The sequence below is a fragment of the Molossus molossus genome, unplaced genomic scaffold (assembly GCF_014108415.1).
Source record: "Molossus molossus isolate mMolMol1 unplaced genomic scaffold, mMolMol1.p scaffold_m16_p_15, whole genome shotgun sequence".
In the NCBI taxonomy this organism is placed as follows: domain Eukaryota; kingdom Metazoa; phylum Chordata; class Mammalia; order Chiroptera; family Molossidae; genus Molossus; species Molossus molossus.
Window position 1 is genome coordinate 66,479,451 of NW_023425350.1, and position 144,179 is coordinate 66,623,629.

The 144,179-nt window shown below is 45.6% G+C and overlaps 3 protein-coding genes and 2 pseudogenes across 4 annotated transcripts; 1 reads left to right on the forward strand and 4 right to left on the reverse strand.

Moving 5' to 3' along the window:
• Positions 1–36,168: 36,168 nt before the first annotated feature.
• KRCC1 (lysine rich coiled-coil 1) lies at positions 36,169–52,411 on the reverse strand. Its single transcript, XM_036262974.1, has 3 exons — positions 52,205–52,411; positions 39,177–39,289; positions 36,169–37,162 (listed from the first exon to the last, which is right to left on the reverse strand). The coding sequence occupies exon 3, from the start codon at positions 37,138–37,140 to the stop codon at positions 36,379–36,381; it is 762 nt and encodes a 253-aa protein (XP_036118867.1). The 5' UTR covers positions 37,141–37,162; positions 39,177–39,289; positions 52,205–52,411; the 3' UTR covers positions 36,169–36,378.
• Positions 52,412–52,967: 556 nt separating this feature from the next.
• On the reverse strand, positions 52,968–53,073 carry LOC118631334 (annotated as a pseudogene).
• Positions 53,074–59,203: 6,130 nt separating this feature from the next.
• Positions 59,204–103,063, forward strand: SMYD1 (SET and MYND domain containing 1). Of its 2 annotated transcripts, XM_036262963.1 has the most exons (10): positions 59,204–59,368; positions 76,870–77,046; positions 80,250–80,463; positions 82,816–82,946; positions 84,954–84,992; positions 88,547–88,736; positions 97,768–97,860; positions 99,965–100,128; positions 101,069–101,237; positions 102,574–103,063. In XM_036262963.1, the coding sequence occupies exons 1-10, from the start codon at positions 59,232–59,234 to the stop codon at positions 102,730–102,732; spliced, it is 1,473 nt and encodes a 490-aa protein (XP_036118856.1). In that variant the 5' UTR covers positions 59,204–59,231; the 3' UTR covers positions 102,733–103,063. The 2 variants fall into 2 exon arrangements, with proteins under 2 accessions (XP_036118856.1, XP_036118858.1); XM_036262965.1 differs by lacking the exon at positions 84,954–84,992.
• Positions 103,064–111,853: 8,790 nt separating this feature from the next.
• On the reverse strand, positions 111,854–116,298 carry FABP1 (fatty acid binding protein 1). The gene is made up of 4 exons (XM_036263267.1): positions 116,219–116,298; positions 114,434–114,606; positions 112,931–113,023; positions 111,854–111,962 (listed from the first exon to the last, which is right to left on the reverse strand). Exons 1-4 carry the CDS (start codon positions 116,283–116,285, stop codon positions 111,912–111,914), a joined length of 384 nt encoding a protein of 127 aa, XP_036119160.1. The 5' UTR covers positions 116,286–116,298; the 3' UTR covers positions 111,854–111,911.
• A 24,989-nt stretch (positions 116,299–141,287) lies between these two features.
• LOC118631196 lies at positions 141,288–141,726 on the reverse strand (annotated as a pseudogene).
• Positions 141,727–144,179: the final 2,453 nt, after the last annotated feature.

Here is a 144,179-nt window from a genome sequence, read left to right on the forward strand (position 1 = left end):
ACTGGAGGTCTACAGCAGGCAGTGTGTGTGGCAGAGACACTGTCAGCTTCAATGCCCAAAGCCAATATCCTTTCTGTCTCATCCTGCCCGGCTCCTTTGTCCACTGCTGGTGACAGGCCCTGCTGAGCTAGATGCCGAGTTCAAAGTCGCCAAAGGAGAAGGAGCATTATGTCCTGAGTGTGGGGCTGCTCCTATAGCCCAGTCAGAGGTCAGAGTCGCCTTCGACATTTTCCTTGTACCCAGGAGCTGAGGCCTGAGCATAAGCAGGACAGGTCGCCCTGGGGAGAACACACACTAGTGAGCTTTTCTCATTTTTATTGAAATGATACTCACATAGCACAAAGGAACCATTTTATTTTTTTATTGAATTTATTGGAATGACATTGGTTAATAAAATTATATAGGTTTCAGGTGTACAATTCTATAATACATCATCTGTACAAAATTAACCATTTTAAAGTGTACAACCCACTGGTATTTAGTACATTCGCAGTATCATGCAGCCATCTCCACCTAGTTCCAAAACACGTCCTCTCCCAAAAGAAATCCTTGTATCCATTAAGCAGTCACCCTTCTATGGCCCCCTAATCCTCTCCCCAATCTTGGTCATCACTAATCATTTTCTATCTATCGATTTACCTATTCTAGGCATTTCACATAAAAGTAACCATACAATAAGTTGCCTATTGTGTCTGGATTCTTCTTTCTTTTTTAAAATATTTGTCCGACCTAAAAAATTATTTTCACAACATTTTTTAGTGTTTGTATGAAATTATTACTTTTTAAATTTAATATATTTATTTTTGTTACAGATGTTTCTCCCCCCCCCCCCCCGCCACTGATCCCTCCCTGTCCTGTCCCCAGCTTTGTTGTCCATGTCCATGGTTCATGCATACATGTATATAAGTTCTGTGGTTTATCTCTCCCCCACCCCCTCTTCTGGGGATTGTCAGTCTGTACCCCAGTTCCACGTCTCTGAGACTACCCCATTCCTCAGACTGTTATGTTCATTATATTCCACAAATGAGATCATATGATACTTGTCTTTCTCTGTTTGGCTTGTTTCACTTAGGATAATACTTTCCAGGTTCCTCCATGTTGTCTCAAAGGATAAGAGATCTTTCTTTCTTACAGCTGCATAGTACTCCATTGTGTATATGTACCACTGCTTTTTTATCCATTCATCTACTGATGGACATTTGGGCTGTTTCCAGATCTTAGCTATTATAAATAGTGCTGCTACGAACATGGGGGTACATATATTCTTTCTGATTGGTGTTTCAGGCTTCTTAGGGTATATTCCTAGAAGTGGGATCACTGGATTAAATAGCAGTTCAGCTTTTAATTTTTTGAGGTAACACCATATTGTTTTCCATAGCGGCTGCACCAGTCTGCATTCCCACCAGCATTGTACTAGAGTCCCCTTTTCTCCACACCCTCGCCAGCACTTGTTTGATGATTTGTTGATGGCAGCCATTCTGACAGGTGTGAGGTGATACCTCATTGTTGTTTTAATTTGCATCTCTCTAATGATTAGTGATGTTGAGCATTTCTTTATATGTCTCTTAGCCATTTGTATGTCCTATTTGGAGAGGTGTCTATTTAGTTCCTCTGCCCATTTTTCAATTGGGTTCTTTGTCTTTCTTTTGTGGAGTTGTATGAGCACTCTCTATATATTAGAAATTAACCCCTTATCTGATATATCATTGGCAATTATGCTCTCCCATACAGTGGGTAGCCTTCCCATTTTGATGATTATACCTTTTGCTGTGCAGAAGCTTTTGAGTTTGATGTAGTCCCATGTGTTCATTTTCTCCTTTGTTTCTGTTGCCTTAGGTGATGTATCAGTGAAAATTCTGCTGCGTATGATGTCTGAAATTTTGTTGCCTACATTTTCTTCTTGGATTTTTTTTTTTTATTATCCTCACCCGAGGACATTTTTCCATTTTTTGTTCAGATAGAGCGGGAGGGAGAGAGAGGAAGAGAGAGAGAGAGAGAAACATCGATGTGAAGGGACACATCGAGTGGCTGCCACCAGCATGACCAACCAGGGCCGGGGACAAACTGCAACCGAGGTACATGCCCTTAGCGGGAACCGAACCCGGGTCTCTCTGTACCGCAGGCCGACGCTCCAACCGCTGAGCCAAACCGGCCAGGGCTCTTCTTGGATTTTTATGGATTCTTGAGTCACATTTAAGTCCTTTATCCATTTTGAGTTTATTCTTGTGTATGGTGTAAGTTGATAGTCTAGCTTCATTTTTTTGCATGTAGCTGTCCAATTTTCCCAACACCATTTATTAAAAAGGCTGTCTTTACGCCACTGTATGCTCTTGCCACCTTTGTCAAATATTAATTGAGCATATTGTCTTGGGTCCATTTCTGGGTTCTCTGTTCTGTTCCACTGGTCTATATGCCTGTTCTTGTGCCAGTACCAGGCTGTTTTGATTACAGTGGCTTTGTAGTATAACCTGAAATCTGGTAATGTGATCCCTCCAACTTTGTTCTTCTTTTTCAAGATTGCTGTGGTTATTTGAGGTCTTTTTTGGTTCCATATGAACTTTTGAAGTACTTGTTCTAATTCTGTGAAGTATGTCGTTGGTATTTTGATGGGGATTGCATTGAATCTATAGATTGCTTTGAGTAGTATGGACATTTTAATGATGTTAATTCTTCCAATCCATGAACAGGGTATGTGCTTCCACTTTTTTATATCTTCCTCTATTTCTTTATTCAATGACCTGTAGTTTTCTGCGAATAGGTCCTTTATTTCCTTGGTTAAGTTTATTCCTAGGTATTTTAATTTTTTTGCTGTGATGGTAAATGGGATTGGTTTTTTTCAGTTTCTCTTTCTGTGCATTCATCATTGGTGTATAAGAATGCCATTGATTTCTTGACGTTAATTTTGTATCCTGCTACTTTGCCAAATTAAGTCTAGTAAATTTATTAAGTCTAGTAAATTTTTGATGGAGTCTTTGGGGTTTTCTAAGTATAGTATCATGTCATCTGCAAACAATGACAGTTTCACGTCCTCCTTTCCAATTTGGATCCCTTTTATTTTTTCTTCCTGTCTGATTGCTGTGGCTAAGACTTCCAGTTCTATGTTAAATAAGAGTGGAGAAAGTGGGCATCTTTGTCTTGTTCTTGTTCTTGTTCTTAAGGGAAATGCTTTTAATTTTTTCCCATTGAGTATAATGTTGGCTGTAGGTCTTTCACATATGGCCTTTATTATGTTGAGATATGATTTCTCTGTTCCCAGATTGCTGAGCGTTTTTATCAGAAATGGGTGCTGGATTTTGTCAAATGCTTTTTCACAGTCTATTTATGATCATATGATCTTTATCTTTCATTTTGTTTATGTGGTGTATCACATTTATTGATTTGCGAATATTGTACCAGCCTTGCATCCCTGGGATGAATCCTACTTGGTCATGGTAAATAATTTTTTTGATGTATTGCTGGATCTGATTTGCTAGTTTTTTGTTCAAGATTTTGGTGTCTATGTTCATCGGGGATATTGGTCTGTAGTTTTCTTTCTTTGTAGTGTCTTTTTCTGGTTTTGGAATTAGAATTATGCTGGCCTCATAGAAGGAGTTTGGATGTCTTCCTTCTTGAAATTTTTTTAGAATGGGTATTAGTTCTTCTTTGAATGTTTGGTAAAATTCCCCTGTGAAGCTGTCTGGGCCTGGGCTTTTGTTTGCTGGGAGAGTCTTGATTACATCTTCAATTTCTTTTGTTGTTATTGATCTGTTCAAGGTTTCTATCTCTTCCCGGTTCAGTTTTGGGAGACTATGTGTTTCTAGAAATTTGCCCATTTCACTCAGATTGTCGAATTTGTTGCCATATAATTGTTCATAATATTTTTAATGATCCTCTGTATTTCTGTGGTGTCAGTTATTATTTCTCCTCTTTGTATGAAATTATTTTTAAAAATCATCAGCCTTAAATAAAATGAGTGCACTTTGTAAGTTGGTTCATTTATGAAAAGTATGTAGTCTCTCCCTCTTTAAAATTATATTTTTCTTTATTGATTTTAGAAAGAAAGGAAGGGAGAGAGAGAGGGAGAGATAGAAACATCAATGAGACAGAACATCAATTGGTCACAGCCTGTGCATGTGGCCTGACTAGACTGGAGACCTCTTGGTGCATGGGTTGATGCTCATCCACTGAGCCACACCAGCCGGGTGTCTCTCCCTCTTTAAGTAAAACCGTTTTTAAGCTTTTTTAGAGTTGCACTCTTTCACTTAGTGTAATCTTTTTTAGGTTCATCCATGTTGTAACATGTATCAGTTACATGTTGCCTTTTTATAGCTGAGTAATATTCTGTTGTATGTGTTCAACATTTTATTTATCCTTTTTGAGGAACTGTCCAACTGCTTTCCATAACAGCTGCACCATTTTACATTTTCACTAACAACATATGAGGGTTTCAATTTCCCCACACCCTCAACAAGCTTGTTACATGCATGCACACATACACACAGAGACATATATACATACATGTAGATATATGTATACATATATATTCATCTCAATAACTGTAAAGCGATGTCTTGCTGTGGTTTTGATAATGACTAATGATGTTAAACATCTTTTTCATGAACTTGTAGGCTATTTGTATTTCTTCTTTGTATGCCTATTCAAATCCTTTATCCATGTAGAAAATTGGGATGTCATCCTGGCCAGTTTGGCTCAGCAGTTGGAGTGTTGGCCCTCAGACCGAAAGACTGAGGGTTCGATTCCCAGTCAAGGGTATGTACCTGGGTTGCAGGTTTGATCCCCATCCCCGGTCAGGGTCATGTGGGAAGCAAACAATAGATGTTTCTCTCTCTTTCTCCCCTTCCCTCCTTTCCACTTTATCTAAAATAAATAAATAAAATAAAATAATAAAAAATTGGGATGTCTTTTTATTTTTGAGTTATAAGCCCTCTTTATTTATTCTGGGTACTAGGTCCTTCTCAGATATATATTTTACAAGTAGTTTCTCCTGTACTGTTGGCTGTCTTTTAATTTTATTGATAATGTCATTTAGTGCACAAACATTTTTAATTTTGATGAAATCTAATTTATCTGTTTTTCTTTTGTTTATGCTCTTGGTGACATATCTTAGAATTCATCACTAAATTGAAGGTCATGAAGATTTATCCTGATGTTTTCTTCTAAGAGTTTTATAACTTTAGTTTTCATGTTTTGGTTGTCGATTCATTTTGAATTCATTTTTAGATATGGTATGAAGTAAGGGTCCAGTTTCAATCTTTTGCATGTGGATAGCAAATTGTCCCGGTGTCATTTGTTAAAGAGATTATTCTTCCTCCATTGAATAATCTTGGCAATCTTGTTGAAAATCAGTTGACCATAGATGTATGGGCTTATTTCTAGACTCTAAATTGTATTCCCTTGATCTACACGTCTGTTTCTATGCCAGCAGCACACTATTTTTATTTATTTATTTTAATTTTTTTTTCTTTATTGATTTTAGAGAGGAAGGGAGAGAAAGAGAAAAAAATCAATGAGAGAGAAATCGATTGGCTACCTCCTGCATGTCCCCCAATGGGGATTTGGCCCACAGCCTGAGCATGTGCCCTGACTGGGAATCAAACTGGCGGCCTCCTGGTGCATGGGTTGGCACTCAACCACTGAGCCACATCTGCCAGGCCAGTACACTGTTTGTTTGTTTTTTAATCCTCACTGAGGACATTTTTTTCCACTTTTTGTTTATATAGAGTGGGGGGGGGGAGAGAAACATCGATGTGAAAGGGACACATCAGGTGGCTGCCACCTGCACACCCAACCAGGGCCTGGGAAAAACTGCAACCGAGGTATGTGCCCTTAGCAGGAACTGAACCCGGTTCTCTTTGGACCACAGGCTGACACTCTAACTGCTGAGCTAAACCGGCCAGGGCCATTTTTCCATTTTTTGTTCAGATAGAGTGGGAGGGAGAGAGAGAGAGAAAGAGAGAGAGAGAGAGAGAGAGAGAGAGAGAGAGAGAGAGAGAAACATTGACGTCAAATGGACATATCGAGTGGCTGCCACCTACACAACCAACCAGGGCCGGGGACAAACTGCAACCGAGGAATGCGCCCTTAGTGGGAACCGAACCTGGGTCTCTCTGGACTGCAGGTCAATATGCTAATCACTGAGCCAAACTGGTCCAGGCCAGTACACTGTTTTTAGTTTGATAGTCAATTTTATGCCAACTTGACTAGGCCACCGATGCCCAGATAGTTGAGTAAACATTATTTCTGGGTGTGTCTGTGAAATTGTTTCTGAAAGAGAGTTCAAAACACTGGTTATAAGGTTGCTCAAGGAATTTGGTAAGACATTCAAGGAACGTAGTGAGACCTTCTAGGAACTTAAGGAGACCTCCCAGGAACTTAGTGAGAACATCAACAGCATAAAAAAGGACCAATAAGAAATGAAGGATGCACTAACTGAAATAAAGAATGATTTACAGGGAATTAATAGAAGAGTAGGTAAAGCCAAGAAGCAAAACATTGATTTGCAATATAAGGAAGCAAAAAACATCCAATCAGAACAGCAAAAAGAAAAAAGAATTTTAAAAAATGAGGATAGCCCTGGCCGGTTTGGCTCAACTGTTGGAGCGTTGGCCTGCGGACCAGAGAGTCGTGGGTTCAGTTTCCGCTAGGGGCACGTACCAATAAATAAATAAATAAATAAATAAATAAATAAATAAATAAAAATGAGGATAGTGTAAGGAGCCTCTGGGACTACTTTGAGCATGCCAACATTCACATCATAGGGGTGCCAGAAGAAGAGAAAGAACAACAAATTGAAAACCTATTTGAAACAATAATGACAGAAAACTTGCCTAACTTGGTGAAGGAAACAGACATTAAGTCCAGGAAGCACAGAGAGTCCCAAACAAGATGAACCCAAAGGTCCACACCAAGACACATCATCATCAAAGTGCCGGACTTCTGGTCAAGATGGCGGGTAGGTAAATGTGGTATCGTGTTCTCCCACAACCACATCAAAGTTACAACTAAACTACAGAACAACCATCATCAAAACCACCTGAAATCGAGCTGAATGGAAGTCCTACAACTACGGAATTAAAGCAGCAGCCACATCGAGACTGGTAGGACACCAACAATAGTGTGGGGAAGACAGGAGGGGGGTGAAATTGGGGAGGAGGAGGTCAATGGGGAAAAATGGGGGGAACATCTGTAATGCATTCAACAATAAAGATGAGTTTAAAAAAAAAAAGAAATTGTTTCTGACGAGACTAGCATTTGAATTGGTAGAGTAAATCAGATGACCCTCTCCAATGTGGGTGTCCTTGAATCCTCAGAGGGCCTGAACAGAACACAAAGGCAGAGGAAAGCTGGATTTGCCCGCCCTCTACCTGTGTGCCTGATCTGGGACATTGATCTTCTCTTGCCCTCCACATTGCTGGTTCTCAGGCCCCTGGACTTGTACTGGAATTGACATCATTGGTCCTCCGGCTCTAAGGTCTTTGAATAGTACCACTAGCTTTCCTGGGTCTCCAGCTTGCAGACAGCAGTTCATGGGACTTCTCGGCCTCCATACTTGCATGAGCCAACACCTTATAATAAATCTCTTGTATGTGTCTCCTATTAGTTCTATTTCTCTGTTGAATGCTAATACAAGTAGCTTTGAGTAAAATCGAGAAGTGTGACTTGTTCAACTTTGTCCTTCTTCTTTTTTTTTTTTTTTTTTTATAGGAATTGCACTGAATTTATAGATTGCTTTGAGTAGTAGTGCCATCTTAACAATATTAAGTTTTTCAATCCATTAACACAGGGCATCTTCCCATTTGTTTAGGTCCTTTTTAATTTTCTTTAGCTCTGTTTTTTAGTGTTCAATGTACAAGTCTTTCACTTTCTTGGTTAAATTTATTCTTTGGCATTTTATTATTTTGGAATGTTTTATTTTTGTTTTATTATTATTTTTTTGTTACAGATGTTTCTCCTTTTCCCCCATTGACACCCTCCTCCCCATCCCACCTCTACCCAGCATTGTTGTCCATGTCCATGGTTAGGCATACATGCATATAAGTTCTGTGGTTTCTCTCTCCCCCCTCCCCTCCATCCCCCTCTTCTGAGGTTTGTCAGTCTGTATCCTACTTCTATGTCTCTGGATCTGTTTTGTTCATCAGCTTGTTTTGTTCATTATATTCCACAAATAGGGAAGATCATGTGATATTTGTCTTTCTCTGACTGGCTTATTTCGCTCACTATAATACTGTCCAGGTCCTTCTACGTCATCTCAAAGGATAAGAGATCTTTCTTTCTCACAGCTGCATAATATTCCAATTATGTACATGTACCACAGGTTTTTGATCCATTCATCTATTGATGGACACTTGGGCTGTTTCTAGATCTTAGTGATTGTAAACAGTGCTGCTATGAACATAGGGGTACATATATTCTTTCTGACTGGTGTTTCTTAATTTCCTTTTTGGAGTATTTGTTTCTGGTGTATAGAAGCACCACTGATTTTCTGTGTTGATCTTGTACAGAGGTGGTTGGGAGGAGCAGTGGGTCAGGTCTCAAAGCATCCTAGTTGGATCATTACTTTACTTGGCTCTTCCAGCTCCAGGGTCTTGATTTCCTCATTTGATAAATGGGGATAACATACCAACCTTGACTATCACAATGGATTGTCTTCAGGGACAAAGGAAACCAGGACTTGATTTTCAAATGTTTGTTCACTTGAACTCTGAGACTAAGCCAGGCGTTCACAGAAGGAGCAGGAACCGCAGGGAGGGGGCACATTTTGTAGATTTATGGAGGCCTATGTTGATTGTCTCAATGTGTGGGTAGGGAGAAGGAGCGCCCGGCATCTAGCAGATGAGAACTAAGGATGCCAGACGATCTACAACTGTGGGATGGCACCAAACAGCAAACAATGAACTCCTACAACACGCAAGAAAAACTCTCAGTCCTTCCAGACCTATGCCCAGGTGAGGTACCTTACTCCTCATGACCCGGGTCCCAAAACGAGCTCCATTTTATACATCAACAAAGCCTCCCTTATTTCTTTCTTTCCTTCTTTGTATCTCATTTGTATTTCATTCTTGGCTTTATCTTAGTGCCTAGAACAATGACTGGAATTCAGTATGTTATCTAAATAAATAGGTAAATGCCTGTTTTCCTATTGAGCTGTTTATATTTTCTTATCCATTAGTAGAAGCTTTCTGTCTATTAGGGCTAGAGCAGTCAGGGCCAAATCAGCAGACAAGCCATACCAGTAACTTAAACAGAAACAATTAAATTTAAGACTTCTTTTTAAAATCCTCACCTGAGGATAGTTTTACATTTATCTTCAGACAGAGTGGGGGGGGGGGGGACATCAGTGTGAGAGACACATTGACTGGCTGCCACCTGCACAACCCCAACTGGGGCTGGGGACGAACTGCAACCAAGGTACATGCTCTTGGCTGGAATCAAAACCAGGGCTCTTTGGTCCGTGGGCCGATGCTCTAACCACTGAGCAAACTAGCCAGGGCAAGACTTTATTTTTTAATCCTCACCTGAGGATATTTTTCTATTTATCTTCAGATAGAGTGGGAGGGAGAGAGAGGGAGAGAAACATTGACGTGAGAGAGACACATCCACGAGACACACCGACTGGCTGCCTCCCGCATGACCCTGGAACAGGGCTGGGGACCAACCACAACGGAGGTACGTGCCCTTGGCCAGAATCGAACCCACGACTCACTGGTCTGCAGGCTGACGCTCTACGGCTGAGCCAAACCGGCCAGGACAAATTCAAGGACTTTTTGACTAATGAAAGGGGTTAACTACCAAAAGGGGTACAAGGAAACTCTGAGGCAGGGATCAGCAAGTGTTTTCTGTAAAGGGCCAGGTAGCAATATTTAGGCTGTGTGGAATACCAGGCACCGTCAAAGATATTATGTAAGCAATTCTATAACAACACAGAAGACAAATTTTTACACTTTTGTATTGATAAAATAAAAAATATAATTGAGTACAAGCTTTGGAATAAGGTTCTTTAATAAGCAGAATAGGATCTCTTTTGTTGGGATAACATTTTGCTTAGTTGGAATTCAAATGCATAAACCACTCTTAGATGAAGTGCAAAAACAGGCAGAGGGCTGCATTTGGCTGGCAGCTGCTTTTGCCCACCCTTGACCTTTGATGGAGGGTGAACATGAAAGGAACAGAAACTTGGAAGAGGGTCTCTCCACGTGACTGAGATTCAAACCTCTGCAGAGAGAACATGGGTGTCACAGGTAACACAGCCCACCAGTGACAAAGAAATGTGTCAGCGCAGCCGGTGTGGCTCAGTGTACTGAGTGTTGTTCCTTGGACTGAGAGGTCCCCTTTGATTCAGGGTCAGGGCACATGCCGGGTTTCCAGATTGTTCCCCAGTAGGAGGCGTGCAGGAGGCAGCCAATCGATGTGTCTCTCACGTGGATGTTTCTATATCTCTCTCCTTCCTCTCTCTCTAAAAAAAAAAAAAAATCAGAGGGCATAGGCTGCAGCTAGATCACGCACACACAGAGGCACAGACTTGCTGCCCCAGAAAACCAGCAACCCTGGGAAAAGGAAAGTCCCTCCCCGCTGCTCCCAGTTTAAGGTGTCCCTCCTGCGCCCTCTGCTGGCAAACTAACATCAAGCCAACTGGCAAAGAAGAAAAGCCTACGGGTCCAGTTACACAAAGCTGAGCAAGAAGTGGCCTGGGGTAAGAGGTGGTAATTTGATAACTGGCACAGAGATATTACTTTGGAGTGTTGCAACTATTTTCCCCAATATGTTGCTTGCCTTTAAAAATATGTACTTACTGAAAAGGTAGTAGTATCATATAGTACAAATCTTTAAATAGAAAGAAATGTACACTTTGAAAAGTTAGTCTACCTCTGTCCCCCACTCACTCAGTTCGTACCCTCAGAGCTCAGGGTTATGAGTGTTTTGTGTATCTTTCCGGAACCCTTCTCTGCACATGTACAATGCTTATCTTTTAATTTTTTTCAAATTACAACAAAATCTTCTGTTATACACAGATTTTAAATGTTTCTGCAATTACATTTATTATTATTTTCTTCTTCTTTTAGCCCCTGGCTAATGCGCATTGTTCAGGAAGGCCATTCATACTCCTAGACTGAAAACTATTTTCCTCTAAGAAACACACACACACACACACACACACACACGAAAAACAAACAAGGGGCGCAAACGATTTTCCTCTAAAACTTTTACATGTTACTTTTAACATATATTTTTTAAACCATCTGGGTTTATATTTAAACAGTCTGAGTTGGGAATCTAAATTTGTTTTCTTGGTGGCTTCACTGTCATTTAATCCAGCCTTTCCATTGGTTCCAGATCACTTACTATCAGAACAGTTTTGTTCCTTATGTAATAGCAGCAGCAGCTGCCCAGGCTGGCTTCTCCCACGGGTCCCTCTCCTGTTGCCCCTTTGCCCGGTGGCTGCTTCTCTCCACAGGACCTTCTTCCCCCCTCGGTGGCGTCCTGCTCTCCGTCGCTCTTCTCCCTGTATCCTCGCTTTTCTGCTCTACCTCCGCCTTTCTCCGGGTCTCCGTGGAGGACTCTGTCCGCGCGATGCTTCCTCTGCGGCTTTGCTTGGTCCTCCCGGACCTTCTCCTCGGGCCTCCGCCTGCATCTCGGGCGATGGACGCGGCGGGCGCTGCGAGGGGCGGCGGGCATCGCTCCGCACTGGGCTGCCGGGGCCCAGCGGCCTTTCCTTGGACAGGTGGGCTTGGCAGCCACTGGTTGTTGAAGAAATGGTCATGATTGTTTCTTACAGTGGTTTAGAGAGGCCAGTCTGCTGTGTAGCGATGGATTTTGGACCATAGGGGTGACTGGCTTTCACTGTTCTCAGCCTTTTGTCGGAACCGGGGGCCTGGCCGAGCTCCAGCAGCAGAGGTTGGGCCAGGATAGTCCCCTTCTCTGCACTGGCGTCTTGTCACCGTTCTAAAGCAAGTCTCTGGTTGTCATCCTCGGGCTTTCTGCTTTCCAACATAGTCTTCAAGTTCGAGTTGAAAAGCGTCGTACGTCTGAGAGTTTTCCATTATATCAACTATGGATGAATCTCTGTTGGGGAAGATGAAGGGAAAACTTTCTGTTAAATGTATTATTTTGCAGTGAGTGTATTCTTTGCCTTGAGAAGACCAGGTTCTCAAATCTCTAGTGGAGATTATACTATGTTCATATATGTAAATACCATGTAGCCACTGAGGATGAAAATGCACATATTTTGACATACTGAGAATAATAAAATAAATGGACTAAGAAAATGAGTCTTAAAACACTGTAAGTTTAGGATCTAGAAATATATAATAAATGTATAAGTTAATAAGTGGTTATCCCTAGGGTTTGGGGATTATAGATCATTTTAGTTTTTCTTACTTAATTATATTTTGTGATTTTTTTTTTTTTTTTACCATAAATACTATTACTTGTGTAATAGAACTAAAAAACTCAACTCATTTTTCGTTTTTGTTAATCCTCACCCATGGATATTTTTTCCCCATTGATGTTTAGAGAGAGTAGGAGGGAAAAAGTGGGGGGGGGGCATCAATATGAGAGCAACACATCAATTGGTTGCCTCCTTCATGAGCTCAGGAATCGAACCTGCAACCCAGCTACATGCTCTTGACCAGGAATCAAACCCGAGACCCTTCCGTTCTTGGGTCTTCACTCTAACTACCGAGCAACTCAATCATTTTGAGAAAACAAAAATAGAATATCAAGCAACTAAATTAAACTCAAATCACTCATAAATTCTATAAAAACAGAACTGGCTACTCCCTGGGCTTATGTGCCAAGAAAAAAATAATAGGAGTCATCAATATGCTCTCCCTTACACACACGTTATGTGTATGTACACATACAGTGTATATATCACTATATGTGTATGTGTATATATATTTTAATCTCATAACTAGGGTGAAAGAACACAGGAAGATGCCATTTATTAAAAATCTGGCCCTGGCAGGTTTGGCTCAGTGGATAGAGCGTCGGCCTGTGGTCCAGAGAGACCCGGGTTTGGTTCCTGCTAAGGGCACGTACCTCAGTTGCAGTTTGTCCCTAGCCCTGGTTGGGTTGTGCGGGTGGCAGCCACTCAATGTGTCCCTTTCACGTCAATGTTTCTCTCTTTCTCCCCCAATCTATCTGAAAAAAATGGAAAAAATGTCCTCAGGTGAGGATAAAAAAAAAATCTGGACCTATTGTTATTCCTATTTTAAAATGAGGAAACTGGGTTACAGAGTTTAAATAACTTATTTAAGATCTCATTGATGTTTCTGTCTTCTCTCCCTTCCTCTCTCTCTAAATATCAATAAAGAAAAAACATTTTAAAATGAAACAAAATAAAATAAAATCTCTGTAAATTTAGGTTGCTCCTACTTTTTAGCTCTGGCCAAAAAAAGCAGCCGTGTTTTACACACACTGAGTGCCACAGGCCCATGCGGCTAGATAGGCTGTCAGCCCAGAGGTGGGGCTGCGGAGCCAGGGTCTGGCTAGTCTGACCCTAAAGAGTTATTTGTCAGGCCCTGGCCAGTTTGGCTTAGCGGTTAGAGCGTCGGCCTGCGGTCCGGAGAGACCCGGGTTCGGTTCCCGCTAAGGGCACATACTTCGGTTGCAGTTTGTCCCCGGCCCTGGTTGGTCGTGCGGGTGGCAGCCACTCGATGTGTCCCTTTCACATCGATGTTTCTCTCTCTCTCTCTCTTCCTCTCTCTCCCTCCCACTCTATCTGTACAAAAAATAGAAAAATATACTCGGATGAGGATAAAAAAAAAAAAAGTTATTTGTCAGGAGGGAAACATCCTTCCCTAAACAGAACCTGGAGTGAGACTGAATTTGCCAGGAGAGAGGCTCAGTTTTTGTGGAAGTCGTTTTAACTGATTCTGGGGAGGTGAAATTTTAGAGAGGTCTCAGGTCACCTGCTGAGTGTGGAAGGATGAGGAAGAGTGAAAACGCAGACAATGGAAGACGTGTTAGTGCTAAGTGGTGGTTAGGAGCCCAGGACTCCGGCCAAAGAGAGGAAGGTTCCAGAATGTGAAGACAGGACTCACGCACGGGCATAGGTTGGGGCTGGGTTTCCGCAACCCTGTTCCTGCTCTGAGTGCCTTTGGGCAGGTCACAGCTGGGCAGATGTGGATTGAAGCCAGGCCAGTCGCTTACTCATGTGTTGACTTGCACAGCTGTCTTATTCTCTCGGGGTCCTCTCAGTTTCCCTGCGGTATGGGGTGCAAACTGGTGAGACGGCGTGCCCTCTGCCCGCCTGCCGAGGGTGGCACGTGTTCAGTGAGCAGTGCCCTGAGCAGGTGCTGGGCTTGGCGCTGGCACAGACGTGAACTAAGCAGGTGTTCTCTGCTCTGGGGAAGCTTACAGTTCGGGGCAGCGATTTTCGACCTTTTCCATCTCATGGCACACATAAACGAATTACGAAAATAATGCAGCACACCAAAAGGTATGTTTTTTGCCGGCTGACAAAAACAAATCGGTATAATTTTGATTCATTCACACCAGATGGCCATTGTTGTGTTGGCTGCCATCATTTTTTAAAATATGTTTTTATTGATTTTAGAGGGGAGAGGGAGAGAGAGAGAGAAATATTGATGGGCTGTCTCCTGCACGCCCTCTACTGGGATCAAGCCCAAAACCCAGACATGTGCCCTGACCGGGAATTGAACCTTCGACCTCTCAGTGCATGGATGACGCTCAACCAACTGAGGCACACTGGCCAGGGCTGTTGTCATCTTTTTTTAAAAAATATTATTAATTTAATTTATTTTAGTTTTGAGAGAGAGAAAGGGAGAAGGAGAGAGAGATAGAAACATCAATGAGAGAGAACATGGACTGGCCGCCTCCTGCATGCCCCCCACTGGGGATCGGGCCCACAACCTGGGCATGTGCCCTGACAGGGAATCGAACCGGCGACCTCTTGGTGCATGGGTTGATGTTCAACCACTGAATCATACCAGCCAGGCTCATCGTTTTATTTAAGAACCTAAGAGAAAAGAGGTCAGTGTTGACTAAATAGCCAGGTACTGTATGTTTTAAATTTTTTTACGGCACACAAAGTTGAAAATCGTTGAACAGTTTATTGTGATGGGCAGACAAAGCACCCCCACTCATGGTAAAACCACCATAAGTTCTGGTAAAGAGAGAGGAGAGGACCAGGCTTTTTCACAGGAGGAGGAGGGGGTGTGTGTAGGGGGGAGGCGAGGAGCAAAGGGAAAGAGTATTGGGCAATATTCCTGTCCATCCCACCCATTTCTCTCTATTAAATCCATGTGCCTGCCTGGCTGGTGTGGCTCAGTGGATTGAGCATCGTCTCAGTGGACTGAGAGGTCCCGGTTTGATTCCCGGTCAGGGCACGTGCCCGGGTTACAGGCTTGATCCCCAGTAGGGGGCGTGCAGGAGGCAGCTGATCAAAGTTTCTCACATTGATGTTTCCATCTCTCCTTTCCTCTCTCTCTAAAAAAATCAATAAAAACATATTTTAATAAATAAATAAATAAATCCATGCTCCCTCCAGCCCTGGAACCTCTGCTCAGTTCCTGGTGTCTCTACTCCCAATCCCTTACCTGGACAACTTCTACCCTTTCTCTGTGTGTCTTCTAGTTGTCGCCTCCCTGACTGCTCCCTCGGCCTTGTCTCATGCCCCTCAGCTTTGGTTTCTTAGTTGGGATGTTCTGTGTTAAGAACATGGCCACGCTATAGAGTAGGAAGCAAAATTTGCAAAAACAAACAAACAAACAAACAACCCCAACCCCATCCAGTTGAAATCAAGTTCTCTAAGGCATTTCCTTCTGCTTAGGGCTCTGCTCCCAGAGCCAGGAGATTCCCGCCCACCCTTCTCCAAGGGACCCGGTGGGGAGTCTGGGCAGCTTGCTCTTCCCGCAGGCTCTCCATCCCCACTGACGCCCGCCCTCCCCTCATTGCTCAGAGGGAACCATGGGAGGCGCCCTCTGTCCCCTTGCTTTCCTCAGGCCTCACAGGCAGTGCCATCAGCAGGTCATGTCTGCCTGACTGTCAAAATGTATCCAAGATGTATTCTCTGCACCCAAACAGCTCCTGATGGGCCAGACCGCATCTCTGCTGAGTCAGGGCCAACACCTCTGAGCTGGTCTCCAGTTCCTCCTCACGGAGTCTGCTTCCAAACCAGTAGCCCAGTTCATCCTCTTCACGTTATATAATGCTGGTGACGTCACTCCTCTGCTCAAAATGTATCAGGTTTCCTCCCTCACTCAGAGGAGGCTGGAATCTGCAAAGTGCCTGCGAGGCCCAGACACTGCTGGTTGTCCCGCTGTCCTAAGGCTCAGGTTCCCTCCTGACGACCTTCACCTCGCCCCTCCCTTCCAGCCACACAGTCCTCCCAGCGGGATGGGAACACGCAGGGACTCCCTGACCTCACAGCCTTTGTACTTCTCCATCCTTAAGCCTGCAAAGCTCTTTACCTGTTTATCTCCCTGGGAGACTCCTGCCTCCCTATGCTGTAGATGGAAGGTCACTTTCTCAGAGCTTTTCCCCTCCTCCCCCAACCCCCAGGACACTCTGGTGTCTCTACTCCCAGGCCCTCACCTGGACAACGTCTACCCTTTCTTTGTGTGTCCTTTAGGTTGTCGCCTCCCTGCCTGCTCCCTTGGCACTTTTCCTTGCTTTGTTTTCCTCCGTGGTGCTTACCATCACCTGACACAGTGCTGAGATGTCAAAATGCTGGTTCTGATTCAGTGAGTCTGGCGCAGTGCCTGAAATTCTGCCTTTCTACCAGACAGACTTCCAAGGGATGTGAGTAGCAAGGATCTAAGATACAATTTGATGTTAAAATCTGGTCTATTTTCGCCCTGGTCAGTAGCTCCATTGGTTTGAGCATACAAGAATCAACCAATGAATAAATGGAACAACAAATCAGTGTTTCCCTCTTGGCTCAGACTTCTCTCTGTCCCTGGGAGCAGGGAAGCAGGAAGGCACACCCTTCTTCTGTCTCTGGATTTTGGATTTTAGACCTCATCAGCCCACAGCTCCAGGCTCTAGAGAGAAACAAATCCAATCAGGTTTAAGGTGATTTGAGGACACTGAAACTCATCACCTTGGAATACAATCAATATATAACCTAATCAATATTGTTATATCCTGTTTGAAGAGTTTATTTTGAAAAAAAAAATTAAATAAAATACACCATTCTTATATTGTAATATACAGCATGCAGGCAGAAATGTGCTCAAAAAACTATAGCACAAACTATTGTCCACCAAGGTCAGTGAGCAGAACACTGCCCACGCCCCACAAGCCTGGCTCCTTTTCCTCCTCGTATTAACTGGTATCCTGCCACCTTGACTTTTATGGTATTCTCATCCTTGCTTTTCTGTATATTTTATCACTTAAACATAAATCTCAAAATACAATAGTTTAGTTTGGCTTATTTTTTTTGTTTGAATATTATATAAAAGAAATTGTTGTGACAGAAAGTTGGTAGGTGGGAAGAGACAGACTGCACGCACTTGGAGGATTAGACAAGGACTGTTTAATGCCACCGGTGCTGGCCCAGTGGAGTCACCTCCAAAGGCTGAGCCCTGAGCCCAGGTTCCAGCTGCCTTTTGTACATGATAAGCCTCCGGGTATTTGGGGGCCTTCTAGTTCCACTGTAGGTTGGCGGATGTAAGGCGATTATAAAAGCCAGGGGCGGGGTCTCTGCACTGCCTAAGGGGCTGTCTGCACCTGGCTCGCCTTCTCAGAATCATATAACGTGCACTTCTTTTGTTCAACATATCTGCATTTCATCATAATGTGTTCATGTTCATGGCTGTATGGTATTTTAATCTATGAAAAAATACATACATACATACATACATGCATGCATACTTACATACACAATCATAGATCATTTATCCACTCATGGTGTTGTATTTCTAGTCCAGGGCCATTTTATTTATTTATTTTTATTCCTCACCTGAGGATATTTTTCTATTTATCATTAGATAGAGTGGGAGGGAGGAAGAGAGAGAAATATCGATGTGATAGAGACATATCGAGTGGTTGTCTATCACGTGACCTGACCAGGGCCGGGAACTAACAGCAACCAAGGTACGTGCCCTTGACCCGAATCAAACCTGAGATTCATTGGTCTGAGGACTGATGCTCTAACCACTTAGCAACCGGCCAGGGCATCCAGGGCCATTTTATTTTATTTATTTTTATTGTTTTATTTTTTTATCCTCACTCGTTTTCATTTTATGTTCAGATAGAGTGGGAGGGAGAGAGAGGAAGAGAGAGAGAGAGAAACATCGATGTGAAAGGGATCGATGTGAAAGGGACACATCGAATGGTTGCCACCCGCACGACCCATCCAGGGCTGGGGACAAACTGCAACTTAGGTACGTGCCCTTAGCGGGAACCGAACCCTGGTCTTTCTGGACTGCAGGCCGACGCTCTAACTGCTGAGCCAATCTGGCAAGGGCTCCAGGGCCATTTTAAACCACACTGTCATGAATATTTATATATACATCTCCTTATATACATAAGCCTGCATTACTGTAGATCTGCCTAGGAGTGGGATTTCTGTGTTACATGGCATTGCATATTCAACTTCATCAGACACAGTAATTCCAAGTGTTATTCCAATTTAAATCTCCCCCTAGAAGTATTTGAGTGCTTCACGTTTTCTCTAACACTCAGATTTGGCCGACCTTAAATTGTGTATCTAATTGTAATCATTAAAATCAAATTCAGAATAACAACAAAAAAATCAATATGCATCTCCCTGTTTACAGTGATCCTGAGTACCTTTCTACTGGCCGTTTGGAGTTTCTCTCTCGTGAAGTCCTGGCCCAGGTCTCTGAACGTTTTTCTGTTGCACTGTTTGCATGTTCCCTTATTTATAGTCTGCAAACGAGCCCTTCCCTGGCTCTATGAGCATGAGATCTCCCAGTCTTTGCCTCCCGTTTTCATTCTCTTTGTGGCACATTTTGAGGAACAGGCTTTCTTAATTTTAATGTTGTCAAACTTAGCAATGAAACTTACAGGGTTAGTGATTTTTTTGTGTGTCAGATTTAAGACATATTTTCTTAACCTTAGACCAGGGTTTCTCCATCAGCACTATTAACATTTTGAGTTAGATCATTCTTTTTTTTTTTTTTTATCCTCACCTGAGGACATTCTTCCATTTTTTGTTCAGATAGAGTGGGAGGGAGAGAGAGGAAGAGAGAGAGAGAGAGAGACAGAGAGAGAGAGAGAGAGAGAGAGAGAGAAACGTTGACGTGAAAGGGACACATTGAGTCGCTGCCTCCCACATGACCCAACCAGAGCTGGGGACAAACTGCAACCGAGGTACGTGCCGTTAGCGGGAACTGAACTCAGGTCTCTCTAGATCACAGGCCGACACTCTAACCGCTGAGCCATACTGGCCAGGGCTAGATCATTCTTTGTTGTGGGGGCTGTCCTGTCCTAACAGCATCCTTAGTCTCTACCCACAAGGTGCCAGTAGCAACCCTCTTCCCCCTCTTATGACAACCACAAATGTCTACAGACATTACTAAATGTCCCCTGGGGAGCAATACTGTCCCTGGTGCAAACCACTGCCCCAGATCATTGTTATATGATGCAAAAGCTTCATGTGACTCCACTGGAATTGATTTTTGTGTAAACCGTGAGGCAGGCTGCTGCCCCCAAATGTGCCACTTTGCGTGCAGATTATTTTGGGCTAAAGACAATCAAGACTCAACAGACTCGCCCTGGCTGGTTTGGCTCAGCGGTTAGAGCGTCCACCTGCGGTCCGGAGAGACCCGGGTTTGGTTCCTGCTAAGGGCATGTACCTCGGTTGCAGTTTGTCCCCGGCCCTGGTTGGTCGTGCGGGTGGCAGCCACTCGATGTGTCCCTTTCACATCGATGTTTCTCTCTCTCTTCCTCTCTCTCCCTCCCACTCTATCTGTACAAAAAATGGAAAAATGTCCTCAGGTGAGGATTAAAAAAAAAAAAAAAAAAAGACTCAACAGACTCAAGAACGGCTGTTTACTGCCTAACTGCCCAAAGGCTTCCACAGGGAGCCTGTACCCAGAAGAGAGCTATTACCAAAGATAACTTTTTTTAACACAAGAAAGACTTCTCCACATAGCAGCAAACATTTGTTTACCAAACATTTGCTCTTCCCATCTACCTGTGAAGTGTTTTTCTCCCCTTTGAAGTCCCAGAGCCCTGTCCCCTCTTCCTTAGCTCAGGATGACCTACTGCGCTGGCATGTTTATAACCCATAATTGATGATTGGTAAGTCATTGGGCTGCTCCGTAATTGATGATTGTGAAGTCACCATGTGCCCTCTAGCTGAACCTGTTTAGTCAAAATAACCTCAGGAAATTGGAATACTCCCTGAACCAAGAAATTGTTGGGAACCGCTATGTGTCTGACAGAGTCCACAGAGCCTGGAGGTCTTGAGTCAGAGACTGACCTTCCCCCACAATCTCAAGGAATCAGGCTTGCATTGGGTTTGTGCAGCTCGGGGCTAAGGGTGACCCAATGTACCTTGAAATACCTGGGTGTGCCTGGGTGATCCTGGGTGATCCTGGGTGATCCTGGGTGATCCTGGGTGATCCTGGGTGAGTGATCCTGGGTGATCCTGGGTGAGCCTGGGTGGGCCTGGGTGGGCCTGGGTGCTCCTGTTATCCGCAAGGCAAGCTAATTCTATCCAGCACTGCTGTGGCCCTGGGCATTGTACCCAGAAGATCCTGTTTGCTGTAAGGTATAAAAGGCCTGTACTAAGCACATCGGGGCTGATTCCGAAGACTCTGTCACAGGGGTGTTCGGAATCAGATGCCGGCGAGCTAATAAACGGCTCTTATTTGGACTTCAATTCTCCAGTGGTCTTTCTTTGACTCTGTCGCGCCACAACATTTGGAGGCGCCAGGGCAGGTCTCCGAGAACTGGGGATCAGTCGCCGGCCGGCTTTGCTCTCTACATGGCTTTAATTCGGCTCTGGTGGTCTCTGGGTTCTCTCGCGCCAACACTACGAACCTCAATAACTTGGCTAGTCAGGAGCCTGCTCATATCTTTATGGGGCTCCCGCACATCCAACATTAAATTTGCTTTACTTCTGTTACTCTGTCTTAGGGCAATTTAAAGATTGGGCCCGCCAAAGAACCCCGGAAGGGAGAAGAGAAAAGTTTTTCTCCTGCGGTTCCGGCGAGCCAGCTGGGACACTGCACCGGCTGGACGCTGCTGCTGCAGGGGCAACAGGGAAACCGAGGCGGAGGCTGACCGGCAGTTTGCAGCCGTCTAGTAAATCCTGTCCTCCCTAAAGCAGGGACCCGTAAGAGAAACAGGTTTGCACTTCTCCCCAGCCAGAGACGGCTTAAATCACCCAACTAAGGGAGACGGTATCAGAGATGCAACCAGTGCCACTTGCCAACCACACCCGAGGACAGATGACGTTAAGAGAATAAACCTCATTTTAGTACTTCAGCACAAAGCTGATGAATATTCTATTGAGATCCTCCCCTAAGATCTCCCCTAAACGCCCAGCCTTTAAAAACCCCTCAAAACGAAGGTCCAATGCACTCTCCTTCCCAGGAGCATGCCCCTGCCTCCCCCACCCCCACCTTCTTCCCCCACAGGCACGCATCTCCTAGACTCTAGGGGACCCCGCAGGCACACATCTCCTAGACTCTAGGGGACCCCGCAGGCACGCATCTCCTAGACTCTAGGGGACCCCACAGCACGCATCTCCTAGACTCTAGGGGACCCCGCAGGCACGCATCTCCTAGACTCTAGGGGACCCCACAGCACGCATCTCCTAGACTCTAGGGGACCCCATAGGCATGCATCTCCTAGACTCTAGGGGACCCCACAGCACGCATCTCCTAGACTCTAGGGGACCCCACAGGCACGCATCTCCTAGACTCTAGGGGACCCCACAGGCACGCATCTCCTAGACTCCAGGGGACCCCACAAGCACGCATCTCCTAGACTCTAGGGGACCCCACAGGCACGCATCTCCTAGACTCTAGGGGACCCCACAGGCACGCATCTCCTAGACTCCAGGGGACCCCACAGCACGCATCTCCTAGACTCTAGGGGACCCCACAGGCACGCATCTCCTAGACTCCAGGGGACCCCACAGCACGCATCTCCTAGACTCTAGGGGACCCCACAGGCACGCATCTCCTAGACTCCAGGGGACCCCACAGGCACGCATCTCCTAGACTCTAGGGGACCCCGCAGGCACGCATCTCCTAGACTCTAGGGGACCCCACAGGCACGCATCTCCTAGACTCTAGGGGACCCCACAAGGCCTGCAACCAGGGCAGCAACGGGCAGTGACAGTTCATCCCAGGCAAACCCCTGAACCTGTCCCCAAGACTCCTTTTCTCTGACTCCTTATGAGCCAAAGCAGCCCAGCCCAGGCTCCTTTCCCAGCCCTTCCTTGTTTCACTGTCCCAGCTTCAGTAAACGTCCTTTAAAACTCACCTGAACTTGTGTTGTGAAATTTTTCCTGCACAAAATCAGGTACCCACACACTATCAGCTGGCCCTAGGCAGACCAGCTCAGGGCCAGGTCCCCTTTCGGGTAACACTGGGACCTCTGACAAGCACCAGCAGAAAATTCTTACCAGGACAGTCTCTGGACCTCTCTGGAAGCAAGAATGGTGTGAGTTCTTCTCTTATTTTATTTTATTTATTTATCCTCACCCGAGGACATTTTTCCATTTTTTGTTCAGATAGAGTGGGAGGGAGGGGGAGAGAGAGAGAGAGAGAGAGACATCAACGTGAAAGGGACACATCGAGTGGCTGCCAACCACACGACCAACCAGGGCCAGGGACAAACTGCAACCGAGGTACATGCCCTTAGCGGGAACCAAACCCGGGTCTCTCTAGACCACAGGCTGACGCTCTAACCGCTGAGCCAAACTGGCCAGGGCTTCTCTTTTTTAAAAAAAATTTAGGTTAGCAGAAAATATTTGTGTCAAAATGTGTTTTGTGTTAATTGGATTATTAGACCAGCTGTAGAACCTAGAAGGGTAGAAGGAAAAGTTTGTCTCCCCGATGTAGGCACCCTACTTCATTTGTTTTCCCACGCAGATATTCACCACTTACTGAAAGTCTGTCTTTCTCCCTGCTCTCAAGTGCTGCTTCGTCGTGAATCAAATGCCCATCTGTTCCTGCTTCTGGGTTCTGTATCTGTTGCGTCTTTGCATCACACCCAATACCCCTCTGTCTTAATTACTAGGGTCTTATAATAAGTCTTTATAGCTACTAAGCAAGTCTCCTCCCTATCTTTTCTTGTGTGTTAATTATTCTTGGCATTTTCCCCCTATACATTTGAAATTTGGCTCGTCAGTTTCCAAAAGCACTTGCTAGTTTGCTTGGGATTCACTGAATCTATAGACGAGTTTAAGGAGAACTGACACCTTTCCAGCAGTATGTCTTTCAACATGTGGACATGGTTTATGTCTCCATTTATTTGGGGATTCAGTATTACTTTGTGTGCCCTGAGGACAGACTTTATCTACTAAACCCTTCTGTCACAGGATCGTGGAAGGCCAAACACTGAAGGCCTGGGCCCAGTGCCGCGTGTGATGCTTGTGAAAGTCTAGGAGTGCTCACCTATTTTTGTCAGGCTTTGTTTCAAGTAGCTGTGAAGAAAAATGGGGCAAACTTGGCAAACCTGACAAGCCCCGTAACTGAAAGGAACCACACGGGATGAGGTTTCTAAAATTCCTAACTGAGTGGGTTATAATGGAAAGTCACATTCTATGGTCTATGTGGTGGATTCGTCTTTTCCTTTAGCAAGACTTATCCACTGTTTTTGTGCATCTAGAATGACATACTGGGGGGAAAAAACAAACAAGGGCTTCTTGTAACTTCAGCCCTGGCTGGTTTGGTTCAACGGTTAGAGAGCATCTGCCCTGATTCCCAGTCAAGGTCACATACTGGGGTTGCAGGTTCAATCCCTGGTCCCTGTTGGGGTCATGCGGGAGGCAACCAATCAATGTGTCTCTCTCACATCAATGTTTCTCTCTCTCCTTCCCTCCCTTCCACCCACACTCTCCAAGAATCAATAGAAAAATATCCACCGTGAGGATTAACCCCGCCCCCCCAAAGGAAGAAAGAAAGTAACTTCTCAGAGTGATCCGATGATAAATTCCTAACTGGGAAGGTCATTGTGGGTAGTCACACCACAGACTAATCTACTGTTTCTGTGCATCTAGGTTAAGGCAGTTTTGAAACAAACTGCAACCACCCTCAAGGCAGCACAAGATCTTGTTAACTGTCCTGCAATTCAATCCCTGCCTTGCTTTTTCCCACCTCCATGTAGTCTTCCTTACATTCCTTCCTTTTAAATGAATGCATAGAAGAAATTGCAACATTGTTACTTTCTGGAGTATTTGAGGTCTTGCTTCCTGGCATGTATTGTCAGTTTGGCTCAAAAAAACTTATAGAAATTCCCTACAGGTTTGGACTTTCTTTCTTTCTTTTTTTAAATCCTCACCTGAGGACACTTTTGTTTTGCATTTATCTTCAGATAGAGCAGGAGAAAGAGAGAAAGAGAAACATCAGTGTGAGAGAGACACATCAAGTGGTTGCCACCTACACGACCACAACCGGGGCCGGGGACAAACTGCAACTGAGGTACATGTCCTTTGTGGGAACCGAACCCAGGACTCTCTGGTGCAGGGGTCGAATCTCTAATCACTGAGCCAAACTGGCCAGGGCAGGTTTGGACTTTCTAATGTTGACAGTACTAAAATGTCAGAAAGATCTCTTCTCTAGACCTCCAAAGATAAACACCCCACTGTGGGGTGAGACAACCCCAGCATGCCTTATCTTTTACCTCCATGCCTCTGTAAACATGTATGTTAAATATTAACTATCCTGCACCCACCAATGTAAAAGAAGCATGTTCCTCTTTGTTTTACATTTTATCCAATCCTGGAGATTTCCCCTCTTTGCTGTCTCTTCAATCTGCCACAAGTGGATTTCACTTAACCTTCTCTATGTCTTCTCTTTGTTTGTTTTTCCTTTATTGATTTCAGAGAGAGAGGAAGTGAGAGGGAGAGAGAGAATAGAAACATCAACGAGAGAGAACATCAATTGGCCGCCTCCTGCATGCCCTGCACTGGGGATTTGGCCCACAACCTGGGCAGTGACTTGACCCGGAATCGAACCGGCAACCTCTTGGTCCATGGGTCGACGCTCAACCACTGAGCCACACTGGCCGGACAGATTATGTCTTTGACGCTGATGTGTAAAGTAAGCCACCAGACTGCTATTCCTCAGAGCATTACCTCAGTCCTTTGAGGTTTTGCTTTTGGGACTGGCCCCAAACCCTCGGCTCAAATAAACTCTAAACCTTACTTTAGATTTGGAATTTCCTCAACATAGTTTTGAGGCAGTTTACAAAGATAAGGATTTATTAAAAGAATGTTTACAATGTGAAGAAAGGGGAGAAAGAAAGATAAGGTGGGTCCCATTCTGACACCAGTTCTGATATGTTATTTTTCCCACACTGCCAAACAGTCAACTCAATTCTAACCCTATACACTGGGAGATAGCAGCAGATCCCGCACGTTAGGGGCTCAGTGTTAGAAGACCCCCCTCCCCTTCAGATGCCAATCACAAGTCCAGATGGTCTGTCACACGTGCTGCTGACCAACTGGCTATAGATTAGATCAGAGATTCCAACAACTCCCTCCTTGGGTTACATTAATTTGCTAGAGCATCTCGCAGAACTTGTTTCACTTACTAGATTGCCAGTTTATTATAAAAAGATATAACTCAGGACCCACAATGGAAAAGACACATAAGGCAAGGACCAGGGAGAGGGTGCGGAGCTCCGCTCCCTCTGTGGGTACCACTCTCCCCACTGCCAGGAGTTCACCACACTGGAGGCTCCCAACCAGGCCTTCTGGGATTGTCGGGAGGTTCCAAGACATCCTCCTGACTCATTAGCCATTGGGAACTGAACTCAATCTCCAGCCTCTCTCTTCTCCATGGAGGCTGGGGGGTGGGTAGGGTTAGGGTGAGGCTGAGAGTTACAACCCTCTAATCACTTGTTGGCTCCAGCCCCATCCTTAGGTGACCTGAGACTTTCCAAAAGTCGCCTCCTTAACATAACAAAAGACACCTTTTTTTTTTTTTTTCTCTCAGCACTTAAAAAATCCCAAGAGTTTTAGGAGCTCTGTGCTAGGTATAGGACAAAGACCAAATATATATTTCTTTTTTTAATCCTCACCAGAGGCTATTTTTTCCATTAATTTTTAGGCAGAGTAGAAAGGAAGGAGGGAGAGAGAGAGAGAGAGAAACAATGACGTGAAAGGGACACATCGAGTGGTTGCCACCCACACGGCCAACCAGGGCCGGGAACAAACTGCAACCAAGGTACATGCCCTTAGCGGGAACCGAACCCGGGTCTCTCCAGACCGCAGGCCAATGCTCTAAACACTTAGCAAACCGGCCAGGGCGGCACTGGCACCTTTTATCTTCAAATAATCTCTTGAGATGAGACTTTTAAAAAAATCCCCATTTTAAAGGTTAAGAAAATGGCCCAGCCGGTGTGGCTCAGTGGTTGAGCGTTGACCCATGCACCAAGAGGTTGCTGGTTCAATTCCTGGTCAGGACACATGCCCAGGTTGTGGGCCCAATCCCCAGTGGGGGGCATGCAGGAGGCGGCCAATCGATGTTCTCTCTCATCGATGTTTCTATTTCTCTCTCCCTCTCCCTTCCTCTCTCTCTAAAATCAATAAAGAAAAAAATAAATAAATAAAGGTTAAGAAAATGAAGGTTTAAAGAGGTTATTAAGCAGCCTGTCCTCAGCCACCGGTAATAATCTGAACACGTCCAACCCTGTCTTCTGATTCGGAGACCAAGGCCTGCCCTCACTCCTTCCTACCCCCCCAGCTTGGGCAGCATTTCCCTCCTGCTGTTCTGTAAGCTCTGGGCACTAGGGAGGTAGCTAACACACAGAAGGCAGGTGCAGGTTACTGACTGCCGGACTAGCCGATGTGGCAGCAGGTGGGCTCAGGCATCCCTTCTTGCTGGTGCTGCCCAGGTGTCAATGCTGAAGCCTATCAGGAGATTCTTGTTGCTGTTATGGGACAAGTCCTGCTCCATCCCAACCTCCGAAGGCTATTCCAGACTTGAAATAAACCCTGGTATGGCGCGTCTATGAGCCAAAGACACACCTCGCTTACTCTATACATGATGTCCCTGATTCTCTCTTGTCCCTGTACCTACAGGTTGCCTGCTTCCGATTTGGACCTCTGTTTTCAAAATACCGGGATACCTGGGGTATGAAATTTACTGGTCCCAGTTTCTAACAGGTGAGGCGAGGGGGCTGCACAGCTTCTCTTTTGAAAAATAACTGCACAGATTTTAACAGCTCTTTCCTCAAAGGACAGTTCAGTTTTCCCTGTCTTCCCTCAGTCATTGTCATAAGGCACCCAAGGATGATGTAAACCCATCTCTGTAAACCATAGAAGCTGCAGAAGCACCACACCTTGAGCAACATCTGTGCCCTTGAAGCCTTAAATGTGAACAAGCTTTTGCACAGGGATTTTTTCTTTACTTATATAACACAAAGGGAATTTTATTTTACTTACAGAATCTATGAGGAATCTATACCTCTTAATCTAGAAAGTGATGCATAGATTTTACCCCAAAACCTGAAGTTGTTTTCGATTGCCTAGGGGGGATTTGTTCCAGGACTCCCCAGACACCACAATCTGGGGTGCTCAAGTCCTCTGTGTAAAATGGTGTAAACCAACGCACATATTAGGTCCTCTACATCCATGGACTCCCGGCTGCAGATGAAAAACATTAAAGATATTACCTGAAAAAAGTCCACATACAGGTGGATGCAGGATCTCAAAAGGACCTGTAACAGCTTGATCCTCTCGAGGTCCACCCTTCACCATCTTTCATTCACAGTGAGAAACCTCACCCTCAGGCTAAATCTCACCTTCTTTCGTGGATATTATATTGAAAATCTTAGCCTCTTTTGCAGACATTTTTGTCTGTCTCTTGGTTTATTGGTGACTGTTTGCATCCTTTTTTGCATGTCAGGCTGGGGCTGCAGCAGCCAGTTAACTGGCACATCCGGCCCATTCCCGGCCCCACTCCCGGCCCACTCCCGGCCCACTCCCGGTCCACTCCTCAGCCCACTCCCGGCCCACCCCTCAGCCCACTCCCAGTCCACTCCTCAGCCCACTCCCGGCCCCTCCCGGCCCACTCCCGGCCCACTCCCGGCCCACTCCCGGCCCACCCCTCAGCCCACTCCCGGCCCACTCCCAGTCCACTCCCGGCCCACCCCTCAGCCCACTCCCGGTCCACTCCTCAGCCCACTCCCGGCCCACTCCCAGTCCACTCCCGGCCCACCCCTCAGCCCACTCCCGGCCCACCCCTCAGCCCACTCCCGGCCCACCCCTCAGCCCACTCCCGACCCACTCCCAGTCCACTCCCGGCCCACTCCTCAGCCCACTCCCGGCCCACCCCGCAGCCCACTCCCGGCCCACCCCTCAGCCCACTCCCGGCCCACTCCCAGTCCACTCCCGGCCCACTCCTCAGCCCACTCCCGGCCCACCCCTCAGCCACTCCCGGCCCACTCCCGGCCCCCCACCCCTCCCACCCACTCCCGTCCACTCCTCAGCCCACTCCTCAGCCCACTCCTCAGCCCACTCCCGGCCCACTCCCGGCCCACTCCCGGCCCACTCCTCAGCCCACTCCTCGGCCCACCCCTCAGCCCACTCCCGGCCCACTCCCGGCCCACTCCTCAGCCCACTCCCGGCCCACTCCTCAGCCCACTCCCGGCCCACTCCTCAGCCCACGCCCGGCCCACTCCCGGCCCATCCCTCGGCCCACTCCCGGCCCACTCCCGGCCCACTCCCCGGCCCACTCCCCGGCCCACTCCCGGTCCACTCCTCGGCCCACTCCCGGCCCACTCCCGGCCCACGCCCGGCCCATCCCTCGGCCCACTCCTCCGCCCATCCCCGCCACTCCCCGCCCACTCCCGCCCACTCCCGGCCCACTCCTCAGCCCCCTCCCCCACTCCCCGGCCCACCTCCCGGCCCTCACTCCCCTGGTCCACTCCACCGGCCCCACTCCCCCCGTTCCCCTCCCGGCCCACTCCCCGGCCCACTCCCGGCCCACTCCCGGTCCACTCCCCGGCCCACTCCCCGGCCCACTCCCGGCCCACTCCCCGGCCCACGCCCGGCCCACTCCTCCGCCCATTCCCGGCCCACTCCCGGCCCACTTCCCACCCGGGGATGCAGCCTTTCAGGCGAGGCTGGTTTGGAAAGCTATAGAGAAACCCTGCTGCGGGGAAAACAACTTTTTTGCCCGGAACGAAGGGGATCTTGGGGTTGGGTGGTGGTAAGAGTGGGGAGCAAGGCTGTTTTGGGCAGAGTGGTGAGAACGCTCCTGAAGAGAAAGTGTGCCGTGGGGGTGCCACTAACACACATTAATAATGCATAACGCACGGACCTCACAGTGTCCTCGGTCTAGAAGGGAAGAGACGCAGCGCGATGGAAACCTGGGCGGCAGGTCAGCACCGAGGGGCGCCCTGTAGGGGTACCTGTTACAACAAGGGGGTCCGACCACTGGAGGCGCAGCAGAGCCAGACACCGAACACCAAGTTTGGCAGTGCAGAAATGAAAGCAGTTTATTGGTAGGGTGCCAAGCAAGGAGGCACAGTGAGCAAGTACTCAAAATCCGAACTCCCTGAAATCTTTTGAGCAAGGGTTTTAAAGGCAGGGGTGGTGCCCCGCCCGTGTGGCTCAGTGGTTGAGCGTGGACCCAGGCACCAAGAGGTCACCGGTTTGGTTCCCGGTCAGTGCACATGCCCAGGTGGTGGGCCAAATCCCCAGTGGGGAGCATGCAGGAGGCGGCCAATGGATGTTCCCTCTCACAGATGTTTCTGTCTCTCTCTCCCTCTCCCTTCCTCTCTCTCTAAAATTCAATGAAAAAGAATTTATTAAAAAAAGAAAAAAAGGCAGAGGTGGAGGATTAGGGGTTAAGCATCAAGAGTGAAACTGATCGGTTAGTTTTTGGGTTAGCTGTGGGTGGTTTTCCTTAGTGGGATGAATTCATTTCCTGACATCATCTTGTCTGGTGCCTTTATTGACTGTGGTGGGGTGATCAAAACAGGTTAAAGAACCAAGATTTTGCAAAATAGCTCGTGATTGTGCATGAGTGAAGCAGAAATTTGATATTGTTTAAGCTATCGCCCTATTCTTAAGTAGCTACATTTTTCTGTTACCTAAAGCAAACATTTTCCCTGGAACTTGCATTACAGGCAGGCCTCTAGGATGTGGCTAACATACTTTATCATCTTTGACTATCGGTGACTAACATATTTTCTTTGCCTATAAACCATGTGACAACCAAAGCACCGGAAATATTTAGTTAAGGGGCCTATGCCTGTATCTTTAGCCTGTATGACCCATTACCTAAATGTTTATTGTTGACTGCCAGTGTTAGACCTTGGAGACCATCTAGTCCAACTCCCTCTTTTTCTACCTAGAAACTTCCCATTCACCCCCACCCCCCCTCCGTGGGGTCTGTGCCCACCATTGTCTGAATGTTCTCTCATACACTCTGAGGCCGGTGACTCCCTCCTTCCCTTGGAGATTTACAGTAAACCTGTTCCCTCACCCATGGTCCCTCCAGGAACTCCCTAAAACTCCTGGAGTCGGGTCAGCACCTATCTGCAGGGTGCCTGTACCCACCACACCTCCTCTTGGATACTATCCCAGCTCCTTAAAGGGATGGGGTTCAAACCTCAGACTTGGATGGAGCCTGGGCTGGGCTCCAGTGTAATCCCGGACAAATTCCTTAATCCTCTGAGCCTCGGCCTCTCTCCATGTGGCGTGGCGAGAGCGATGGCAGTTCCCTTTACGGTGACTGGGGATGAAATGCACAACAACGTTCAGTGTCTGCCAAAGCCAGGGCCAGCCAGCATCTATTGCTATTAGGGGTTCTGGTCTCCAGGCAATCCGTGATACAGGAGGATATCCATATATCCATCCTGCCGGTGAGGGTTGTCCTTTCATTGGGTTTGTTTCTTGTCCGCAGAGTACCATACCTATGCTCCTGGAGGAGTCAGCTCAGGTATTGAGAGCCCCTGCCTCCACCGTTGCCAGGGCAGAGAGTTGGTGGGTGGTGGGCAGGGGGACAGGGAAGAGCCTAGAGCCCCCCCCACACACACACACACACAAGTGATGGTACTGTGACCTGGGGCAGGCCACTTCATGTCTTGGTCGCTGCTGCCCATCCTTTCAGTTCTTTCACGTGCTTTTCTCTGGCGTTCTAGATCGCTCACAACATACTAAAGCAATGTGGCCCTGGCCGTTTGCTCAGCGGTTAGAGCGTCGGCCTGCAGTCCAGAGAGACCCGGGTTCGGTTCCCGCTAAGGGCATGTATGTCAGTTGCAGTTTGTCCCCGGCCCTGGTTGGGTTGTGTGGGTGGCGACCACTCGATGTGTCCCTTTCACGTCGATGTTTCTCTCTCTCTCTCTCCCTCCCACTCTATCTGAACAAAAATGGAACAATGTCCTCGAGTGAGGATTAAAAAAAAAAAAAGAAAAAAGAAAGCAATGTGCCCAGCCTGAGGACAGACCCATTTCAGGCTGCAGAGCGTGTTAGTTTTTATTATTTGGATATTTCTGCGGTGCCACATAGCGTTCCAGGGGTACTTGTTTTACCTCCATATTACAGATGATAAAATTGAGACTCAGGGAGATTAACTCACCTAAAATCATGTAGTGTATAAATTAGTTTTTGCTGCCTCATAAACCACCTAACAACGTAACGATTTAAAACAGCAAACATTTATTTCTCATGATTTTGTGAGTTTGCTGGGTTGGCTCAGGGGGGCTAGATGTCCAAGGGGCCTTGTATCTGGGGGCGGTGGGGGAAGGAATTCAACGTCCGCTGGGTGATGGGAACGTGCCACACATCTCTCATTATTCAGCAGGGCTTGTGCAAGGTGGCTGCATTCAGAAGTAGCATGAGCGCAGGCACAGGCACTTTGCAAATCCAGACTGCCTTGGATTTGCTGTTCCCTCATTGGCCAGTGCAGGTCGTAAGGCCAAGCCCCGCAGTATGGGAGGGGCCTACCCAAGGGGTGGATTACTGCTGCCATTTTCCCTGACGACAAATCTACCACGTGTAATTTATAAGTGTATGACTGGAGTTCAAAACCAAGTTGTCAGATTAGAAAACTCAAGGCTGTCTGGGAGTCACCGCCCAGGTCTGCTAATCCAGAATGCTCCACACATTGCCAAACCACGCCAGTGACCTTGTGTACACTTGCCTGCAACTGTGTTGCATATTGCTGTCGTTAAGAAACAAAAACTAGTTGTACATGTGTTCTGCTCCATAACTTTTCCTCTTTAGAGACTCCAAGTATCTTTGCTTATCTTTTATCATTTCACAAGTCTTTTGTATCATTTTCTTTACTTTTGTTGGATTATATTATTCTATCATGTTTATACTCTCTCGTATTCCTGTTAATTTATGTCTGAAATGATTTTTTTTTTTTTTTACTATTTTTTCTTGTGTCTGTCAGGGTCATTGTTTAGTAACAATGTCTGGGTCAATGAATACATTTGACTAAAAAATATAATTCCTTTTAATTTACTGTTCTACATTTTCTTTTCTTTTTTTTTATAATCTTCGCCCGAGGACATTTTTCAATATTTTGTTCAGACAGAGTGGGAGGGAGAGAGAAACATCAACGTGAAAGGGACACATCGAGTGGTCGTCACCCACACGACCCAACCAGGGCCGGGGACAAACTGCAACCGAGGGACGTGCCCTTAGCGGGAACCAAACCCGGGTCTCTCTGGACCGCAGGCCAATGCTCTAACCGCTGTGCCAGACCAGCCAGGGCATACATTTTCTTTTACCTGGAATTAATAATTGTCTTTTCCAGTTGCGTAGTTGTCTGGCTGTTTTATTTCAGAGTTATTTTTCTGTGTTAGGAGTGTCTCTCAAAGCTCTCTTTTCTTATTCTCTTTCAGCCTTTTTGAAGTGTTAGGTTAGTTTTCACATGCTTTGTGTCTGCATTTTACTGGTGTCTTCTAGTAAAACTATTTTCGTGTATTTTTCTCTTGTAACATTTTATGTGTGGCTAGATCATATCTGCCCCCCCTCCAACTTCTTCCAAAGTTTAAATGAAATGTATTAACCTGGACTACTGAGGGGACATTTCTGTGAAGAGGGGGGTGGCCTAGGATACATTTCTCAGCTGTGAAAAGCTCAAAACTTGGCTACTTCTCTGCCTCCGAGAGCTACTCCTGGTTCAGAAGTCTTTCTGCCTTCTTCCCTGCAGGCCGACAGGCCTTGCCTGCCGAGGTAGTGGTCTCACCTTGGATGCTCCATGCTGTTGCGGTACTATCAGGGTTCTGCTTCATCTTGGACCTTCCCCTGCTCCCTACGATTTGAACCTTCGCTTTCCCTCACCCTCAGTGTGATTTCCCTGCTCGATTTGGTTTCTCTACCTTCTGGAAGGAAATGTTTGCTGGATGGTTCTGAAATCCTCAGGGCTTAGATGACCAAGACACTATGGACTCTTGGTGCTTCTCTTACAGGTGTTGCACTCACCCGCTCGGAGCCTGGGATGACTTCTTCCAGGTTTGCTGTTCTTCTCAGACTATTTGTCCTGTTTGATATGGGATACATGATGGCTTGGGGCAGGGTGGTGCCAGTGAAGATGGAGAGAACTGGACCACAGGAGAGATGATTTGGTGATATAACCAGGAGGAATTAATGGTCTGATGTAGAAGGGTCCTGTGATTTTAGTGATTTTTTGGCATAAACAGTTGAGTTGGTGTTATTTGCAAAGATGGGAAACACTGGAACAATAAAGACTGGTGATGAGGGAAGCAATGGAGATACACATTAATGCAGTTGGATGTGGGTCTAGAACTCAAGGAGATCTAGTCCAAAAATAGAAATTTATAGAGGTTTCAACACTCTTTAATCAGTTTGGGCTGCTATAAAAAATTACCATAATTTAGTCTGGGTGGCTTAGTTAGCATTCTGGCCTTTAAAAAAAAAAATGTTCTTTTTTAGAGAGAGAGAAACATTAATGTGAGAAACATCCATCAGCTGCCTCCTGCACGCCACCTACTGGGGATCGAGCCCACAGCCTGGGCATGTGCTGCCTGATGGGGAATCGAACTGGGACTTCTCAGTCCATGGGACTCTGCTCAATCCCCTGAGCCACACTGGGTGGGCATTCTGGCCTCTTTTAAGGGCACTAATCCCATTCATGAGGTCTCTACCTTCATGACTAATTATAACCCAAAGGCTCACCTCCATATATCCTTACATTGGGAATTAGATTTCAACATGAATTTGGAGGTGGGGAACATCCTGTCCATATCAACAAACTGGAAAATTTAAAGCCATGGGCCTGGGTGACATCACTTATGATGTGCGATTAGAGTGGTGGTCTTGGACTGGCTCCTGATGCAATGCACATGATGCATTTATAGGTGAGTAGAGGAAGAACCAGTAAAGGGGACCATGAGGAGGGGTATGGAGGTACGGACAATCAGGAGAAAGTGGTGCTGTGGAAGCTGAGAGGAGCATTTCAGGAAGAGGGACTGACCAACCCCAGATGAAAGCTGCCGAGAGGCTGAATTGAGTGCAAATATATACGTGCGTACGTGTGTGTGTGATCCAGTAAAGGAAATTTGTGGTGCGAAAGTCCTTGAGAAGGTAAAAGGGTGTAGGATCCAGTGCATAAGGGGAGGAATTTGTCTTTAATAAGAGCAAGGGCACTTTTATTGGTAACAGGAAGGAAATCCGAGAACAGACTATTTGAGGGAAGTTTATGGATCTGGTGGTAGGACGATGAATAAGTTCCCCCATGAAGGCCTCTATTTTCTCACTGGAGTGTGAGGTGAGGTCATCAGCAGAAAGGGGAAGGTTAGGAGAGAGAGGGGAGAATATAAAATACATCTGAGTGGGAAAACTTGATTGAAGGTTTGTGATCAGTTTAAAATAAAATAGGTCATCTACCCCCTCTTCTCTCCTTTCTTCTTTGCTATTTGGGGCCCAGTGAGGCAGAAGGCTAGGTAAGTCGGTGACTCAGACAGGGATCAGGGCTGAGTCAGGCAGTAGCCCAGCAAAGGCAGGGAGACTGGTTACATGAAAGAGAACTGAGGTGAGAGGGGGGACAGTGGGTTTAAATATGAATGAACAAGGATAGCTGATAAGGAATTTTTATAACTGTAAAGTGTGACCTACCCAAAAGACCTTGCCCCTTAAGTACAAACTGCTCAGTATCTTTTTTTTTTTTTTTTTTTTTTTTTTATCCTCACCCGAGGACATTTTTCCATTTTTTGTTCAGGTAGAGTGGGAGGGAGAGAGAGGAACAGAGAGAGAGAAACATCGATGTGAAGGGACACATCGAGTGGCTGCCACCCGCACGACCAACCAGGGCCGGGGACAAACTGCAACCGAGGTACGTGCCCTTAGCGGGAACCGAACCCGGGTCTCTCTGGACCGCAGGCTGACGCTCTAACCGCTGAGCCAAACCGGCCAGGGCCAAACTGCTCAGTATCTTTGAATGGGAACAGATCATTGATACAGAACAACAAATATAGAAATAAGACACTTTATTATAAACATTTGTTATAAACTGAGTTTGTGTCAAGACTCTTTGAAACTTTTAAAACTACATGTGACTTAAGCTTATTATTTTAATGTATTTCATTTTCTACTTTTCAATCTAGAAAACACAGAGCTTCAAAAAACAAAAAACAAAAAAAACCAGAACATATATCTAACAGGACAAAAATCTAAATTATTTCGAGAAAACTATTGAATATAAAAATATTCCACCCCAAACAAAAACAAACCAATCAAGAAATAGATTCTACAAAGCCTATAACCCTCCAGTTTGAAATAAATGAGTTCCCAAGGGAAAAATACTTCCATCATCATAGCAATTTGATGAATAAAAGCAAAGCTACTCTCATTAAGGGAAATTACATTATATATAAGAAAAATGTAATAATGCTTTTAGAAAAATAAATAAAAGTAATTTCCATGTTGGAGATCAAGCATACTAAATACTTTTTCAAAATTTTTATTTATTGATTGATTTTAGAGAGAGAGAGGAAGGGAAAGGGGGAGAGAAAAAGAGAAAAACATCAGTTTGTTGTTCCACTTATTTCTGCACTCATTGGTTGCTTCTTATATGTGCCCTGACTGGGGATCGAACCTGAAAGCTTGGTATATCAGGACGATGCTCCAACCAACTGAGCTACCCGGCCAGGGCCCAAATACTTTCTGTTCACTTGGCCTTTGTTAGAAGTTAAAATAGTTGTTTACATGAGAAAAGTGTTATGAATATGAACATCATAAAACCAAGCTCCTCACTGATTTTTCAGTTTAACCTCAGAGCTTCAAAATCCAAGGATAGACTGGTCCCATAGCATTTCCTCCTCTGTCCTTTCTTTGCCTTGTTCCTTTCTCTCTTTTCTATGCTTACGATCCTCTTTCTTAGAGGCTACGTCTCGTCTCTTTTTCTCCCGTTGATTCTTAAGCTTCTCTGTACTGATCCTGACTGTTTCTACCTCTGTTTTCTTTTGGATGCTCTTGTCTAAATCTGTTTCCTCACAACCTTTTTTCCTCTTATGGTTGGGCTGCTTCTCTTCTGATTTTCCTCTGCCTTCTTCTGGGTGCCTTTTTCTCTTCTGATGTGTCCGTTCATGACTGGCTTTATGGGCACTGGTACTGTTTTCTGAGAGGTGCTTGTAAACTCTAGATTCTACACTGCATGGGCTATAATTATACTCCTGCTGACTAAGGTTCAGAGGTACTTGTTTTTCTGAGAAACAGTCCCTGGTGAATTGACAGTAGCTTAGGGAGTCTAGTCTCAGCCTGCTGTCATGAGCCGGCAGCCACTGAGGTAACTGGTTTCCCACTGTCTGTGAAATACTGCATGACCTTGGATGGGTCTGGATGCTTTCAGATGGGATTCTTTGATCAAACATTCTATACCTGGGTCTGAATTCAACCTCTTCTTTGTACCTACAGGTTTCTAAATAGTCCTCTCTCATTTGTCTAAAACACGTCTTTGGTTCTAAGCCTCTGGCTTTCTGCACTTTGATATAATCTTCAAGTTCATCCTGAAAAGAGTCATATGTCTTCTTTGAATGCTTCATTAGGTTGACAACAAGGGATTCTCTGTAGAGAAGATAAAATAAAATTCTTCTTACTAGATTACTTTATTCTCAATGTATCTTTATTTTGAAAGCTTCAAAATAAAACATAGAAGCCCAAACAAATTAAAACCTAATTCAGTATAAAAGTTAAATATCATGACATTACATGCCAAAAAGGAGTATCAGGATAGTCAAATATCTCCCAGGCTACTCACAAGGAACTTTATCCTTCTCAGAAGAGGGATAAGGGAGCAGAAAGCTGACACATAAGATTTTGTTATAGGGCTAAAAATGTAAGGCATGTAGAGATGTGTAGGTAAGAACTACACATCCATGGTGGGTGGCCTGATCTAGATGTTCATATATTTTCTAAAGTTCTGATTAATTAGTTTCTTATATATTTTCTTTTTTTATTCTTGAATATTGTTTTCTAAGAGAAGTAACAGAACCATGAAGAAGTCATTCAATTTTTAAACTCTTCAGTTCACCCAAACACAATGAAATAAACACACATACTCACCTGACTAGAGTACTATAGGACTTAAAAGTAAAAGGATGTTTATAAAATGGTTTGGGAATGCTGTAAATTAGAAATTCAGCTATGAGATAAAACTCTTAGGTACAGGGCATAAAGGAAAATGAGAGAACAGAGTTCCGTCTCTTCTATACAGGACTTGGATTTCATTCCGTTACTTCTGATTGGTGAAAAAGCATTCTAAGATGCCTTCTGGTTTGTTCTCCATAAAACTACTGGTGGGAGGGCTGAGGGAGGAAATAGAGGTAAAAGCTGAGAGGGAAGTGTAGTAATTGATGTAGAAAAGTTTCAAAAAAATTTTAGAGTACGTATACTAGTTTTTGTCTGCTTGTTTGATTCTTTTGGGGGAGGGGGCAACACTATTCCTGCTTCTCTTCCTTAATTCTACCTAAAATCCTACATAGATACAAACACAGCAGAAAATGTACTTACTATGAGATGATAGTGCCCTGTTTCTATCTCTCCCTTCCTCTCTCTAAAGAAATCAATAAAAACATATTTAAAAAAGTAACAAAAGCCCTGGCCGGTTTGGCTCAGCGGTTAGAGCGCTGGCCTGTGGTCCGGAGAGACCCGGGTTCGGTTCCCGCTAAGGGCGCGTACCTCGGTTGCAGTTTGTCCCCGGCCCTGGTCGGTCGTGCGGGTGGCAGCCACTCGATGTGTCCCTTCACATCGATGTTTCTCTCTCTCTCTGTTCCTCTCTCTCCCTCCCACTCTATCTGAACAAAAAATGGAAAAATGTCCTCGGGTGAGGATAAAAAAAAAAAAAAGTAACAAAAAACCCATCAAATTGGATATTTTAAATATGCACAGTTTATTGTATATCAACTATACTTTAAGAAAGCTATATTAAAAAAGTTACAAGATTGAAAAGATGTTGATATTGCTGAAACTGAATGATGGGTACATGAAAATTCATACTACTTTACTTTTATGTTTGAAAAATTTTAATAGTAAAGAGATTTTACACACAACGCAATATACAGATCAGGGATTATAGAACTGAAAAAAGATTTTACTTCACACTTCACTAGGATGGTTAATCAAAATGACAGATCATCAAAATGACAAATGATATTGAGTGTAAGGGTGGAAATTTCATCCATTGTTAGTGGGGATGTAAAATGTTGTAGGTACTCTGGAAAACAGTTTGGGAGCTCCTCAAAATGTTAAACATAGAGTTACCATATGACCTAGCAATTTCACTCTTAGGTATACACCCAAGAGAACTGAAAACCTATGTCCATACAAAAACTTGTATACAAATGTTCATAGCAGCATTATTCATAACAGCTAACAAGTAGAAACAACTCAGTGTCCGTAACTAATGAATGGATAAAATGTGGTATATTCATACAATGGAATATCATTTAGCAATAAAAAGAAATAAAGTACTGATATGGTACAACATGTATGAACCTTGAAGACATGCTAAGTAAAAGAAACCAGTTCTGAAAGACCACAGATGGTGCAGACATCAATAAATAAGTAAATGGAACCTTACCTTTATCAGGCTGAGAACTTGGTGGAGAAATCTGATCATATTCACCCATTAATGGCTTCAGCTTCCTAGTGTAAACTTTCTCCAAACAGTGAGACCTTGCAACAACTGGGGAGCTAAAAAACATGATACAAAGATTAGAAAATTAATTTTTGTCCACTACTTCACTACCAGTCACCTGAAAACAACCACAATCTTGTATGTGCCCTTGATTCCGATCAAGGGCACATACCTCAGTTTTGGTTTGGTCGCCGGCCCTGGTCGGGATTATTTGGGCAGCAACCAATTGTTGTTTCTCTCTCACATCAATGTTTCTCTCTCTCCCCACTTCATACTCTGAAGATAAATGGAAATATGCTCTCGAGTGAGGATTAAAAAAAAAAGATTAACTCATTCAAAGTTTAGAATTATATCAACATAGATCATCTGAAAATTCACAAACTCCATCTTCAACTTATTTTGCTTCCTGTAAATTTGAAAGTAAAGCTCACTCTTTGAGTATATTTTACCCTAGAAAAATTAATATTTTGTTTATTTTAGAACAAAGTGATCCCAAATTTATACCTCATAATTTTTTTAAAATACCTTTTTTTTTTTAGAGAGAAAGAGAAAGGGAGGAGGAGAAACAGAGAGAAACATAGATGTTAGAAAGCTGCATCAATCAAATGCCTCCCATATTTGCCCTAACCTGGGATCGAACCTGTAACCTGGGTATGTGCCCTGACCAGGAATCCAATTGGTGATCTTTTGGTATACCAGATGATGCTCAATCAATTGAACCACACGGGCTAGGGCAATCTATAAAAAGTTCAGTCTTTGTTCATTCACATGGTATCCATGGATAAAATAAAGATAAAAGGTCATATTAAAATTTAAGGTAGTATTTTTAATCTTCAAATACAGTAGATATCATTTCATATACCATCTCAAATCTTAATTTCCTTGGTACTTGGAAGACTATACTACTAACTTTTTGCCTATTAGAATTTTAATATGAAAACATATAGTAAGCTTATAATGTTAAATATGATAATATATTTTTACTTAGTCCAGAAAACACTATTCTGAAGGAGAAGTTACTGGGTCACCAGTAGGAGTCTGGACTTCATGGAAATTATCTGAGGTACTAGTATTGGAAGGCTGGTCTAAGAAATCCAGCCTCGGAATTTTGTTTTTTATAGAAGACCATCTCAAGAAATACAGTCTATTTTAAGATAGTTACTAATTCTAGTTATACTACTGATGTCATCTGAGAATCCCATGGAGGAACCACAAACCATCATTACCCACTGTAGGTAACCGTCCTCCACATTTGGCACAAACATGACCACAAGCTAGGCTCACTAAACAAGGATTAGACAAGCCACTCAAAGCTACAGTCATATTCACATATTAACTTCTAGAATATTTGCTAAAAGTGTTTTTCACCACAATAAATAATCCATGTCCAAATTATTACATTTATACTTGAGGTCTATACTACTATCTAGAGTTCCTAACAGTTGAAATTTATTTTATAGAACTTTACTAGTTTATAAATACAATGCCAGTCATGGAACATCAAAATACTTTCTATGCAGCCATTTAAATAAATGAGTTGGAAGCACAAAGAGAAATGTCCATGATATATTAATGGTGTATAGATGTAGAACTACATCTATTGATCTAAAATCCTACTTTAATATAAAAACACTCAACATACAGAACCAACATTTAAATATAAACATATGTATTGCCTGTAAGGAAGAAGTTAAAGGAGGTGGACTGTAATCCATTTACTCCCTTTCCTGGGAGAAGAGGGAAGAAGGAAGGTGATCTTTGCACCTTGAGTAAAGATCTTAATGATCTTAATGCTAGGAGGAAGGAAACTTATCTCCGAAATGCTCTTAGCAAGATGTTCCTGGCTAAAGATTACCTATAGTAGATAAATCCAGGATCTATGAGGCTTAATTTCCTGAAGAATGTCACATAAAGGAACTTCTCGTCAAGATGGCGGGTAGGTAAACACGGTATCCGTCCTCCCACAACCACATCAAAGTTACAACTAAACTGCAGAATAACCATCATTCAAAACCGCCTGAAATCGAACTGAATGGAAGTCCTACAACTACGGAATTAAAGCAGCAGTTGCATCGAGACTGGTAGGAGGGGCGGAGGCAGATGGACTGGTCCCACACCCACGTGTGGCGAATAAAAATCAGGACACCTCAGCTGGGAAGGTCCTCCCTGAGGACTGAAGGGTCCCCGTCCCACACCAGGCGCCCTGACCAGGGTCGCAGTGCCAGGAAGAGAAACCTCATAACTTCTGGCTGGAAAAACCAGCGGGAACTGAGGCTCAGGGAGGCTGAGGCAGTTGGAGCCCCAGGCAGCTCCTTAAAGGGCCCGCGCACGGACTTATCGGACTCTCTCCCTCTAAGCTTGGAGGGGAGGCAGCTCGAGGGGCACCAGAGTCATACAGGGAAGAACTGAGCTGTTTGGCAGTGGAGCGAGGGCTGGAGAGGGGGCTTTCTCCGGGACAATCCTGCTGTCAGAGGCCTTTGTTCCTTTGGTGAGCCCTTCCCTGGGGTGGCAGACAGCCACCAGATCTGGGACTCCAGCAACCTGGCTCACACTGGTAACCCGCCCTGGTGACTCCCTGAGGCCCAGCCCCACCCAACTTTCAGGCCCACCCAAGCTGTTGCCAGTTGCTTAACCATAGGATTGGCCTGTCTTGGATCCTGCTTCTGGTTTTCCTAAATTCTTTCAAATGAGCAGCATCTGGTCTCAGCTAGCCCCATACCTCCCATTAAGTAATACACAGAAACAAACACAGGGAGGAAGCCAAAATGAGGAGACAAAGAAACAGGTTCCAAATGAAAGAACAGAAAAAAATCTCTAGGAAAAGAACTAAGCGAAATGGAGATAAGCAACCTAACAGATGCTGAGTTCAAAATACTACTTATAAAGATGCTCAATGAACTTAGTGAGAACCTCGGCGAACTTAGTGAGAACCTCAGTGAACTTAGTGAGGGCCTCAAGAGCATAAAAAAGGACCAGTCAGAAATGAAGGAGGCACTAACTGAAATAAAGAATAATTTACACAGATTCAATAGTAGAGTAGGTAAAACCAAGAAGCAAACCATTGATTTGGAATATAAGGAAGCAAAAAACATCCAATCAGAACAGCAAAAAGAAAAAAGAATCCAAAAAAATGAGGAGAGTGTAAGGAGCCTCCAGGACAACTTCAAGTGTGCCAACATTCGCATCTTGGGGGTGCCAGAAGGAGAAGAGAGAGAACAAGAAATCGAAAACCTATTTGACACAATAATGTCAGAAAACTTCCCTAACTTGGTGAAGGAAACAGACATACAAGTCCAGGAAGCACAGAGAGTCCCAAACAAGATGAACCCCAAGAGTGATGAAAAGCAAGAACTTACAACCAAGATTACTCTACCCTGCAAACCTGTCATTTAGAATCGATGGCCATATAAAGAGTTTCTCAGACAAGAAAAAGTTAAAGGAGTTCATCACCACCAGACTGTTATTATATGAAATGTTGAAGGGTCTTTTTGAAGAAAAAGATAAAATATATGAACAGACAAAATGACAATACATATCTACTGACAATGGAATCTACAACCAAAATGAACAGGCAGAACAGAAATATTCTCATAGATACAGAGAACATTTTGTTGGTTGCCAGATGGAAGGGAGGTTGGAGGAATGGGTGAAAAAGGTGAAGGGATTAAGAACAAATTGGTTGCTAGACTGACAAACCTCGAAGGGAAGAGGGGTTTGGGGGTGGGAAGAAATAAACCAAAGAACTTATATGCATAACCAATGGACACAGACAACAGTGTGGGGAAAGGCAGGAGGGGGGCGGGAGGAGGGAAGAGAGGGTCAATGGGGGAAAAATGAGGAACATCTGTAATACATTCAACAATAAAGATAAAAAAAAATGTCACATAAGCTAATTCATAATTTAGATACTTCTACTGTATGCAGTGACTCTCCCTTAGAAACCTCATCTATTATTCCGGATCAAAAAAGCATGATCAGTGTGGGAAAACATGGTCTGAGAAGCTATCTTCTGTGTACTAGATATCTCTGTTTCATTAGAGCCTCTTGATTGTACCCTTGAAGTAATTTGTATATCTTGATACTAGGTAATATTACTGATTTTGTGAGTCTGACTTGGTGGTTTCATCTTGTGTGTTAGCTCAACACCCATGGGACAAAATCTGGAAAGATACATACTAAACTTAAATGGGGTTTGGGAAATGGGTTAGAAAAGGGGTGGTGGAGAACATTTAAAATTTTGCTCTCTGCGCATGTCTGTGTTGTTTAAACTCTTTTTTCTAAATCCTCATCTAAGGATATAGTTATTGATTTCTTTTTAGAAAGAGGTGAAGGGAGGGAAGCAGAAGGAGAGAGAGAGGGAGAGGGAGAGGAACAGAGGGAGAGGGAGAAGGAAGAGAGAAACACTGATGTGATAGAAAACATTGATTGGTTGCCTCCTGTATACACTCTGAGCAGTGATTGAACCCAAAACCCAGTACCATATGTGCCCTGACTGGGAATTAAACCTACAACCCTTTGGTGTAAAGGACATTACTCCAACCAACTAAGCTACACTGACCAGGGCTATTTAAATTTTTGCAAAAAACATGTTACTTTTTTTTCAGTTAATCCTCACCCAAGGATATTTTTCCGTTGATTTTTAGATAGAGTGAAAGGGAGGGTGGGAAGGAGAGAGAGAAACATTGATGTGAGAGAGGCATATGGATTGGTTGCCTCCCACATGACACTCAAACTACTGAGCCCAAACTGGCTGGGGCCATATATTACTTTGTAATTAAAAACTCCATAAAAGCCCTGGCCAGTTTGGCTCAGCGGTTGAGCGTTGGCCTACGGACCAGAGAGTCCCGGGTTCGGTTCCCACTAGGGGCATGTACCACAAAACAAACAAACAAACAAACAAACAAACAAAAAACGCCATAAAAGCCCAACAGGTATGGCTCAGTGGTTGAGCATTGACCCAATGTACCAAGAGGTCACTGGTTTGATTCTGGTCAGGGCACATGCCTGGGTTTTGGGCTTGGTCCCCATGGAAGGGTTGTGTACAGGAGGCAGCTGATCAATGTTTCTCTCTCTCCCCCTCTCCATTCCTCTCTCTAAAATCAATTAAAAAACATATAAGAATACCATAAAAATTTAATTTAAAGGTTATACAAGAAATCTTCAAACTCAGCTTAATTTTCAGTACCAGTGTATAGATTAAAAGGGTTGAACAAATATTATGTTCAAAAATGGTAAATCAGGAAAATTTTAGAAAGGATTTAATGAATATTTTAAAATATTTCTCTATTATATATAGTACCCTCTAAATTATTTTTTAGTTGTTTTAAAGTATATTCTGTAAATTACATTTGACTATTAAGTCAGGCAAAGTACAAAGTTTTACTAAAAAGACTTTAAGAACTTCCCTTGATTCATAATATAATCAACTTGACCACAATGAGGTAACATTGATTTTTCTATTAAAAACTTTAATAAGACCAGGTAAATATTATAACAACTAAAATAGTACAGATGGAAAGTTTTCTGAAGACTAGTCATGTTAGAAGCTCAAGATACCCTAAAATAGAACAATTTCCCTCTCTATTCAACACTTAATACCAGATTGCCCATTTCTGAAAGTGAATGTTTTAAGCTGTGTTTCTATGGAAAGTAATCTCACAGGTGATCTGACCATGAAATCCTAACAGGTCATGGTGGGTGGTCATGCCCCGGGCATGTAACATTGTAGTATAAGGTTTATCTTTGCCTTAAGCAAGCCCTGTCCATTGTTTCTATGCATCTAGGTCAGTGATTTTCAACTGATGTGCTGCAAGCATTTTTTTTTTTTTTAAATTGATTTGAGAGAGAGGAGGGGAGAGGGAGAAACATCAATTGGATACCCCTAAGGGAGATAAAGCCAGCAATCCCTGGCATGTGCCTTGATGGGGAACAGAATTGGCAATCTTTTGGTGCATGGGATGACACTCAATCAACTGAGCCACACTGGTCAGGGCCACAATAATTGTTTAATCATTCAATATCTGACTATTTAGTCAGGGGAACTCACCTCTTTTCCCTTAGAATGTCCAAAAAACAAAAACAAAAACAAAAAACAACAGCCAACACAACGATAACCTTAGGGTATGAATGTCCTATTTTTTTTAAATCCTCACTCACTTGAGGATATTTTTCTATTTATCTTCAGATAGCGTGGGAGGGAGAGAAACATCAACATGAGAGGGACACATCAACTGGTTGCCTCCCACATGACACTGACCAGGGCTGGGGACAAATCTCAACGGATGTATGTGCCCTTGACTAGAATCGAACCTGCAACTCATTGGTCCATGGGCTGATGCTCTAACCACTGAACAAACTGGCCAGGGCCAAATTTCCTGTCTTGAACCATAAAAATATAGGTCATACAATAATATTGCATCTGACTGGTTAATTCTTGGCACCAGAAATCCTTATATATAACTATAGGCACCTGATTTTTTAAAAAGTCACATTGGAGCAAAAAAGGGTAAATTAGTAAATCAATCAAAATTATACCTATTTTTTTGTCAGGTCGGCAAAAAATATATATATTTTTTTGCTGTGCTGCAGAATTTTATTAATAAGTTTAAGTATGCCATGAGATGAAAAAGGTTGAAAATTGCTGATCTAGGTCAACACATCTTTACAATAATCACCCTCAAAACAGCACAATCTTAACTGTCCTGTAAATCAATCCCCAGTTTGCTTCCCCCTACCTCCATGTAATTTTCCTTAGTTCCTTCCTTATTTTCAAATGCATAAAGGAAACTGAAAAACTGTTATTATCTGGGGCATTTGAGATCTTGATTCGTGGCATGTGTTGTCAGTTTGGCCCAAATAAACTCTTCCTGGAATTCTCTACAAGTATGGACATTTTCTTATGTTGACAGATGACACTAAAATAAGAAACTTGGAGTCACCTTTACCTCCTTCACTAACTAAGCTCTTATTTTGACTTTCTCTCTGTTAAATAGTATCATATTCCCAAACTCAAAATCTCAGCCATATTTCTCCTTATCAAGTCCTGATTCATGTCAATTCTAGCTTAAAAATTTTTTTTTCGTTATTGATTTTAGAGAGAGAGGAAGGGAGAGGGATAGAACCATCGATAAAAAAGAACATCGACTGGCTGCTTCCTGCATGCCCCCCTCTGGGGATTGGGCCCACAACCTGGGCATGTGTCCTGACCGGGAATCAAACCAGCGACCTCCTGGTGCATGGGTCAATGCTCAACCACTGAGCCACACTGGCTGGGCAGTTCTAGCTTTTTAAGAAATCCTCACTGGAGGATATTTTCCCATTTATCTTCAGATAGAGTGGGAGGGTGTGAGGGAGAGGGAGATTGACGCATTGACTGGTTGCCTCCCACAGGACCCTGGCCAAGGCAGGGGACCCAACCACAACCAAGGTACGTGCCCTTGACCGGAATCGAATGTGCAACTCTTTGGTCCTTGGGCCGATGCTCTAACCACTGAGAAAACTGGCGATGGCAATGCTAGCTTTATAATGTGTGTTATTCCCCCAAATCTATCTCTTCATTTTTCTTTTTTAAATTTGTTTTTTAGAGAGAGAGGAAAGGAGGAGGAGAGAAACATCCATGAGAGTGATACATCCATCAGCTGCCTCCTGCCTGCAACCTGGGCATGTGCCCTGACTGGGAATTGAACCAGCAATCTTTTAGTACATGGGATGACGCTCAACCTACTAAGCCACATTGGCCAGGGCTATTTCTCCTATAACAGTACTTAGTTCAAGTTGTCCATGCCTTTGGGCTTTATTAAACTTTATCACTATTAATTGAATGTTGTCTTCAAGGTACCATGGTGGGTACTGTGGGACAGGATAGGAAAAAAAGAGGTGAATATTTATTGACTACAATATGCCAAAGATGATAATAGATTTTTCTTTCCATCTTTTACCTCTGCAAGATAAATGGAATTTCCCACATTTTGAAGATTAAGTCAAGATTCAAAGAAATTAAAACAGCTTGTCATGTGTGTTAAATGAGCTGGATCTTAAACCTTGGTTTATCTCAACTCTTTCCATTATATATACATAGCTGTTCCACATATTGGGAATTATAAATAGGGAACAAAACAATTGCTAATATCAAGGAATTTACAATTTTGTAAAAATGATATGCAAAGAACTATAATGCATTACTGTAATAAGTGCAAAACTATAACAAGTGCAAAAACGTGTTAAGTGCTATAAGACATAGGAAAGTACAATGTCTTCTTGCTTAGGAGTTTGGGAAAGGCTTTGTGGAGAATGGATTTGGATTGATCCTTTGGAGATGGGCAAAATTTAAAGAAAAAAATGAGTAAAGAAAGGGTATTCTGGAAGAGGGAAGGACGTTAGAAAAGGCATATCTGCTTTAGATAAAACAAGCTATGCATGAAGATAAAGACAGTGCTGTGAAGGTAGAATTGAGCCAGACCACAATAGGTCTTATTTGGGCATCTGAATTTAATTCTGCAGTCAACAGGGGAAGAAAAGAAACTCAACATGGGGATAATGATGAGGAGGGTGTTGCAGGCAGAGATCACTGGGCTGAACTCCAATCGTGGCAGCAGGCGCAGGAAAGGGAAGAATTTAAGACATTCTATAGGTGGAATCAAAGGAATTTTTGATAGCTGGGGAGAAAGCAGGTAGAAGAGTGGGGAAGCATGAATAATTCTAAGGCTTTCATTCCAGTGAAGAAAGAATGAAGAGAACATATTATTGCTGTTGTACTTATTCCCCAGACAGAGGGAAGTGGGGATTGAAGCGGAGAGGCATTGTATTAAAAAAGATGAATCTGGCCCTGGCCAGTTTGGCTCAGCCGTTAGAGCATTGGCCCGCGGACCATAGAGGGTTTGGTTCCTGCTTAGGGCACATACCTTGGTTGCAGTTTGTCCCTGGCATGGTTGGGGTCGGGTGGGTGGCAACCACTCAATGTCTCTCTCTCTCAAGTTAAGTGCAAAAAATGTACTTAGGTGAGGATAAAAAAAAAAAGATGAATCTGATTTTGGAATAAACTCAGATTCTATCACTATCTTTCATATCTGTCCTTCCTTTTCCTCTAAGTCCCATTCCTCCATGTGTTCAATTCCTCTATGTGAAACTGGGTTTTAAAATAACTAGCAGGTACTCAATGTGCCTTGAAATTCCTTACAAATTAACATAGTTGGACACTTAGAACTGTGTATGTACCAAACTTCTGTGAACATAGCGGGCAACAAAAACCATTAGAAGAAAGATGCATAGGAGTAAATTCTAGGTCCTACAGAAACCTTCCCTCAGAAAAATTTTTATTTTATATTATTTTTCTTTTTTTTACCCTCACCTGAGGTCATTTTTTGATATTTTGTTCAGATAGAGTGGGAGGGGGGAGAGAGGGAGAGAGAAACATTGATGTGAAAGGGACACATTGAGTGGCTGCCACCCGCATGACCCAACCAGGGTCGGGGACAAACTGCAACTGAGGTACATGCCCTTAGCGGGAACCGAACCCAGGTCTCTCTGGACTGCAGGCCGACGCTCTAACCACTGAGCAAAACTGGCCAGGGCTTATATTATTTTTCATTGTGAATACTATTTACTCACGACAAAGGCTGTAGCATTCTACAGTTTAAAGAATAGACCATGATTATTGTGGAGTACAGTGAAATGATCACTTCCCCTGAACTCAACACTATTTCCATTCTTACCACTGCAGTTAGCCTGGCTTTTAATTTTTTCAGTAGATCTCATCTTACAGATGTCTATTGAGCTTTCTAATTGCTAAAATCCTAGACAAATCTCATAACAAGGTTCTTTAAAGAAAAAATAAGATACTGGTTAAGTAACAAGCTACATTTTTCCCCCTCTTCTTGTTCATGTACTCATAATTGGCAATTATTTAGGGTTTTTGTAAATATCTAAACTAAAAATAAATTGAGCCTCACTAGTGTTTTAAAGAGTATATCAACTATTTACTATTTGTTAAGTGGCAGTTAACAGTTACTATAATAAATTATATTTTGTTTTTCAAATCCTAGTGAATAGTCTCAATCCTAAATCGACAGAGATTTCATTACTCTCTGAATTTCAGCTGATGGTCATTATAGGTCAAAGTTTCATGTTTTGTAAATTGGCATTCTAATACACAGCCAAGATGTGGAATGACTATCAACATAAAACTATAAATTAGCTCACAATTTTAAAGCTGTCAAGGACCTCATAGTTTGGTTAGTGCAGAGTTCCTTAACCTCAGTACTACTGACCTTTTGGGTAAAAGAATCCTTTTTTATGTGTGTGTGTGTGTGTGCCTCGACTGTGCATTTTAGGATGTGTGCAGCATCTCAGGCCTATACCAACAGATACCCATAATACCTGCTTTTGCAGGTACCCATAATACCAACAGATACCCATAATACCTGCTCCTTGCCCAGTGGTGAAAACCAAAAATGTCTCCACACTGCCAAATGTCCTCTGGTGGAGTTTGGGGGCAAATTTACTCTTGGTTGAAAACCACTCAATTGGACTAATCCAATTACCCCTATGGCAAAACTGAAAGAAAAAAGTTTGGGACTTTGAAAGCTTAAAAGAAAAGTTTTGTACTTAGGGTCATACAGCTAGTGGAGAAACTAGCACTAGAACCTATTACTAGTCAAGGTTCCTCTTCCAGGATTATTATACCAACCAGAAGGGGTATAAACGGATATTGCTAGCATTGTGTGAACTGACATCAAGTCTTCAGTAATTTTGCACATATTCAGTCATCACACACACACACACCACACACATCCCCCAAAACAAAACCCAGAAAATGCCAAGTCAGGCAAAATGCTTTTTTCCCCACGAGAAACTCTTTCTAAATGTTCCTGTGATCTGGTTATGACAGCCAAACTGAACTGTCATCTTCACACCTATAAACAGTTCAGGCTTACTTGTTGGTGAGTGGCAGGATGTTTGGTATGAAAACAAAAATCCAGCCTGGTCAGTTTGGCTCAGCAGTTAGAGGGTCAGTCTCTAGATCAGAGTCCCAGGTTTGGTTCCCACTAAGGGAATGTACCTCGGTTGCAATTTGACCCCCGCCCAAATTAGGGTTGTGTGGGTGGCAACTACTCAATGTGTTTCTCTCACATAGATGTTTCTCTCTCTTACTCCCTCTCTCCTTCCTGCTCTATCTGAAGATAAATGCAAAAATGTCCTCAGGTGAGGATAAAAAAAGAAAACAAAAATCCAGGAGTTTTTTTTTTTTATCTCACTAGACACTAACTAAATCTAGACTTTCAAATTGCCCTCACTAAGACTTAATAGAATATCATCTGGTTGCAATGAGTTTCTAATTTCCATTTTTAGTGAAAGAAATTTATACAAAGTGCTTTAAAAATGTTTAAAGAAATTTATATTTTACTGCTTTGTTATTCCTCCAAAGTGAAAGGTGTAAACGTTTACAGGAAAGCATACAAAAATAGAATATATCATGGAAGAGGATAAAAATATATATATTTATGAGGTTATTATATTTAATGGTGTCCCTCCAGAAGAAAGGAACTATTCTAAGATATTCTGGCTTCCACCATCTTTCACTCTGGAGACAAAAAGCAACATACACTAAATATTACAAGTTAATTATTAAAATGCAGATGGCTAAATGTTTTACTGAGATCTTCTGCAGTGGGATCACACTCCATCTAAAATCATTTCCAAAACTGCCTTACAACAGCCTTATCTCAGTTTGGAATAAGCAGGCTGTTGGCAGGTAGTCTTGTAACTATAAACATCTCTTAGACTGAAACAAGAAACAGCCCTACATGTTGGAGGACATGTAGTGGTGAGAACTGAACACACTCTCCCAACCCCCTGCCCAATTTTAACCGTGGCCGGTAGCAGCCTAAGGTGGAGTCCCTGGGGTGACCTGTGCCTCCTGAGCTCCTTCGGAAAAGCTCGGCTGTCCAAAGCCATTTACTGTTTGCTCCGGCCAACACCGGATGATGGGCTCCTGGGGTTTTTTTGTTTTAATTTGATGTTTTAACTTTATTTTTATTGATGAATTCAGAGTGCTCCTGACCTCTTTTTAAGAGTACTTACAAAAAGGGGCTTTCAACGGGGCCGCCTTCCTCTGGCCCGGGAAGGTGTGTGTGTGTCTCCTACAATTCGGGGTTCTCTCTCAAGGACTGAGCGGCACCCCTTGGCAATGCAACCGTCGGGAAACTCAGGCCTGGTGCCCGTCCCGGGGGCGGGGAGAACCCGAACTTCCCAAAGCCGGCAAGCGGACACGGCTAACTGCACCCCCCAACCGCCCTGGCACTGCCACTGCCCCGGGCCCCCGCCCCCACGGCTGCCTTCCCCGTCCGGGCGCCGTCGGTCTGCAGGAGCCCAGCGGCCTCGGCCCCGCCGGTCGTCACTGCCGTCTCCACCGCTCTGACGTCCGGCTGTCCCCTGGACGCTGGCAGGTCCCGAGCGAGGCTCAGGCCGCTGTCGACAAGGCCGGGCGATCTTAGCAGCGTGTTTCAACAGGGCGTTCGCCTCAACACGCCCCAGGGACCCCCCTAAACCCTCTCCCCTCTTTCCGTCTCCCGGGCTCTGGCAACCTACGCCCCCCCGCGGCTGCCTCCTCGCCCCCAATCCCTGACTCCCTCCTCCCTGCGGATCCTGAGTGACGCTTCTATTTCCGGGGTGTCGGGTTTCACCCCCGGCTCGGGCCTTTCAGCTCCTCCGCTGTCCCCTCAACCTTGGGGCCTCCCCGAGGCCGCTTCCGCCCTGACACTCGGGTCCACGGGCTCCTGCGCCGGCCGGGCGGCCCCTTCCCTCCGCTCTCCCGCGGCGGCCTGGCGGGCGGCGGGCGAGGGGGGCGGAGGGCCGGCCGGCCATGGTGCTCGCTCGGGGCGCGCCGGGCGGGCTGAGCGCGCAGGGCCTTCACTGGGCCGCGGAGTCGAGGGGCTGAAGGCGGGGCCGCCCCCGCCGCCGGGGCGGGAACTCACCTTCTTTGAGGCAGGGGCGGGCGTCTACAACTACTGTCCCGCTCCCCGCCAACGCCGCCGGCCGGGGGTAGGCCAGGTGGAGGAGGCGGAGAGGCAGGAACAACCGCTGCCGCCACCGCCGCCTCCGCCGCCGAGCAGGCGTGGGGGGAGGAGGAGGCGGAGACCGGGATTCCTGAGGGGAAGTCGCCGCCACCATCGGCGGCTGACTGACGGGCGCCGGCGCCATGACGGAGAGGCCCTACGGCGCCTGCGCTGCTCGCCCCGCCCGGAAAGCCCCCGTTGGCCCCGCCTTCCTGTTTGCTCCGCCCCTTCGCCCGCCTTCTCTGGGGCTCCGCTCCAATCTGGCTCAGCCTCCTGGTTCCTTACGGACCCTCCGCCTACCCCTGCTGGAAAGTAAAGCACGTGGGGCCTCTCACCTTCCTGAGCGGGAATCTAAAACCGGCTGAGAAGAAAAGTGGAATCTACGGATTCTGCCTCCCGAGCTTCCGAAGAATAACAGTAGCTTCTGCTCAATCTTTCTTTCCTTTGCTAGGGCCTTTCGTACACAGAGCAGACTAAACAAAGTCCTTGGTCACCATACCCTGTCATCGTTGGTTCATAAATGATCTCTCTCCCTCTCCTCTTTCCCTTCCTCTCTGTCAAATATGTGTGTATATCCCTATGTGCATATACACACATCCATCGCATCGCCTTATTCCCTACCTCCCAAAGAAATCACTGCCCTGGTTTGTAGTCACCATTTTCCTACATATGTTTGTTGATCACATATCCATGTAGCTTAAAAAATTTTGAATTGTTGTTGTTTTTTAAATTAGCAATGATCGCGCCTCGGATAAACCTCATTGGCTACGATGCCACTGTGCAAAGCTTTGAATTGTTTTTGAGTTTCATAAGATTTATATCTTTCCCTGTGCAGTTCTGGGACTTGTTTCGCTCAACATTCTGAGGTTCTTCCAAGCTGTAGTATGTAAGTGTTATTTATTCGTTTCATTGCTGTACAGTATTCTACCCATTTTCTTGATGGGCATGTCTCCTGGTGCACTGGGCAAGTGAGTCTTGGGTATCCTCTCCTGTCACACTGCCATTGTGTAATTTCAGCTTCCCTCCAGCTTTTGTTAGAACCAGGGCAGAAGCTGCTTAACTGGTATCCTTCCTCTCACCTCAGCACTCAAATCTACTGCCCATACTGCCGCCAAAGGGTTCTATCTAGAAGTCATGACTGGCTCACATTGTCTGTTGGAGAAGTCAAAAGTGAATACTATCAAGCTTCTGTGCACTTCCTTGATCTCATTATCTTCCTAGTGCCTTCACTTCCCCACCTTGCTTTCACTTTATGATCCAGCAACGTTAAACCTTTACGGATGCCTGTAAATACCAAGCTGTTGCACAAATGCAACTTAACTATACACGCTGCTCCTTCTTCCTGGAATGTCCTCTCCCTACTCTCTAGTGAACTTCTTCCTTCAGAAGTAAATACTATCTTGAATTCAGCATTTCTCATTCTCATACATTTCTGTAAACTTTTACTACTTATGTATCCCTAAGTAAAATGAAGTATTGCTTTGCATGATACAAAACTTTACATAAATGTTATTATACATGCTGTTTATTCCTTTGCAATTTGCTTTTATCACTCACCACTTTTTTACATTAATATATGCTGAGATGTGAGTTTCTAATTCATTCACTTTTACGGCTCAATAACAGTCCACTGTGTGACACTATGAGCTGTCCACTCTTGTATCAATAGACATTGAGTTTGTTTCCCATTTTTGCTTTTACAGATAGTGCTGCTCTAATGATCTTGTGGAATCTCTCTGTGCATGTATGTGAGAGCTTCTCTGGGCTTTATAGTTAGGAGATGTTGCTTTTTCACAAGGAGGCCTTAATAATACCCACCTCAAAGGGTGTTCTGAAAGCATATGAAGTATTGTAAGTAAAGGATAATTTTAAGCATTCAAATGATTATTATTGTTCTTAGAAGAGCTTTGAAATGTATCTGAAACACTAGGACATAAAAGGCAATAGTCTGGTCCCAGAATGATAAACAGACGTGTAATATCTTTGCTCCCTCATACCTAACATTGTAGTTGTCTGCATATGTCATACTGTTTCTTTACCTCCACATCTCTGCTCAAGCCGCTGTGTCCTTGGGCCTGAAATGATCTCCTCCAGTCTGGTTCTCCCCCTCCCTACTTATCTTCATTGGCCACTTCTTCTCTGAAGCCTTCCCTGGATACTCTTTCCCCTTTACCTCCTATATCTCTCGTTATCTTTATGTTCTCCCATAGTCCTCTGTAAATGGTCAGTGTCTGGAAGATGGGCTATATTTCATTCATCTTTGTATCAAGGCACTCGCTGAGCATAGTGCCTGATACATGTACTGATAAATGTGTGTGGAATGAATGAATGTAGGAATTTTAGGAGGAAAGCAATTGGTAGCTAAGGATTTATTAGAACCAAAGTAAGAAAGATGGAAGCAAGCATGATATTTTAGTAAGAACACAGAGACCAGAGAGTGTGTCAAGTTTTGTCAGTGATGTATTATACAGATATAATGGACTGTTAACAAGGGAACCTGCTTCTGTCCTCCTGGGATGTGAAAGCTACACAAGTACTTCTTCCTTGAACTTGTCACTCACAGTGATTTTGAAATGAGTGGGTGAATCAGTCAGTGAATGTACTTGGAGCAGTGAGCTCCTCCTGGTCTATTTAACATTGCCAGGCATTAAGCTATTATTATTATAAAGCAGGGTTTGGCAAATATTTTCTATAAAAGGCCAGATAGTGAATAGTTGCATCTTAGTGGGCTATGTGGTTTTTGTTGCAAATATTAACTCTGCTGTTGTAGTGTGAAGGAAACAATAGAAAACATATAAACAAGTGACTATGCCTGTTTCCTAATAAAATTTTATTTATGGTCATTGAAATTTGAATTTCATATAATTTTCATGTGTCGCAAAATGATCTTATTTTGATTTCCTCCCCACACCCATTAAAGGAGGTACTAACCATACGTAGTTCACCAGCCCAAAGGAACCTTGTTGACCCCTGGCCTAAATGGACCTTATCTCCTGGTACAAAGGAGTTCACAACCTGTGATAAAAGGCTGTTCTTTTACTAATCAGGCCTTAGAAAAGATTTAAAATCTTGCAGCTCTCTTGATTTGTCACTAGATGGTGGTCCCTGCAGGTGTGGGGATCAGCCAGTGGGTCTTTCAACTGAAGGGATGATTGGAGTTTTTTCCAGGGTAGGATAGATCAGTTGCCGCAGTATTAATATAGGCATACAAACGTCCTAGGGATTCAAAATGTATCACAAATCATCACTCTGGGTTTCCTTCACACTTAGTTGAACATATTACCTGAATTACAACATATCCAACTGAAGGGACTGTAACCACTTTCAAGTCCTGAAATTATTTGCTTCAAAGACTCAGAACAATAATATGAATATAGGTTATGGTTAAAGATTTGGGAGCTTATAGTGAGAGGATACTTGAAACCCATGTCTAATCTTGTGATGATAACTCTCTCCAAAACAACCCTCACTCTTGGCCTCAGGTCATCTTCTTCTACCCTTGAGGAGGCCTGGCATTACCCTTGCATATCTTGCAACATTTGCCTCACACCTTCTTTGGGGTGTGGGAGTACTCAGTAGCCATAGTAATGTCCTTGGCATGTGTGTGTGGGCTGAGATGGGAGGGAAATTCAGTTGAAAAGAGGTAGTTAGAAAAGAAGTAGTTATTATTATCATCCCCTTAGTTGGAATTGCCCAGGCCAGCCCTCTCTCCTGGACCAGGAATCTGTTGGCTTGAGCTGTTTCATTGTCTTCCTTTCTCAACACCCTTCTTTATCCCAACACACAAAAGAAAGAGACTGGATGGTTATTAAAATAATTAACAATGGAGCCCTGGCCAATGTGGGTCAGTGGTTAGAGAGTCGGCCTGAGGACCAAAGGGTCATAGGTTTGATTCTTGGTCAAGGGCACATACCTGGGTTGCAGGTTTGATCCCCGGCCCTGGTTGGGATAATTGATGTGTCTCTCTCACATTGATGTTTCTGTCTCTGTCTCTGTCTCTGTCTCTCCCTCCCCTTCTAGTCTCTCTAAAATTCAATGGAAAAATTATCCTTGGGCGAGGATTAGAAACAAATATTAACAATGGAACAAGTCCTCATCTTCCTGGAGAGGAAATGTGCTCAACAGAAACTTGCTCGTGAAGGTCTGTGAAGCTCGTCTACAATCTTAACCACTACAGTACATGGTCACATGGTTATGTCCACTCTGGCAACCTGGTGTGATCTCTCAGGAAATGCAGAATGAATCTACTTCTTCCATACTTCAGTGTATGACATTGAAGAAAGCTCTCACGTCCTTCCCGCACCCTCCATTTACACAATGGAATACTACGTGGCTGTAAAAAAGAAGGAAATCTTACCATTTGCAACAGCATGAATGGACCTGGAGATTATTATACTAAGTAAAATAAGCCAGTCAGAGAAAGACGAATACCATATGATCTCACTTATATGTGGAATCTAATGAACAAAATAATCAGATGAACAAAATAGAACCAGAGGCATGGATACATGGAAAAGACTGACAGGGGAGGGGGGAGGGGAGACTAGATGAAAGAAGGTGAAGGGATTAGCCAAAAACATGTATACATAACCCATGGACACAGCAGTGTGGTGAAGGCTAGAAGGAAAGTGGGGTGGGGACTAGGTGGAGGTGGGCAAAGGTGGGGGTGGGGGTAGAGAATGGGGACAAAAAGCTTTGCTTGGGGCGATGGCCACATGATGCAGTGCGCAGATGATGTTTTATTGAGTTGTACACTTGAAAACTATATGGTTTTGCAAATCAATGTCATCCCAGTAAAACCAATATAAAAAATCCTTTTAAAACTCTAGATGTGCTTTTCCTGATGACCAAGATCAACAATTCTCAACGGTGGCAAATTCCACCACTTAGGGGGCACCTTAGAAATGTGAGGGGAACTTTCGGTTGTCACAGTCCTTGTGAGGAGCAGCTGGCATATGGTGGGGAGGGTCAGGGCCACTAAGAAAGGTCTGGATTCCAGTGTGTGTGAGGGAAACTGGAGAGGATGGACAATGGGGGCAGATGAGCAACAAAAAAAACCTTACATAGGATTTGTGTTGATAAGCAACATAGCAGGGCCCTGTGTCCCCTCCCCCATGACCACCAACAGCCTGATAACTAGTGCCAACTCCCCTCGTCTCGTTGATCTTGGACAGAGACGCTCGATATCTTGGGGAGCAAGGGACAGCCTGACACGGTGACGAATCTTTGCCCATCCTGCACAATCTCAAAGATCCAGCTGCTCCTACCAGGCAGGCAAAAATCCTGTTTATAATGATCCGAGTCTAGGATTCTGTCTTATATTTCATTATAGAGTAGCTTTTGTAAAGTTTTAAAATTCTCAACATTTCCCAGGAAATCAACTTCTTGTTAATTGAAGGAAGGTTATACTTTTATTTCTTCAGAACTTGACTAAGAGTCATTCACCATTTCAGAAAATCACGTCACACACAACAATGCCCTGTGTGGTGTTTGTGTCCCCAAAACCAACTTACATTTTAAGCTCTCAGCTATTACAAGGATTCTACTTAGGAGCAAACATCTGACTTTATCACATTTTCTAGTGTAGTTGTCCCCAAGTACATGCATAATGAGCACACTGACATATTTAATTTACAGTGAATATATATTATTTTATTATAAGATAACTCATGATATTTCTCCCTTATTAGGTTAGGTTAGTGTCTTAGTTCATTTAGGTGGCCATAACAAAATACCACAGACTGGGTAGCTTATAAACAACAGAAATTTATTTCTCGCAGTTCTGGAAGCTGGATGTCCTAAATTGGGGTCCCAGCAGGTCTGGTGAAGCCCTTTTCTGGATAGCAGATTTCCCATCGTGTCCTCATGTGGTGGAAGAGACGTAGAAACAATCATCCTTGTTTTACAGCTACTCTCTCCAAGTTGTAGTGGGAGCTCAGAATTCAAATGCAGATCTGACTCAGAAGCTAGTAGTTGAGAATTACCACACTCACAGATCCAGAGCACAGGGTTCCCAGAAACAGATGCATCCCAGAAACTACAAATATTACCTGGGACATAAGCCATAGCCCTAGGTCAGCAAGTGTTTTTCTTTTCCATCTTTAGCATCGTTTCTCCAGTGCCTTCACTCCTGGGTAAGAAGCACAGAGCACATTGGTATTTTCCTGGCAGTAAATGTGTGTTGAAGGAATATTTGATAGAAATAAGGGTTTTTCTTTTCAAGGCTTGCCTCCTCTCATACAGCCTGCACCCAGCACACCTGCATTATCAGGGACTTCCCAGACCTCTATGCCCTGGTGGGGTGCTGTGGGAACCCCAGGTAATAATGGAGAAGAGGGATGCCCCTTGGGGCCTAAATAGTACTGTTCTGTGTATGCCAAAGGGGCAGTTCGGTGTCTGCCATCCACTTGTAGCTTTCTGAAAACTCCACCGTGGGGGAGGGAGCAGGAGGAGAAGAGGCCACCGCGCTCGAGAAGGCGTAAGTCTGACCGATGAAGGGTCCCAGAGCAGCAGGCCCCACCTCTTCTCCTGGACCATTTCAGCTGTCTACTTGGAGTGACAGAGACATCTGGATGCTAAAAATACCTCACTGCACAAGCGCCCCCTCTTCCAGCTAACGCTGAACACGACAGCCATCCAAGACTGAGCTTTTCAAGTTTCGGACCCATTCCCAGAGCCACACCAGCCTATGGTCATTTTCTGCTCTGTCAAGCTTTGCTGGGTGATGAAGGAGACCCTCCCCTGTCACTGTCCTCTTGTCTGCCTCCCCTCCAGGAGAAGTGGCAGAGGGGGAGGTGAGAGCCCAGTGACCAGCGGGGGTGGGGAAGGGGAGGTGGCCTGTCCATTTATAGGCTTGCTCTTTGGGATAGTGAAGGTGCTAAAATAGCAGTGACAAGAGACTTGGCTCAGTGTTAAATATCTGCGGTGCGGCCTGAAAGACTGTGAGATGACAATAGGGGAAATGGAGAACGTGGAGGTCTTCACTTCCGAAGGCAAAGGCCGGGGTCTGAAGGCCACCAAGGAGTTCTGGGCGGCGGACGTCATCTTTGCCGAGCGGGCTTATTCCGCGGTGGTTTTTGACAGGTATGAGATGTGGGGAGTCGCCTTCTTTTCTCCTGTTGGTTTGGCCGGTGCCAAACTCTGAAATACTTTGCTCTCAAAATCACCAGGAAAGGGATAACATCCATGGATCATTCAGAACAAAATGGCCTTTCTGCCTACTGTTTTATGACAACTTTTTATGCAAAGACTCATTGCCAGTGTGATTTGCGGGGGTCCCTGGGGGAATCGAGAACGCGAGCAGCGGCTTTGGGGCACTTTCTTACACCGCCAGTGAACTTGGCTGAGGGGGGTGCTGGGAGGTGGGAAAGGAGTGGAAAAGTGGGTGTGGTGCTGTAGAAAATACTGTCTTGCAGAAGGCTCCTAACTGATGAGACTTTTATTTTTAAAACAAAATTTTTTTATTGATATTAGAGAGAGAGAGGTAGAAACATCGATGAGAGAAAACATCGACTGGCACCTTCTGCATGCCCCCCATTGGGGATCAGGCCCACAATCTGGGCATGTGCCCTGACTGGGAATCGAACCAGCGATCTCTTAGTTCATGGGTTGACGCTCAACCACTGAGCCACACCAGCCAGGCTAATTGATGAGACTTTCAGAAAGGAATTGTAAACACACAAATAACACTGGAATGCGTTTACCTTTGAAAAATTAGAATATCATAGCGAAGCTGGAATTCCTTGTTACCTTTCCCACCTCTAGTTCCAGTCCCCTCTATCTTTCCCCAGAGGTAACCCCAGTTATGATTTTAATGTGTTTCCTTCTAGAATGTTCTTGTACTATAGCATACATATATCTGCACTTATCAAAATGTACAGCTGTGTGTGTGTGTGTAGTTCGTCTATTATTTTTTTTTTACAGAAATGGTATCATCCCTCAGATGTCATTCTAGAACTGGCTCTTTTCACGTAATACGTTTTTGACATTTATTCTTATGGGAACTGTAAGTCTATAGGTACTTCTTTTAACTCCTCAAAGGTCTATTGCTTTTGCCCACATGTAGACATATCCATGTTGATTCATATGCTATCTGTATCACCAGTTTTAACAGCTGTAAATATTCCACCCTGTAAATATGTGAAACTTGATTTACCCATTCCCCTTTTGAAAGATATTTGGGGTTTCCACTTTTTCATGGAAACTAACGGCCCTGTGATGAAAAGTCCTTGACGGCGTCCGCCGGTGCACGTGCGATGCTTCTCCAGGACTGTGGCTAGAACAGGACTGTGGTGCCGTCCGGCATGCTGTGTTCAGCTTCAACAGGCTCTCCAGAGGGACCTGTTCCATGTACAGTCCCACTTCCCCACAGCCCCGTCCACCCTCAACCACTACGCTTTCAGGAGTCTCGTGCTGTACTGACTGAGCTACCCGGGTGACATCTCACACTTTTTTTTTGTTTTTATAATGCAAAACCAGGATTATTTGTACACACACTGATAAAGGAAAGCAGTCTTCTGTCAAATGGAGAAGATTAAGATTCTTAAGTAGCTGATTTTGGGACCTACTACAATGGGAAGACTTGTTTTGTTGCCTTCAGATGTCTGTCTCTTTACCTGACACTTGAGCAGCTTTTTAAAAGGGTCTTCCTCCTGGGCCTGCTTTTCTAATCCCTTACGATATGCAAGCTGTTGTTCCAGGTAGTTTGTGTTCCTCTTTTGTTTGTCCAGGAACTTTCCCATGAAGTGTAAGAGATCAGTTTCCTCGTTGGCAGACGCCATGGTCTTCAGGTTTAGCAGGAGGTTGGTTATCTCGTTCTCCAACTCCAGAGCGGACTCTAGAGCTTGTACTCCCGCTCCCCAGTTATCTGTGTCAGGCCTCTTCATCACCGGAAGGCAGATTTTACTCACGTTTTCTTAGATATCTTAGGAATTGCTTTGCATGTTCCTTCTTCACCTCAGCTTGGTCTTCAAAGAATGCAGCAAAAAAGAGGTGCTCCCGTGTCTTTGTTGTGGCCCTGGGATGCCATCTCAGCAAGAGAAAACCAGGCATAAACTGTGCTCGACACCTCACACTTTTAAAGTCATATTAAATCTTTATTTGTTTTTTAAAAATATATATTTTTATTGATTTTTTTAGAGAGAGAGGAAGGGAGAGAGAGAAACATCGATGTGAGAGAGATATATCGACTGGTTGCCTCTCTCACGACCCTGACCAAGGCTGGGGACTGAACCCACAACCCAATTTACGTGCCCTTGACCGGGAATCAAACCCGAAACCCTTCAGTCCACAGGATGAGGCTCCAACCACTGAGTCAAACCAGCCAGGGCCTGCCTGACTTTTATGTGGTCAGAATCATGACGGCCTCTGATAATCTAGGCTTTGTGGTTGGCTCACTGTACTGATCATCCTGAGAACAGGCACTGCCTTTTAGAGGTAATTTGATTATATTTGGTTAAGATTATATTTGGTTATGAAGACGTTCTCCTTTCTTCCTGCCTTCCAATACCTTCAGGGAAAAGGCAGTGATAGAGGCATATGGCTGACTACCATTGGAATATAAGGGGCCTTAGGTGATGGTATTAGCTCTTCAGAGGGAGCTTGTCCTACTTCATTAATGTGTGTGTGTGTGTGTGTGTGTGTGTGTGTGTGTGTGTGTGTTGGGGGTAAAGGAGAGTGAAGTGAAGGACTCAGTTGGATTCAGAATTAAGATATAAAAATCTAGATACACAAATCTCAGAACAATGATCTTGGTGTTGCATTTTGCCCTTGTATAGGACACCTTCATTGATGCTGCAATTCCCCAAAGGATATATAGCCAATCAGTTTCCCTTTCAAGAATGTTTGGAGTTGAGTGAGTTTTCCTTCCAGTATAAAAGTGAACCTTAGGAAGAAAATCTTCACATGAAGATGACAACTGTGGATATTGTTGTCTGTTTCCTTCCAGCTTGTTTTAAAACAGAGGTTTTCTTTGTTTCCACTACACAGCTGGAATCGCACTTTACAAAATATTGTGTTTTTTTCACTTAATAATTTAATTATCTTCTGTATTACTATGCACTCTTCATGAACATAGTATTTAATGGCTGCCTGTACCCTAGCATTCATTTATGATTGGACATTTAGGTTGTTTACATGTTTTAGTTACTATAAATAGCTTGTTCATTTGAAATAATAACCACAAAAACAACCTTACTGCACATTACAGATAAACTGCTACATAAAATGTTATTATTACAATATTAATAAGAATTAGAATGATTGGGGTAAATGATCTTTAAAATGAGTTTTATTTGTTTTTTTAAATGTTTTTATTGATTTTTTTGAGAGAGAGGAAGGGAGAGGGAAATAGAAACATCATTGTGAGAGAGAAACATCAATCAGCTGCCTCTTGCACCCCCAAAACGCGGACATGTGCCCTGACCAGGAATTGAACTGGGACCTCCATCCATGGGCTGGTACTCAATCCACTGAGCCACACCAGCTGAGTGACAAAGTGCTTTTTTTTTTTATCTTCACCCGAGGACATTTTTTCGTTTTATGTTCAGATAGAATGGGAGGGAGAGAGAGGAAGAGAGAGAGAGAGAGAAACATTGATGTGAAAGGGACACATCGAGTGGCTGCCACTCCCACGACCCAACCAGGGCCGGGGACAAACTGCAACTGAGGTACATGCCCTTAGCAGGAACCAAACCCGGGTCTCTCTGGACTGCAGGTCGACGCTTTAACCGCTGAGCCAAACCAGCCAGGGCCTTTAAAATGAATTTTAAAAACAATCCTAAACAGATACTTTTTAAAGGTGATATGCCCACACTTGTCACTACAAAGATGAGGATATGCTGTTTCTGTTTCTTTTTAAATTAATTAATTAATTTATTTTTGTTACAGATCTTTCTCCTTTTCCCCCCAATGACACCCTCCTCTCTGTTCCCGTCCCCTCCCCCACTTTCACAGTATTGTTGTCTGTGTCCATTGGTTATGCATAAAGCATATTGGTTTATCTCTACCCACCCTCCCACCCCTTCTCTCTCTCAGGTTTGTCAGTCTGTTCCCTACTTCTATGTCTCTGGGTCTATTTTGTTCATCAGCTTATTTTGTTCTTTATATTCCACAAATAAGTGAGATCATGTGATATTGGTTTTGCTGTAATTGGTTTATTTCGCTTAGCATAATACTCTCCAGGTCTCTCCATGTCATCGCAAAGGGTAAGAGATCTTTCTTTCTTACAGCTGCATAGTACTCCATTGTGTAAATGTACAGTAGATGGACATGGGTTGTTTCCAGATCTTAACTATTGTAAATAATGCTGCTATGAATATAAAGATGCATATATTCTTCCTGACTGGTGTTTCATGCTCCTTAAGATATAATCCTAGCCTTGGCCGGTTTGGTTCAGTGGTTAGAGCATCGGTCTGCAGATTGATTGGGGTCAAGGGCATATATCTCGGTTGCGGTTCAGTCCCCGGCCCTGGTTGGGGTTGTGCGGGAGGCAACCAATCAATGTTTCTCTCTCTCTCCCCCACTTCCCTCCATCTGAAAATAAATAGAAATATCCTCGGGTGAGGATTCAAAAAAAAAGAAGAAGAAGATATAATCCTAGAAGTGGTATCACTGGGTCAAATGGCAGTTCAATTTTTAATTTTTTGAGATAACTCCATATTATTTTCCACAGTGGCTGCACCAGTCTGCATTCCCACCAGCAGTGTACTAGAGTCCCCTTTTCTCCACAGAGGATATACTCTTTCTTTGGTTTACCTGACACAGCCTGAAAGGTATCAAAGGATAACTTTGTCCATCCTGTCCTCCCTCTCATTTTAGGCTCCTCTTGAGCCTCTGCCACTATAGATGAGAAACCTGCCTGAGGAGGTAGGACTGAGTCACCCACAAAAGTCATCCTATAAAAGAGGCATGTTCTAATCCATGTGCTAACCTAAGAATGAAAGGCCAAAGTGAGAGGCAGCAAACATTTATTTGAGATTTAAAAAAAGTATAGCTATTTGGGACACTGATGCCAGCAGAAACCCAAATAGTGTTCTGATTAGGAGACAAAGACAATGGGTACCTATGAGGAATGGAAGGGGAACAATTACATCAATAGAAAGAAGGCATTTTTATTGGTGCAGATGAACTGATATAGTGACACTAATTCTAAAGAATGTTTGTAATGTTCAGTCCAGTAGTCATAATCTGTGCTTTCTTGTTATCTTTGCAGACAGTTCTCTGGGATATAATGTTGCTATGGGCCCGGTGCAAAGATTATTTTGCCCTGCTTCCAAAGGTTTGAGGCACAAGACATGCAAGGCATCTCCTCTGAGCTGAAACCATTTTACATTATTTTTTACACATGTTATTGCAAGGCAGGCTTATTTAGTTCATTTGATGTCAAATGGGTTGAGAAGATAAATGGGTTTAGTCCTAAGAGTACAATGACTTTAGCAAGGAGATTAGATTCTTTTCTTTTCTCTGCTTGGTCTTGGAAGGATTCTTCTAGCCTTCTGAAGTAGAACCTCCATCTTTTCCAAACTGTAAAACAATTACTTGGTTAACCCAGTTGACCCACAGACTAAGATCCAAGGGGCACAGTTTTTCACAATATGAATAAAATTGCATCATCAACCCTGGCCGGTTTGGCTCAGTGGTTAAAGCGAAGGCCCGTAAATGAATAGTCGCGGGTTTGATTTCAGTCAAGGGCACATACCTCGGTTGCAGCTCAGTCCCCGGCCCTGGTCAGGGTCGTGTGGGTGGCAACCAGTCGATGTGTCCCTCTCACATCGATCTCTCTTTCTCTCTCTCTCTCCCTCCCACTCTATCTGAAGACAAATGGAAGAATATCCTCGAATGAGGATTTAAAAACAAAAAAATTGCATCACCACCATCACCATCACCATAATTGTCATTATCTTCGAACATTACCCACAACCAATAGATATCCGACCAAACTGGAGTAGATTCAGAACTGACCAGTGAAGGAATCTGAAGCATGTTTTATAGCGACATCAGAGAACTGCTCCTAATAGCCATCTACAGATAACGACTGTCATTTGTAAGAAAGAGGGTTCTGAATTTTTTTTATTGGTGGGAGGGTGAGAACCAAGCATCTTAAGCAGAAGCTACAGAGTCCTATTTCAGGTGAAAATGAGGATGGAAGTTTGGGGGAAATTCTAGTCAGAGTTGAAACCATAAGTAGACCCTGGACACCCTTTCCTTTGGGGCAACCACCTCACAATTAGGTCAAAATGCAGTTTTTGCTTATCACCTCTGAGTGAATTTTTATAACCACGCTTTTAGAATTATTATTAATTTCCATTTTGCATTTTTTGTTTTTGCCTTAAAAATTATTTTCGGAACCATTAAAAAGGATCAGTCCCAAGCCTTTTCCCGGCTACCTACAAGCTTTTCGTGCCTGACCCCAAGCCTTTATTGCCTACGGAGTAGGACGAGCCTGTCAGTGCTGCCTGGAGAGGGAAGGGGCTATTTGCAAGGTTGTGATTCCTCCTGACAACTGGCAGAGAGCACGTATGCAGAGTCGGACAACAGAGGGGATTGGGGTCACGTGACCCCTCAGATCCCTTCCAGCCTGGGATTCTGCTGGTTGCTCAATGCCCTCTTTGTGCAAAGGTTCCAGTGCAGCGAGAGAGAAATGCTAGGCTGAAACGGGAGCCTGCTCTGATTTTTATTTTATGTTGGCATCAACTACAAGAAATTGCACAGGAATGGTGTGTGTGGCCGTTCTAGGAGCCAAGAATACTATTTGATTATTCTTTTTCACAGACCCACATGTCTTGAATTTAGATGGTGTCTAGCCTACAGGTTCCTAACCTGGGTCCACGGATCCTTAGCTAAGGAAACACCTATAATTAGAGGATCAAAGTTTCTGGCGGATATGCATGCATGGTTTTTATTTTTGTGGAGGAAGTGCATAGCTTCCATCACTATCAAAATTACTTTCAACCCAGAAGAAGGTTGAGACCCATCGAATTTGTTCAGTCCTCTTTTACAGATGGGGAATCTGAGGCCTAGGGAGGTGAAGGGCCTTCCCCAGGTCACACAGGGGTGAGTCAGGGGCAGGACTGAGTCTTCTGGGATCCAGTCCAGGCATCGTCTCTCACTACTCATCCTCCGCAAGAGGACTCAGAATTGCCGACTTAATTTTCTTTTGTTCTTGTCAGTCCAATTAACAATATTCAATCTTAATAAAAGAAAGACTACCCATCCATCAATTTCAGAAGAGTCAAAATCTAATTCTGGGGCCTGAGAATGGTTAGATCCAGAAACTCATAGGTAAAAAACAAGAATATACATGTGATTACATAACAACAAAAAAGGTGCTTATAGTGACAAACCAATGTGTTAGTTTCCTGCTAATTTTAGTGGCTTAAACAAGACATTTTATTATCTTCTACTTCTGGAGGTCAGCGATCTAAAATGGGTCCACAAGGCAAGGTTTCCTTGACTTTTTTAGCTTCTACAGGCTGCCTCTGTGATATTGTGATTTATATACAAAAATATGTAGTCGTGTGTCACATGAAGTTGAGGGGGGTTTTGGGGATAGACTTGTGAGACTGAGACTTTAATCTGTGGGACCTGATGCTACCTCCAGGTAGATAATGTAAGAACTAAGCTGAAGTGTAAGATGCCCAGCTGGTGTCGGAGAACTATTTGAATGGTGTAAGAAATCACTCCCACACACAGTGGAGTTGGGTGCAGAATTGGACCAGCATCCTGGGCTCTATCTTCAAAGCAGCTGGCTTCTTCCCCTCTGAGCTCCTGCCTCCTTCTTATAAGGACCCTGATGATTACCTTAGGCCCATTCTGATGATTCAAGATTATCTCCCCGTCTCAAGGACCTACTCTTAATCACATCTTCAAAGTCCCCTCTGCCATATAAGGTAATGTATTCACAGTTTCTGGGGATTAAGATACTGACATTTTGGGAAGAGCTGTTCAGACTACCACAGCCAATAATATTAACTTCCAGTGATTTTTTTTTAAGTTCTTTAGACACAAAGTTTACCAGCTACTGAATGAATCTGTTTAGAGAGTTGAAAGTGCTCAGGTGATTATGTAAATGTGTATGTGTGTAAAGAAAAGCAAAGATGAGAACATGAAAAAAAGGAGAGTACTTTAAAAGAAAGTACTGTCAATTTTTTTTTTTTTTTAAATCAAACCAGTTATGAGTTTCTTCAGGGCCACTGAAGACAGCTGAGCTTTTAGCCAGTGCAATTCTACGTGGGCTGTGGGGACACCAGGATTAGCTGTGGCATGTGCACAGACACTTGTGTGGCCTTTAATCTGGTAACAGCTGGTGGTTGGGCGTAGGGGACAAATAATACTATAAATGGAAATAGTTTAACAACGGGATTAGAGAAATTCCTGAACAGCTAGTTCAGAAAAGTGAATGAATAACTGTCAAAATGTTCAGATTATAACATTAAATGTTTGTCTGTCTTGATGACAAGGATAGCCACAGTAGATTTAGAACTATGTCCTTAATTTGGCTTGGAGCTGTGAAGGTAAGACATGTTAAAATGTCACATGACCTGTTATGAACTGTATTACTGAATTTTACTAAATAATCCTTAACTGCAGAAGTTTGGGAATAATTTCCTTTTGAACACAGATTAGATCAAATGCCAGCTTGTCCCCATAACATTGTCATCTTCACTCAGCTGCATCTGCAAATGTATTTTGAACCTGAGAAGTGGGGTTTGTTTGCAGCTGGAGTGGGGGAAATGCATACGGGTTTGAGTGCGTTGTGTGAACCTCATCATGTGTGTTGTGGCAGAGAAAAGTTTAAGAATTGCTACTTTAATAAAAGAGATTTAAAAAATAAATAGGCAACTTCTCAGAACTAGAACAAATAACCCTAGATTTACACAGAACCACAAAAGACCCCAAATAATCTAAATAATCTTGAGAAATAAACAAAATTGGGACTATTATGCTCCCTGATATCAAACTGTACTACAAGGCTATAATGATCAAAAACAGTATGGTACAGGCACAAAAACAGATGCACAGATTAGAAAACATAATAGAGAATAAAGCCCTCACTTCTATGGTCAATTAATCTACAAAAGAGCCAAGGATATACAATGGAGAAATGATAGTGTCTTTAATAAGTTGAAAAAACTGGTCAGATACATGCAAAAAATATGAAACTGGACACTTTCTTACACCATATACAAGAATAAACTCAAAATGGATTGTAAGACCTAAAATCATAAAACTCCTAGAAGAACACATAGACAGTAAACTCTTTGACATTGCTCTTAGTAATATTTTTTTTTGGGTATTTCTCCTTGGAAAAGGAAAACAAAAGCAAAAATGAACAAACGGGACTATAGCAAACTAAAAAGCTTCTGTACAGTGAAGAAAACCATCGGCAAAACAAAACAAAACAAAAATCTACTGAACTGAATAAAATATTTGCCAGTGATATATATTCAAGATATATAAAGAATTAATACCAAAATAACCCTCAAACAATTCAATTAAAAAACAGGCAAAGGATCTGAATAGACATTTCTCCAAAGAGGACATACAGATAACCAATAGACATATGAAAAGATGGTCAATGTCACTAATCATCAAAGAAATGCAAATTAAAACAACTATGAGGTACCACCTCACACCTGTCAGAATGGCTATCAACAAACGACAAGTATTGGTAAGGATGTGGAGAAAAGAGAGCCCTCGTGCATTATTAGTGGGATTGTAGATTGGTGCAGCCACCATGGAAAACAGTATGGGGTTACAGAAAATTAAAAATAGAACTATCACATGACCCAGCCATCCCACTTTGGGGACTTATCCAAAGAAATCCAAAACACTAATTGTAAAAGACATAGGCACTCCTATGTTTATTGCAGCATTATTTACAATAGCCAAGATATGGAAAGCAACCTAAGTGTCCACTGATAGACAAATAAATAAGGAAGATGTGGTCCATATATACAATGGAATATTACTTAGTAATACAAAAGAATGAATCTTGCCATTTGTGACAACTTGGATGGACTTAGAGGGTATTATGCTACGTAAAATAAGTTAACAGAGAAAGACAAATACCATATGATTTCACTTGTATGTGGAACCAAAAACCAAGCCAAACCAAACCAGAAACAAACTCATGAATACAGAGAAAATTTTGATGGTTGCCAGATGGGATGGGGGTTTAGGGATGGATGAAAAGGGGAGGGGATTAAGAAGTACAAATTTCTAGTTATAAAAACAGTCATGGAGATATAAGATACAGCATGGAGAATATAGTCAATAATATTATAATAACTATGTATGGTGTCAGACGGGTACTAGACTTATCAGGGTGATCACTTCATAAGGTATATAAATGTGTAATCACTATGTTGTACACCTGAAACTCATAAAATTGTATGTCAACTGTAACTGAAAAATTAAAAAAATTTTAAAAAGTAAAAAGAAGTAGTACATATGTACAATGGACTATTACCTGGTCATATAAAAGAATAAAATCTTACCATTTGCAACAACATGGCTGGACCTAGAGGATATTATCTAAGTGAAATAAGTAATACAGAGAGAGACACACCATATGATTTCACTTGTGCGGAATCTAAAACAAAAATAAAAGAACAAAGAAAGCAGAAACGAACTCATAGATACAGAGAACAAACTGATGGTTGCCAGATGGGAGGGGGGTTACAAAGGTGAAGGGATTAAGAAGTACAAACTGCCCTGGCTGGTTTGGCTCAGCAGTTAGAGCGTCGGCCGGTGGACCAATGAGTCTTGGGTTCGATTCTGACCAAGGGCACGTACCTCAGTTGCCATTTGTCCCCGGCCCTGGTTGGGTCATGAGGGAAGCAACCAGTCAATGTATCCCTCTCACATCAATGTTTCTCTCTCTCCCTCCCACTCTATCTGAAGATAAATAGAAAAATATCTTCAAGTGAGGATTAAAAAATAAATAAATAAAAGAAGTACAAACTGGCAGTTACAAAATAGTCACGGGGATGTGAAGTACAGCACAGGGAATTCAGTCAGTATTTTGTAATAACTATATATGGTGTCGGGTGGGTCTTATCAGGGGGATCACCTTATAAAGTAGATACATGTCTAACAACTGTGCTGTGCACCTAAAAGAATAATATTGAATGTCAACTGTAATTAAACATACTTTATTGAATATTTTAAAAAAGAAAGGAAACATTTGCCATCCTTTGTTTCATGACATACTTTTTACTGGGCCATAGAGTTTCTTTAAGTGACAAAATAAATAGATAGATTGATAGATAGATGATAGATAGATAGATAGATAGATAGATAGATAGATAGTAAATGGCAATCCCTAGGCCAGATGTAAGGAAACAGTACCACCACACTTCTTCTTCTTTTTTTTTTTTGGTGGTACATCTTGCGGGAACCGAACCCGGGACTCTGGTCCACAGGCCAACACTCAGCCGCTGAGCCAAACTGGCCAGGGCCCACCACACTTCTTATGCTAAAATATTATAACAGTACAAGTAAGAATCCAGCAATGCTCCGCAACGGTTTAAATGAACCACTTAAAAACATTAGGTAGATAGCATTGGGAAAAGAAATCAACTCTGGTTATATTTCTCCTCTCTGCAAAAGCCTTCAATGGCTTCCGTTTGCCTGCAGAATAAGGATGTACTTCTGAGAATTGCATTTCAAGTTCTCCATAGTCTAGTGATCTTTCCTACATTATTTCCCAGTATGGTGCATCTTATGATACCATCAAATCGCTAGTCTTGTCTCCTACACATGCCCGCTTCCCCTACATGAAGCCTTTGACTAGTCCCAGGGGCTTCCCATGGAAGAACTTGACATTGTCTGAGCACAAACTCAGCCCAGCTTCAGAGGATCAGAACGGTGTCTCTTCCCTCCTGGATGATTGCCTTCCCAGACTCCTCGCCTCCTCCACCTCCGTGGGAGTCAGGCCTTCTGCCTCGATCCCTACAGCGAGTTACTAGCACTCCAGACCGCAAGCCTCACCTTCTTACACGTGCCCAGCCTGGAGACTGCGCAAAAGCAAGCTTTGCCTCTCGTTTATCCTTAAGGCCCTCACTACCTAGCTAGATGCGCAGTGCATAATCGATATCCAGTACATACTTGTGAAAGGAAGGAACAGTGGAAGGAACAAGAGAGGAAGGAGGGACAGAATTTAAAACATTGTAAAGTTCTCTGGGTACTTGAGGGATGGGATGTTGGTTAAGATATGCCTCCTCCCCCTTGAATTTTGAGGGGAGTCCTCCTGGCTGGCTGAGAGATGTCAAGCAGCCCAGCAAGCCAGAATTGTTGGTTCAGTTCTCTCTGGCTGGAGGGCTTGTCCAACTTGCAGGCACCTTGTCTTTGTGTTTATCTGTCCAGTAACTGGTTATTTCCATAAAAGGGGCTGAGCAGCAGCTGCCCTTTCAACCCTCTTGACTGTGACAGATGACATAACCCAGTGCCTGCAGAGCCAAGAGTGAGTGGGGACCCGCTGGCTGAGGCCCGCACACCCAGGGCTGCAGACACACCAGGTGGGCTCGGTGGCTTCCTTGGGCCTGCGTGCTGGGAGCGGTGTCAGGCTCAGAGACCCCTATGAGAATAACCTCCCTGTGAGGATACTGATCACCACTACTCAAAGGGTTGCCAAAAGGGAATTGCTGACAACATCTTTGCAAAGTGTAAATGGGACCCCTGTGGGGACTGGAAAAATGAGGCGGCGAAAGGGGGAGACTCGCTGACGACCAGCCAGCTCTGCTGTGGGGGAGGGGAGGGGCACTCTTTCTCCCGGCATCCACAGCGTGGTTTTAGGACTTCATGCCTTGTGTGTTTTCTCTCTCACGGGAGATGTAAAGAAGGGATGTATTTTTCTGTTGAAGAAGTACCCTTTTCCCCCGGAGGGATCCTCCTCCAGCCCGAGGCCTTCCTCTGTGGCAGCTGCCTGAGAAACGGGATGCTGGCGGAGAGCAGAAACTCACGTGGCCCAGTGTGGCTGTGTGACAAGGGTGGGGGGCCAGGCTGGCGTCTGTGAGCCTCATCCTGTGCCAGGCTCTGAGCTATTTTACTTGTTATTTCATTTAACCCACAAACATCACTTTAAGAGTGGTGGGATTTTGGAACTTGTTTATAATTTTCTTCTTGCTTGAATTTTTAAAATAGTAAGTATGTCTCATTAAAAAGCAACAGTCAACCGACAGATGTGGCTCAGTGGTTGAGCGTCGACCCATGCACCAACAGGTCGCCAGTTCGATTCCCAGTCAGAGCACATGCCCGGGTTGTGGGCCAAATCCCCAGTGGGGGCATGCAGGAGGCGGCCAATTGATGTTCTCTCTCATAGATGTTGCTCTCTCTCTCTCTCTAAAATCAATAAAGAAAAAAATTAAAAACAAAAATGAAAAGCAATAGTCATTAATCTAAGAGATTATGAAGATCTAGGTGTTGCTATTTCCATGTTCACATAAGAAAACCAAGGCTCAGAGATGTTAGAGTACTTGCTTAGGTCACACAGCCAGTAGATACTAGAATCGGAAGTTGAACCCAGCTCTGACTGACTCCAGGTCTGACTTTCCATAATACTCACCCTGCCACCAGTGTAAGGAGATGGAGACCAGCACACAGTTTTTAAAAATCTTCCCATTCCTGCCTACCTGATACTTCCCTGCATACCCCACCAGAAGGAGTAGGATTCAGGTTTTCTCTCATCTCTATATTCTTGCTACTCAAAGAGATAGCATCAGCATCACCTGCAGCTTGTTAGAAATGCAAGATGTCAGGCTCTAGCCCAGACCTACTGAATTAGAACCTGATTTTAACAAGATCTCTGGTGATATGATATGCCCACTAAAATTTGAGAAGCCCTGCTCTGCATCAAACCTTCCCTTTCTCTTCTCAGTTAAGTCTTAATAGCAGGTGAGGTGATGGAGAGAAAGGTCAGCCTCAGTCTTAGGTAATCTCATTAGGAGATTACTCACCCTGCTTGCTAGGTTTCGCCAACTTTTATTTATTTATTTATTTATTTATTTATTTATTTATTTATTTATTTATTTATTGACAGAGTGGGAGGGAGAGAGAGAGAGGGAAACATCAATGTGAGGGAAACATATCTACTGGTTGTCTCCCACACGACCCTGACCAGGGCTGGGGAGCAAACCGCAACCGAGGTACATGCCCTAGCCTGGAATTGAACCCACGACTCTTTGGTCCTTGGGCCGATACTCTTACCACTGAGCCAAACCAGCCAGGGCGGTTTCACTGACTTTTAGAACTTGACTCTAGGCCCCAGAAAAATTGTGGAATGGAATCTAAAACAGGTGTGTGAGCCTGTAGAAAATAGTTGAGTAGTTAACACTTGGAACCCACTATGAGTTCACCATGAGAAAAAGAATAATTCCAAATTCATCACATTTCTTTTTTCTTTTAAATTTTATTGATTTGAGAGATAGAAGGAGAGAGAGAGAGAGGAGGAAAGAAAGAGAAAGAGGGAAAGAAAGATTTACCGTTTCATTTATTTATGCATTCATTGGTTGATTCTTGTATGTGCCCTAATTGGGGATCGAACCCACAACCTTGGAATATTACTTTTGAGTATCAGGACAATACTCTAACCAATTGAGCTATCCAGCCAGGGCACATTTTCTTTTTCTGAAAAGTAACTAAAAGTTTATTATAGCAAAGTGATTGAAAGACTCCCATGAGCTAATGTGAAGGTGAGACATTACTGAACTGATGGTTGAATTAATTCAAGGCCTGGTAAGTGGTTATATACATGACTGTGAAGGACTGGTCCATCACCTGTCTGGGTGAAGTTTATATTGCATCACTTCAGGGCCCTGTCTGCAGCCTTCCCCTGGCCAAAGTGGTTGTTAGTGGCTTTGAAGACATGAGAGGCATTCCACTGAATTTCTTATGGACATAACTGTACTTCCTGGCAGATGAGTATTCTCTAATAAAGGCCTGTGAGAAGTGCTTTAAGTCAGTTCATGGGAGTCTGGAGGCAAGTGCCAGAGCAGGTGTCTTCTCTCCCTTTGTGCCAGACATTTGCCCTAATGAGACTCATACATAGGCAGGTTCAGCCAAAGAGAGGGCGGTGCCAGAGGTCCATCCCCTGTGCAGGCAATAGGGGGCATTGTCTGTACAGAATTTAAAAACAATAACAAAACTAGTAAAAATCAATTTTTTAAAAAATCCTCACCAAGGATAGTTTTCCATTGATTTTCAGATATAGTGGGAGGGAGGGAAAAAGGGGAGGGAGGGGAGAGAGAGAGAGAGAGAGAGAGAGAGAGAGAGAGCAAATAATGATGTGAAAGAGACACATTGATCGGTTGCCTCCTGCACACCCCTGACCAGGGCCAGGGATCGAACCACAATGGAGGTACGTGCCCTTGAACGAAATAGAACCTGAAACTCTTTGGTCCACAGGCTGACGCTCTAACCTCTGAGGCAAAACAGCCAGGGCAAAAGGCAATCTTTTTTATTATCACTGTGCGCCAGCAATTCTAAACAATGTCAGGGATAAAACACTTTTCCTTGAAAAACAAATGTATATTGATCTAAAAAAAAAAGATTGCTGTTGAGTCAACTTCAAATTAGCACATTTTAAAATTACTCATCCCTGAGTACACATTGTATTCTGCCTGGAAGTTGATCTGGAGGACGCTCAGTTGGAGTGCCAGCCCCTAACTCACGTGCACTTGGCAGCAGGTGTTTGCTGTCACGTATGTTTTAAGGTTCAGAGCTGTTCGAGCTTATGTTGGTCACAGGAACGTCTCCAGTCCCTGAGACACCACATCTCCCTGCAGTTTAAGTGGCTTAGAAATAAGCAGTGACTGTCCAAGATAAAGAAACAAAACTTCTGTTATTCTAGGTGACCACTTGGAGTTGTTACTAGCATTCAAAAAATATGTTTTGATTGATTTTTAGAGAGAGAGGAAGGGAAAGGGAAAGAGAAACATTGATCAATTGCCTCCTGCATGCCCCCTACTGGGGATCTAGGGGTCCAGCTGGAAACCTAGGCATGTGCCCTGACCAGGAATCCGACCGACGACCTCTTGGTGCATGGGAAGATGCTCAACCAACTGAGCCACACCGGCCAGGGCTTATCAGCATTTAAAATTTAAAACAATGCAACAATGTGAGAACTGTGAAGTGTAATATATATGTTTTGTAGGTACAAATTTCACTTTACACATGAAATATGCATGTGAATATGAATATATATATGAATATGAATAAAATATGAAAACATTAGACTAGAATATTCTAAAAATCATTATGGATATAAAATAGAGCAGCCCCAGTGCTTTTGAGATCCCTGTTTGGACTGTTACGCCAGCCTGAGTTTCCACACCCACTTGGCCCCAGAGAGCTCAACACTTCCCTGCCTATCACCAAACTTCTCATCGTTTCTCTGCTTCAGTGGCTAGCATTTCTCTCCCACACTGCAAGAGCATGCAGCTGGGCCCTGAGATGTTGTGTATCACACCAGATTTCACTCATTCTGGGTGTTAGGTTATGTCTTGAAATAGGTTTCCTTCATGCCAACTTATGACCTTGTCTGTTCGAATCATGGCTCTAACACGGGAGACATGGGACTCCAGTGGGAACACTGGGGAGCCAGAAGCAGGGCATAAGGAGTCTCATCTTCCTACATCTCTCTCCCTACCCAGCGAATGGGCATGCGTCGTTCTTCTGCCTCACTCCCACTCTCTCTGAGCTAGGATACTGCATCAGATAACGTCACTGCCATCAGTAATTTGGCATTCTTTTTATTTTACGTTATTCCTTTTAAAATATGTTTTTATTGATTTTTTTAGAGAGAGAGAGATAGAAACATCAGTGAGAGAGATACATCCATCAGCTGCCTCCTGCACGTTCTTTACTGGGGATCGAGCCCCAAACCCGGGCATGTGCCCTGACCGGGAATCGAACTGGGACCTCTCAGTCTATGGCATGATACTCAATCCACTGAGCCACACCGGCTGGGTATAACCTTGTAATTCTTAATACTACAAAACCCAGAACTATGACATATGTCATAATGTGTAGACCTCATTTTGTGTAAAGTCTATCCTGTTTCTTGTCGCATCATATTGTAGTTGTGATTTTTTTAGGACACATTACACAGAATGCCCCTCCCATGCCATGGTGCCAATAACCTGTGAATTTTGGCAATGGGACCGTGAGGATTTCCACTCACTCCCTTGGCCCAGAAGACTTCCCAGTTCTTCAGTGTCCTCCTCCGGTGTGTTCCAGGAGCACCTCGTGCCTTCCCAGCATAGTGCGCCCCACACTGCATGGTGATTGCCAGGTCAACGGTCCTCCGGCAGCTTGCGGTAGAGCCTATCGGTCATAAACCTATACTTGCCGAATTAAATTGAAAGGCTTATATGCAGAGCTCAATAATCTTCCCCTTTGGTTCACTTTAAAATATTGGCTAAAAGAATAGTTACAGCTCAAAGGGACCTTTGGAAGCCCAAGCCTCTCACTTTGAAAAGTGGGAGTCTGAAGCTTAGAAAGACAATAGCCCATCACCCACCCCCCAGTCTTTCAAAGGCCAGTGTGGTCCGGAATCGAGTCACGTTCTCTCTCTCCATTTCCAGCCTCATTAACGTTGTGTGCCACACCTGCTTCAAGCGGCAGGAGAAGCTCCATCACTGTGGGCAGTGCAAGTTCGCTCGTTACTGTGACCGCACGTGCCAGAAGGACGCTTGGCTGAACCACAAGAAGGAGTGTTTGGCCATCAAGAGATACGGGAAGGTACCCAATGAAAACATCAGGTCAGAGCTGGGCCCCTGGGGTAATGTTTGGGATTTCCAAGTGTTAGGTGGGGGTGGTGGCAGCGACAGTATTGCCAGGTCCCAGGAAGCTGGGCTAAGTGCCAGTCAGGACAGACCCTCCAGGAGACTGAGTGTGGTCACGTCTATGAACTCCCTTTAGGTCCGCGAGCCTGTCTAAGAGGGAGAGCTGGTGAGCGGCTCCGAAATGTAGACACTGGCTAGAGCTGGCTGCATGGCTCCCTAATATTTAATTAAAAAAATTCATCTGCCAACGTTCAAAAACTGAATAATTTCATGTTAAAATAAAATTAGGTTTTCTGGCCTCTCTTGAAAAAAAAAAATCTGAAAATTTGACTAAATGGGCTACAGTTCAATAGCACCTGCCCCCTTTACAAAATGCTGAGCCTTTTTTTTTTTTCTTTATTTTTTGGTTTTTGTTAATCCTCACCTGAGGATATTTTTTCCATTGATTTATAGAGAGAGTGGAAGGGAGGGAGGGAGGAAGAGAGAGAGAGAGGGAGATAAACATTGATGTGAGAGAGACACATTGATCATTTGCCTCCCACACATGCTACAACCAGGCCAATCAGGGCTGAAGAGTGAATGTGCAACCCAGTGGTGCCCTTGACTGGGAATCAAAATTGAACCCATAACCCTTCAGTGCGTGGGCCTATCCTCTAACCAGTGAGCAACACTGGCCAGGGCCAAAATGCTGAGCTTTCCAAGTAGCCACAGCCCACGGGTCCCGGTGGTCGGACGCGCAGCCCTCTGCACCCACTCCACCCGAAAAGCACTGGCATTTGCAGCAGTTAATGGCCTCCCCCGGCGGCCATCACCAGAAACCTCAGGGCGAACACCTGGGGAGCCCCAGTTCAAGAGCTCCCCAGTCCCGGAGCTTCACCAGGGCAGGGCCTGATGCTAGGCGGCAGATAGGTGCTTGAAGCCAGCTGTGGAGAGCAGAGGAGATGGGGGAGGTGGTTGGGATCACCTTCGGATGTGAAGTTCAAGTCCAGACTGGAATCAACATGTCCAGTAATTTATAGAAAATTGCCAAACCAAGTGGCTCAGTCAGCCTCCCCACCCCGTCAGTCCCATCTGTGGAAATCCTACTTCTTTGTCTTTTATAATTTCATATGCAGTTGTGTGCATGTACGCATGTGTGTATATATGCATTTATTTATTTTTAATTTCAGCTTTATTGAGGTTTAATTGACAGAAATTGTAAGATAGTTAAAGTGTGCATTGTGGTGATTTGATACACATGGACATAGTGAAAGGATCCCTCGTCTAGTTAACACACCATCACCTCATATGCTTGTCTTCTGTGTGTGCGAGAATATTTAAGTTCTCTCTTAGCAAAGTTCAATTATACAATACAGTGTTATCAACATAGTCACCAGAGCATGTTTATCTTGTAACTAAAATTTGCACCCTTTTCAAAATAGAATTTATTGGGGTGACATGGTTAATGAAAGTATACAGGTTTCAGGTATACAGTTCACAATATATCATCTGTATATTGTGTTGTGTTTATCACTCCAGTTGGTGCCCTATTACCAACTTCTCCTTATTTTCCCCAACCTGCAGGTCTGTGGCAAGCACTTTTCTGTTCTCAGATTCTATAAGTTTGACTAGATTTATTTTTTTTAAGATTCCACATATAAGTGACACTATGTAGTATTTGTCTTTCTCTGTCTGGCTTGTTTCACTTAACGCAATGCCCTCAAGAGCCATCCTTGTTGTCCCAGATTCCAGGATTTCCCTCTTCCTCGTGATGGAACATATACAATCTCACACCTTCTTTTTTCATGCATCTGTTGAGGCACTCGGGTTGTTTCTATGTCTTGGCTATAGTGACGAGTGCTGCAGCAAGCATGGGGGTGCAGGTATCTCTGATATCTTACCTAGTCTTTCAGGCCCAAAGCTAGTATCCCTCCTACGATGATGACTTCACTCCCTCCAGCTGCACAGTCCCAGGTGGTAATTCCTTCTGATACCGGGTTGAAATTTGTCACCCATTAGTCTCTAGTCTCTGGGCTTTGTGACATTCTTCCTAATATTTGGAGGTAGCAGACACCCCAGCTCAAGTCTTATTTTTCCCTGCTCTGTCCTGGGATCCATGTGGGGACATGTATTAGGCATGTGCCAGGTGCAGTCAGTGAATGACAGAGTTGCCAAAGCGTCCCTTGGTTACAAGCTTCATCTTGTGGGCAGGGCTGCTTAATAGTTAACAAGGGGGCCCTCTTTGCCCTCAGGATCAAGTACACCCCTCTGTCTCACACTCAGAGCTTTGTGGTCCCTGAACCCTCTGCTCCAGCCAGGCCAGAGCCCTCCCTCCTTCCTGCTTCAGCCATGCTCGTGGCTGCATCCAGGCCTTTGCTTATGTGTTTCCCCGCCTAGGTTGTCTTCTTCACCTTCTCTTTACCTAATCATTAAGAATATAAATAAGTTCACACGCGATGTGGACATCCATTACCTCCCTTTGTCTTCCAAAAACCTCTGGCGGTTAGCATATATAATATATAGAGAGAATATATATTATCCTCATTTTACTGGTCATTTGATAGATTCAGAGAGGTCAAATGACTTTCCCAGGGTCACACAGTAAGAAGTGAAAATAGACTTGAACCCAGATCATTAGACTCCATTTCCAGGGCTCATCTCAGTTAGCCATACTACCAGGAGAGACCCAGCTGCCGTACCTCATGGTCTCCTAGACCCCACCTGACCTGGCTCTATGCACCTCTCCACCGTTATTTGCTTTCTACTCCTCACTGCCTGTGCTCCAGCCTCCTTGGTCTTCTTGCTGTTTCTCCTTCATGCCAAGCTCGTTCCTTCTTCGGAGACTTTGTACTCACTCTTTCCCCATCCGCACAGAGGTGGCTCCTTCTGTCACTTCACTTTCAGCTTGAGTGTGCCTCCCCCATGCCGCCTCCCCTGATCCCCTTGCTTCCTCCTCCACCTCCTGCCTCTTTCTATCATGTTACTCTACTCTGTTTACTGCATAGCATTTAATGCTACTTTAAATGATCTTTTAAGCTTTTGTCTCCCCCACTATAAGAAACTCCAAGATAGAAGAAATTCTGTCTAGTTCAAAACTGTGTCTTGGGCCTGACACTGCGCCCGGCATGCATTAGGCACAGTAAGTGTTTGCTGAATGAATGAATACAGTGTGGGCTCCCTAACCCTGCCCTTCTCCACAGGCTGGCTGCACGCATCATGTGGCGGGTGGAGAGAGAGGGCACTGGGCTCACAGAGGGTTGCCTGGTCTCCGTGGACGACCTGCAGAACCACGTGGAGAACTTCGGGGAGGAGGAGCAGAAGCAGCTGCGGCTGGACGTGGACACTTTCTTGCAGTACTGGCTGCCCCAGAGCCAGCAGTTCAGCATGCAGTACATCTCGCACATCTTTGGCGTGGTATGATTTCTCACAGTGGGGGCGGGAGGGTGGCGGGAGTGACAACGGGTTGTCCAATGAGGAAGTATTTAGGTGCTGCCAGTCCAGAATGGGGAGCAGGGGCCAAGAAAAGAACTGGAGGGAGACAGAGCCCTAAATGAACAACTGTCATCCTGTCCTCTGTCTTTCTGGTCTTGCTTAATATGAGGTCATTCTTGCCCTATCTGAAGTTGGCATTCCAAAACAAACGTTCCTTTATCTCTGAGTGGTAGATTTAGATGGTATTTTGCCTTCTTGTTTATCTGCATTTCCTGTACTTTGTCCTTTACGCATTGGAAATAAAGACCCAATTACCATTCCTTCTTGCCTGTTAGTCACTTTGTAAATAAGGTCCTTCCTTTTCCCAGGTCTGATAGGCAGGATAATGCGAAACCTGGAGTAATGGGCGTGGAAGCCAGAGAGAGGAGAGTAAGGGCCTTCTGGAGGGTGCTGCCTTGGAGCAATGAAGCCAGGCCTCTTGCAGGCAGGAGAGTCCAGGAGGTGGGGGAGGGGTCCTGAGGCTCCGCAGGCCCTGGGCTGTGGGGTAAAGGTCTTCCATCTGGCAGGCCTAGCACCTTCCGTGGAGTTGGTGAATGGGTTAAAGAGGGAGGTTATTGTAACAACAGCATGATTATAACCAACATCTCTCTAGTCTTTACCATGTGCTGGTGCTTCTGTAATAGAGTTCTTCAGAGAAAAAGGAATATCTGTCTATCTATCTATCTATCTATCTATCTATTCATCCATCCATCATCTATATCATCTATCTACCTATCGAGAGAGAAGGAGATTTATTTTAATGAATTAGCTCTTGAGATCTGCCCACAAGCCTGCCGGCAGGACACCTGAAAATAGATTGTGATTAGGGTCCAAAGGCTGACTGCTGGCAGAGTTCCTTCTTGCTCAGGGGAAGTCAGTCTTTGTTGTATTAAGTTCATTAACAGATTGCATGAGGCCACCTACATTGTGCAGGTGAATTTGCTTTACTCAAAACCTACCAAAAAACACCTTCATGGAAACATACAGAATAATATTCGACCAAATATGTGGGCACTGCAGCCCAGTCAAGTTGACACATAAAATTAACCATCACGGCTTCCCATGTGTTATTTTATGCAATCTTTACAACACAAGGTGAAGTTTGTGCTTTTAACATTCCTACTTTATAAATAGAAAGCCTAGGCCCAGAGAGGTCACATGACTTCCAAAGGCCGCACAGTGAGCTGGTGTCCGTGGAAGGGCTAGAAGCAGTCGGCCTGGTGCCAGAGTTAGGCTCCACAGGCTTGGGGTGAATGTGTGTCATGGACCATCCTGGGAATCCCTCAGGAGGCTTGGGGACTAGAGCCACAGGATGGCATAATCACCAAAGTGTAGAGCTGAAAGGACCATAGAGATCATCTAGTCCAACTTATTCAACCTACAGATGGAGAAAGTAGGACTCAGGGAAGAAAGAAATTTGATGGAGGTAACTCAGCTTATTAGTGACACTAACTGGCTTAACTTCATGTACCTGATGAATGACTGATGAGACTGAATATCTATAACAAATAGCTACGTGCCACACATATCGGTATACATATATAAATGTATATTACATTAGGTGTAGTATGTATGTATATATATTATTCATATATAAAGCAGTTGTTAATGTAGTCTAAGTTATATTTATTCTTATGCATGTTTTGTACCTTGATAGCGGATAGTTGGTATTTGTTTCTATAAAGACCCACTTAGTTTTAAGGAAAAGGAAATAAGTCAAGTGCTGTGTAAGGAATTACCAACTTGATTTGCCTTGGATTCAGAGGTAAATGTTGCACTCATCAGAGTTTAAAATTGTGAGCAGGGAGTATAAATATCCAGCACACACAAATAGTAAAACAGAGATGTCACTTTTGTTTATGAGCAGCTATAGGAGTTGAGGGTGGGTTGTCAAAGAAAGCAGAAAGCCGGACACACACACACACACACACACACACACACACGGTGAGGCAGAGTGGTGCATGGAGAGAAAAACCAAATCATTGCTGGGGATGAGTCATGTGAGATCCAGGTACAGGAAAGGGAGAGACTTTCAGAAACAACATTTCCATCTTTGGCCTTTTCAGAATATAGCTACCAAAAACTTCCAAGGTGGTGCATTTTAGCGAATTTGGGACTCTCCCATGGTACTAATATTGAGCGTCATTTGGAATCACACCTTGAACAGGAGACTATTTTGCTTCCAGGATGAGACCCAGTTTTCTATTTTTTTAAAAAAACTTTCAATGGCAAGGATGATGTTCCATCCCTAATCCATGTCTCTTAGCTCATTCTTTTATCTTTTCCTCTGGGTAGATTAACTGCAATGGTTTCACGCTCAGTGATCAGAGAGGCCTGCAGGCAGTGGGCGTGGGCATCTTCCCCAACCTGGGCCTGGTGAACCATGACTGTTGGCCCAACTGCACCGTCATCTTTAACAACGGCAAGTGAGTATGCCTTTCACTGGGGGCGGTGTGATGGGGATGGGGAGACCTTACGGTGTTTTTGTCCACTTGACTTAAGCCAAAGGTAAACTGTTGAACTTGAACTTGCATGGATGTCAAATGGGAAGAAAATAGAAATTTCATTCTAGAATATTTTTGGCTTGGAGAAAGGTAATGGGCAGTATAGTAAAGAATTCACATGGGTCCTTTCTGAGTCTTCATATGTTTCTTGAGGTTGCCTAGATGTGTCAGATAAACCTCTAACTACTATTTTAAAACTTGACGCCTTAAATTACCCATCTCGAGGTCATTACAAAACATTATCACCCGAGAAGGCGCTTGGCAGAAGCACATAGTAGTCAAGGTCCCAGCAGAAATCAGAAGGCACGCTCAGAGTTTGCCTGAAGAGAATTTAATAAAAGGACAATTTACAGAAGTGTGGGTAGCATTTAAGCAACTAATAAAGAATGGTGAGGTCTCCAGGGTCTAGCAACAGCATGAGACCATTGTTCCCTCTAGATCTGGAAGGGCAAATGGAAGAAGTCCTGGTTCTGTGGTTGGTTAGAACCACGGCCATGGGGAGGCCCTTCCGCCCCCGCCCCCGCAGCATGGCTTGCACTGCTGGAACCACGGTGAGGCAGACAGGGAGCCCGGAGACTGAGCACCCCAGCCTCTCTCCTCCCATCTTCTGATTTCCTCCCATTGGCCAACCCCAACCAGAAGCGAGAGTGCAAAGGAGGGTGATGAAGTCCTCAGAGGTCAGTTAGCGACCCCGCCACCGAAGGCACAGAGGGGGCAGAAGGGTAAAGAGTGGAATTTGGGGTGGGGCACAAATGGAGAAGAGTCAGCGAAGCGGATGAGCCCCAGTTGTCCATGGCTCAGGCTAGGGGGTCTGAGGATTGAGGCCTGAGCAATATTACTTCTGCTCTTAGAGACAAACTCTTATGACATTGTAAGTGGACTCTGAGCTGTCAACAGGGAGCAGGTTTCCCCAAAAAACTTCCTGGAAAACAAAGACAATGGTTTTACCTACTACCTTAGCCAAGAGTCAAGACTAAGCCCCTATAAAGTGGGACTCTGGTTCCCCTTTTCCTTCCTGTTTCTGGAAGGAAGGGCCCACATGACACCTGGCTCTTAAGCAACCGAGAAAGTCACTCAAGACAGGGCAGTTTGTTGTGGATCCAGATGATACTGTTTCCCTTCCCACACCTCTTGGGGTCACTGGCCTAGACTTCATGGAATCCTCCCCAGAGGGGCTGTGGTCCAGGGTTGGCAGGGAGGATCAAATTCAGTCATATCCAGAGCTGGTCTTTCTGGAATCCCCTCCACTGAGCAATGGTGACTCAGGCTCTTGTCACTACATGCAACTGCCACAGGAACCTGGGAACCCTCTTTTCAGGTCATCTCCAGTGTCCACTCTGGCTCCTATGCATCCACTTCTTTTGAGCAGCCATGTTTTGCCCAGGCTTCTGGGCTGCTGTGCAAGAGAAGATGACTTTTCAGTCACTGTCTAGCTGCCTGCCGTCGTGGAAATTACACTGGCCATGAGGTTCGGAGCTGAATTCTAACCCCAACGATTTTTACCTACTACCTGTGCGACCTAACCCGTCTCCATGAGAGAGACATCAAAAGAGGCAACACTTGTTTGTCCAAGATGCTTGCTAGTGGGATAATAATAGCTTTCCATACCTTTTTTAGCACTCTATTTTTAAATGCATTATCTCACGAGTCTTATTGCCGGGCTATAAGTGAAAACACTGAGACCCGGGGAAGGGAAGTCACTTGTTCAAGGCCATGTACTTTTGAACCCAGAACCTATCATTCCAAATCCAGTGAGCTTTCCACTATACCAGGCGACATCTTGTCAAGAGAGCCCGGCTATAGGGGCTGATGGATGTTGGTATGGCCAAAGCTTGGACTACATAACCTGAAATACTGTGCACCCTTGCTGGATGTGCCGGGTCAGCCAATGGTACTGATTTCCGTTTGGGTGTCTGTTTTGTCTTTCAGCCATGAGGCAGTGAAATCCATGTTTCACACCCAGATGAGGTGGGTCAGTCCTTGCAAACTTCCCTGCTCCTCTGACCCACTGGTTTGCTGGGGCCACCCCTTCCCAAGTTCCCACGGCTGCTGTCTGTCTGTAATGTCCTTCTGCGCCCCAGAGTCTCGTCTCTTTTGAATGCTGTATTCATAATGCACTTAAATGGATCATTTTGTTCTTCACCCACTCACCACCTGACATGCCTTTTTGGTACTTTGTTTTCTTTCTTCCCCCTCTTTCATGCCTTACTTCTCTCATTCCTCCGACATCAAAGCGTGACAGTCCCTTCTGGTCCCCATCATCTTGGCAAAAACCCATGTCATCCCTCTAAACCCTGCTTACCCATGAAGTGAGGACTGCTGATATTACTGACTTACTAAAGGAATCTGTGTTTGTTTATAACCCCAACTTCTCAAACAGACTGGGTTCTGAACATTGCACCCATAACTGTAATATTTTGATAAATATTTATTCATAGTGTTCTGTTTACTGCTTCTGGCCAAGTAAAAATGAGTGGTTTAGGTTAGATTTTACTTTAACATCTTTTTTTAATTTTTATTTATTATTTTATTTTTTATCCTCACCCGAGGACATTTTTCCATTTTTTTGTTCAGGTAGAGTGGGAGGGAGAGAGAGGAACAGAGAGAGAGAGAAACATCGACGTGAAAGGGACACATCGAGTGGCTGCCACCCACACAACCGACCAGGGCCGGGGACAAACTGCAACCGAGGTACACGCCCTTAGCGGGAACCGAACCTGGGTCTCTCCAGACCGCAGGCCGACGCTCTAACCGCTGAGCCAAACCGGCCAGGGTTACTTTAACATCTTTTTAAAAATATGTTTTTATGGATTTTTTAGAGAGAGAGGAAGGGAGAGAGAGAGAAAAAAGCATTGATGTGAGAGAGAAACATCGATCAGCTACCTCCTGCACATCCCCCACTGGGGATTGAACCCACAACCCGGGCACCAAACTGGAATTTCTCAGTCTATGGAACAACATTCAATCCACTGAGCTACACCAGCCGGGCTAGATTTTACTTTAGACTTTTCTTAATCACAATCAAATGGCCCCAGAGGGGTCTTTTTCTCATTCTGGGTTTGAAAGTACTTGATACGCTCTCTGGATTCAGAACCAACGCTGCATGGGAGTCGGGCTGTGGGGCTGCAGGGAGGGGTGGTGTGAGGACCCGAGCCTGTGTTGGCATGCGCTGCACGTGACCTTGAACGATTCACACCATCTCCTGGGCATTTGGTTCTACATCTGTCCAGCAAAGGTCACGATGGGAGTGTCTCTAGGGACCTTCCCAGCCTCTACGAGAAATACTTAAAATAGCCCGGCTGGTGTGGCTCAGTGGTTGAGCGTCGACCCACGCACCAAGAGGTCACCAGTTTGATTTCTGGTCGGCACATGCCCAGGTTGTGGGCCCCATCCCCAGTGGGGGGCATGCAGGAGGCAGCCAATCGATGTTCTCTCTCATCGATGATTCTATCTGTCTCTCTCCCTTCCTCTCTCTCTAAATTCAATAAAGAAAAAAACATTAAAAAATACTTAAAATAATTGCCTACTTGTGGTTCAACTGACTGAACTATAAAATTGCAGAGCATTAGAGATGGAAGGGGTGTGGAATCCAGAATGGAGTGGTAGGCACTATTCACTCCATGATCCCCAATTCCAAGTTAGGTAAATGGGTGTGTGTGTGTGTGTGTGTGTGTGTGCATTTCATATTTAAGTGCCATTAAATTCACTTGGTTTTGAAACATCTCTAATATCTTTGAAATAATTTGAGACACTCTGAGACCTTGTACAAACTGGCTTAACCATGATGGGAAGTAAAGCTACTGGAAATCTTAACTTACTGGCCATTGAATCACTGTTGAATGGGGGTACGTTACTATGGGAACTGCCTCTGTAAAAGGGGCTGCTGGGGTTAGCATGCTGGTTACCCTACCAGGCCAAAGATCCACACCCAACACTGGCTCAGAAACTGCTCACATGGAACCATTTAGGACATCAGACGTTAGTAGAGTCCTACAACCAAGGGCTTTGGTACATCTCACTCCCCACGAATTGCAGCCTCAGGAAGCAGAACAGAAACAATCAGGCGAGGCCAATATGATGTGATGAGGCACGAATGGCCCTTGAGTTCTCATCTTGACTCTGTGGCTGAAGTGTTAAGGGACCTTTGGGGAAGTTACTTCACCTCTCTGGGCATCAGTGCCCTCATCTGTGACATGAGGAGGTTAATTCCTGTGGCTCAGACATATTAGGATTCCGAACAGAGCTGTGAGTAGGCTCGCTGGGCCCTCCCCTCCCTCTTGCCTGTCATCACTTCATTAACTGCTGCTGCCAAAAACTGGGGTGGGGAAGAAAGGAAAGAAGGAACAAGAGGTGAACGGGAACTTGGATTTTGCCAAGGGCCGTATGAGTTGTTTTTATATATATTATCACATGTGTGTGGTTCGTCAGTGGACTTCACTTTGGGAAAAGGCTTTTTAACCTTCAGTGGTCACCTCTGACACCTGGACATGCGTGTCCCTGCCGTTCAGTAGCTGCTTGCTCGATTGTCACTTCAGAGTACACGGAAGGGGATGCCTTTGGCTGGGATCCCCCTGTGGTGCTGAATTCTTGTCCCACGTTTCACATGGTGTCTGAAGGCCATTCTGGGAGGTAAAAGAAATGACCATGGACCTCTCTGCTGATGCTCCAGCCTCTGCATCCTGCCACTCACTCTCTGGGTGATAGACTCCCTCTGGGTAGTGAGGCCCCAGAATGCTGGGGAGATATAGGAGCACAGCTTAGGATCCAGCTGCAGGGTCGCTGCTTCTGGCCTTGTGCATGGCTGAGAGGCCCACAGGCTGATCTCTGCTTGGTGGCTCCCCTGGATGGCAGGTCTGCAGTGGGCTGTTGTCTTCAGCACATTCTGCATCTATTACATGGAAAGGGGGTTGTCTGCAGGTCATCGGAGGGGCGGGTCTAGGCTGGAGGGGATTGAAATGCCATCTGCTTTTGCCACTACCTTCAACCAAAGAGCTCTGCCCCCCAATAAACACAAAAGTGAGCAATGCAGTGGACCAATGGAACCAGCCTTTACTTGCTGTCGAGGGTCTCCAAGACTGTAGGTGACTGAATGTGCGTGTTTCTGAGGAAGCAGTCCCCAAACTAAGCAGAAATGACTATTGAGTCTTCTCTTATTTGTCTTCACCTGTTATTATTATCTCTCCCTTCCTTTGTTAGCCATCAGTAGCTGAAGGTACAGGGATGATTGTGTGCACGGAAGCTATTATGGCTTTAAGACCAAGACCTCCAACGGGAATCTATTTGAGCGGATTTCAGAGCAGTTTGCGGAATGGAGGAGATTTGATTGTTACAATGAGTAGAGCAGAATTATCCAAAAAACCTGTCCGTTAGGTCCTACCTCCCATTTTGGGAGGGAAGGGGAGTTTTCTCAAGTGCCATAGAAGTCACTGTCTTTGAGACTCAACTCCTTGAAATTTGAAGAGCACAAACGGCACTCCGGTGGCTGTGGATTTCACTGACTCTTCTCCTTTGCCCTGCTCCAGAATTGAGCTCCGGGCCCTGGGCAAGATCTCAGAAGGAGAAGAGCTGACGGTGTCTTACATCGACTTCCTCAACGTCAGCGAAGAACGCAAGAAGCAGCTGAAGAAGCAGTACTACTTCGACTGCACGTGTGAGCACTGCCAGCAAAGGTTGAAGGACGACCTCTTCCTGGGGGCAAAAGACAACCCAAAGGTACACACAGCCCTGCCGGGGGGTGCTGGCGGCCACCTCCACAGGAGCCAGGCACGGGGGGATTCCACAGCTCACCAGTACATCCCGCTCGCTGGTTCCCGGAACACCAGCCTGTAACCCCTGGGAACGCTCAATGGGGTGGGGGACGGAGCACTGCTGACAGGTCCCAGCTGGTGTCCGGGCTCCACCACTTGCTAGGTGTTTGAGTCTGGGAACATCACTCAGTGTTCTCGCCTGTAAAATAGGAATGATGGCAACCACTACGAGGGGTGGTTCTGAGTATTACACGAGATAATGTATGTAACGGGTGTGGCATGTAGAGTAGACAGTACATTGTAGTCCTCTCCTTGCTCCTTTGCAGTTTAAATAATGCTGAGAATCTCTCATATTGAGACCAGATGGGCAAAGAGATTTGTCATCTGGTTATGACAAAGATATTCCTAGTCCCATGGAAATGGGCACTGTGGAGACCGGGCAATGTTTAGATTGGTTAATTGCCTAAGTCCCGAGTAGCTATTGCTTAATGGATGGTGAGACCTCTGAGCAGCAGGAAGGCTTCCTGAGGGGTAAGTCAGGAGCTCGGCTGAGCTGGAGAAAGCGGAGCTGCCAGGTGTTGGAGCAGCTGGTTAAAGCAGTGTGCCCTCGACCACGTCCAGAGCAGTGTGCCCTCGACCACGTCCAGAGCAGTGTGCCCTCGACCACGTCCAGAGCAGTGTGCCCTCGACCACGTCCAGAGCAGTGTGCCCTCGACCACGTCCAGAGCAGTGTGCCCTCGACCACGTCCAGAGCAGTGTGCCCTCGACCACGTCCAGAGCAGCGTGCCCTCGACCACGTCCAGAGCAGCGTGCCCTCGACCACGTCCAGAGCAGCGTGCCCTTGACCACGTCCAAAGCAGCGTGCCCTCGACCACGTCCAAAGCAGTGTGCCTTTAACCACATCCTACAGTGAGCTAAACAGGGCTGAATGGGGGCAGGTGGTGACTCCTGCTATTTGACGGCCCCCAGGGAAAGGTACATGGCACTCAGGTGGATTGGCACAGAGGTAGGGGTTGTCTCATGCCAAGGGGCCCAGAACAAAAGGCTCCTGCCGTTTTATGGATTCTGAGGTGAGGGGCTGGGGGAGAGGGCATGGGGAAAGGCTAGGAGAGGAAAAGTACTGGGACCTGAGTCAGAGTCTGCAAGTCTCCTCACCCACACCAGCCAGGCTACAATATATTTCTGTATACATATATCTTTGTGCATATGTGCAAGTATATCTACAGGATACATTCTTAGAAGTAGAACTACTTAGTCAAAGGGTTAGAAATATATATTACGAATGAAAACAAGTTAGTGTCCCCCCCAACCCCATGCAAAAAAAGTCTAGAATGGCCAGGGGATGAAAGAGTGATGGGTCAAGTGCAGGGACAGTGTTATCTGAACTTTAGCATGGACACCACTGAGGAATGAAGGGAAAGGCCCACCATCTGTACCTAAGCATCAGTTTGTAGCCGGCTGGTGTGGTTCAGTGGTTGAGTGTCAACCCGTGCACCAAGAGGTCGCTGGTTTGATTCCCGACCAGGGCACATGCCCAGGTTGTGGGCCAAATCCCCAGTGGGGGGCATGCAGGAGGCGGCCAATCGATGTTCTCTCTCATCGATGTTTCTCTCTCTCTCTCCCTCTCCCTTCCTCTGTCTCTAAAATCAATAAAGAAAAAATATATTAAAAACATATATATATATATATAGTAGCATTGTTAGGAATATAAAAATAGTGAATATAACCTAAATAACCACCAACAGGGAAATATCAAAATAAACAAAATACCCCATGTCACTAAAACTAATGAGGTAGATCTTTGTGTGCAGATACGGAATGAGCTCTATTTCCTATGGAATAGAGTGAAGGGATCAAACATTGCCATGCGTACTAGTTTCCTAGGGCTGCCATAACGAAGTGCCCATACTGGGTGGCTTGGATGAGAGAGATGTGTTGTCTCAGCTCTGGAGACCAGAAGTCTGAAGTCAAGGTGTCAGCAGACTTGGTCCGTCAGAGGGCAGGGGAGGATCTGTTCCAGGACGCTCTCCTTGGCTTGTAGATGCGTCTTCTCCCCGTGTCTCCTCATAGTGTCTTTCTCTTCACCTGGCATTCTCTTCATAAGGACATCAGTCATGTTGGATTAGGGCCAGCTTGCTCCAGTAGGACCTCCCTTATCTAATTATATCCGCAATGACCCTCTTTCCAAATAAGGTCGCATTCTGAGGTACTGAGGGTTAGGACTTTAACACAGGAAATTGTGAGGGTGGTAATCCAACCCATAAGACTGTGTGTGCTACCATTTATGAAAACTGAAAGGGACGTGTGCACTCACACACAGAGATCCGTGCACCCACGGGCGTGTACACGCGTAGTCAGTCTCTATCCAGACAGAGAGGGGAGCGAGAAGCTGTGATGAACAGATCAGTGATGCCTGGTGTGGAGAAGTTGAGAATCATCCCTCCCAGGCAGGATATAAAGCAGTTGGGACCCAAGGATCACTATGTTCTTTATAGGAACAACCCCCTCCTCATGGAATCGAAGGTTCTGCACCCCAGGGAATGTGTCTGCGTGAGGCACCAAGCACGGTACCGTAGGAAAGAATAAGCTATGTACCCACCCTCACCCTGACCTCCCAGAACCTGCAGGGTAACATGTGTCTTATCTGCAAGGCAGTCAGCCTTCCCGCCTGGGACCTGGCCCTGAGTACTTATTTCATCACTCGCTCCCCCCACTATTTATTATTATTTTTTGTTAAGAGGTCTGATCCTCTCTATTTCCTTCCAAAATTAAATGAAATAACTATATAGTCATTTCTCTAAATCTCTCGATATTTACCTGGAATATCTAATAGATAAGTAGGTAATATGTGGCCATTGGTTCTCGTCCCTTACTTGTAGATATGCTGGTACCAGCTGGTGATGATATGCCCAAATCTTCTAATCTGAATTGCAGAGTTGGCATCTCTCTCTCTTTTTAAAAAAAAAAAAAATCCTCACCCGAGGATATTTTTCCATTTATCTTCAGATAGAGTAGGAGGGAGAGAGAGAGAGAGAGAGAAACATTGTTGAGAGAGAGAGACACATTGATTGGTTGCCTCCCCCACGACCCTGACCAGGGCCAAGGACCCAACTACAACCGAGGTACATGCCCTTGACTGAAATCAAACCCGCGACTCTTTGGTCCCTGGGCCGACTCTCTGACTGCTGAGCTAAACCGGCCAGGGCGGCATCTCTATTGATGTATAAAGTTGGTTATTTCTGCTTAAACCTAACCTGAAGTCAAAGCAAAAGCTTTATATTATTGTTATATCACAATGAGGTTGTCTGTTAAAATAAATAAATAACTAAAAAATAATTCAACCAAGAAAAAGAGAGTATAACTTTTTAAAAGCAAGTGTGTCCTAAGACATAACAAAAGGCCATTATAATGTAGTAGAAAGAATACTGGACAAATAATTAAGAGTCCTGTGTTCTAATTCTGCTCGTGACCCTGAATGTCTGAGCTTGGGCAAGTCTCTTCCGTTGGGCCTCAGTTTCCTCATCTGTAAATGGTGTGTCGGACTAATTTATTAACAGTTCCTCTATCTGTGATGACATCACAGTTGCCTTTCTTTCTTTTCCTTATGATTCCTCATCCCAGCCTGATAAGCCCCCCTCAGTACACCAGCCATTATGAGTCATCCTCAAACTTTTAATTGCCATCAAAATCATTCCCAACTGATTAATATATATATGTGTAGACCTGGATTAAAAAAAAAACAAAACACCAAATATTTAGAAAATAAAACTAAAACTTATAACCTTCTCCTCAATTGTAGCTTTGGACTTTCTTTGTTTAGGCTCCTTAGATTTTTCTATTTTCCTCTCAACAGCCTTCACCCCGGTTCTCAATGGGAACGTGGCAATTTTCAAGCTTGGGGAATCAATATCCCTCTTTTCCCCTCTACCTTCTCTTCTGGCTCTTCCTCCTATGGATCCTCCCCCTCTGCTGGCTCCTTCCCCTTTCCCCATAGTTTCTTCCCTTCCTCTTTTGGCCCCTCCCCCTCTCTGCCTCTCTGTTTTCTATTTTTTGTGATGCTTTCTCTCTGGGGTGCCTTAAATCTTATCTGCACATCAGGTTTTTCTGTCTGTACTTTGAAAATTAACAACCTTTCAGCCAAGTTGCTTTGGAAACTTTGGCAGTTGCCTCCTTGAAAAACTTTGACTTCCAGAGCTGAAAGTAACACTCTTCTTTACAACATCAAATTGAGCAAGACTTCTTGTTTATTTATTTATTTTTTCCTCACCCAAGGACATTTTTGCATTTATCTTCAGATAGAGTGGGAGGGAGAGACGAAGGAAGAGAGAGAAAAGCATCAATGTGAGAAAGACACATCGAGTGGCTGCCACCTACACGACCCCAACCAGGGCCGGGGACAAACTGCAACCAACGTACGTGCCCTTAGCGGGAACCGAACCCGGGTCTCTCTGGTCTGCAGGCCGACGCTTTAACCACGGAACCAAACCGGCCAGGGCAAGCAAGACTGTTATTAACACCTAAGCACTTGGTATTTTTCAAATCTACCTGCAAGCTACTGATTACTCCAGAGGATTCACTAACAATTTTGACTTCTAAAGATGATGAAACTTACGATAGACTAGAAACAAGTGGTTATAAACTCGATCTGATATTATGGGCAACAAGCTATGGATGAAACTAAAAATGTAGGTTTGGAAGATTGGGGATATCCTGCTGCATCACCAGTCACAGAACTCTGCACAATTGGACATGACATGGACCCCCTCCTACTAATGTGCTTGGTTCAGAGGGTCTTAAGAAAGCAGACACAAACTGCAATGCCTTGTCTGAAACCAAGACATGTTTCACGTTCACAGAAGGCTAAGTAGCACTCTGAGAATGGAAGGCAGCCAGAAGCCAGAGATCTCAGTCCACTCAAAGGTCAATGCAAAGCTTAAGTCAGGAGTGAGACCTGCAAGCAGAAGTCAGAGCACTGACAGGTTACTCAGTTTTGGGGGTCGGGCCACAGGACAAGTACAAGTAGGCATGCAGAAGAATTCCAGGGAGACCCAGATACCAAAGGATATGGAATCGAGGGCAGTCAAATTTGTACGGATATTCAAGAACTGCAGAAGCCAAAGCAGATGATGTGGTTAGAAAAATAAATATAATGCCCCTTTCTTAAAAGATTCTGACCCTTGCCTTGGCTGGTTTGGTTCAGCGGTTAGAGCATCGGCCTGCGGTCCTGAGAGACCCGGGTTCGGTTCCCACTAAGGGCGCGTACCTCGGTTGCAGTTTGTCCCCGGCCCTGGTCGGTCGTGCGGGTGGCAGCCACTCGATGTGTCCCTTTCACATCGATGTTTCTCTCTCTCTCTGTTCCTCTCTCTCCCTCCCACTCTACCTGAACAAAAAAATGGGAAAATGTCCTCGGGTGGCCTCTTATAATGCAAGAGGGACACAGAGCTGGCTCCGGACAGCTGGGAGGCTGAGGGACCCTGACCTCCACCTGGGAGGAGAATGTGTGTTTATGGGGACAAATGCCCACCTTCCCATTACTGTTTGATATTTTAGTGAAGGCAACCCCATAAAATAATGTAAGCAGCAAATGTAAATGAAGCTGTTGAGCCCAATTTCTAATCGTAAAAACTGGACTAGAGAACTGGTTAAATAAATGACTCTCGCTTCATACGGTGAAAAACTCCACAGCTATGAAAAGTGGTGACATATTCATACAGATGTGGGAAAATATCCATAATCTACTGAGTGAAAAAAATCCGAATAGGAAGAATTAGCATCATTGAAGTGTTCATACTGCCTAAAGCAATCTATAGATTCAACTCAATTCTTATCAAAATACCAATGGCATATTTCACAGAACTAGAACAAATAACCCTAAAGTTTATATGGAATTACAAAAGACCCCAAATAACCACTGCCATCTTGAGGAAGAAAAACAAAGTTGAAGGCATCACACTACTTGATATCAAACTATACAACAAGCCCATAGTAATCAAAACAGCACAGTACTAGCTTAAAAACAGATATATATCAATGGAACAGAATAGAGAGCCCAGCCCTGGCCAGTTTGGCTCAGCAGTTAGAGCATCGGCCTGTGGACCAGAGAGTCCTGGGTTTGGTTCCCACTAGGGGCATGTACCTTGGTTGCAGTTTGTCCCTGGCCCCGGTTGGGGTTGTGTGGGTGGCAGCCACTCAATGTTTCTCTCTCACATGGATGTTTCTCTCTCTCTTCCTTCCTCTCTCCCTCCCGCTCTATTTGAAGATAAATGCAAAAAAATAAAATAAAATAAAATAGAGAGCCCAGAAATAAACCCACGCCTATATGGTCAATTAATATTTGACAAAGGAATCAAGAGCATACAATGGAGTAAAGACAGTCTATTTAATAAATGGTTTTGGGATAAATTGGACTAAAATGTGCAAAAAAAACAATGAAATAAAACCACCGTCTTATACCATGTACAAGAACAAATTAAAAATGGATTAAATACTTAAATGTAAGACTAGAAACCATAAAACAAAAAAACATAGGCAGTAAGCTCTCAGAAATTTATCTTAGCAATGTTTTTTCTGATATATCTCCTTGGGCAAGGGAAACAAAAGAAAAAATAAACAAATGGGACCGCATCAAACTAAAGCGTTCTTGCACAACAAAAGAAAACATCAACAAAACATAAGACAACCTATTGAATGGGAGAAGATATTCACCAATGGATGATATATGCAGTAAGGGGTTAATATAATAAATTTATAAAGAACTCATACAATTCAACACCACAAAAACAAACACGCCAATTAAAAAATGGGCAAAGGACCTAAATAGACACTTCTCCAAAGAGGACATACAGATGGCTAATAGACATAAAAAGATGCTAACTGTCACTAATCATCAGAGAAATACAAATTAAACTCACAATGAGATATCACCTCACACCTGTCAGAATTGCTAGTCTCAACAAATATTAAAAAAACAAGGAAATGTTGGCGAGAATATGGAGGAAAGGGAACACTCATGCACTCTTGGTGGGAATACAGATTGTGGCAGCCACTGTGGAAAACAATATGGAGGGTCCTCAAAATATTAAAACTAGAACAGCCGCCCTGGCCGGTTTGGCTCAATGATTAGAGCATCAGCCCAAGGACTGAAGAGTCGTGGGTGCAATTCCCGGTCAAGGGTACATGCCTAGTTTGCAGGTTCAATTCTCAGCCCTGGTCAGGGCACATTTGGGAGGCAAGCAGTCAGTGTGTCCCTCTCACATTGCTGTTTCTCTCCCTCCCTCCCTTCTATTCTCTCTCTCTAAAAAAAAAAAATGAGCCCTGGCCAGTTTGGCTCAGCGGTTAGAGCGTCGGCCTGTGGTCCAGAGAGACCCAGGTTCAGTTCCCGCTAAGGGCGCATACCTCTGCTGCAGTTTGTCCCCGGCTCTGGTTGGTTGTGCGGGTGGCAACCACTTGATGTGTCCCTTTCATGTCAATGTTTCTCTCTCTCTCTCTCTCTCTCTCTCTCTCTCTCTCTCTCTCTTCTTCTCTCTCCCTCTCACTCTATCTGAACAAAAAAATGGAAAAATGTCCTCGGGTGAAGATTAAAAAAAAAAAATCAATGGAAAAAATATGCCTTATGACCCAATAATTCCACTTCTGGGTAGATATTCAAAGAAACCAAAAACACTAATTCAAAAGGATATATGCACCCCTATATCCATTGCAGCATTATTTTCAATAGCCAAGACATGGAAGCAACCCAAGTGCCCATCAACAGTGGATAAAAAAGAACTAGTACATATACACAATGGAATATTACTCGGCCATAAAAAAGAATGAGATTTTATCATTTAAGTCATCATGGATGGACATAGAGGATATTATACTAAGTGAAATAAGTCAGAGAATGACAAATACCATATTGTTTAACTTATATGTGGAATCTAAAGAACAAAATTGAAACAGACCCATAGATACAGAGAACAGACTGACGGTTGCCAGAGGGAGAGGGTGTTTCGGGGGCTGTGTGAAGAGGTGAAGGGAGTAAGAACTACAAATTGGTAGTTACAAAGTAATCACAGGGATGAACCACAACTGAGGTACATGCCCTTGACCAGAATCGAACCTGCAACTCATGGTCCATGAGGCGACACTCTAACTGCTGAGCCAAACCGGCCAGGGCTCTAGATTTCACTGAGACAGCTGACAGTCTCTCATAATATGCTTTTGGTGAAGACAAAGAAATATGAACTGAATGCTAAGACACTTGGAAGGGTTTGGATGCCCATAGCCACGGGGGCTGTCTTTCGTGAACTCCAATGGCAGATTGCAGTACAAATGTTTCGTCCTCAGCCCTGTGCTGGCCAGTATTTAAATCAACGACTTGGGTGAAGACAAAAAAGCAAGGGCATAGCTGTAGTATATATGGTTAACTTGAAGTGCAGAGGAACAATGGAAACTATTTTGGGTGACAGAGTGAGACTCCAAAATGCCAGAGAAAATACAACAGGGGTCAATGCCAGGTTCTGCACAGGGTCCCAAAGCCCAGGCACGAGCGCGGGGTAGGGATGATCAGCTGGTCACAAGGCTCTGGGGCTTGGGCAATGGAAAGCACCGTATGAGGCAGAAGCAAGATGAGGGAGCTGGAAAAGCTCCAGGGACCTTGTGCAGCCTTTATAGGAATGAAGCATTCAGAATGAGAAAGGCATCACTTTTTTAAAAAAATAATTTTTTTCTTTATTGATTTTAGAAACAGAGGAAGGGAGAGGGAGAGAGAGAGAGAAACATCGATGAGAGAGAACATTGGTTGGCTGCCTCCTGCATGTCCCTACTGGGGATCGGGTCCACAACCTGGGCATGTGCCCTGACCAGGAATCGAACTGGGGACTTCCTGGTGCATGGGTTGACATTCAAGCACTGAGCCACACCAGTCGGGCAGGAAGGCATTACATTTGTCCTACACTGAACATCAAAGATGACAACTGTGCAAAGATGTAACTCAGTGTCCCTTCCTCTCCCAGCCCTCTCAGGATGCGGTAAAGGAGATGATACAACTCTCCAAGGATACACTAGGGAAAATTGACAAGGCTCGCTCCGAGGGCTTGTACCATGAGGTAAGAATTCATTTTTACGGGGCATAGGAGTGGGGAGGAGGGCAGAACCTTCTTCTAGTCAGGGAGGGAGACGGGGTGGGCTGAAGATGGAGCGGCTGCCAAGCAGGTTGCTTTTCTGTCCCTTTGTTGCGACCAGGACTCCTCTTGCCCTTAAGCTTTCAGAACTTCTTAGGGGTGTGTTCCCAGTGACTGTTCAACCCCCTGAAACTGGGTCTGAGAAGAACACAGGTGGCCTGACAGATGTCCCTGGGGGGTCGTGGTATCTCAAGTTGGCATCAGAAATGGGGAAATGGCGATGGCAGTGGACCGCTTGCATTTCCATAGCTAAATGCGGGTCCTGGCGACAGTTTCCAGTCTCTAACTGAGCATTCATCCCTGACTCTCAAAGCACAGGAGTTCTCAACTGGCTGTCCACTAAAGTCACTAAAAAACCCCATGACTCAGATCCTGACCCAGGACAATTTCACCACAATCTCTTGGGGTGGAGCCCAGACACCAGGACTTTTAAAGCCTGACAGTGATTTCAACACGCATCCAGAGTTGACACCACTGCCAAACACTGAGCTGCGGAGCGTGTGCACTGAACTCACCTGGGCGGGTTTCTGGAAATATAAACCCGTGTCTCGTGTCTTAAGATGTGACTTATCCAGTCTGCAACAGGATGCATTAATCCACTTTTTCCAAGCTCTTCTTTATTGATTTTTTAGAGAGAGAGGGAGGAAGAGGAGAGAGAGATAGAAACATCGATGAGAGAGAACATCCATTGGCTGTCTCCTGCATGACCCCCAACTGGAGATTTGGCCCACAACCTGGGCATGTGCCCTGACCTGGAATCAAACCGGTGACCTCTTGGTACATGGGCTGATGCTCAACCACTGAGCCACACTGGCCGGGCTTTCCAAGCTCTTTAAATGATTCTGGTGTGTAGCTGGATCTTCATTTTCGTCCTTTGTTCATTCATTCGTTGCATATTTTTGAGCCCTTACTGGGGCGATCAATACAAGGCATGTTCCTTGACTCCCAGGAGTTCTGTCAGGTGGGGGAGATGGTCACCTGAACACAGTGTAAGAGATGTGAAAGAGAAACATAGATGGGCTGCCCCCTGCACGCCCCCTACTGGAGACTGGGCCCTAAACCCCAAGCATGTCCCCTGACTGGAAATCAAACCCAGACTTCTCAGTCCATGGGACGACGCTCAATCTACTGAGCCACACTGGCCAGGCAGTCTCCACTCATTTAAAATGGGAAGAACTGTGTAGCATTTCTCCCATGAGTGTGGCAAGGGGAAAGGAGAGAACGGTGAGCAACTAACGTCTAAGGACCATCTGACTTTGCCGAGTGCACCCTAAGCCTCTGTGTACACGTGAATCAGCCAGAAAAGCCTGATTCAGGCTGATCGGGGTCAAGTTCATCTTTTTTCTCACCAGGACCAATGTGGTGCTCTCCTGATGGGTCTGCCAGCTGCCAGGAACCTCCCTGTCTGCCCATCCATCTTGCATGCTTCAAGCAGGGCCAACCTCGCTGTGCATGAGGACCACCCAGGGGCTGATACAAACTATAGACGCCAGGTCCCACCCCTAGATATTTGGTTTCAATTGGCCTGAGGGAAAGGCCCAGACACAGGTGTTTTTAAAAAGGTCTCCAGGTGAATCCGGAGCACAGCCAGGGTAGAGAATCACAGGAAAGGTGGTTAAGAGAACGCTCGAGAGCTTGGTTTGCTCCGTTGCTCACTACCTACGACCTGGGCAGAACACTTACCCTCTGTGCTTCAGTAAGATGGGAGTATTAGTAGTAACTATCTCATTGCATTGTTGTGAGAGTATGTATATACAGAGATGTATAATGATACAAAGATAGACATCTTCCTAACTCCTTGCAACCCAAAGTCCTCGTTTTGCCATTCCGTTGTAACTCGTTACCTTTTCTATCCCTACCTCTCACCCAAATAAGACCATTTTGCTATTCAAACCACAAACTGTTGCTTTCCACTTCCGTCCGCAATCTCCTCAACCTTCCAAGGAGTGTCCAGTGTCACCGTGCTGCCCCCGTATGCAAATGAAGCACGCGCTGCAGTGCGGTGGCAGTGGACCGGTGTCTCTTCTAGGTTGTGAAGTTATGCCGGGAGTGCCTGGAGAAGCAGGAGGCCGTGTTTTCTGACACCAATATCTACATGCTGAGGATGCTGAGCATCGTTTCCGAGGTCCTTTCCTACCTCCAGGCGTTTGAGGAGGCCTCGTACTACGCCAGGAAGATGGTGGATGGCTATATGTAGGTGACAATCCCGGTCTCAGATACTCTCCCAGAAACGTGTCTGTTCCAGGCAGGACAGGTAGATGGCACACGTATTGCTCCCTCTCCCTTCTGTAGCGGGGCAGCAAGCGTCAGTAATCGTACTGTGTACGGCGGAGACTTTTTGTCATGGTGTCCTTAGTGGTAAAGACCAAATAGTCAGAGTTGGTGCTGAGATGAAACCTATTTGTCATCCCTGGTCTTTCCCAAATCCTCCAGCTCATCTGCTCCTTGATGGTGACTTGCTTCTGATTTTCTGACGGCCAAGTCCAGCTTGATCTCAAGTGCTTAGAAAGGTTCCCCTCCCTAACAATCAACACAGAAAATCCTGAGAGCCTTCTTTTATTAAAATTACAAATTATAAAATAGAATGCCTTCCCTCTGTCAATGTCCTCTCGGTCCACATTGGCATGTGAATTTGTATGTCTGGCCAAGTGACTACGTTAGTACAAGAAGGTTCATTTTTGAGGGGAGGATGTTACTCATAAGTGAAATGTGGGGAAACCATATAACATGTTAAAAGGAAGCTGCCAAAGAGGGAAAAATATAATTCTGTCCCAAGAAGAACATTCAAGTCTCCCACCCCCTTTGACCTTTCTACTGCTTTCTGGGGAGAGGGCTGGGGTGCCGAGAGCTCCCGGCTTCCTGTCGTCAAGCTCAGAGTACAGTCCTGATTCCTTTCCCCGGAGGATATGGCTCAGCGGCTCCGGTCAGAGTCTCAGCTCTTGCAGCTTCACTGTGTGGGGTTTTGGTAATTCACCCCCTGTGCCTCAGCCCCCTCCCAGTGGGCTGCAGGTGCTTCACGGCCCCGGTGGGAAAGCAGATGGACTTCACTGAGAGTACTTTATATGTGGTCAAATACTCTGCAGATATGAAAAAGGTTGGGGTTATGTTATGATTATTTCATATGTCCCTACAGGAAGCTCTACCACCCCAACAATGCCCAACTAGGCATGGCCATGATGCGGGCAGGGCTGACCAACTGGCATGCTGGTAACATTGAGGTGGGGCACGGTATGATCTGCAAAGCCTATGCCATTCTCCTGGTGACACACGGCCCCACCCACCCAATTACCAAGGATTTGGAGGCAAGTAGCACCTGACACTGGGCCCCTGTCTGCTCTGCGCTCTCTGAGGATGAGAGCTGACTTCTGAACTCTGCTCTTGGAAAGTCCCTAGATTGTGCTGGACCTGAAGGGAACTCAGAAAGGCTTTAGCCCACTCCCCCTGTTTTACATATGAGGAAACTGAGGCCCAGGGAAGGGGAGTAATCTGTTCACAGTCATATAGCTAGTGGATGACAAGCGAAGACTTGAACCGTGAGATGCTCCAAGCTTGGACTGAGAGAACCTAAACAATGGTCATGTGTGTGTGTATGCACGTGTGCGTGAGTGTGTGTATGTGTGTGTGCGTGTGTGCGCGTGTCTGTGCGTGCATAGCCATGTACATCAGAAATGTGCTACATAGAGTAAACGTGGGCAGCACAGGCTCTGGAATCAGACTGCTGGGACCGAGCTCAGGTTCGCCACTTTCTAGCTCTGTGACTGCAAATATTGAGCGTGTGGGCCTCAGTTTCCTCACGGCCCAATGGAGAAGAAAGGAGAGGGTTGTACCAGGGGTTCAGGGAGCTGATGTGTGAGCAGCGCTGCGAACTGTGCCCGGCACACGGCACATGGTACACGGCACATGGCACCCGGCACACGGCACATGGCACATGGCACATGGCATGCTTCCAGTCGCTGCTGGTTTCCTTTGTGCTTTGAGGGCTGGTTTATTTGAGAGTGACCGAGTTCAAGGAGCTGTCCTCAGTGCAGTGGAGGGATAGATGACAGACTCGGTGTCACAAGGTGCATGAGAAGACAAATCTCATATCTGTGGGTTAAGCCTGCCGAGGGCAGAATTCTTGTCCATCTGCTGCACCCTCAGCCCCGCAGCGATGCCTGGCCCTCGGTAAGTGCTTCTTGAATGAACGTCTGGGAAGTGAGGGCTTCTCTGTGTGCGTCACATGCTGTAATTTCCCTGGCCTACCGGGAAGGACGAAGGAGTCTTACCCATTTCATGCACAAGGAAACTGAGAGCTGAAGGGATTCAGTCACTTGCATGAGGTCCCTCAGCCTTAGGTGGGACCCAAATGCAGGGGCCAGGGTTCAAACCCGGGTCCTCACTTGACAGTTTCTGAGAACAAACCCTCTCCGCTGAGATCAACCCCTCCGCTACTCACTCGGGAGTCTGACTCCCTCTCCCTAACAAACCAACCCGCTGCCAGGACATCAGGTGCCCAGTGCACCTCCGAGGGCTACAGTTGAATCTTGGTGCTGAGAGTCATTTACCCCACTGTCGGCCCTTTCCATAGAGGCCGAGGTAGGTCAGGCCAGCGTGCCCTGGGCCTTGCCATCCCTGGGTAAGCGTGTTTGCGTCCCACAGGCCATGCGGGTGCAGACGGAGATGGAGCTGCGCCTGTTCCAGCAGAACGAGTTCATGTACCACAAGATGCGCGAGGCCGCGCTGAACAACCAGCCCATGCAGGTCATGGCTGAGCCCAGCAGTGAGCCAGCGCCGGCGCTGTTCCACAAGAAGCAATGAGGACCTGCCGGGGGCGCCCAGGAGCAACGTTCTGGGGGCGGTGGGCTTCTGGGGAGACCCCTGACGAGGAAGTCAGAACGCTCAACCTTGTTGCTGTGGGAATGTACTGCTCTGTGTTCCCTAGCGTCATTTTGGTTTATTTCAACTCAGTTTAGTTCAATTTAACTCATCCTATAGCCCGACTCATTGTACAAATATTTATTGGGTGGTAGGCCCTAGAGATAAAGAAGCTCCAAAAGTAGTTGGGGAGGCAAAATGTAAGCAAACAATTAAAGCACTGTGTAATAATAAATACAATGCAAACTATGTGGGGGGGTACAGTAGAGGGCATGTCTGGGGTGTGTGTGTGTGTGTGTGTGTGTGTGTGTGTGTGTGTGTGTGCAGTACCACGGAGGGGTCATCTGAGCTGAGAGGCAGGTGCTTGGAGTCTCAGGTGCCTGCTCACCCATCTGTGCAGGTGTCTCTGGGGCTGCTGGTCTGGATGTTCAGGATTTGGCCGACTAGGAGGGGAGAAGTCTTTTCAGGGTGAAGCTGAGGGAGAAACTTGGAAACACACGTGCCTGGAATTGCCTCAGTTTCCTGTTCCTGCATTCACACATGTCATGTCTGCACCCACCCTTCCCTCCGCCCCTCCACCTGTGCTCTGGACTCCTTCCTCCCCTATGTCCTTGGGGCCTTGTATCACCTGTTACTCCTTCTCCACCCTGCGTCCTTGACATTGACCTGCCTTCCAGCTTCTTCAGTGCAGTCAGTAAAGATGCTGGGGGTGATCTGCAGTCATAATCTTTACAGCTGCGTATTTGTTGTTATTGTCAATTCTCACCTGAGAGTATTTTTCCATTGATTTTTAGAGAGTGGAAGGGAGGGAGGGAGGGAGGGAGAGAGAGAAACATTGATGGGAGAGAAACACTTCACTTAGTTGCCTCCTGCACACACCCTGACCAGGGCTGGGGATCAAACCTGCAACCTAGGTACGTGCCCTTGACTGAGAACCGAACCCATGACCCTTCAGTGCGCGGGCTGACGCTCCATCCACTGAGCCACACCGGCCAGGGCTGAGTATTATTTTTTAAAGGATTTGTCTCTCATAGTTACTATCCCCTTTTCTTTACTTTTCATTTCTTCCTGAAACCACTGCAGGCTGGCCTCCTGAACTCCACTGAAAGAGATTTTACCAAGGTCAGCACTTGTGGGTCCTTCTGGTCCTTACCTGACTCGGCATCTCTGCATCAGTTGCTGCTTCCAGCGCTTGATTTCTGGAACACCGCTTCCTTGTGCTGATCCTCTGTTGTGGTTTCTCGTCTCTCTCTGTCCCCGCTTCTCCGCATGCCCCGATATGTTGGCGTGTCCTGTAGTTGCTGTTGTTCATTCTGGTCACTCCTAGTTGATGTTATCTAGGCTGCGCACACTTCCTGCGTGAGCACAGCAGGCCCTTGATTTGCTCACCACCTTGAGCGATGGTCCTACATCCGTTTTCCCCAGCCTGCTCCTGAGCTCCGGCCCCACACACCCTCCTGAGTGTCCTGCAGGCACATCAAACTCAGCACATCCAGAATACAATTCTTTCTCTTTCCTTTCTCGCCTCCCAACACCGCTCCCGCCTTAGCACACCACCTGGAACACGGGTCTTTTCCTCCTGTTGCATCCTAGGCTTCGGTCAAACCCACTCACTCACGGGTCCCCGACTGACCCATGTCTCCGTGCCTCTCTTTGAGTTTTCTAGCTAAATATCCCAAACCTGCCGACCCCTGTTCATCTTTCAGCATCCAGTTTGGAAATCACCCCATCTGTGAAGCCTTCGCTGGATGCCTTCGATTCAGCGGGCTGCCTGTCTGGGTCTCTGGTGTTACCCCTGACTCCCCCATCATACCTCTCTCCTCACGGCATTCTGTAATTGCCTAGTTACTTGTCTGCCTCCTCTGTCAGAGTGTGAGCTTCTGGAGGCCAGCGGCGGTGTCCCTCTGTTCATTGCTCTATCCCCAGAACCGAGCACAGGTCCTGAAACATAGTAGGTGCTCAGTTAACGTGTGGTGAGTGAATGAATGAATGAACGAATAAGTGAATGAATTTGCTTATCTCAGAGCAGAAGAGACATGGACTGTGTATTCTGAGTTTTTATGTTACAGGCATCAACAAAGGCCATTAAATCCACTGTTTCCAAACTAATATGTGTGGCTTCTTTCTTTCTGACAATCCATTTGGAGCAGCACTGTCTGAAAGAACTTCCTGTGGTGATGGAGGTGTTGTCCAACACAGTAGCCACTAGCGGCATGTAACTACTGAGCACTTAAAATCTGTGTAGTATGATTGAAAGAGTGAGTTAAAATTTTTTTTTCTTTATTCATTTTTAGAGAGAGAGGAAGGGTCGGGGAGAGAGCGATCAAAACATCAATGAGAGAGAACATTGATTGGCTGCCTCCTGCATGCCCCGCACTGGGGATTGGGCCCACAACCTGGGCATGTGCCCTGACCAGGAATCGAACTAGCGACCTCTGGGTGCATGGGTGGATGCTCAACCACTGAGCCACACCAACCGGGCTTTTTGTTTGTTTTTTAACCCTCACTTGAGGATATTTTCCCATTGATTAATTTTTAAATAGAGTAGAAGGGAGGGAGGGAAAGAGAGAGGGAAACATCGATGTGAGAGAGACACATCGATTGGTTACCTCCTGCATGGTGGGTCTGGGGATCGAACCTGCAACCCAGGCCCTTGCCCTTGACCAGGAATCAAACCTGAGACCCTTTGGTTCACAGGCCAACGCTCTAACTACTGAGCCTAACTGGTCAGGACAGGAAGTGGAAATTTAATTTTATTTAATTCAATTGAAAAAGCCAACGTGGCTCGTGGCCACTGTATTAGACAGTGCAGCTTTAGAGATCATAGACACTGAGACAAGTTAAGTTTATTCCACAAGATGTTAGCTTGGACTGGTCATTTCACCCATGCGTCAGGCTCCCGATTCCCGCCCAGCACACAGGGTTGCTGTGAGGGTTAAGTGTTAAAGTGTGAAGCTCCCAGAGCAGTGCCTGGCCCATCATAAGTGCTCCACGGGCATTGCAGCCGTGCTGCTGCTGGGGTGGCCCTTCTCCGACCGGAAAGTGACGGTGAAGGGCACAGATGAGCTGTGTGAGCTGGACCCAGCTCTTACCAGCTTGTGGGAGCTGACTGTGCACATCTCTTCCCCACTCAGTATTCATCCACATCCCGTTGATACCTTGACAACGGCCACAGGGGGAACGTTTACAACATGGAAATCAGCTTTCAACACTTGCCTGGACCAGCATCTCTCTTTTTAAAATTTTTTAAAATTTTTATTGATTTTTAGAGAGATAGGAAGGGAGAGAGAGACAGAGAGATAAAAACATGGATGAGAAAGAACATAGCTTGGTTGCCTCGTGCATGCCCCCCACTGGGGACTTGGCCCACAACCTGGGCGTGTGTCCTGATCAGGAATCAAACCGGTGACCTCTTGGTCCATGGGTCAATGCTCAACCACTGAGCCACACCGGTTGGGCTGGTCCAGCATCTTTTAATGGTCTCCCTGTATTCAACCTTGGCCTTTCTCATTATCCTTGATACCACGGCCAGGATAACTTTTCTACAACGCCTTTAGTATCATGCTATTCTTGTAGCTGAAAACCTTTCAATGTTAGCCCATGGTCTCCAGGATCAAGTCCAAACTCCTTACCAGAGTAAAAGGATATTCATGTCAGAGACGCTGTCCTCTGCCTCATCCCTCACCAAGCCCTCGTTTATACCACACCTCCCTGCCAAAAAGCTTTCCTTGGACGCTTCATGAGTCAGCTGTGGGTGGGCAGGATCTGGAGTTTGTTCACACCAACATCATGGCACTGGTCATACTGTCGCCATGTGGATTATGGGTTGGTCTCCCTGCTAGACAGCAAGTCTCCCAGGGATCACTGTTCCCTCAAGGCTTAGTGCCGCCCAGCCCTGATTTGGCTGAGTGAGTCTAGGTTGTAAAGAACATAAGCAAATTCCATGTCTCCATGTTTTTCTGGTGAGAAACACTAGAAAATCATGGGGTGGTCACTGTGCCTCCAGTATGTGTACAAAAGTGCTCTGAAGATTAATTATGGACTCAGTTAGAAAAAATCACTTTCTTTACTCTAATGGCAATCATTTACATAAAAAACCAAACAACAGAAATGTCTACTTTTGTGTGGATATAGACACCAAAAATGGACTCTTCTCAAATCAATTGGCTTTCAGGGGAAGGAGCACCCTCTGGGGGTGGGGTGCACAGAGGCAGCCGGAGAGAAGGCAGAAGGGTCCAGAGGGAAGAGGGGTCAGGGTAAAAATAGTTGATACAACCAACAGCTGTTTATTCAATGTATGTAAAGCAGGTTTGCGACCCCCAGTTCCTTGGGCACCTGAACAAAATCTAAGTTCAGGATCTAAAATGTATTCTCCTTTTCAGGCAAAAACATACAAACAACCCCTTTCCAAATCCAGCCTTGTTCCCAGTTAGGAGAAGAAGGGGGATTTTTTCAGTTCCCCAGAGGTCTTGCTGAGAAGACCTTGTTTTCACTACTTCCCTCCCCCCGTGCCTTGAGAGTCAGAGGACCTCAGTTCCACCATTTATCAGCTGGGTGGTCCCAGGCAAACGGACTTTCCTCTCTTTGCCTCTTCACCTGCTCACTGATATTTCTCTGGGCATAACAGAGTTTCTGCTCATGGTCTGAATGTCAAACCCAACTACAGTTCCAAGAGGAATCCAAGAGACAATGCTTCACTTGGATGGCACTTGCATCGTTTCATAGGCTCCTTGTAAAAGCCAGGAGAGAAGGTGTTGTACTGCCCATTTTACAGATGAGAAAACTGAGGTCAGAAATTATAGATTGATTGAACTATGTCTTCAAGCCAATATTTTTACTTTACATTATCTGCTTTTTAAGAAATTAACTGCTCATTTAAAAAAATAGTTCCACACAGTTACTTCCTCGAGAAAGATTCAAACAATATAAATAATGCAAAAGCTCTCGACCTTCCACCCAATTCCTGTTCCCATTGTAGAATAATGGCTATTGTGCCACCATCTATGGTCACATATATATGTATAGCCATATAAATAGATAACTTTATTTCACATTTTAACAAAATTTACATAAATGACATTATACTGTTGATATTGTTTTAAAACTTGCTTTTCTGCTAGTGTGTTTGTAAAATGATATATCATCTTACACTCTTCTTCCTGATTACTGTGAGAGTAGGCATATTTCACATTGTGAATTCCTTATGAATGTCCCAACTCACCTTGCCATCGACTTGTTGGTCGTATTAATTTGGGGAGGTTTTCATATTCTGTCTATTAACCTCTGTCATGTAAGCCAGGCATCTTTTTTTCTCCCACATAGTTGCTTTTTCTGAAACTGTGTTTACAGTGTTTTTTGTTTTATATAAAATAAAAAATTTTGAAGGTGGCAAAATGAATTAATCTTTTTTTCTTCATGGTTTTTGCACTGTGTTTAAGAAGTTCTTCTATAATTCAAGTTATTTATCTACCATCATATCTATTTCTAATATTTCACATTTATTCATTTAGCTCTTCAGTTCATCTGGAATTTATTTTTGTGAACGGGATATCGTAGTATGCCACTGGTTTTTGTTTTCTTTTTTTTTATCCTCACCTGAGGAGATATATATATATATATATATATTTTGCATTTATCTTTAGTAGAGCAGGAGAAAGAAAGGAAGAAAGAGAGAGAGAGAAACATGGATGTGAGAGAGACACACCAAGTGGCCGCCACCCACACCAGCCCAACTGGGTCGGGGACAAACCACAACCTAGGCACATGCCCTTAGTGGGAACCGAACCCGGGTCTCTCTGGTCTGTGGGCAACGCTCTAACTGCTGAGTCAAGTAGGCCAGGGCGCCATTGGTTTTTGTTGTTTTTTGTTTTGTTTATTTTTTTCAATTTTTATTAATTTATTTTTGTCACAGATGTTTCTCCTTTGTCCCCTTAGACACCCTCCTCCCCAACCCACCCTCCCAACCCCTCCCCAGCCACTGGTTTTTTTACTCTCCCAACCTTGAGTTCTTATGGAAGCTCCAAAGCTCTTTCCTCAAGTCTGCCTTAGTTCCTGCAAGAATGGTTTCCCTTATTCCCAAGCCCCTGATCCACGTGGGTGGAGAACACTACCGTGCCAGGCAGGAAGAACTTCATTCCAAAAGAAGGGTGCAGATAAAATGCCAGAGAGGGGAGGGGTATTTTCAGCTGTGCAGTTTAGGAAGCTTTCTTGAAGGAGGCGGCTCTCAGATCACGAGGGGAATGGGAGGTTGCTTAGCTTGCCTGGCACGTCTGTTCTAGGACGGGGTGCGAAGCGACACGCGCGGGGCAGGCTGTGATGGGGCGAGCTGCCGGCCACGGGTCCCAATGGGCTCTACCTGCTGCTGCACAGTGTGTCAGCTAAGAATGGTTTTCACGTGTTTAAATGATTAAAAAGACAAAAGAAGACTATGTTATAACATACACAAATGATATGAAATTTCACATTTCCATGTCCCTAAGTAAAGTTCTATTAAAACACAGCTATGCCCACTGTGTGGTGTCTGTGGCTGCTTCCGCGCTTCGACCGCACAGCGGGAGTCGGGACGGAGACCGGATGGGCCACAGAGCCCAACGTCTTCACTCTCTTGCTTTTTACAGAGAGCCGACGGACCCCTGGTGCAGAGACTTGGATGCGGTTCAGGAGTTGTCTCATGTACCGGGCAGTGGACAAGGAAGCGCTGTGATGGGCTGTTTAGAGGGGAGATGACCATTAGCAGGGTGGGGGGCTGCAGGTGAGAGGGGCAGGGAGGGGCTGCAGGTTGACTGTGAAATAATGTAAGTAACAAGGTTCGTTTCAACTCTAGAAGTTGAAAAGAGGAGAGGAAACATGACAGATCCATTTACTTATTATTCATTTATTAATTCAGTCCTTCATTAAGATACTATGATTTAGCCCTGGCAGGTTTGGCTCAGCGTTGGCCTGCGGTCTGGAGAGACCTGGGTTCGGTTCCCGCTAAGGGCAGGTACCTTGGTTGCAGTTTTGGTTGGGTCGTGTGGGAGGCAGCCACTCGATGTGTCTCTTTCACATTGATGTTTCTCTCTCTCTCTCTCCCTTCCACTCTATCTGAACAAAATATCAAGAAGTGTCCTCAGGTGAGAATAAAAAAAAAAAAGATACTGTGATTTATAATAAGAAACATATATTTGGGCTTCATCCCCGGCCCGGACACGGCTCCTACAGCCCTTGGAAATTCCCCAGTCATAAGAGCACTGGGAGCATCTTTTGTTTTAATGAGGTGACTTGGGGTGGGCTCCTGGGTGGGGGCTGTCACCAGGAAGATGAAGCAGTAAAAAAAGTCAAGGTTGTCATTTTCAGCTCCACCTCCTACTTCTTCAGGGAGGGAAAAGGGGCTGGAGACGCGTTAACTGATCCTGCCTACCTGAGGCAGCCTCCATAAAATCCCTGTAGGTAGCACAGGCTTCAGAGAGCTTTCGGGTTGGCGAACACAGTCATGTACTGGGAGAACGGGGCACCCCAACTCCGCAGGGACAGAAGCTCCTGTGCTTGGGACCCTCCCAGACCTCACCCTGGGTGTCTCTTCATCTGGCTGTGCACCTGTATTTTCTATCATTTCCGTGAAGAAACTGATCATTGTGGGTGTGTCCCTGAGTTCTGTGAGCTGTTCTAACAAAAAATCGGATCCAAAGTGGAGGAGGTCATGGGAACCTCCGATCTGCAGCCCAGTCGGGCAGAAGGCAGAAGCGGTGGGTGTCCTGGGGCCCCCTACCTGTGGTTTGGCAGCTAAACCACGTGGGAGGGTGGCGGTCTCCCGGGACTGAGCCCTTACCTGTGGGATGTGACACTGACTCTGGGTATCTAGTGTCAGAATTGAGTTAAATTGTTGCCCAGCCAGCTGGTGTCCTAAAATTGCTTGGTGTGGGGGAAAATAACAAAACACCCACATTTGGTGATCAGAAGTATCAGAATAGAGTGTTTTGTGTGAAAGCAGAGGAGGAGAACTGGGTTTCCCCCAAATCGCACCCTTGTTGAGAGCTTTCTGGGCGCTGGGCACAGATCCAGGAGCTGGGAGGTATGATGAAGGCGGAAATGTCAGAGGCCGGCCGCTAGTTGGAGCTAGGGAGTGCGCTGTCTGTCTGCCGGGGCTGCCGGAACCGCATGCTGCAGACCGGGCTGCTTAAACAACAGAAATGTATCCTCCTGCGGTCTGGAGGCCAGAAATCCGAGAGCACAGTGAGGGCAGAGCTGCGCTCGCTCCGAAGGCATTAGGGAGGGATCCGTTCCGGCCCCTCTTCAGCTTCTGGTAGGTCTGTGGCTTTGACAGTCTCCTCACAGCGCACCCCCCGTGGAGGTGTCTCCGTCCACGTTTCCCCTTTAAATGAGGCCGGCCGCGTTGGATTCGGGGCCCACCCTTCTCCAGTATGACCTCATTTTAACTTAACTAGTTGCATCTGCAATGACCCTATTTTGAAACAAGGTCACATTCAGAGGTAATGAGGGTTAGGACTTCAACATGTGTATTTGGGGGAGAAGCAACTTAGCCGGTAACAACTACCAGAACCTGGTACAAGCTACTGTTCAAAGAACTTATTCTTCTCCCACATTCTGCCTCTGCTCCCCGCGTGAAGGGAATTTCCCTCTGAGCCTCCTCTGTTTACTCCTCAACCTCTCGCTAAGCCCCTCACTCAGCCCTTCCCTAGGAGGGGGAATTGCTCATCTGAGGGGTCAGTGACTGCTCTTTTTGCTCATGTCCATTGGTGGGCGAGGCTGCCGTGGCCACACTCATGGGCGTAGCTTTCCTCGGTCCGCTCAGCATCGCTGCTCCCTCTCCCCGTGGCCAGCACCCTGCATACCCTCTTGCTCCAGCTCCCAGGAAAGGCCACTCCAGGGCTGTCCTACAGATCCAGCCACACTTCATGTTCCTTGTAGGGTCACCTGCGTGGGCGGCCTGGGGCCTGTCTCAGACCTAACCCAATTAGGATGGACAGTGCGAATTACCAAAGTTTATGAAAACATAGGCGATCAGTGTTTACTGATATCAGTAACACCCCCAGAGAGAGGCCACGAAGAAGAAACATTGTTTTTAAAAACAAAGTTTATTTTATTATTTTTACACAGTAAAAGAATATGAAATGCAGACTTGTCTAAATTCTCTTGCTGAGTCTCTTGAAGACAATGTCACCCAATGTCATGGTCTGAAAATCAGAAAAGAAATCACGCGATGTGCATCTGATGTTGAATTGCAAAAGATAACTAAGCCATCCAACTAGCTCTAAATGTGCCAACACATGAAACAACCCAAGGAGTCCTCTGCTTTTTATAGGACCAGAGAAAGGGTTGGCAATCTTTTCTAAAATCCCAGGCCAAGTTTACTTCCTCATGAGGAGGGTTTTCCTGACTCATACTGAATCCTTTTCTACATTAGTGGCTGTTAGAGCAAGGCCATCAAAAGCGACTTGTCCAATCCAGTTTCTCAGTTTCATTGAGTGCCTACTATGTACCAAACACGTGTGCATAGCAAGGACACACGTACACCTAGGCACCCAGCCTGGAACACAGTCGGAGAGCATAATTTCCTCCCAGAGCTGTGATGCATATAAAAACACTGGATTTCTCGGGCTCACCAGTTTTTGAGTTATGTTCCTTCTCTCCCCGCTCCTCCCTCCCAGCGGGGAAGCACCAGCTGGGGCCGCTGCCAGGCCATGTGCAGTCTGGTGAATTAGAAAAGTGCCCCTTCCTCAAGGCACTGCTCTTTGGTCTGTTGGAAAGCTACCCCAGGGCACTGTGCTGGTTTTGTTAGAAACACTCCTTCCTGGCAGACACTGCAACGTGGTAATAAGTATGCAAACCCCAGCTGTCTGTAATGGGAGTGGCTCCCCCTGGTGTGCAGTTGTGCAACTGCGGGTGGAAGCCCTGTGACACAGACCCCATTCAGAGGGACCCCAGCTCAGCCATTTCTGGCTATTTGTTGCCTCAGTCTCCCCATTTAGAAAACTTAGGATTGCTGGGAGGATTGATGATAATGGGTGTCAACTGCCCGGTCCATCATGGATCTTTAGTAAGTGACAGCAGAGACTAACAGCGAGGGTGAGGGGCTGCTCCTCACTCTGCACCTCTCTTCTCCCCCAAGCACGGGAGCTGCAAGCTCAGAGCCCCAACTTACGTGGGTCATTGTGTCTCCATTGAGTTCAGACACGGACTTGATGCCTTTGAAACTTGTCACCAGTCTATTCTCACCTTCCAGCTGAACCACTGCCTGCAGGGGACAGAAGAGATGGCCTGTGAGGAAGGGTCTGGGCAGGGAGCAAACCCCTTGCTCATGCGCTGGCGCCCCTGCGTGGGTCTCTGCCTACAACCACCGCAGCCCTCACCCTTACGTGAGGCCAACCCCCCGGCTCTCTGGCCTGACAGAAGTGAGGTGCATTTGAGAACTAAAGGTTTTATTTATGGTATGTGATCTAGAAGTCAGCACAAGACACCGAACTGACTCAGATGTAAACACTAAAGTGAAATTGAGTAAAATCTCAATTGTCCAAGTGATCAGGGAGGTGGCAGCAAAATGAAAAACCGGCCAGTGGAGAACAGGATTTTGCTTTGGTATATGCGTATTCCTTCCAGCGTGTTTATGTTTCTTACTGGGGTTTCCTTTTCCACCTTCGTGCATCCAGGGAGAGGAACAGAAACCCGGGAAGAGGCAACAGGGAGCCGAAGACATGGGCCACGCTTAAAAATTTGCCTCCAAAACGGACATTTGGAAAAGGCCTGTGGTAAATCCCATGACCACGTGCCCCTTCCTAGGGGCCTACGGAAAGAATTTTTCTCCTAAATTTGATCACTGATGTCCTGACTTGTAATGTCATATCTGGAGAAGCAGAAATAAAGACTGATCAGAGAGGTAACCATAGGAATGTGCTGAGCCCAATGCGCCGCTCAGTGGTGCGGCTGTGCTGGGGTGTGTGGCGTTTCTAAGGGAGAAAGAGAGGCGCCCGGTGGCGGGCACCCAGTGCCTGGCTCTCCCTGCCAGCGCCTGCTGGCACCCTTACAGCCACACCCCGCGCTCCCCGCACGCCTGAGCCACAGCCCAGGGGCAGTGGCGTTGTCCCGCCTTCAGTCTGGGAAGAGTGACAGCCTGTTTTACAGCTGAGGTAGCGGAGGCCAGGGGCTCAATGATCACCCCTGAAGGCTGGGTCTGAGTGTGAGCCTGAGGACCTGGCGTTGCCAGCACCTCCTCCAGGAAGCTTCTCCCCATGACCACCAGCTCCAGGCCTAGCAAAGCCCAGTTTAATTTGGACTAAGGGTGACCCAGGGGTCTTTTAAGGCATTTTCACTGACCCTCCCCACACACACACACACTTGCCCACTGTAGTGCCTGGGAGAACCCGAGACTTGGACTCCTGCTGTATGCCTGGTGCCCCCATATCCTCCATATTGGGAGAGCTCCAATTCTTGGGCCAGGGCACCCCGAGACAGTCCTTGGGGAAGTTTTCCCTAAGAGACTCTCCCCCCACAGCCGTCTTTGTCTTTCTGCTTCTCACCCCAGAAGCAAGTTCAGAGGTAGTGTCTCCATGGAGGGAGTTGTGAGGGGGGACCCCTGAGGGAGGAAGCCCAGAACCAGGCTCCAGGAAAAGTTCCGCAAGCAGAGGGTGGCTGGGGGGGCAGCTCCTACCTTGACCTTCTCCCCGGTCATGAGCTCCAGCTCACACTCCTCCCCCAAGGTGAACTCGTTCTGGATCACTTTGGACCCGGTGGTGATGGTGAGCTTGAAGTGCTTCCCAGTCTGCACGATTTCAGTCACTCCCTTGATGTCCTTCCCCTTCTGGATGAGGTCGTCAGGCAGACCTGGTGGGAAGCATTCGCGGTGAGAGGGGCAGAGTGTGGTATGGGGAGGGAGAGGGTGGTGCCGTGGCTCCCTGGAGGCCACCGGCATGGGCCAGAGTCCTGGAGCAACACGGGCTTTGAGCTTTGAAAGGCAAGGTCAGTGGCCCGGCCTGACCTGCCCTGGCTGGCCGGCTATCTTGCCAGTGAGTTTATAAGGAGGACACTCCTCTGGCCTGAAGAACTTCTTCCCTAGTGAGCACCCTGGTTCTTGCTCGCTCTCCTTGCTCACGCCTCCTCCTTTGACGCCCAGAGAATTTGTTATTTGAGTATAAGCATTTCATCCTCCACGCCCAGGTTGGCCAGTACAGTTTATCTTCAAGGCCAGGTCACTCCTGAGAGTGAGGCGTGGGGTTGGGGGTGCTGACAATAATTATGCCGGGGCAACATGCACACGCTGGGACTGTCCTGGAAAACGTGTCTCCCGAGCCCTACCCCGGTCTCTGCTGGCGAGGCTCCCAAAGAAGCAGTATCAGGGGTCCCTTGTCCTGGGACAGAGCTTTGCAAATTTCAGAGCACGTCTGTGGTGCTGTATGAATTGAGGTTTACAAACCCACGTGTTGATAGTGGGCAGGGAGGGTCCTAGGGCACAGGTGAGGGATGGGAGACACAGAGAGGCGGCACGACCTGCCCTACAGGAGATCCAAGCTCTCTGCTGCCCTGAAGGTCCTCCTCTCTCTGTCTTTCCCACGCTCCTCCCGCTTGGCACCCTTCCTTGCCACCTCGCCCCTTTGCTCACGAGATTCCTCTGCCTGAAGCACAGTCCCCTTTCCCAGTCCCCTAGTGGACACCTGCTCATCGTCCAAGGTTTAGCCAAGGCTCACCTTCGCCACCGAGTCTCCCGTCCATGCCCTCCTGTGAGGACCACACCCTCCTGCACAATCCCCTGGAGAAGACGGGGTGACAGCGGGGTCTCTGGGAACCAGTGCTTGCTTTGATTCCCGGAGGACACACTTCCTACCTGAGTGACCTAGGTTGGGATTACTTAACCTTTCAAAGCCTCAGTTGCTTTGACTGTAAAATGGGAAAAACAATAGTACCCAACTTAGCGTTCTGATTGAGGATTCGGTGGGATATTGCATGTCAAGGGCTCAGCCCAGTGCCTGGCACTGTCGACACTCAGTACACGTTAGGAGAGTATTTGCTTCTTTTCTTTTTCCTCTCTAAATTGTGACTTTGGAAATGTGGCTCATCGTTATCTGCTTCCCTTGTATCTTTCCAGCACAGTGCTTGAATATGGTTGGGCTTGAATCAATATTTGTTAGAATAATGAATGGATGAATGGATGAATGAATGAGTGGATGAGGCCACACAATGAGTTACCAGCAGAGGTGGCGTCTATCTAAATCAGACTCTAGTTCAGTGCTCTCTCCAGTTGCCTGTGGTGTGGACTTGTCCAGTGAGTGCCAGCGCGAGCTGCCAGTCATTGCAAAAGTAACAAGCATAACACTGTGTGCGTGAAGCCTGGACCTCTCCTCCCATCCCATTATCCCCTACGTTTGTGACTGGCCACCACCTGCCGGGCCAGACCCTTATTGCCATGACCACCTGCCTTGGTGTCCAGCTCAGTACTCACCAATTGCCTTCATGAAGGACTCAAAGTTTTCCTGGCTCTGCACCTGGTACTTGCCGGAGAAGTTCATGGTGGCAACGAGGCTCCTTGCACAGCTCTGCTGATGGAGCTGTCCAGGGTGCGCTGTTTATAGGAGGGTATTTCCCCTTTGAATCTTGGCCATAGGTCAGCATCTGTCACCTCCTTTATGGCCAGGTTCAAATATTAACTTGAGAGCAATGGTCAATGATAAAAAAAAACCAGGACGGGCAAGGCAGAGATTTGCTCTAATTCAGCAAACATTAAAGGGCGTCAATCAAGTACAAAGCCCTATAGACCTGTGGCCTTTGAGGTGCGACTCTCCCATGAAATTTGTGTGTATGTATACATATCTGTACACATATGTTTGTGTGTGCATATATACATGTGTGTGTGTATCTAGATCTAGACAAACAGAAATACTAAAGAATCCCTTTAACCTCAAAAACCTCACCTTATTTACATAACCTTATGATCTCTTCCCATCGTTATCATTGCACAGACTTAATTTTTACAAAGCTGCCTTCGGCCCCTAAAGCTCTTTGATATTCTGGGAGTTCTTCCCTATGACGACAGGCTACTCCACTGTCCAAATCAGTCTCCTTTTTGAAGTGTTACCATGGTACATACTAAAGGGAAGGTGGAAACCTTTACACCAGCTGTATGGAAACTGAGAGATGCCTTTTATTAGGCAGATGCAGGTAGTGGAAGGAAAGAACGTAGCACCTGCTGGGCCACCTGAACACGTCGGGGTACCCACGCCTCCATGTTTGCTCTCACTCTGCTCCCTGTGCCCGCCTTTCCTTCTGCACCTGGTCACTGCCTCTGCGAATTCTCCGGGCCCCGGAGCACTTGGCAAATCCCGTATTCTAATTCCAACTGGGATTATTCCTCTATGCATTCTTTCTTTTTAATTAATTAATTAATTAATTAATTTTTGTTATAGATGTTTCTCCCCCCGCCTAGACACCCTCCTCCCTATCCCCCAGCCCCCATCCCCAGCCAAGCATTGTTGTCTGTGTCCATGGTTACGCATAAGAGCATATAAGTTCTTTGGTTTATCTCATCTCTCTCCCCTGCCCCCACCTCTGAAGCTTGTCCGTGTGAACCTTCTCGTTTCTGTGTCTCTGGGTCTATTTTGTTCATCAGCTTTTTTTGTTCATTATATTCCACAAATAAGTGAGATCATGTGCTATTTGTCTTTCTCTGATTGGTTTATTTCGCTTAGCGTAATACTCTCTAGTTCCCTCCAGGTTGTCTCAAAGAATAAGAGACCTTTCTTTCTTATAGCTGCATAGTGTTCCATCCTCTATGTATTCTTTTTCACTGTACTTCTTCCTTGGTATTCCCAATACCTGGCACTTGGTAGGTGTACAATTAATGATGGGTCAGTAAATAAAAGCGTCAAAATATAATGAGACCATGGCTCTTCCCATCAAAGGAAAACAAGAGATTTAAAGTGATACGGTGTAGTCAGGTTGGCACATGCTCTCAAATCACAGAATCACTGGGGCTGGGTAGCCAGGAGACTAAGGTGCATGTGTTTGTGCGTATCTAATGAAGCCGTGTCTTGGCTGAGAGTCTGAGTGAGAGGATGTTACAAGGGCTGGCAACGCCTGACCCAGGCTGAGAGCCACCTCCTCTCTTCCCGTGCCAGCCATTCTTTCTTCTCTGCCATCCTGCTCTGCCATTCCAGCCCATGCCTGAGTAGACGGCAGAATCCAAGCGGAGCTCTGTTTCCTGGACAGTTCCTCCCCTGCCAGCGGATCCTGTCTGTTCCTACCTGCAGCGCAATCAGCATGATGACTACATGCTCACATGCTCATCTGCCAAATGGGCAGTCCCTGCTCTGCACCTGAAACTCTCTGGCTGCTGGCGCATCTGCCCTGGAAGCCTGGCAGCTCTAAGTCTCTGGTTCTGCATGAGGCAGGAACACACTAGTGGATGAAGGCTAATGCCAGTGGACATCGGTGTCACAGGAAGGCAAGAGTAAGGAGTATGGCATTAGCACAGTGTATCAGCCCACAGGGAGGGTGTGCTCCCTTGTGTCAGCCCACAGGGAGGGTGTGCTCTTGTGTCAGCCCACAGTGAAGGTGTGCTCCCTTGTGTCAGCCTACGGGGAGGGTGTGCTCTTGTGTCAGCACACAGGGAGGGTGTGCTCCCTTGTGTCAGCCCACAGTGAAGGTGTGCTCCCTTGTGTCAGCCTACGGGGAGGGTGTGCTCCCTTGTGTCAGCCCACAGGGAGGGTGTGCTCCCTTGTGTCAGCCCACAGGGAGGGTGTGCTCTTGTGTCAGCACACAGGGAGGGTGTGCTCCCTTGTGTCAGCCCACAGGGAAGGTGTGCTCTTGTGTCAGCCCACAGGGAGGGTGTGCTCTTGTGTCAGCCCACAGGGAGGGTGTGCTCTTGTGTCAGCCCACAGGGTGGTGAGCTCTTATGTCAGCCCACAGGGAGGGTGTGCTCTTGTGTCAGCCCACAGGGAGGGTGTGCTCTTGTGTCAGCACACAGGGAGGGTGTGCTCCCTTGTGTCAGCCCACAGGGAAGGTGTGCTCTTGTGTCAGCCCACAGGGAGGGTGTGCTCTTGTGTCAGCACACAGGGAGGGTGTGCTCTTGTGTCAGCCCACAGGGAGGGTGTGCTCTTGTGTCAGCCCACAGGGAGGGTGTGCTCTTGTGTCAGCCCACAGGGAGGGTGTGCTCTTGTGTCAGCCCACAGGGAGGGTGTGCTCTTGTGTCAGCACACAGGGTGGTGTGGTCTTGTGTCAGCCCACAGGGTGGTGTGCTCTTGTGTCAGCCCACAGGGTGGTGTGCTCTTGTGTCAGCACACAGGGAGGGTGTTTTATTATCTCCACCCCCAAACACATACTCCCCCGCACGGATCCAGCACCTTAGATGCCCCTCATCCACTCAGGTGCTCAATGCCAGAGCCCTGCTCCAGCATCCCTGACAGGTGGCGTTAGCATACACCCTGCCATGAGGAGATCACTACCTCCTGAGCAGGGCGGGCAGAGGGCACTGGTGGCATGTGCGGCCGTGCGGATCTGGCACAGCGAACCCTTCCTTCTATCCGCAGTGGTGCTGCACCCAGGCCGGAGTGAGGAAAGTGTCAAAGGATGACCAGCACGGCCACGGTCTCCTCCACTTTATTCTGAACCTTGATTATATGCCTTTTTATGTGTCTCATCATATTGAGAGTGGCCGTATTAGACCCTAGTCTCTTCCGGGTGGGACAATGATTTGTTACTTTCGTATTTGTAAGGAAATGAACAATCTATTATTTTAAGAACTGGCATCAGAATTCCTTTCAGAGAAAAAAACGTGCGTTAAGCTGCAGGGGAGAGAGGGAGAATGAGACCAGGATATACGTTCCGGAGGCTGAGCTGGCGAGGACCAGGGCTGCCGTGCAGGAGGCTGGGAGAGGCCTGGGTGCCTTCTTTCTCACCCCCGGTGCCAGGAGCAGCGAGAAGTGCAGAGGCAGTAGGAGACAGGCCAGGGATGGGTGTGGGGTGATGGGTTACTCAGACACCCCCAGTGGCAGTGAGGCTGGAAAGGTTGAATTTGAAGCTGCTCATTTGCCGCACAGTGAATCCCCATTCATCTTTCTTTGATCCCCTCCCCAGCAACTTCAGATATTTCAGTAAAGTGCGAGTCCTGAGAAGAAAGATTCTTTGGATGTGAACCCCGAGATGAAATTTGTCTGCTGAGATGGGCTCCCCACAGTCAACCGTATACCCACCTCAGACTGAGCTCTCCTCGCCCTACTCAGCCCTGTCAATCAGAACTGCTCCATACCCACCAGCCAAGATGCGTGATGCCCAACAGTCAGGACTGTGTGATTTCGACCAATCAGAAGTGTACAAATTTGGGTCGCTCATTTACCTAAACTGAGAACCTGGGTGAGAACTTGCGTTATAAAAGGCAACTTCCTCTTTGTCTTGGTGGAACACAATTTAGGTTGCTACTTGAGCCTGTGTTTCCTGGGCTGCTGCTTCTTTCTGCTGAAATAAATGCTTTTTATTCTTTATGACAGTCTAAAATTCATTTTGGTTTACGACTGGCATACAAATTCCACATCCAGACCCCTTGACCACAGATGTCTGATGACATGCCCCACAGTGCTGCTCTCGGGCCCGACGGCGAGAGTGGGAAGAAGGATCATGAACGTTACTCCTTAGGGCAAGTCAGCACCCATCGCAGAGGCCTCTGGGAAGCCTGGATCGACCGGGTACTCCTTTTCCGGTGTCCGGGGAAAAGCAGGGCCTGCGAACTCACTCCCTGAGAGCCCTGCTGCCGTCCAGGCAATGCCTGGGCATGATTTACTCCGGCTGGTCGGGGGGCTGGCACGGCTGGTGAAGACTGACAGCTCCCACAGCAAATGCACAGCCGGGCAGATGGAGAGGCAGGTAGACCAAGCCCACAGTCCCAAAGCAAGGATCCTCTGCCCAGACCCTCGACAGGCAGTTCTTCGGCGACTCCCACTAGCCTCCTTTTGATCAGATTTCTCGTGTATGAGTTTTGAGGCCAAGCACTAGTGGCTATTTTACAATGTATCCCTCGTGAATAGTTTTCCATAACATTAGGAAAGGGTAATGACATTTCCCACCCACAAGCTCAGCAAACACAAGAAGAGATAAGCGTAATTGGAATGAATGACAAAGTTCAAGAAAGAAAAAAAAAAAGACTCCCACTTCATAGGAACAGCTTCTGATTTCAGTCAACCAGAGACTCCAGCGCCCCTCCGTCCCCACGAGCAGCCTGGCGGCGGGAGAGGAGGTGACGTGACTGACATTCACTTCAAGTGAGGCACCTTTGCACTCGTGTCTGACCCCGGGTGTCTGCAGAGCCAGCTGGCCCATTTCCTGGGGTCCCAGAGGCGCCCTTGGAGTCCATAGGCTAGAGGCAGGGTTGCCAATGGGAAGTTCTGGGTTTGGGCTCAGCTCGCCTCTCTCCCTGGCACGTGACCCAGGACAGGATTCAGCCTTTCTGGGCCTCCACTTCCTCATCTCGGCCTGTGAGCGCGCTGAGTAAACCTGAGTCCCTCAGGAACGTGAGTTCAGAGCACTTTGGTTCTGCCACGTGTCCAGAGGTATTAGGTGTCAAGGGCCCAGGCCCAGTTTTCATGTTTATCTCTTGGTTTGGGGACAAGCTTCTTCGCATCTTCCTGGGCCATTGGGCAGTGTCTCCAGTCCCTGGTTTGCTGTGCCACAGCAGCCCTACCAGGCGTCTCACATCCTACTTGGTGTCTTTTGCAGACCCGAGGCCTCATCACCTGTGGCCTCGTCTTCTGAGGGGTATGAAACCCCGTGCTCCTCCTCATCACCTGTGGCCTCGTCTTCTGAGGGGTACGAAACCCCGTGCTCCTCCTCATCACCTGTGGCCTCGTCTTCTGAGGGGTACGAAACCCCATGCTCCTGGCCCTCGGGCCTGTTTCCAGGTCTGGCGACCATGCCCGGTGCCCAGACCCCCCTTGCTGCTCATTGCTCTGAGCTGCAGTTCCCTCTGTGCGCCCTGTGCTCCCGTCACCTGGGGTTTCAATCCTTGATCATGCCCCTTGCTCATGCTTGATCGTGCCCTCGGCTGTATTTCGGTACCTTTAGCTGTGCTGAGTAAAGAGTTTGCTGGAAGTGTCTTTTTTTTTTTAAATTAATTAATTTTTGTTACAGATGTTTCTCTTTTTTCCTCTCAATGACACCCTCTTCCTGATTCCACCCACCCCCCGAAGTGTTGTGTTTTTATTCTGTACTGTTTTATTTATTTATTTATTTTAATCCTCACTTGAGCATATTTTTTTCCATTTTTGTTTAGATAGAGCGGGAAGGAGAGAGAGAGAGAAACATCGATGTGAAAGGGACACATCGAGTGGCTGCCACCTGCATGGCCAACCAGGGCCGGAGACAAACTGCAACCAAGGTACATGCCCTTAGCGGGAACTGAACCCGGGTCTCTCTGGACTGCAGGCCGATGCTCTAACCGCTGAGCCAAACTGGCCAGGGCAAGAAAAACTTTTAAAGGACATCCTTAAGCCTTTTCATTCAGATGCTTATTCTGTCTGTTCTCACAGCAAATTTCTTAAAGATGCCCTGTGGCAGCTGTCCAGTACTAGAATGCGGTCTGCCTCCCAGCCGTGTAGTGTCTGTGGTATTTTGGAGATATGCGCGCTGGGAGATGAGAGCACAAACAGGCGAAACAAAAGTTGTGGGTGGTGGTCTGCACTACACAGACTACACTGAAAAGTGCACCCCGCAAAATAGCCTCTTACACAATGACTTCTAGAAATATCCTTATTGTGTAAGGTGAGACCTTCCTATCACTCAGTTCAGGTCCCCAGTGAGATATGCCTGTGCTGTGCCCGGTAGAGAGACCCGTGGATGACGTGGCAGGCAGCGGCGATCACTTGAGGGGTGATGTAATCCAGGAAGAGCTCAAAACTTATCTGGAAGGCTAGTGCATAGGCCCCTATTTTGGTTGTAAAAGCTAATAGTGTTTGTTTATCTCGTGTCCCTGGGTTCTTGTGTCCCTTTGCCCTCTGAGCGTTGAAAGCTGGTCCTGTTGGCTTCCGATCAGCCTGACACTTCAGAGAGAAATCTCTTCCAAGCAACCCTTGCTAACTTGCCATCCACACCCTGCAGTCCTGTGTTCTCTTTGCCTTAGAGCTGAGAGCCATCAGCCTTCCAAAGGCAGGACAGCCACCTGCCGACATCCCTCGGGGCTCGGCTCCCAGTCCCCTTTCCTAGAGCCCTGTTTTCTCAGCTCCTCTCGATCGACATCCCTGATAGTGATTTCTACTCTAGTCCATTAATTCTGTTAAAAGTGCTCAAATAACAGCTTCCACTAACTGAACAGGAAGTAGGTGCTTTGCTGCAGTGTTTCACTGAAATCTCAGACCAATACCGTAAGGCAAGCACGACAACCCCCGTTTTTCAGGTGAGGATACTAAGGCATGAAGAGGTTAGTAACTGCTTCCAGCTACTTAAATAGAAAAGCTGCCACACAGGAGCAATGAACCCCGTCTGTTGGACTCCAAAGCTTATGTTTTTGATTTTTATTATTTCCATATTATAATTTTTATAGGTGTATTGTGGTTGCTCTCCTGAAAATGCTTCTAAACCAGAGCTTTGCACTGGATTTTCCATGGAGTGTGTGTCTGCAATATGTGGATGGGACAATAGTCCAGGGGCTCTCGCCCTCTTGAGTCATTGATGGTTGTGGGGTTACTGTTGATTCAGAAATGTCTTAGTGCTCTAGCTCAAATAGCCTGGCAGTCCATGTGCATGGAGAGAGATCTCAAAGACGTGAAAGGTCCGGGGTGGCTGCCCGGCCCGTGTGTTCAGTAGAGGTCCAGTGCGAAGCATTTTACTGAATCCTAAATCTTTGTTTGTTTATTTTTAATTGGTTTTAGAGAGAGGAAGGGAGAGGGAGAGAGCGATAGAAACATCGATGAAAGAGAACGTCGATTGGTCGCCTCCTGCATGCCCGCCTCCTGCATGACCCCCACTGGGGATCGGACCCACAACCTGGACATGTGCCCTGACTGGGAATCAAACCAATGACCTCCTGGTGCATGGGGCTCAACCACTGAGCCACACCGGCTGGGCGAATCCTGAATCTTTAAAGCTAGGATCTGCAGTTCTTCTACTGGGTTTATCGGACCATCCCCTTCGGCCACTCTGTAAGCGCATACCTTGTGCTCCACAGTGGCCGTGCACATCATTCTGTGCCCTCCTCCCGGTTGCCTTCCCCCGCCTCAGGCTCCCCTGGAGCCACACAGGACTCATCTGCTTCTCAGTCGTTTCGTCAATGAGCATGCTCCACTCACCATGAGAAATTCATGCGGGGCTGCATTCCGACTCTTCAAAGCAACTACTGCCTAGCAGGGAGCATGAAGGAAGTGAATGCTGCCCTTCGAATAGAATGAAGTTTGAATAAAACTTCAGAATGTAGGTAATCATTGAATCAAGAGTCAGGGAAGGACTCAAGATATTTTCACGAACAGAGAACAAGGCATGGAAAGGGATTAAGAAGGCAAGTTGTTGCTGAAGAAAGGCAGGTTTCAGGGGGGAAGGAGAGAGATCGGAAGAGCCTGTGTCGGGGAGCTGGAGATGGGAGCTGGAGAGAGACGTCACTAGCAGGTGGCAAATGGGAGCCTGGATTGGATTCCCCAGGTGAGAGTTTCCCAGAATGGAGTATATGTCAGTAGAAGAGACGAGTTTAGATCATATTAACAGTTATGCATTGAGTCTACTAGTTATTAGAAAAATGTACACCAACTTCTGACCTCGCGGATATTATTGCTCAGGATAAAGTCAAATTGTTTTTGTTGTTTTTAAAGGAGTAATGGAGAAAAATAGCACAGAAGTCAAGGATGGAAAACAGATCTTACCAGAGGCATTTCAAACAAGAGAACTGAATAGAGGGGATTGGTTTCTGAGGTGTTGCAAGAGTTGGAAGAATAACAGGAAGAAGATTTGAAGCTGCCAATGCCCTTGGGCTGGAACCCGGAGGTTGCTGGTGCCTTCAGTTCTGGATCCAATAAGGTGGCGTCACCTTGACCAGGGCTTGGACCCCTGAAAAGGTGCCATTTTCAGGCTGCTGGGATCCAGAACCGCCACACACCTGCCACCACTGGAACGCCAGCAACTGCCGCGGGAGGAAGATTGTCTCTTACTCTCCACTTCCGATTTCTGCTGCTTGGTGACTGGCATACCCCAGGTCCTGGCAGAAGTCCGTAGACTCCAAGCCCCTGAAATACAAAGCACTGTGGCGAAGTGAAGGTAAGGGGCCGAGAGACAAGCACAAAACCGGCGCGAGGACATATGAAGATATGACAAAAATAAAATAGTGAAGCTGATAGGCGATTGACAAACTTTTGACATCACCACACTAAGTGATGGAAAGTCAGCAAAGGTTCCTAAGCAGGTGAGTGTCATGATCAGATGTGTGATTTTGGATGATTACTCTCAAGGCAGCAGGACAGATGGGCTGGAAGACGGTCTGGAGGTGGAGACATGGGTTAGGAAACTCCTGCAAACATTCTGACAAGAGAGGACGAGGATCTGAATTTGGGAGGAGGCAGGGGCTCTATTCAGTAATTGTAACTGAGAGCACCTGGGAATCCAAGCTAGGTGGGCACGGCAGAGTGGGGCAAGCTGCAGATGCGCCTGGAAACTCCAGCTTGGGTTACCATGGGGACGTTCCTGCCATCCGCACAGGTGGGTGACATAGGGAGAAGACAGTCATCCCCACCCTTCGTGTTCCCCTTTCTCCCTGCTGAAAGTATTACTCTCCTCACTTGGAACTCTCCTGATGTAGTTTCTATGCCCCTCTTACTGTTTGTACCACTCTATCCTACAGCCTCACCTGGCTTCGTGTCTTTTTTTCCCTTCTGAATGTCAGGTAGTGGTGCTCGGTGGCAGAGTACAAGGATTCATCCTTGTGTCCCCTACCAGACTGCCATGGTCCCCAACTCAGAGACAGGCTCCGTAAGTGTTGGATCTGGAGGTGGAGTGACTGTAATCAGTATGCTGGCTACTTGTGTACTTCCCCACCGTGTTCCCTCCCCTCTTCTGTCCCTAGAAGACTGTACCTTGTCACACGTTCACGGTGTTTGAAATCCTCAGGGCAAACCCAGCATCTATGTCGGCGGCTGAGCAGACATAGCGAGAGCCAGCTGGAAGTTGCTGAGTGGAATTCATTCCGGCTGCCTTGTCACTCGGCCCCTGGGCCAGGCGCCCCACACCTGATGGGATGCCCTGGTGTCATGCATGCCGTCTGGTCTCAGTAAATACTTCTTAAGTAACATGGATCTGGTTCTGCTTTAAAGGTATAGCACCTTCTCATTTCAAGAGTCTGTGGTCCGGAATATCCCTAACCCAGAAATGTGAATTTATTTGGGTTCATGAAGAAATAGTCTTCACACTGATCTCTCTGTAGTATTGTTTAACATAGCCACGCCCCCCAAAGTGGGGAGGGGGCAATAATCCAAAGATCCACAAGCAAAGGATTGATGACATCGGTTATGGTCCATCTGTGACTTGAGTTACTGTGTGGCCATTCACAAGAATCAGTGAGCTGTTTGTATTGACTTGAAAACATTTCCAAAAACGTCCTGTTAAAATAATAAAAAATAGTTATAGAAAAATACATAGACTGGTTTCATTTCAATGTAAGAAGCCCAGTAACCAAGTTTATGTATGTACACACACCACGTGTGTAGAGAAGCGTGGAAGGGCCCATCCCAGACCTCGTCTGAGGAGCAGTGTGGAGGGAGGGCAGCGAGTGGGAGGTACTTTTTACTTGTTTTTCTTTCTTTCTTTTTTTCATAATATATTTCTTTATTTTTTTCCAATTTTTATTAATTAATTTTTGTTACAGATGTTTCTCCTTTTCCCCCTTAAACACCCTCCTCCCCATCCCACCCCCAGCATTGTTGTCTGTGTCCATTGGTTATGCATACACGCGTATAAGTTCTTTGGTTCATCTCCTCCATCCCCGACTCTGAGGGTGGTCAGTCTGAACCACGTAATATATTTCTTCTATGATTAGTTAATTGATTCATTTTTTTTTTTTTTATCCTCACCAGAGGACATTTTTCCATTTTTTTATTCAGATAGAGTGGAAGGGAGAGAGAGAGAGAGAGAGAAACATCTATGCGAAAGGGACACATCGAGTGGCCGCCACCCACACAACCCAACCAGGGCCGGGGACAAACTGCAGCCAAGGTACGTGCCCTTAGCGGGAACCAAACCCGGGTCTCTGTGGACCGCAGGCTGACACTCTAACCGCTGAGCCAAATCGGCCAGGGCAATTGATTCATTTTTTTAAAAATGAGGCAGTCATTGCCATGTGAGAAATACTCAGCCCAGCCCCTCCCTGAGCGAGAGGAGGGTGGCGTGGCTCCTGCCTGTGCGGATGAGGGCAGCTGCTGCCCCGTCTCCGGCCAGATCTCGAGCACAGTCCGCTGTCTCACGAGGACTCACCACTGCCCTGCTGCAGAACCACCACATCCCTCCAGCGTGCCCTCGGCCGGTACACAGCCACACATCACCAGTACTGAACGGTCACTGTTACTAGACACCTTATATGAATCATCCCATCTACACAACCCATTAAAACTCTTTATTTATTTATTTACTATTCATCCTTATCCAAGGATATTTTTCCATTAATTTTTAGACAGAGTGGAAGGAAAGGAGGAGAGAGAGAGAGAAACATCGATGTGAGAGAGACATGTAAATTGGTTGCCTCCTGCATGACTCTAACCAGGGCCAGGGGTTGAATCTGTGACCCAGGTATGTGCCCTTGACTGGGAATCGAACCTGAGACCTTTCGGTCTATAGGCCGACGCTCTGACTGCTAGGCAAAACCGGCCAAGATATTAAAACCCATTTTAGAGACGAGTACTTTGAGGCACAGAGAACTGAAGAAACTTACTCAAGCTCTCCCAGGTGAGAAACAGGAGGAGCCAGAATTCACACCCAGTGACATTGACTAGTCTAGACCCATCCTTACCAATGACATCAATACAAGATGAGAACTCAGACTATCAGATTTCTATGGAAACCTACCCTCATCAATTTATAGAAAACTTGTATAGAAACCCAGGCAGAAGTGTCCATTCATGTCAACACCATTCTGATGATTAATACAGGACTCAGGGGTGACTCTGCTTAGGAGAAACCATGTAAATCCGTGGTCAGGATATTTCCCACAAATGTACAAACTCCCCAAACACTTATCTGAGGCTAAAGGGAAAATCTTGGGGCTCCCGGAATTATTTTCTTTTCCCTGTGCTTCAAACTCTAGTTGAATTATTAACTTTTTAAATATTGTAGAAATTTGATGACATCAAGTTCTCAAAAAACACAAAAAGCAACATTTTCCCTGTTTACTTTCTGATCTCTGAGAGAATTTCAACTGTCACAAAATAATCATGATGTATTAAGTCAGGGGTACAGTGATAAAATCAGACGTAGAGGTTGCAGGTTTGTAAAGACATTTTATTTCTGTTTCTTCTGTGTAGTACTTACACATTTCTTGAAGGCAGGGCCTGTGTGTTTACAACACGTACGTCTTCGGAGCTCAGCAAAGCGGCTGAGTGTAGAAGGCACTCAGGCAAGACACGCTTGTTGAACGGCTGGCTGAGTGAACAGATAACAGAACGAATGCCACAAACTCGCCTGCAGGTGACACCTCCTCTGGCACGCGCATCCTGGCAGGATCCTTGATTACACAAAGGACCAAATGCTTCACACAGAATGAAGATTAGGGAGCAGTCAGAGGTCCATGAGAACCGGCCTGCAGTCTGTTTAGCGACATCCTTATAAGCACTTTGTAGAAACCGTGAGGCCCGCTGCCCTTGGGGAATAGCCTGGGGAGGTTCTGGATCCCACAGAGCAGGCCGAGCTCACGAAACTGCACACTGTTAGAGTAAGAGTGAGACTGACCATCTGCTGACAGCTGTGCCTGCAGGTGGGGGCTATTTTTTTTTTTCCAGCCCGTATTAGATGATTGATTTCTTCCAGCTTTATTCAGATAGAATTAACATACGGTATTGTGTAAGTTTAAGGGGTCAGTGTGCTGACTTGATACATTTATATATTGCAAAATGACTACCACCATGACTGAATTCGGAAATTTGCTTCATCTCCTCGACCCCCAAATCCCCTGTCTGTATGATTAGGTCAGTAACAGAATCTACACCATACAGGTGTCACCAGGATTAAATAGGATAGTGCATGTCAAGTTTAGGCATCACACAGTCAGTGCTCAAGAAAGGTTAGTTCATCTCAAGTCCGTCGTCCTGTCTCTCTCTAGCTTCATTCACGGAGCGGAGCGTTTTCTTCTCAAATGTCAAAACTCTTTGCAGTCTGCCGTCTCCTACTGGTACACAAATCGATGCCAGAGTTTGAGAGCTGGTGGAGCATTCTGCAGACCGTCCCGTTGCCCGGAGCCCGGTTTGCGGGTGCAGCTGTGCCCCTGGACAGTGTTGGTGCAGATGGCGTTCTCATCACGGTTGTGCTGCCCGTCGCCACATTCGTCGTGTTCTTGGGCTCTGGCAGAGGGAGGGCGGACCGGACCGGAGCTGTGTGGGGACACCCGGGACCAGGAGGGCGCTCAGAGCCCTTGCTGAGCTGCGGCCACACAGGACAGCTGTCACCCCACTCCTTCCCAGGGCTCTGGGGAGAGCGGTGGGGGCTATTTTTTGGCCACATGTCCAGCTCTGGCCCAAATCCTTCCTTCCACCAAAGCTTTTGATAATTTGGTTAAATTTCAACTAAATATTATTTGACTAAACGACTCCCTTGTAACTCAGGGCACTGGAATTGGTCAATTTTCTTTGGCTGTCTTTGCTGAAATTTGCTCTGATGAGAGTTGTTTTCCTAGGTCAGGGCAAAGTTTTCTAAGGAAATCCTGTTATCTTGAGAAAGGGCAGAATTAACTATAGTAAGTGGGTTTCAAACCTCTATTTACAAAAATGTGTGGGCTCAAATGGGACCCGTTAGATGTCTTAAACCATTTACTTGACTCCCTTTCCAAATAGGTCTAAGGAACAAACTCCTGACCCTGGTTTTGGTTGATATTTTTCATTAGAAAGACTGATTCAAAGAGACTACAAGTTCCTAAACTCAAACCTTATGCTGCACAGCCCAGTTTAGGACTTACTTGTTCCTCAACACCTGCAGGGCAGAGAGCTCATGCTACAACTCCCACCAGCAGAGAGAACACCGAGACTCAGGGAAAGCATCCTGTTGGAGGACACACAGTTAGGAAACAGCAGAGAACGCAGGCTGTCTGAGAGCTATCCTGTGTCTCCACCATGCCAGAGATGTCTCCCTTTACATTTTCATTCTAATTGCAAAGCAGCTTTGTACAGTATCTTAATGAACTATACAAATTCAGAATTTGGAAATTTCTCTTTTAGTTCATCACTAGCAAGTCTTGTTTGGCTACTAGACCAGAGGACCAGAGAAATCAGTGCCTGGCACTTGTAGGTATAAAATAACTATCTATTTATTGAATGGATGAATGAATGAAAGAATGAATGAAGGAAGGAGGTTTTATTACTTTTCTTATCAGCACACTTCAGGCCCAGGCCTGGGGAGGAGCAGGCTCCTTTGCTCTCAAGACCCAAGTCCACCCCAGTCACCGTCACTCTCAGCCACCAAGCTCACTCTGCTGGTGCTCCTGGTGCCGTGCTGGGAGCCAGGCCTCTGCCCACTCTCCAGCACTGAGCCTCTAAGGTGGCAAGTGGTTTCCAACCTTGTCTTCTGCTTCCACACAGAAGCAGCACATACCACCCTGTCCCATTTTCGATTGTACACCACCCTTCCCTTCTTTTCACCCTCAGGAATGCATATGAGGACCAAGTGATGGATGTCATATAATCATAGAAAGAAGTTTGAATCCACATTAAAAGAGAGAGGGAAAAAAAAAAGGAACAAGGAAACTATCAACAAACTTCTGTACTCGTTAGGAAAGCATGACCCATGACACTCTGCTGATGAAGTTGAATGTGGTTGCCAGAGCGCTCCCCGAGCATCCTGGGATCACTCCAGTTGCCCTGCAAGTTGACTGCCATCCTCTCCATTCAAATCTCCGTCAGAGATCGCTGTACCTGGGTTTAAGGAGACCTCTCTGGCGCTCGAGTGAGCATGACAAGACTGCCTCACATTGTACCCCGAAGCATTCACAGACTCACATGGCCACATTTATAGTTTCTTGCTGCTAATTCTCTTCAGTGACTCTTGGGACGGCCCTGTTTCTCACTACCACCTCTCTTCCAACCCTTTCAATGGGCATGAGAAATGAACATTGCCATCAACTGAAAAGCGTGTAGGATTTGTAGTCAGATATCATGGACTTCTGGCTGCACAATCCCATCAGCCTCCCTGACCACACATTTCTCATTTGTAGAATAGGAAGCAATTTGTTTATTCCCTTATTCAACAATTACCTATCAAACATTTACCTCCTTCCAGGACTTTGCTTATCCCAAGATATTAACAAGTCAGGGTTGCTGTCCTTGAGGAGTTTGCCCAGCTCCACTCCTGCCGGAAGTCAGCTGGCTGTTCTGTGAAGCTGTTGAGAAGATCATTGGAGATTAACCAGGGGATATCTTCCCAAAGGACAAAGGCTAAGGATCTCGGGGAGCTGGAGTTTCCTCCTTGCTCCTTGGGCAACTGGCTCAACCTTCCCAAAGCCTGTCACTTTAGTGGTAAAATATGAAACGAAATGTACGATAGAGATCCAAAGGTGTAGACTTTGCCCTTAGGGATGATGGTAAGAGGACAAAGATGTTAAGAGATTGGCCCAAAGATCCAGTGGTGTTGTGTTGGAGCTCGTATGAGAACCCTAGACTTGACTCTTTTGCAGGAATGTTTGCTTACCCTGCACATTGATGCAGAGGACACTTTTTGTTGTTTCCTAACATATTCCTTGTAACAAAACCCATCTTGTTGTGTTTTCTCTTATTGCAGCTGTGTACATTTCTGATACATCAAATACTTTCTATATCTATGTCCCTGTCTCAGTCAATCCAAAGAGGTGCCGTTTTATAATATTGTCATCTCATCAAATGCACATACTCTTATATTCTCTAATAGGGTTTCAAAATTTCCCCACAGGGGTATCATGTGTTTTAACTTCCATTTTTTTTCTTTTAGACAGAGAGGAAGGGAGAGGGAAAGAGAGAGAGAGAGAAACATCGATGAGAGAGAACATCGACTGGCCACCTCCTGCATGCCCCACACTGGGGATCTGACCCACAACCTGGGCATGTGTTCTGACCGGGAATCGAACCAGCAATCTCTCAGTGCATGGGTCGACGCTCAACCACTGAGCCACACCGGTCAGGCATTAACTTTATTTATTTATTTATTTATTTATTTATTTATTTATTTTAACAGAGAAAAAGGAAGGGATGGAGAAAGAGAGGGAGAGATAGATTTGTTGTTCTACTTATTTATACACCCATCGGTCAGTTCTTGTATGTGCCCTGACTGAAGATCAAACCAGCATCTTTGGTGGATCGGGACAATGCTCTAACCAACTGAGCTACCTGTCCAGGGCCGGTATCATGTGTTTTATAAAGTTCATTCCTACATGCTTTATGGTTTTTGCTGATTTTGTAAATGCTATCATATTTTCTAATTGGTTATTACTGGAAGGAGTACCCTGGAAGGAGTGTTTTGTGTCCACACCATATAGAAAAATGCTTTTTTTTTTTATTGATAGAAATCTGGCAATCTTGCTGAACTATTTTATACTGGCAGATTAATTTTTAACAGCTTTATTTAGGTCTAATTGACATAATAAACTATATTTAAAATGTATAAATATTTAAAATATGTTTTTATTGATTTGAGAGAGAGAGGAAGGGAGAGGGAGAGGAAGAGAAAGAGAAACATCAGTGTGGGAGAGAAACATTAATCGGTGGCCTCCCGCATGCACCCTGACCAAGGATTGAACCTGCAACCTGGGCATGTGTCCTGACAGGGAATCAAACCTGCCACCTTTGGGTGCACAGGACGATGCTCAACCAATTGAGCCACAGTGGCCAGGGCCATTGTTTACATCATGTATTCTTCCTCTTTTCTGAGGGCCGGGGCACACCTCCAGTCGTTAACACCAGCTGTGTGACCTCAGCCAGGTCATCTCACCTCTCCGAACCTCAGTTATCCCCCAGAATAAATGCAGATAATTAGAGATGATATTTAAAATATTTAACTCTTGGCAGGGACTCTGACCAGCCTGAAACTTTGGAAGCCCTTGTGCTAGAGCAGAGTTCCAGAGGCCCTCTGCCATACCAGGCGTTTACATTTTGGTTGCCAGATTGGGTGGGGAGTTCTGAGTAGGAAGATGCAAGGCAGGGGTCAGGGTGGGGGAGTTGGGAGTGAAGAATAATACCAATCAGTAGGGATGTTTTTCAGTATTTCAATGACCTGTACAGTTCTACCTGTGCATACCTCTGGACATCAGTCCCGAATACGTAAAGCTACCTCCATAGTCTAATTCCCCACCCGCGGGAATGCTGAGCTCTCCAACATTCCTCTGTGGTTTCTCTAAGGAAATCCCACATGGCTCAGTTACAGGGTCTTAAAAACCCTGCTACCCTAAGGCTGAAAAGCTTCTCTCTCCCCTTAAGTGTAGCATGGAGTTCACCAAGACAAGGTACCCGATGCCTGTTTAGGCATGCTCTCCGGGGCCCCCGAGGCAGACACCTGTCTGTATGCCCTGGAAGGAGTGTTTATGTCCGCGCCATCAGGATGCAGCAGCAGAAAGGTAAGGCTCCAGTCTGGGCTTAGCTACTTCCTCACCAGTGCTTCCCGTGTGGGTGTCTCTTCCCTCCGTCATGCAGGGCTTGGGCTGTCCAGTGGGGAAAGCCTTTGATGGGAAGCCGAAAGGAATTTAAACAGTGATTGTTAAATTACAGGAGTCATCCCTCTCCCTCTTTTGATCCTGGTACCTGTTCTATCCCATTTCAGAAATGGATCATCTTCGGGCAAGGAAGCCAGAGTAGGCTGCCTCTTGTCACTGGACTGAGGGCCACAGCCCTCGGTGGTCCTTAACTCCTGACTCCTGTCTCACCCCACCCCAGACCAGGCAGTGTGGGGAGGGGAGGTGGGGCAGGAGCTCAGGCCAAGAGAGGAAAATGGGAGGTTTTGTTGACGGTGAATGGTACCAGGTATTAGGCCTCAGTCCTTGCATTCACCTAAGAGAAGAATTCAGAGCCAAGGAACCGAAATACAAGCAACGTTTATTTAGAAAGCCACAGAGGTAGAAGAAGTGAGCATGTTGGGCTGCGTGGACTCAGGAGGCAAGTTACAGAGGCAAAAGACAGGCCCTGGGAGCTTAGGAGAAAGAAAGCACAGGCGTGCTCCATGCCCGGCCAGTGTGGCTCGGTTGGTTGGGTGTCGGCGGTGTACTGAAAGGTTGTGGTTCGATTCCCCGTCAGGGCACATGGCTGGATTTCAGGCTGGAGCTCGGGAGAGGGCGTGCAGGAGGCAGCCTATTGATCTTTCTCTCTCTCCCTCTCCCTTCCTCGCTCTCTAAAAAGCAATTTAAAAAGGTACACACTTTGAGGGAAGAAAAGGGGAAGGAAAGGCACAGCCCTGCTCGAGAGAGATCCTGTGTGTTGTATCCTGTATTCTGAAGCTCTGCTACTGAGACATAACCATTATGTCTGTAATGTCTTACTGACAAATCTTTATCATTATGAAATTACCCTTTTGATTCCTGGTGATAATCTTTGCTCTGTAATCTACTCAGTTTGATATAACCACTGTAGAGTTGTTGTTTTTTATTAGCGTTAACATGATGTATAATTTTCCATGCTTTTACTTGTAAATGATTTGTGACTTTATATTTAAAGTGCACCACTGTTAGCATTAAGTAGTTGGGTCTTACTTTTTTATCCATCCTGGAAATATTTATCTTTTAATTGCAGTATTTGGACCATTAACATTTTTTAAAAGCTTTATTGAAATATAATTAACATACCAATGCAATTCACCATTAGAAATGTATAATCAATTTTTTATTATAATCCCAGGATTGTGCAACCTCATGACAATGTAATATTAGAATATTTTTGTCTCTCCCTTCCCCCGCAAAAACCCTGTACCTATCAGCAGTGACTCCTTATTCCTCCATACTGCACCCCAGCACTAGGCAACTACTAATCTATTCTGTGTCTCTGGATTGGCCAAGTCTGGACAGTTCACATAAATGGTATATCACACATGTGGTCTTTTGTAGCTGACTTCTTTTACTTTGCATAATGTTTACAAGTGCATCATGCTCGAGCATGTATCAGTATTTCATTTGTTTTTTTTGTTTGTTTGTTTGTTTTTTTTGCCAAATAACAATCTTTTGTATAAATACACCATATTATTTATCCACCCATTAGTTAACAAACATTTGGATTATTCCCACTTTTTGGCTATTATAAATAATGCTACCATGATCATTTGTGCACAAGATTTTGGATACACATAATCTTTTTATTTCTCTTGAATATATATACCTAAGAGTGGGATTGCTGGGTCATTCAGTACGTGTATGTTTAAAATTTTGAGGAACTGCCAAAGGGTTTTTCAGACTAGTTACACCATTCCACATTCCTGCCAGCCATGTATGAAGCTTCTCATTTTCCACATCCTCACCAACACTTGTTATTGTCCATCTCTTTGACTGTGGCCAGCTAGTGGCTATGCCATGGCATGTGACTGTGGTTTTGATTTGTATTTCCCTGATGACTAGTGATGTTGAGCATCTTTTTATGTGCTCATTGGCCTGAGTTGTGAATAGTTTTGTATTCCCCACTAATATTCTTGACCTTTGTTTTGGGATACAGTTTTATTACTTCAAAATAATTTGATGTTTTTGTCTTCCTTTTAAAATTTGACAGGCAGTCTTAAGATACCAATGGCATGTTTCACAGAACAAATGTTTCAGAACTTTTTGTGGAGCCACAAAGACTTCGAATAGCAACAGCAATCCTGAGACAGAAGAACAAAGTTGGAGGAATGACCCAATCTAATATTAAACTATACTGCAAGGCCATAGAAATCAAAGCAGCCTGGTACTGGTATAAAAACAGACACATAGATCAATGGAACAGAATAGAGAGCTCATAAATAAATCCAAGCCTTTATAGTCAGTTCATATTTGACAAAGGAGGAAAAAACATACAATGGATTAAAAATAGTCTATTCAATAAATGGTGCTGTGAAAATTGGACAGATAGATGCAAAATAGTGAAACTAGATCATCTTCGTACACTGCATACAAAAATAAACTTGAAATGGATTAGACTTAAATGTTAGACTTGAAACCATAAAAATCACAGGTAGTAAAATCTTGGACATTTCTCATAGCAATATTTTTTTTCTGATATATCTCCATGGGCAAGGAAAACAGAAGAAAAAAATAAACAAATGGAACTACATCAAACTAAAGGAAATCGTCAACAAAATTAAAAGACAACCCACTACATGGGAGAATATATTTGCCAGTGATACATCTGATAAGGGATTAATATCCAAAATTTATAAAGAACTTATAAAACTCAACACCAAAAAACAAAACAAAACAAAACAAAAAACAATCCATTTAAAAATGGGCAAAAGACCTGAATAGACACTTCTCCAAAGAGGACATACAGATGGTCAATAGACATGAAAAGATTCTCAAAGTCACTGATCATCAGAGAAATGCAAATGAAAACCACAGTAAGATATTACCTCACAACTTTCAGAGTGGCTATCATCAATAAATCAATAAATAACACATGTTGGCGAAGATGTGGAGAAAAGGGAACCCTCGTGCACTGTTGGGAATACAGATTGGTGCAGCTACTCTGGAAAGCAGTATGGAGTTATCTCAAAAAATTAAAAATGGGACTGCCTTATGACTCAGAGATTCCAGTTCTAGTAATTTATCTCAAGAAACTCTAAACACTATTTTGAAAGGATATATGCATCCCTATGTTCATCGCAGGTTATTTACAATAGTCAAGATTTGAAAGTAGCCCAAGTGTCCATCAGTTGATGAGTGGATAAAGAAGTTGTGGTACATTTACACAATGGAATACTACTCTGCTGTAAAAAGGAAGAAAATTTTACCCTTTGTGACAGCATGGATGGACCTGGAGAACATTATGTTAAGTAAAATAATCCAGTTAGAGAAAGACAAGTACCATATGATTTCACTCATATGTGGAATTTAATGAATAAACTGAACTACCAAGCAAAATACAGACAGACTCATAGATAGACAGCAGGCAGACAGCTTTGGTGGGGGGTAGATTGGGGTGGTGGTGGAGGGATTAAGCAAAAAAGTAAAAAAAATGAGAGAGAACTCATGGACATGGACAACAGTGTGGTGATTATGGGCTGGGGAAGGGGTAAGTGGAGGTGGAAGATGGTATAGAGGGGATAAATGATGATGGGAAAAAAAAGGTAAATTTAATTTAAAAAATGAGAAAAGTTTTGACAGGCAGGACTGGAGCAGTGTTCTGACTAGGCATATTTATTCCACAGTACTGAAATAAGACCTTTCAATGTAATATATTCAATGTCCCATACATCACATAGTAGGAACAGGCACTATTTCCAGGCCCATGTGAGCACCAGACATTATTACCTTTAATCCATTTGCTCGGTTCTTTCCTTGGCTTTGGGTAGTTCCCTTGCTGATCTGTTTTCTAGTGAATACTCTGCAGTTCTCTAGGGCTCTCTGACTGGACCATTCTCTCCTTTCCAGTACTCTGTTCTGTAAACTCTAGCTGACTTAGTCTTCTTGGAGTTTCAGCTGTTAGCTCAGCTCAGGGGATTCCCCATGGTCTGCCTGGGTTTCCCCTACCTGTGCCATAGCCTAGAAACTCTCTCAAGCCTAAGTTGGGACAATTGTAAGGCTCATATCAATTATTTTCAGTCTCTTGGAGATCAGTTTCCTTCATTGCATGCTGTTGAGTGTTTTGAAAATTGTTTCATATATTTTGTTAGTATTTGATTGTTTCCAGCAGGAAGGTTAATCATGACCAGAAACAGAAGTTCTCTCTCGCTCTCTTTTTTAATTGTTGATGATCATATAATCTTCAAATAATAACAATTTAATCACTTTCCTTACAATCCTAATACCTATAATTTCTTTTTCTTGTGCTATAGTTTTTTCCAGGATCTCTAAAACTGTGATAACAATAATGGTCATAGTAAGTTCCCTTGCCTTATTTCTAATTTTATTAAGTTTTTTTTTTAAAAAAACAACAACAACAAAAAAACACATATAACGTTTGATGTTGGTTTTAGCCAATAAACTTTACTAGCTTCCTTCTGTTTCATTTGAATCAATAATCTCCTTAGCGCAAATATATGCCAAGTGGTTTATTTTAGGTGCTGGGCATAGAAAGATGCAGGTGGTAAAGGTTTTGAGGGTGAACTCATAGCTTAGTAGGGAAAGCAGAGAGCAAGTCAGCTGTTTCAAATGCTGAACAAGCGATATGTCCAGGGTGCTACGGACATAGAGATAAAGGGCATTTGACTTGCCTGAAAGAAAAGGCATCAGAAGAATTCAGCAAAAACTTCACAGGGGCAGTGATTCTTAGGCCTAATTTACAGAATGAGTAGGAGGAGTTCAAAAGTCTGACTAAAGGCAGAACAAAAAGCAGAGAGTTGTGAAAGCAAATAGTCTATGTGACTGTGAGCAATGAGTGTTTGAGGGAAGGATGGAAGTGGTGAGAAGGGAGATTGGAAACGTAGATTTGGTTGGGTCATAATGACATTTGGATACACTAACTTTCATTCTGGAAGGAACCTACTCTCCGAGTGGAGTAGAGGTGAATCTTTGAATCATATTTATGTAGATATGGGACTTAAAACTCTGGGGATATGTTGTCTAATCTTATTGTTTTATGGTTATCAGTGTCAACCAGATGAAGTGATAAAAGAAGTCTAGTGGAGCCCGGCCGGTGTGGCTCAGTGGCTGAGCATCGACCCATCAAGAGGTCCAGGTTTGATTGCCGGTCAGGGTACATGCCCAGGTTGCAGGCTTGGTCCCCGGTGTGGGACATGCAGAAGACAGCCAATCGATGTTTCTCACATCAATGTTTCTATCTCTTTCTCCTTCTCCCTCTTTCTCTAAAAATCAATAAAAATATATTTTAAAATAGAAGTCTAGTGAAATAAAATGACTTGGGCAGGGGGCATTGAAGGGGGCAATCCTGCTTCATAGATCTGTGTCCCCAGTTTTTGGATTTTATAAACCAGTAACATTTTCAAAAGAATTTAAGTTACAAAGATGTTAAAATATTATAACAATAATAATAATAAGAAGAAGAACCATAGACTATCATGCCATATCACAAATAACAACAATGATATAAAAAACAAAGACAAACAGTCCTGGCTGGGTTTCTCAGTGGTTAGAGCATCAGCCGGGGGCCAATGAGTCATAGATTTGATTCCCGTCAAGGGCATGTATCTCGGTTGCGGTTCGGTCCCTGGCCCTGGTCAGGGTCAATGTGTCCCTCTCACTTTGATGTTTCTCTCTCTCTCCCTCCCTCTCTCTGAAGATAACTAGAAAAAAAATGTCCTTGGGTGAGGATTGAAACAAATGAAAAACAACCCGGCCGGTATGGCTCAGTGGTTGAGCGTCGACCCATGCACCAAGAGGTCACCTGTTTGATTCCTGGTCAGGGCACATGCCCAGTTTGTGGTCACAATCCCCATTGGGGAGCATGCAGGAGGCAGCCAATCAATGTTCTCTCTCATCGATGTTTCTATCTCTTTCTCCCTGTCCCTTCCTCTCTCTCTAAAATCAATAAATGAAATAAAATAAAATAAAAAACAAAGACAAATAAGGAAGACATTATCTCAGACAGAACAGTTGGTACCCTTATTCTGGTATGTTATCTAACCCAGGCATGGTGTAACAGTGGGGTTCTCAGACTGGGAATGAGAGAGGGCGACAGCAGGATAATGAGGGGATAAATATCTTGGGCAGGTGCATCCTCCGATGTGTCCCCCATGTCTCACCCTCCTTCTACCTAGGGCTCTCTTTCGAGGCTGGGAAGAATGATGGACTGTGGTTGGGAGTCCCATACTAGCACACATGTCCCCGTGGGTGGCTCACAGCTTTAATGGTCCTGAGTTTGCTCTTCCTATCTAAGAACACGTTCCTATGACCATTGACCAGCTGATAACATTAATCTCGTCGAGATTAGGGAAGCAGCAGGAGCTAATGGCTCCTTTGATTGGGCCTGAAATGGTCTGACCTCAGCACTCAGTCCAGAGGCCTCGGATGGCCCTAGATAATGGGCAGAGCGGCATCCTGGATCCCTCCGGATGAAAGGTCTTCTCATACTTGGCAAAATGGCTAAAGACTTTTGGACCTCACAACTGCACCGACTGCCCTACCCCTTCCCAGCACATCTGAGCCAATGGACTGAACAAGGAATAAGCACCACGGCCATCGCGATTCTTATTAGGATCTGAAGGGGAAGGATAGAGTCTGGCCACTCCCCCAAGCTGATATGTTTATCTTCCACAATAGTCAGTTTCTGATTACATGCAACGCTTTGGAGACATTTTGCTTTCTTTCTTTTTTACATTTTAAGACTAACTTTAATCTCAAAAATCACATACCCATTCACCTATTTCTTTTTGCTGATTTCACTTAAACTTAAATGCATGGTTTGTCAAACAAAGACTGTAAACAAATATTTACCACGTCTGTTACATGTAACACACAGAAACAGCTTTTCAAAAATTCATTGACCTTCCCCATGACATTTATTACAAATACAGGTAACAAAACAATCCTGAACATATTTTTACACTATTGGGAATCAGCACCCATACCGCTTCAAAAATGAAAGCAAATTGTGACAATATTCATTGTACCTGCTACTTTCAACAATTTAAATTGAAGTTCTTTCACTAAACAAGATGGATAAACCATGCCATTTCCCTTTTCCTTCTTGAGATTTTTACTTTTTTAGAAACACACGTGTTTCCACAGCTATCTGACACTTCTCACCATACTTTCTCTGTACACCTGAATCCTGTTTTGAGCACTCCAGGTTTATGTTTCAATGACAGTGCCTTAAAAAATTGTGCTGCATTTTTTCTCCTGCTACCTAAAACACAAGGTGTGTACGTGTATTAAATCTATTCTTACGAATGTCCGGGTCATGTTTACCAGCTGGCGTTCTTTTACTTAATGTGTGGTTATTTTGGATTGTGATTGATTTTTTTTTTTTTTTTATCCTCACCCGAGGACATTTTTCCATTTTTTGTTCAGATAGAGCGGGAGGGGGAGAGAGAGAGAAACATCGATGTGAAAGGGACACATCGAGTGGCTGCCACCCGCACGACCAACCAGGGCCGGGGACAAACTGCAACCGAAGTACGTGCCCTTAGCGGGAACCGAACCCGAGTCTCTCTGTACCTCAGGCCGACGCTCCAACCGCTGAGCCAAACCGGACAGGGCTGATATTTAATCAAGACATTAACATGAATAGAAGATTGTTGATTTAAGACAAGTTTGAGATCCACTAAAACTAACTGTTGTGTGTTTGTCCTTCTGGTGGCCATGGAAGCTTCATATTTTCTTTGGACATCATTAGACGTCTTAGTTCTTGAAGTACAACTTTAGTGCTATGTGAATTTTGCCATTTTGCTAATACTGGTCTGCTCCGTGCATCTACCATTCCACTGGAATTACTGATTCCATTCATACTAATTTTGGTTACAAATTTAACTGATGGAGGAGCTTCTGGGTATTTAGGTCCACATTCTACCTTCAGGCTATATATTCTGTTTTCATAATTTGTCCTTGGTGGCCCAGTAATCATGCCTGTCCACCCTTGTAAGTGTCATATCTTCATCATCTTCAAGGCCCCAGCTAACCGTACCATCGCCTACTCCTTTTTGTCCTTCCTCAAGTTCTTCCAACAAGCAAAAATTACGAGGAACTTTACCTCCTGTGGAGACTGCCATCTTCTCCTGCACCCCGACGCAGCCGTCTCACATTTTGCTTTCTTATAGCCCGGGGTATTCTCTGCCTCTTATCACTCCCAAGAGGCTTAGCTGCTAACATCTTGGTCAAGGTCGGGGAGATCTGTACCCTACCTGTATCTGGCAAGACCACCTCTTGCTGCCTCTGGGCCTGACTACACAAAACTTTAAAACTGCCTTTCTGCCTAGCCAGCACAGGGCCCCATGCTGCAGCTCTGCCAGGCTTGCACGGGACCCGTGATGTCGCTCAGCCAGCAGCACAGGGCCCCATGCTGCAGCTCTGCCAGGCTTGCACGGGACCCGTGATGTCGCTCAGCACAGGGCTCCATGCTGCAGCTCTGCCAGGCTTGCACGGGACCCGTGATGTCGCTCAGCCAGCAGCACAGGGCCCCATGCTGCAGCTCTGCCAGGCTTGCACAGGACCCATGATGTCGCTCAGCACAGGGCCCCATGCCGCAGCTCTGCCAGGCTTGCACGGGACCCGTGATGTCGCTCAGCACAGGGCTCCATGCTGCAGCTCTGCCAGGCTTGCACGGGACCCGTGATGTCGCTCAGCCAGCAGCACAGGGCCCCATGCTGCAGCTCTGCCAGGCTTGCACAGGACCCGTGATGTCGCTCAGCACAGGGCTCCATGCTGCAGCTCTGCCAGGCTTGCACGGGACCCGTGATGTCGCTCAGCCAGCCAGCATAGGGCCCCATGCTGCAGCTCTGCCAGGCTTGCACAGGACCCGTGATGTCGCTCAGCCAGCCAGCACAGGGCCCCATGCCGCAGCTCTGCCAGGCTTGCACAGGACCCGTGATGTCGCTCAGCCAGCAGCACAGGGCCCCACATTGCTTCTCTGCTATATGGCACAAAACCTCACAGCTGCCTCTCGACCAGGCCTATAGAGGGCCCCATGCTTCCTGTCTACCAGGACTGCATGTGGACCTGTGCCGCCTCTCTGCCGGATGACACAGAACCCAACAACTGCCTTTCTGCTATACTGCACAGGACCCTACAAAAGCCTCCCCACCAGTCTTGCACAGGATGCCATGTTGTCTCTCTGCCAGGACACACAGGGCCCTTTCTGCCATACATGAACAGAGCCCAGTGATGCCTCTCGGACTGAATGCAAAGGGCCTACAACTTCTTATCTGTCAGGCACGCACAGGACCCCATGCTGCCTCTCTGCTACACTGCGCAATGCCCTACAACCGCCTCTCAGCCAGGCCTACAGAGATGCCCTTGCTACCTCTCTGCCAGGCTTGCACGAGACCCCACGCTGATTCTCTGCTAGTCTGCACAAACCCTACAACTGCCCCTCAACCAGGTCTACAGAGGCCCACATGCTCCCCAGCTGCCTCTAGAGAGTGCACAGGCCTCTCACTGCTTCTCCACCATACTGCACAGGGTTCTAGCACAGCTCTCTGCCAGACTGCACAGGGCCCAGTGATGCTCCTCAGCATGACAGCACGGGGCCCTGCAACTTCCAGGCACGCAGAGAACCACATGCTGCCTCTCTGCCGGACTGCAGGGCCCTAAAACAGCCTCTCTGCAAGGCCAGCACAATTTCCCATGCTAACTCTTGCCAGACCTCCACAAAACTCCACGCTGCCTCTCTGCCGGGCCTGCAGTCAGCCCCACGCAGCCAGACCACACACAATCCTACAACTTCCTTTTTGCCAGGTCTGCCAGGGACCTACAACTGCTTCTCTGCCAGGCCTGCACAGGACACCATGCTGCGTCTACACCTGGCTGCACAGGGCCCAGGTTTGCCTCTCTGCCAGATGGCACCAAGCTCAACTGCCTCTCGGCAAAGCTGGCAAAGGGCCCTATGCTGCTTCGCTGCCAGGCCTGCGCAAAGCCCATGCTGCCTCTCCTTCGGCCTGCAGGGGCCCCCTGCCATCTCTCCTTCGGCCTGCAGGGGGCCCCTGCCATCTCTCCTTCGGCCTGCAGGGGGCCCCTGCCATCCCTCCTTCGGCCTGCAGGGGGCCCCTGCCATCTCTCCTTCGGCCTGCAGGGGGCCCCTGCCATGTCTCCATCAGCCTGCACAGGGTCCCTGCAACCACTCGGCTGCCCTGGGCAGGTGCCTTCACCTGCCTCTCTGCCTGGCCCGCAGAGGGCCTTACAGCTGCCCTTCCCAGCCTCCAGTTCTCGAAATCTCATGTGTTCAGAAACTACCCAAAAGACTCAATCAAGCAAAGACGTGTGTGTGTGTGTGTGTGTGTGTGTGTGTGTGTGTGTGTTTCAATCCTCACCCGAGGACTTTTTTCCATTTTTTTTGTTCAGATAGAGTGGGAGGAAGAGAGAGAGAGAGAGAAACATTGACATGAAAGGGACACATCGAGTGGCTGCCACCCGCACGACCCAACCAGAGCCGGGGACAAACTGCAAGGTACGTGCCCTTAGCGGAAACTGAACCCGGGTCTCTCTGGACCGCAGGCCGACACTAACC

What these genes read in the sequence shown, in the direction of transcription:
- KRCC1 (XM_036262974.1), bottom strand. Translation starts at nt 37,140, where the DNA reads ATGAAGCATTCAAAGAAGACATATGACTCTTTTCAGGATGAACTTGAA.
- SMYD1 (XM_036262963.1), top strand. Translation starts at nt 59,232, where the DNA reads ATGACAATAGGGGAAATGGAGAACGTGGAGGTCTTCACTTCCGAAGGC. An exon ending in GGGCAAAAGACAACCCAAAG is followed by an intron (nt 88,737 to 97,767) that starts GTACACACAGCC and finishes TTCCTCTCCCAG; the next exon opens with CCCTCTCAGGATGCGGTAAA. An exon ending in CAATTACCAAGGATTTGGAG is followed by an intron (nt 101,238 to 102,573) that starts GCAAGTAGCACC and finishes TGCGTCCCACAG; the next exon opens with GCCATGCGGGTGCAGACGGA.
- FABP1 (XM_036263267.1), bottom strand. Translation starts at nt 116,285, where the DNA reads ATGAACTTCTCCGGCAAGTACCAGGTGCAGAGCCAGGAAAACTTTGAG. An exon ending in GTCCTTCATGAAGGCAATTG is followed by an intron (nt 114,607 to 116,218) that starts GTGAGTACTGAG and finishes GCTTCCCACCAG; the next exon opens with GTCTGCCTGACGACCTCATC. An exon ending in ATGGAGACACAATGACCCAC is followed by an intron (nt 111,963 to 112,930) that starts GTAAGTTGGGGC and finishes TCTGATTTTCAG; the next exon opens with ACCATGACATTGGGTGACAT.